The 144,179-nt window shown below is 41.7% G+C and overlaps 1 protein-coding gene and 2 long non-coding RNA genes across 6 annotated transcripts; 2 read left to right on the top strand and 1 right to left on the bottom strand.

Annotated features, from left to right (window-relative positions):
* Positions 1 to 23,875: 23,875 nt before the first annotated feature.
* Positions 23,876 to 136,595, bottom strand: SGK1 (serum/glucocorticoid regulated kinase 1). Of its 4 annotated transcripts, XM_019420512.2 has the most exons (14): positions 136,227 to 136,595; positions 93,635 to 93,850; positions 57,346 to 57,421; positions 29,201 to 29,276; positions 28,671 to 28,746; positions 28,207 to 28,311; positions 28,018 to 28,101; positions 27,773 to 27,904; positions 27,395 to 27,507; positions 26,927 to 27,050; positions 26,388 to 26,483; positions 25,765 to 25,920; positions 25,570 to 25,659; positions 23,876 to 25,145 (listed from the first exon to the last, which is right to left on the bottom strand). In XM_019420512.2, exons 1-14 carry the CDS (start codon positions 136,293 to 136,295, stop codon positions 24,978 to 24,980), a joined length of 1,581 nt encoding a protein of 526 aa, XP_019276057.1. In that variant the 5' UTR covers positions 136,296 to 136,595; the 3' UTR covers positions 23,876 to 24,977. The 4 variants fall into 4 exon arrangements, with proteins under 4 accessions (XP_019276057.1, XP_019276060.1, XP_019276058.1 ...); XM_019420515.2 differs by lacking the exons at positions 57,346 to 57,421; positions 93,635 to 93,850; positions 136,227 to 136,595 and adding an exon at positions 32,121 to 32,280; XM_019420513.2 differs by lacking the exons at positions 57,346 to 57,421; positions 93,635 to 93,850; positions 136,227 to 136,595 and adding an exon at positions 30,322 to 30,566.
* LOC109249903 (uncharacterized) lies at positions 32,415 to 40,809 on the top strand. The gene is made up of 4 exons (XR_008422889.1): positions 32,415 to 32,869; positions 33,962 to 34,016; positions 37,888 to 37,984; positions 40,630 to 40,809. It is a non-coding gene; the product is annotated as an uncharacterized LOC109249903 (long non-coding RNA).
* On the top strand, positions 86,110 to 88,512 carry LOC109249902 (uncharacterized). Its single transcript, XR_002072807.2, has 2 exons — positions 86,110 to 86,249; positions 86,722 to 88,512. It is a non-coding gene; the product is annotated as an uncharacterized LOC109249902 (long non-coding RNA).
* Positions 136,596 to 144,179: the final 7,584 nt, after the last annotated feature.

Below are 144,179 nucleotides of genomic sequence, written 5' to 3'. Positions count from 1 at the left end.
TTCTTATTTTCTAAATTAATTATGAAATGAAAATATGAAAGATGAGAAGCTGGCTTATAAACAAGAGTGGATAGGTCTCATAAACAATACATTTGGAACAAAGGCGTAAATCGTTAATCATGCCAAAGCTGGGAATCTAGGTTTTTTTTTTTTTTTTTGAGAGAGAGACAGAACATGAGTGGGGGAGGGGGAGAGAGAGACGGAGACAAAGAACCCAGAGCAGGCTCCAGGCTCTGAGCTGTCAGCACAGAGCCTGATGCAGGGCTCGAACCCACGAACCGCGAGATCATGATCTGAGCTGAAGCCGGACACTTAACTGACTGAGCCACCCAGGCGCCCCAGGAATCTCTAGTTTTGATCAGATATTCATTGGCCTATGGCAGTTCATTCAAAAGAATGAACAGAACATTCAAAGTGAAAGAACATTTGTGATACGTTGGAGCTGCATCGTTGTGTCTAAAGGCAAGGTATGAGTCAGATTTCTCCAAAGTTTTTAGGTTTGAGGGAACAGCCTTGTCCTTGAAATTAAAGGACTGGCTATAATGATTTCATTCACCACATATTTAATTACGGGGTCAAGGATTCCTCACTTTTACCTTAGGTCCACTTGAAAGATTGGATCCCTCAATAAATAACAACTTTCACTGAGGGCTTCTTATGTTCAAAATACTCAGCAATGTTACTCAAAAGGAAGCAAGAACCATTTTGGGAGCCATCTTGGTAGCAGGATATTCGGCTCCAATCGCTTGCTACTCCTCTCCTGCAGGCAGAGGCCTGTCCTTTCCTGTTCTACCAGCAGCAGTAATGGCCTAAAAGGGAAATCTAAGAGGATTTGCATGAATCATGTGGACTTCTCAAAATACAAGCAACTAAATCCTCTTAGAACCCTTGCCGCCTCATGGGAAATTTGTTGCCCACTCTGTTACTGCAGGAATACTGAAAACCTATCGGAGAAAATGAAGAAAAGTTCTCAGAAGCTGCCAGTTGGGGAAGAATCATGAAAAGGCACTGGCCTGTTACAGAAGGAAGCCCTGGAAACATTAGGCATCCTCTGGGGAACGGGGACTCAGGAAGCACTGGAAGAACTGAATTTAATTGAACTCCGCTTGAGGTGCTCTACTTGAGGTGAAGAGGCCAATTTAAGTAAGAGGAGTAATTTTAGCTCCAAGGCCCTGTGACCATTCTCATGTGGTGGCACAACATTATCCTCAGCATCTCCTGAGGGCCAGGCACTTTTCTCACCTCATGAAGACATTTCCTTTATCCTTTCTTGGTCCGATTGGGTCTCTCTTCTTTTCATTCGTCCTTCTTTTCCCCTGAAAACACAGAAATGCACCCCCGGTCCCATTCCCTTATAGAAAAAGTGATTGCCAATCTAAAAGAAAAAATGTTTCCAAAGTATATGTTCTATGGAACGTCTTTCTCCTCTTCATTCTCCCGAACAACCCAGTACTCCCAGTTACCATCTTCCAGCCTTATCCACTGGTCCCCCAGAGCGACTTTGTCCCAGAACTGCACACGTTCCTCCTGTTTGGATGTGATGTGCTCGCAGTTTTTGTATGTGCCTGTTATTTTCATTTGAATTATTCTCCTTCCAAGCACTTTACATTTAAAGAAAACTTAGCAAGCTACTTCAAAATATTTGCGACTCTGCCCTAGCTAGTGTTCCCTGCAGAGAAAAGTTTCCCCATTATGGAAGAAAAACATGTTAATTCTGTATTTTTTGCAGCAGAAACCGGCCTTGAGAGTATTAACCTAAGAGTTCACAAGTGATTATCGGCATAACTCAAAATAACACCAAATCCTTCCAAGGGGAACATTCAGTTACTGGAGACTGGTGATCATAATTCTGTCCTAATTGCTTTTCATAGTTATGGCACAGATGAAAATCATTGGCTATTCCTTTTTTTTTACTTTAATTTCTTTAATGTTTATTTATTTTTGAGACAGAGAGAGACAGAGTGTGAGCGGGCAAGAGGCAGAGAGAGAGGGAAACACAGAATCTGAAGCAGGCTCCAGGCTCCGAGCCATCAGCACAGAGCCCCACGCGGGGCTCGGACCCACGAACCGTGAGATCATGACCTGAGCTGAAGTCGGCCGCTTAACCGACTGAGCCACCCAGGCTCCCCAAATCCTTGGCTGTTCTTGATTGGGATTTCTTTTTTTGCCATTGGGAGACCATGAGGAGATTATGTTGGCAATGGGGAGCTTTTGGGCCACACTGTCTTCTGAGATGTATACACCACTCCAGACAGGCCAGGAAATGTGGGCATATACCAGTTCGAGCTAATAAAATGGCCTGTCTGGGAGAAGCACAAGGGCAACCAGTGTGGACTAGACTGTCTCTCTAGCTTATAAACAGAGAATAAGTGACTCCCCAGTGACTCATGGAATGGAGTGACCTACTTTTCTCAGACATTCCATGAACTATTGACACTGTATCCTCTGAAATACACGGCGTCACAAAAACATTTCTGCGGTGGGACGCAAAAGCAGAATTTCGGAAAACAAGCTGCAGTGGTACTTAGAAATACTTGGATAAGAATGTACTCTGGGAAAACCTGGGAACACAGAAGTGTGAAAGATAGAGTTACCTCCATGAGAAAACTGAAATGTTTGTGATAAAGACATCAGGAAGCAAGAGCCTCAAAAACTCACACTGAGGGACGCCTGGGTGGCTCAGTCGGTTAAGCGACCGACTTCAGCTCAGGTCATGATCTGGCGGTTCGTGGGTTCGAGCCGCGCGTCGGGCTCTGTGCTGACAGCTTGGAGCCCAGAGCCTGCTTCGATTCTGTGTCTCCCTCTCTCTCTGCCTGCCCCTCCCCCGCTCATGCTCTGTCTCTCAGAAATAAATAAACGTTAAAAAACTTAAGACAAAACACAACAAAACAAAAACCTCAAGTAGACTGAATTCTGGATTGCTTGGGCAGCCTGGGACTATTGTCACTATTACTATTTCAGAAAGTCCAGGAGTCCCAAAAGGATGATAGAATTAATATAATTAAGTTAATTCTAAATGTCCAAGATCATTTGTAGCTGTAGATAGCTTCAACGCAACTTTTTGCACACAATAAAAGGAAAACTCGAATGAAAATAGGCGAACTAAAAGTTATTCTTAAAATGGCACTCCACTCTTCCCCTTCTCCTTCTGAACAATTTGGTCCAAAACCATCGGCTGAGGTCGAGCCGGTTGGTGTCCATACAGGTTGGAGTGGGGAGCACAGTGGGACGCCAGAGTCTGACCGTGCGTGCAGGCTGTCCACGGGAGGGAGTGGCAGCTTGGAGTGAGCTCTGGAGCCAACAGGAGCTTAGAGGGTGCCCCTATAGGAGGGGGACACGACTTGGGGGGGGGGTCAGAGCCCGAGGAAAGGGAGGAGGGCCCCCACAAAGGGGAGGGGCACCAAAAGCAAGACGACATAGGTTATGTACCGAGAAATGATCCAATAAATAAATATTTAAGGTAAAGTGAGGAGGCTTCTCAACTGTTGGCGTAAGGAGGCACACTTATGACCGGGAGACAATAAGAATCTACTGAATTGGATATAGGGATGTCAATATAAATTTGTTTTTTAATCTAGATAAATGAGAGAGAGAGAGAGAAGTCTCTGTCTCCATCCACTAAGAGGTCTTGGGGGCAGTGACAAAACCCAGCAAAGCAGTACAATGCATCACCCACCATCCAATCTTACTCTTTACGTACCGTCATCCACTAAAAGGAACCAGGGCTTTCTGGATAAACGGCTGAGTCCAGCGCTAGGTTCAAAGACGCTCAGAGAACATAGGACCGTGTTTAAAAGCGCGTAGAAATCTGATGAAAGGGGCTCTCACATACCAAATTGGGGACAATTAGAGCACCAGAATAGATAATAATAGTAACATTAGAACTTCTTAATGGATGTGTACTGAAATAAATGAATGAACAAATAAATTGAACATTTAATGAGAAATGGTATATTCACGCAGCCTCCTCCACCACCCCCATACAACAAATACTTATCAATGATAGGGAATAAAGAGTAATTTTACAGTGGAGAAGGCTGACAGAACCATCTTAACAAGTGATCGAAGTTAACATTGTTAGTAATGGGACAATCTGAAATTCCGTGTCATCTAATTAGAGTGTAATGGGAACATACCGTTTCTGTGATATTCCTGCCAAAGATGTGTAATCTGCCTGGACCCATGAGGAAATATTAGACAAACTGACATTGAGGGACAGTCCACAAAACAACTGGCCTGAAACCTAACACGTCAAGGTCATGACAATCAAGGAAAATACAAGGAACTTTCCAGATTGAAGGATACTACAGAGATGTGTCAATTACATGCAGGACGTGATTCTGAACGGATCTTTTTGCTACAAAGGACTTTTGAATAAATGGTAAGACTTGAGTGAGGTCCAAGGATTAGACAGTACAAGTGTATCAGTGTTCATGTCCTGATTTTGATGGTTGATTGCGGTTATGTAGGAGAATAGCTTTGTTTATAGGAGTACTAAGTGCTAAAATATTTGGGGGTGATGGGGCAATGTCATCAGTCATTTACTCTGACCTTGAAGCTTTTCATTAAGTTTGAGATTGTTTCCCAAATGTGAAACAACATAAGGTAGAATGATGCACATGACAGCAGTACAAAGAAGGTTCTTCCAGTCTTTTAGTTTCTCAAAGACTGCCCAGAGGATAAGCAGGAAAGCTTGATGGAAATGAATTTGAGCTCCGGGGCACCCCGGTGGCTCAGTCAGTTAAGCACTTTGGAAGTTTGTGAGTTCAAGCCCCTCCTCAGGCTGTCTGCTCTCACTCAGCACAAAGCCTGCTTCGGATCCTGTGTCGCCCCCCCCCCCGCCCCTCCCCTGCTTGCGCGCAGTTCTCTCTCTCTCTCTCTCTCTCTCAAAAATAAATAAACATTTAAAAAAAAGAAATGGGTTTGAGCAGATCTTACAAATTAAGCACCTGGTTTGAAAGACTGGAGACCAAGTTCTCCCATGAGGACAGATTTTGCTCCTGATCTGATTTGCTTTGGGTTCCCCTCTCTGCAAAGAGATATCCCTAAAGTCTCTTCATCTTCTCATGCTATTTCCTTACACCGGTGACAGCGAAACATCTCTTTCTTTCGTCTTGCCAAGCTATGAGGCCTGCTTTGCCAAGGCTACTATGTTATCAGCCATCATTATGAAGATAACTTTTCAATCTGAAAAAAAAAAAATCTCTACTTACATTTTATTTTTATTTTATTTTATTTTATTTTATTTTATTTTATTTTATTTTATTTTATTTTATTTTATTTTATTCTACTTACATTTTAATAAGATTGGTAAAGCCAATCAAAGTAAGTAGATTTCACTTTTTAAATAGCAGACACAAAGGAGCTGGAAAAGAATAAAGACCATGCTGTAAATAGTAGTGTGTCTTGAATAAGAAAAAGTCTGGAAGGAGAACCCCCAGGCCCCGATCCTGACCCTGTCACCTCCTAGCTTTGTGCCTGGCGGCCAGTTTCTCATTCTTGCCATGTCTCAGTAGTCTCGTTTTTAAAAAGGGTTAAGATTAATAGTCTCCTAATAGAATTTGTACATGTAAAGCACTTAGAATAGCAAGTGGGAGATAGTAATTCTTCAACAAGAATTAAGTATTAGTAGTATTATCTATCAACAATTTTAGGGATGCCTGGGTGGCTCAGTTGGTTAAGCGTCTGACTGTTGATTTCAACTCAGGTCTTGATCTCACGGTCATGAGATCGAGCGCCGAGTAGGGCTCTGTGCTGAGCGTGGAACCTGCTTGGGATTCTGTCTCCCTCCCTCTCTCTCTCTCTCTCTCTCTCTCTGTCTCTGCACCTCCCCCACTTGTGTACGTGCATCCTCTCTCTCAAAATAAATACAATTTAAAAAGAAAGAATTTTCTTTAAAAATTTTAAAAAATATTTATACCTTATGATTTTTCAATTTTCCTTTTAGGCTTCACCTCAGAGAAACACCCGTGTACAAGGGTGTCCCCTGCAACAATGTTTGTATATAGAAAAATTTTACCACTTAAATATTCACATGCCTACACAATTTTTTGTGCTGGAAGTAAAGTGAGTCATTTTCATGTCATATTGTGAAATGAAAAGGCAAGCTGGTACACCCGATAGGGTATTTATGTGCTAAATAATGCTATACATCTGTGCAGGTCTACCTGTATGTAATGTTTAGCAAGATATCTGGAAGGATACCTAAAAAAATTGTTAACCATTTGTTACCTTTTGGGGAAAAATTTTGATTAAAGCTACAATCAAAGGGAGTTTAGTTTCTCTTGTAAATGCTAATCTTCTACACGGAGAATAGATTTGTATATTACCTATATAATTAAAGATTGGTGATAAAAATCAGTTACATTGTTACCCATGCTGTTGATATAAATCTTCTAAGCACGCGATTGCTTATTGATCAGCATCATAAAAGAAAGGGGGCAACCTTCTTCAGTCTGAAATGTTGAGTTGGAGAAAACACTTAACATGTTTTACTGTGGGACCTAATACATGCTGTTTGCTCGTTTGCTTTTGCTCCAGCCAATTTCCAGCTCTGTGTCTGACAGAGGCTAAGAAAAAAAGTTGTCCATGTCCTGACCTTAGGCTAACGGGTGATCTCTAGCCCAGCTGGGAAGAACGCGGGTTGAGAGAATGTAACATGTGCTGTAGATCACCCTAAGCTTTAGCTAAAAGGTGACGATTTCTTTCTTTGCTGTTTGTTGCTGCTGCTGTCACGTGAAGCACTGGACTGAAAATCTGAAGTACAGATTTTGTGTTCCAAAGGTGGTTGTGTTGAGTGGCCCTTGGAATTCCAGTGAAGAGAATGACCTTGGAAGTGAACAGGTTTGGTTTGCTCAGGGGTTTTCCCTCCCCTGTGCTCTTTGTCATGGTGACTACATGTTTCAGAATGGGGAGCCGGGGCGCCGGGGTGGCTCAAGTGGCTACACGTCCGATTTTGGTCATGATCTCCTGGTTTGTGAGTTCGAGCTCCACATCAGGCTCGGTGCTGACAGTGCAGAGCCGGCTTCGGATCCTCTGCCTCCCTCTCTCTCTGCCCCTCCCCTGCTTGTGCTCTCTCCCTCTCTCTCTCTCTGTCAAAACTAAATAAAAACATTAAAAAAAAAAAATAGAATGGGGACCAAACTTGTGGTATTACAGCTCAGACCTTGTCATGTTTGTTGGGTGCCCCTTTGGCAGATTTTGCACCACTAGAAGGAGCTGATTTGTAGCACAGAAAGGGGGATGACCTTGTTGGTAAATGGTGATGGGAAACCAACAGCAATGGCCTCAATTCCTGGCTTGGGAGATTACTTGTGCTTTTAGCTCTGGGACATTTAACCTCTTACTTTTCCCACTTGTAAAATAGGAATGATAATAGCACCAATAAATGTAACCCGACGCTGCGTCTATACAGCACTTACAACCCTTGGATAAAAAATAGCTTAGAAAATGTCTCCGCGTTACTCATCGGGATAATGGACCAGGAATATGCTTCCTCTGAAAACGCTAAACTAATAACACTTTTACTGGTTATTTGATCTCAACATTTGTGCCAAATGCAATGGAGATAATACAATTTCTTATCCTGCTTACATTTTTATTACCAAGCCGTAGAAAGTTCAAGTCGAACCTCTACCTATTTTTGGAGATGGAGAAAAGCAAAATGAAGCAAGTGTCCACATATCCATGATAAAATTAAAAGCTTTGACTTCAAAGAAAATACAATACTTATATCCATTTAGTCAAATGCCTTAAAATAAGACTGATTTAAGGGACGTGAAGTTAAGGAGTTGGCAAAAATTAGAGACAAGCGGCATGCCAGATTTCTTGATGGGGTCCAGGGAGAAAATGGGATGGAAAAAGCCAGAGAAACCCAAAGCTTAAGGGGGAAGCAGAAATAATTCATCCACAGTCGGTCTCAGAAAAGCTGAGTTTGAGGGACAATGCCAGTGTCTTCAGTAGGTTGACACTTACACTATGTCCAGGATCTCCTAGCTCTGCTCCTCGTCAACTTTAAGGAATTATTCTAGATTCCTGGGCACCTTCTCATGGAAAATTACCTTCAGGTTTGGATTTGGAAGTTGGTTCTCATCCGCTAAAGTTTACTAACAACTTATTTTATTTTTCTACCTAGAATTTGGATAGAACTCAGTGCAATTAGTCTGTACTTTCAGACAAGTGCAAGGGCTGCCATATTGTCTCTAGAGAAAATGTTATGAACTGGCCATGTGCTTACATGCTAGCAACTGGGGAGGATTTGCTCTCCTCCTGAGCCCAGTAACTATACCACATCGGCATCAACACAGATTTGCATCCACAGTAACTTATTGTTATCCTAGTGATCCTAGGTTTGGGTAACTTCTACCCGAGCAACCGCTATGTAAGTGCCGGTAGTAGGTGTTTGCGGAGGGTTTCGGATGACACGGAAGTTATCCTGCCCTCAATGACTGCTTCAGATTGCCCCTGACAAATGAGAATCTATCCTATTTATTTTTATTATCACTTCTAAGGAAGGATGTTATGTTTAGCCATTCCCCAGAATGCATTCCAGAGTTGACTGAGCCACAACCCACACTGTTGGAAAATCCTTCTGTGTAAAGAGACACCTGGCTTCTCACAAGTGAATTTGGGTGGGGTTGGGGGACATGGGGTGAGGAAGGCCAGGGGAATGTCTATTTCCAGAATGTGCCCCAGGCCAATGTGACACGTGCTGTAATATTGGTTTAAAATGAATGCTGTGGGGCTCTTTCCAGAGAATTCCTTCATCCCAGTGTCCCTGATGATTCTGCTGTGAAACATCAGTGACTGAAGTCAATAGAGCTCTTATCAAGCCTCTAAGAGAATGGGGTTTGGTCTCCTTGTCTCCCCTGGAAGTAGCCTTTCCAAGCAAGTGAACTACAAACATGGAACTTCTCTATCACAATTACTTAAAATAGTCATCTGAATGACTCTTCCATTTTCTTGTTATAATTGTATTTTGCAGTTCTTAGTTATTTCAAAGAACCCCAATAAACTTGTGTTTAATAATGTTTGGGCGGAAAATTTTAATGGTAGATTCAAACAATAGGTTATGTATTTTATATACTTCTAAATGTTTTGTTTTGTTTTGTTTTGTTTTCATTCTCAACATCCCTGAGACACCATTGGAAGTGTAAAATGTTTAGAGCTGGAAGAAAATGGGGGGGTTACCTGCCCTGGTTCCTTCTTGCCCCCAGAGTAGTTACAGAGTGTGATGGGTAATTTTATGTGTCAACTTGACTGGGCCAAGGGATGTCCAGATAGCTGGCAATATATTATTTCTAGGTGTGTTTGTGAGGGTGTTTGTGGAAGAGATTAGCATTTGGATAGGTAGACTGCGTAAAAAAGATAGTCCCTACCAATGCAGGTGAACATAATCCAATCTACTGAGCACATAATAGAACACAAAGACAGAAGGAGGGTGAATTTTCTTTCTTTGCTTAACCTGGGACATCCATCTTCCCTTGCCCTGTGACACTGCCACTCCTAGTTCTCGAACCTTCCGACTCAGACTGAAGCCATTGCTGGTTTTCCTAGGTCTCAGCTCGCAGAGGGCAGGTTGGGGGACTTCTCAGTGACTCGAATCACATGAGCAAATTCCTACGATAAATGTCCTCTTCTGCTATCGATACATATCCTATCGGTTCTGTGTCTCTGGGGCATCCCGGCTAACACACAAAGCCACAAGATGGTCATGTCAACTTTGAAGATCTCATCACCTCCTCAGATGTCTTGGAAGCCAACCTCCCTATGGTTCCCACCTGTCTTGCTGCACAGTGCTGCAAGATAAAGTCAATTCTCCTTCTGCACAAAATATTTATGCACAGCTATCAAGCTCCCCGTCTGCGCACCCCCTTCGCTGCCCCCCTCGGGCTAAATGCCACCTCCAAACTTCTCCTTTCCCGGCTAGCCATTCAGTTTTTCCTTATGAAATCTGGTTTCGGTATCTTTTGCACACTGCTCACTTCATCGGGGTGGTTTCCTTGAAATATACTGCCAGAAACAAAACCTTCTTCTACTGGTACCGTTTCATCAGTAATAATAACTTTTCTTTCGGACACAGTGTTTCTGGTAATCAGTCTAAGAGTGCACTTGGTTTTGGGAAGCTTAATTTGCACTCGACTAATACTAGTACTGGGATTGAAATCTATTAAATTGTCTAATTTCCACAAGTACTGTCAAACCTGACCTTTTCACTTTTATAGTCGTAAAATTGATTCTTTGGACTCTTAATCTGAAACGTCATATTTCCTTTTTTTTTTTTTTTTTTACCAATTCTCATTTTGCTTAATGCTTTCAGTAATCTTCTTGAATTCTGACTCTGTCATACATCATGTTATAGTTCCTTTCTTTAGCCTCAAGTTTTAATGTCAGGCTATCGACTTGTTTGTTTGTTTTGATTAATTGGCCAGTTGTCGCGAATCCGAGTTTTATCATTTCCGCTTTTCTAGCAAAGAGATTTTTTTAAATGTCTGTGAAATATTACACAAGTGAATCACTCACTTGTTCGTCCAACAAGCATGTATCGAGCACTTGCTATATGCTAGGCATATGGGTACGAGGGTTTTTTTTTTTTTTAATTTATTTTTTTATTTATTTTTAAAATTTTTTTTTCAACGTTTTTTATTTATTTTTGGGACAGAGAGAGACAGAGCATGAACGGGGGAGGGGCAGAGAGAGAGGGAGACACAGAATCGGAAGCAGGCTCCAGGCTCCGAGCCATCAGCCCAGAGCCTGACGCGGGGCTCGAACTCACGGACCGCGAGATCGTGACCTGGCTGAAGTCGGACGCTTAACCGACTGCGCCACCCAGGCGCCCCCGGGTACTAGGGTTTTAATAGATATCAGAAGATAAAGTCTCTGCCCTCAGGGAGCTTACATTCTAAGAAGAGACACAAATACATAAATAATCGCCCAGTGTGGGGTGATAAAGGAAATAAACGTGCTAGGGAGACAGAATATAGAGGAGATGCTTTAGATAAGGTGGAGTAGTAGCCTTTCGGAAAAAGAAAAGTACGAATGGAAAGCCTGGAGACAGGCAAGAGCCGGACCACTACGTCTAGGTCCTGAGATACATGATCTGGTTCGGTGTCTGTCTCTCTGGTCCCAACTATAACCTTGGCCCCCAGGACGGGACTTCTTGGGTCTGCTCCTGGCTTCACATTTCAGAGCACGGTGAAGACGTCTTTCCCCAGAGCACAGCCCTGAGCACAGAAGGCAGGCTGACTGCTCAGCCCGACCCTTGGCCCTCACCTGGCAAACTCAGGACTCCTCTCTCATGGGGGATTTTCATTTGAAAGAGCACATGGAATCTCGAATTCCAGGCTGAGCAGCCACAGAAACAGTGCGAAGTATCCCTTTTGAAAGGTCCCAGCTGGTGTCAGAACTCAGTCCGGGTATGTGTATGTGTATGTGGGCTAGCACCTGTGTCCTATTCCTGCTTTACAGCATTCAGTGCACGGTGGCAGGCATAGGCCTTCCATTAACCTTATTACCTATTTTCAGTCTTCTAATGCCGCAGAGTAATGCCAACTCAGCTGCAAAGTCATCTGGAAAATTAATATCAAGGTCTAGTGACACCAGTCTCTTGCCCAGATTAGCTTTGACTTCCAATTTTCCTCTTCCTTCCATATCATATTAAATAATAAGCACATGAGCCAAGGAGGGACCATCCAGCGGGCCCTTCTCAGAAGTCTAGGATACAGAGAAAAATTACAAAAATGTGGTCAGAACTTGAGAAGGAAGAAATATTAATAAAAACTTAGTAAGCATGTATGTCCCCAAGTAGACAATATAAAGTGATTTTATATTATTTTATTTTATTTTAACTGAGTTGTTCTGATTCTAGTAATGTTCACAGAAGGATCTGAACCTCCCCAACTTTCCCTATAAAAATGAAGAAGAGGTTGACATTAGCAGTCTTCAATTTCCTGATGTCACATAATGTGACTGCCAATTGGCGGGATATCATACACAGTGAAATATGTTCAAGGTCATAGAGGAGCATTTTTCATTGGTCACTCTTCTGACTGGGAAGTGATCGAAATATGAGGGCCTCTGGGGTCAGCAGGACCTGCCTTGAATTCTTTCTTTGCCATTCCCAACTCCAAGGAAAAGTTATTTATTCTTACCATTTTCAGCGTCTCCTCTATAACTCAGGGACAACATACTTACCTGATAATAAGATAATGCATCTAACATACATGTAGGTTTCAACAAATGTTAGCACTTGAATCTTTCCCTCCTTTCTGAAATATTTCGAGTTGTATATACGAATGTGTGTGTGTTCTTATAACTGGAACAACACGTGATACATTTCCTCTGCTCATATGTAAAATAAGGGAATTATTTGGAAGTCTGTCTGCACGGCAAGACTTGTAACAATTTTGAGAAGTCTTTTCTGTTGATATTGTTTAGCTAGTCCGCAGTATCCATTCTTTTCAATGGGATCTAAAGAGATGCAACCCAGAGAGCGAGAGTCATAGATTTTAGTTCCATTTCACCTTTTAACTTGTGGTGAGACCCAAGCTAGCCAATTACGCATTGCTTCCTCCTTCAACTGACCAGTTGGGTTTATAACATCTGTTTTACCCCAACTCTTGGGGCGAATAAACAAGAATTTAGATATAGTCACTGGATACCTTTGAAAAATAAGTGGCACATATTTGCATTTCCACATCATCATGCCATACACGAACGTCTCAAAATTACTAGCTTTCTCTTATTTTAAAAAAAAATTTTTTTTAAACGTTTATTTATTTTTGAGACAGAGAGAGACAGAGCATGAATGGGGGAGGGGCAGAGAGAGAGGGAGACACAGAATCGGAAACAGGCTCCAGGCTCTGAGCCATCAGCCCAGAGCCTGACGCGGGGCTCGAACTCACGGACCGCAAGATCGTGACCTGAGCCGAAGTCGGACGCTTAACCGACTGAGCCACCCAGGCGCCCCTAGCTTTCTCTTATTTTTAAAAATTTACTTTAAAAGTTTTTCTCATTGCTTTAAACTTTATGTTCCATTTTAGGGGTCAGTAAATATGAGTGATGCAATAAAAGTCATATAACTTTTGATCACATGATGCTTTAGGCAAAAAAAAAAAAAAATTAAGTAGGCTCCCCCATTAAACATGGGGCTTGAACTCACAACCCTAAGAGTCACACGCTTTACCCACATGCTTTAGCCAGCCAGGCACCTTTAGGCAAAGCATTTATTAATCGCCTATTATATACCATGTGCTATATTAGCCATGGCCTTCCCTCTTCAAGGTAGGTGTTATTATTTCTCTGTCACAGAAAATGAAAAGTGAGTGTCAAGGACATAAGATCATTTGCTGAATGTCACAAGCATAGAAAGAGATCACAGGATTTAAACCCTGGTTTCTGACTCCAAATTCTACCATTTCTCACCGTTACACTATAACATGGAGGAAACGCCTTTCTTCTTCCCATGATTGTCAGATTTAAACAAAAGAGCTTCAAACCCTTCCATTACAAGCCCCCTGCACCCCAAACACCCAGATATACATGAGGAAAAATTAAAACTCTTGCTGTTTGAGGGGGGAAAAAAGAGAAGAAATAAATATTCTCATTTTCTGAGCTAAGTGAGGCAACATTTGTGTGGTTACTTAATTATCGTATGTTTTTCTTATTAGATTTGCAAGCTCCGTGAAGCCAGGGACCACATTCCTTTGCGCTCATCATTGAATCCCTAGCACCGGGCATGATGCCTAACATCAAAAATATGCAATAGATTTTTACGAAGGCATTGATATGTGTACAAACGAGTGAACTATAACAAGACAAATTTCAAGTGTGGACTCGGCAATTTGAACTACAACTTACGTCAAGAAGAAAACAGACCTCTCCAACAACACCCCGAGGTTGTTCCTCTTGTGTTAAATAATAGCTGGGTTTTAAGGCAAACACGTGGGTTGCAATTTTGACAAGAACAGCCACCCAGGGTGAAGCATCGCAAGTAAAATATAGGTCGTGCTCTGATCTTCGGCTCCTTTTTTTTTTTTTTTTTTTTTTGGTCATGACTGACTTATGAAAAACCTCATATAAACAATTTTTATAAATCAAAAATAGGGAAGAAATATACCGACTGTGAGCCAAAGGCCTGAGTAACGGTACCTGTAATACAGGTAATGTTTACCACCTGAGAACACTTAAAAACATCAAGCATTAGTGTATCCACTGGGTGGCGCTGCAGGCTGATGTTGATGTCATTCCACAAATTGTTAGAGGCAATCGGGAAATATTAATAAGACAGTCATGCCTTGTAATTAAAAACTCTTCTCATTTGAATCACACACCAGTTCTAGGAGGAACGAGGAGTATGTGTTTCTATCTCTTAAACGCAGACCTTACAAACCATGAAAACATGAGAAAACTGCCTCTCAGGAGATCGATGGAGCCAACCCCTTTTTAAAGCAGCCCATTTGAATTTGAGCTGCAGATTCCAAAGTTATTTCCCGGTGACCTTTGGTTCCTTTTTCCATTTTCAAGTGTCCGTCTGGAAACCCAGCGATCTCTACGGAAGGGAGACCGGACCAGCTGACCTGGACATTCCAGATGGTGGCTCTTGCGCTCACTGCTCAGTAAACATGCCAGAATGCTTCACGAGAGGCTGTGAAAAGAGAAAGCCTCTGGGGTCAGAGCAGTAGGTTCAAGTGTGACTCTTTCACGTATTCCATGGGTGTCTGCTCAGGTAAACTTCTCAGAGCTTCAACTTTAGCACATGCAAAAAGGGAATAGAAATACGTTATCTTGTTTGCTTCTCCCGTCTTATCAGACGATCGCGTCAGCAGGTGACAGAGTGCGGTGCTTCCGGATGAAGGTTGTTATCACGTTCTCTGGAAGCTTGGGCCACGTTCATTAAAATCCTCCCCATTCCCCTCATCTTGCAAACCCCGTGCAGAAGGCTCTCTGAGCTTTGCAAATCAAAAGTTTTCTCTCAACGTGAGGTACCTGCTCATTAATTAGCTAATCGATGACTTGATAGTCTTTGATTTTTTTTCTATTAGGTTTATAGTTTTGTCTTTCAGTTTTAGGTTTTCCGTCCATCTGATGTTTATTTTTAAATGTCACGTGCAGTAGAAATCTAACTTTTTCCCCTGCATATGATGAGCTAAATTTCCTAACGTTATTTGCTAAATAACCCATCGTTTCTCCATTGGTTTGTGGTGGCACTCATCTCATATTCTCTATGCCATCTATTCCGGCCCATTTTTCTGTCCATATGCCAATTGCAGTCTGCTTTAATACCGTTTTGATGTCTTTGTAATATGTTTTAAGATCTGGTAGGTCTGCTTTACTCTCTTTCCTTTCCATTTTCTGTTATCGTGGACCGACTCTTTCATGTAAATTTTATATGAAATATTAGTGGAAAGATGTAAGCTTTCATGTATATTTCAAAATTGATGATTCAATTCCCCCTTAAACAATCCTTTTGGAATTTTCGTTGAAAATTTACTGAAACCTGTAGATAGATTTCGGGAGAATCAATACCTTTGCAAAGTTGTGATATCCCATGCATTAACATAATACTCCCTTCATGTAATCAGTTCTTTTAATAGAGGCAATTTCCTAACCTCTGTTAGGTTACTTAATTCCTAGGTTATAGTTTTTGCTATAAATATAAACAAACTATTTTTTTCTGTTGGGTTATTACGGAGTAGAGATACATTATTGAATTGTGCAGGTAGATACTATGCGAGGCAACCTTACTGAACTCCCCAGTGAAGTATTATAGTTTGTGGATCTCCTTGGTGTTGTTGTAGAATCACATCATCTGCATCATTGACAATTTTGCCTTTTCTTTCCTGATACTTTTACCTCTTATTACTTTTTCTGGTCTTTTTATGTGGCTGGGTCCTCTAAAACTGTGTTAAATATGTTGCATAGCAAAAAGGATTCATATTATCAGGATCTCTCTCTCTCCCCCCAATGTGTGATTTTCATTTAAATAAAACTTAAAGAAAAGTTAAGATAATGATTTGGATGTTCTTTATTTAGTAATACCTTTTATACCTTATATTGTATTTTATTTTTTTTAAGTTTATTTATTTATTTAGAAAGAGAGAGAGCACACACACAAGCAGGGGAGGGGCAGAGAGAGAGGGAGGGAGAGAGAGAATCCCAAGCAGGCACCATGCTGTCAGCACGGAGCCCGACACAGGGCTCGATCTCCTGAACCCTGAGATCATGACCTGAGCCGAAATCAAGAGTCCACTGCCCAATTGACTGAGCCACCCAAGCGCCCTTATACCTTATATTTTAAATTGGTTGTTCACATACAATATTTCATCATGTTAACGGTTAGAAGAATGAAGAACAATTCTTCATCTCTGAATTCGGGGAATTAATTCCTTGAAAAACCTTCCTGATTTTAAATGGGAAGAATTTTCAAAGGCGATTCAAATAAGCATATGCATTAGATATGTTTAAAAACTAATTTCTACTAAGTAACAAATCTCTCAGTAGGACAACCTATGAAGAAAGTCTTAACAGACTCCTATAGGTCTGAAGTATTAAAATCGAAAGTCATGTAAACTGGTACAGTTCAAGGCAGACTGTTTCCTGAGAAGCACCCGAAACTAATTGATCACTTCCTGGTCAGCAAAGCCCATTCTCGTACGGCGTTTGTCTTGTTAGATCTTTGCTCTGGCTTGTGAGGAAGGCACAACAGTTAGCTGTAGCCCCGTTTTATGGAAAAAGAGACTTACCAGATGACCAAGGCAGAACCCAGATCTTCTGGTTTATATCCAGATATGCCCCCAACAACCCTGGGTTTCTTCCAGAGATTTGACCCCACTGATGTTAGCAATGATGAAAAAGTCAGAACAGAGTGTTTTTGTGTAACTCATTTCTTCTGTCTTTAAAGAAAAAGTTGACAGGCATAGTATCAGGCTGTTGAGGGCTATGCCACTCTTTGTTGGTGACTAATGGGACACCGTTCACCCTTATTTTATGGTGCGTGTTTAAGAAACCTAAAAGGAATTTAATTTGAAAAGTTTGAAAATCCTTTGGGACTATTAGAAACACCTTGAACTCCATACGATTGGGACATAGGATTATTTACCTAAATATTATATTGTACCCTTCACAACCTGTCTATTGCAGCTGGAAAGTAGATATGCCTGCGGGGAGGAGGGGGACAGAATCTGAGGACACTTGGTCATTTTCTGTTCTCTTAAAGATGCACAGTTGGAAGTGTTGCCTGGAAACAATAAGTTATGAAGCATGTAGAAGGTCTGAGTGGTCCCAGACCCTCAGCTCCCCCAGTCAAGTGCCAAGAGCGTTGTTCTTTACTTGTTGAATTACATTTTTCTACAGGCTGAAACATGTTAGCCCAGATCCTCTATAGTACAAAAGAAGTGCTTTTAGTTCCAATTTGGGAAAGAAGGGAGAAGGCTCAGGGAGACTAAGAAGTGGAGATAGGTGTGAAAAATCAGAGGTTTTCCTGATTTACTATGCTGCCTCCCTCAATACACACACACACACACACACACACACACACACACATTTTACTTCCTGTTCATTGTAACTCAGGATAGTTTGGCCAAGCTGGTTCCTTATCCTTTTATGGCAGACAGAAAATTCTTCAGATCTATTTTCCCTTTTGAGTGAGTGGTCTGCTAAAAAGGGGGCCTCGTAAAAGCTCCTAGATCATATACTAAAGAGCCTGTCTGCTTCCTTTCCAAAACTGGTTATGGGATTCTGATGGAAGTTGGGGCCTCTAGGCGTGTGAATATGATGGGGAGCTGGGGACAATCTTTATCAACCTGGAAGGATGGACTCTGTGACATGTAATGCCAGACTCCTGTCTGGGAGGACATTCTCCCATTTCTCCCTCACTGTTGTATAGTGGAGAGAAGCAGAACTTTCAATCTCCAGGGTTTGGGGTTTTGTTTTTTTTGTTGTGTTGCTCATAGATAAGGAATGGCAAGAATGCAAAAGAGAGGGTGGCTCATTGAATTTTACATAATTGCATATGAGATTGGATGAGAAAATTTGCAAATATTTCTGCCCCTAGACTCATTTTTACTTGGCCAACACAATTTTTGTTTTTGATCTTCATTATTTTAATGTCAAGGCTTTTAAGAGAAAATGCGTTGTCAGTGGCTCTGTCTTATTCTAATATGATTTACAAGTCTGGTTCCTAAAGGCAGTGAGTTTATGACCCCTAGACCTAGTAATCTTTCCCACCCTGACATTTTTATGATTCTGTGGAATTGGAAAGCCAGGAGAGTTGATAGGGAGAACGACTTAAAGGAATGTAGGAATGGTTAGAAGGGAGAGTCTTATCCCCCAACTAGGTAACTTGTGTGAAAATATTCAAGTATGCCCTAGACATGAAACGGCTCTTTAGTGACTGGAAAATGGAGATGGTTTCCAGCTGTTTTAGAAAGAGTGTATCTACAGCCAAGTTGCTGAGCTGTTAGGTTCCAAAGACTGTGGGCAAGGCAAAAATTGTACATAGTTGCAAAGGGCAACCTTGAAAGCCACGTCTTGTGTCTCAGTGAGTCTGTTTGTTTGTTTTTTCTGCAACATGAGACCAGATTGCTGTGTCTTCATTCAGCAGCAAATGAAAAAGCCCACAGGCAGTGTTAAAAGATACACCTGAAGGCTTACTATTTGTTATTTGCAGTGAGGGGAAATTGGGGTGGGAGTGGCTGGGAGAGGCAGTCATGAAATTATCCCTCGTTTCAACCCATTGTGTTTTTAGTTATTTGTTTTACTGTGAGCATGTTATCTGTTTATAAATAAAGGAAAGCATCATTTCATTCACACGCTTTCCTCTTCCCTGATTATTTCATCTTTATTTTGCTCTGCTTTTCAAAGAGTTGTCACCTATATGTTTGATTCGGCAAATTCTATTTTCTCTAAGTGTATCCCAAGATGTCCATTATTATTAGGTACCATGTAATTGAATTCAAGGATCAGATCATCACTGTATGCTCCTTTTTCATGATCTTTCAGAGGAAAATGTAATCACTGTTTTTTATGCGGACTCCAGATCAGTTCCCTGCAACTTTAATTAATTTAATTAAGTAAAACTTTAATTTAATTGATTATTGCCAAAATAAATAGATCTATATTGCGTTTTGCTAGCAACATAGCAACACATTTCGAATCAAACAGTTTAGGTCTGGTTGGGGAAGACAATGACTTTGGCCTCTGGAATGCTACATTCAGAGTGTATGACTATACAAAGTGGCAGGAAAATAAGACAGAGCAGAAGTGTGTTAGAATTATCGCGATATCATGAACAAATTGGCTGCCACTCATCTCTTTTATATAGGTGTATGTAAAGTGACACTATGTCTTTATGCTTATGACCCTTGATCTATTGTTCACAAGTAGTGATGGTCCGCATTGTATATTTTCTTGGAAACAATCTGTACCTTGCATATTACTGTTATAGTGTCATCATCATGCTTGCTGTGATATGCTTAGGTGGAGCACAGAACAGACAACACAGAAAAGAGGAAACCAAGAACCCTATCCTTTGTAGTCCATGGTTTCCAAGGTATCCAAATACACAAACTTATCTGTCTGAACACAACGTTGTAGGCAGACACTATATAAACATCTAGGATTACCCCTCGTCTTGGTGCCACCGTTTGTCACAGAAAAGATGCGGAAGCAGAAAAAACATGAATAAATTAAACATGTTCTTATATACAAGTACGTGAGGCCAAAGTGGACCGGGAAAGATCACATATAAGCACAAGTAAAGTCTAAGCTATAATCATTAATTGTTGGTTTTGGTGACTGGATAACGATTTTCATGCAGTAAGATGAAAATATTTAATTTCTCATTTGGCTTCATTAATTTAGATGAGTGTATTTTTTCTTAATAGAAGTGTTATACTGATCAACACCAGGTCAAGTTTAACATCATCATGCTCCTAAAACAAAACTTGAGGCATAGGGAATAGAATTCCAAGGGCTGTTTGATGGATGAAGCAAGAAATTTCTTAACAGGATGGGGTAGGAGTGACTGCAGTGTGTAACATCCTGCCTTGCTAATCATGCTGATTGATTATTGATCATTTGGTCCGTCATGTCTTGGGAATGTTGAAGAAACTGGTGGGTGGGTGGCCTTTGTCCTAGATGTTACTATTGCAGCTATGACAACCGCTTCAATAAGTTAGGTCAATTACATTAATGAAACAAACTACATTAACTGTGCCTTGCCTTGGATTCATCCTTCTTTCTTCATTCCCAGTGACTCACTAAACTCCATTGATTTGGGGTCTGGCAAACATCTCTTCTCTATCCTTCCCTCACCATCACCAATGGCTCTCAAGAAGTCTCCAGATGGCTTCCTTTTTTTTCCTCCTCCTCCTTCTTCTTCCCCTCCCCCTCCTCCCCCTTCTTCTTCTGCTTCTTCTTCTTTTAGTTATAAAGCCCTCCCTGAACTCAGCTCTCGGCAAGTCACCCGAACCCTCCTTTCAATCACTTCGTTTTCCTCATGGAAAGCCGCCGAATGCTTCTTGTGGCTACCTTCTGAGTTCTAAACTTCTCCGTGAGACTTTCAAGAACAGCAGTGGCAAGGTCGATCTCTCTATTCAAAATGACTTCTCACTGCTTTTTAATATCCTTTTCTCCCCTAATCGAGTAAAGAGGAGGGGAAATTGAGAAACGTAATGAGTTGGGAAAGAAGAAATTGATTTGCATTCTTGGCATGTCAATTCCTTCTGACCTTGTCTCACAGATCACTGTGAAGAGGTAGGTTAGAAGAGAGTTACTATGTGTCCACAGCTAGGAAGGTGATCCGTAGGGCTGGGATTCTGATGTAGATCTGACAACTTTGCTTTTCCAATATTCCATCCGCTAGTTTATGCAAGCTGCCCCCTCGCTCCCGGACCTCTACCAGCCAGCACCTGAGAGGTTTCTCTTCCTGCCTCACTTCCACGATCCAGTTCCCAACACAGCCTATCTGAACACTCTAGATCTCCCTAAGCGTCTCTGGCCTCCACTATCTGAAAACTTAGTCCCCCCCCCCCCAAATCAGGTAAGGTGCCCCTCCTCTGTGTTCCCATAATGTCCTGTTTTGATTATACTACGTAATTTTTTTCTACATATCTTAATAAACATTTTTTGAAGCATCACAGAGAAAAGGGCACCTATCATAAGCATATAACCTGATGAAATATCAAAAAGCAAAACTACTCCCTGAGACCACCAGCCAAACTGAGAAATCACCAGCACCCAGGAGACCACCCCTTTCACGTGCCCTCTTAATCATGATCTCCACCCGCGTCCTCTCCTTAGAGGTGATCATGTCCTGACCTCTGTATAGATTCATTTTGTTTGTCTGCTTTCAAAGTTTATATGCGTTAAACCATACAGTCTGTTTGCTATGTTTGTTTGTGGGGTTTATTCCCTGTTATTGTATGTAATGAGCATCCGTTTTCAGTGCAGTATAGCATTCCCTTGTGTGAAATCATGCTAATTTATTCTACCCTTGGTGGACAGTTTGAATTGTTCCCATGTGGGGCTAAGATGAACAGTACTCCTGTGAACATTATTGCAAATTTTTTTTTTATCGAATACATGTACATTCTTCGGGGTATAAAGCATGGAGAGGAACCACTAGGCCAAACGTTATATGCGTGATCATCTTTAGCAAATAGTGCCAAGCACTTTTCCAAAATGGTGGTGTTACTTTACACGCCCATGGTAATGTGCTTTGTATTTCCAGTTGCTCTTAATCGGCACCAACAACTGATAGTGTCTAGATTATGCTTGCAAATCCCAACCCCCTTTCTCTCTCTTTCCGCATAGCCTGACGCCTGCAAGATACCTCCGTAAGCGTCTGATGAAATAATAAGTTAACAGTTAACAAACGCACAGGGGTCTGCTTCTAGATCTGTTGTCACCTGTCAGGCAGAATAGCATAATTGTTACAAGCATAGTCTTTCGAGACCCCTCGTGATTTGACTTCTAACGTCACCACTTACTAACCGGCAAGTTGCCTTTCTGTACTAGTCTCTTCGCTTTTGATATCCCAGGGTGGTCCTGAAATAGCCTATATTGTACTTAGACTAACGTCTCGTGTATTATAGTAAGAGCTCACTAGCATTAGCTGTTAGTGTTATTATCTAACCCTGAGGGCCTGCACCCAATTAGACTTCTTACAAATAGAATCGGTCGGTAAGAATCTTTGGTATCCCCTCTGTGAAGCCTGCTCCAGGCAGCTGATCCCACGGAAGCATCTGGACTTCTGAAGTTCTCTTTACCCCTCCTTCGGCACCTGCTGTGCACCATGAGTAGGTGCCCTGTCTCCCCAAGTTGATGGCCAATGCCCCAAGCACAGTGACTGACTCAGTCTTCGTGGTAGCAGTGGTTTCAGAGTCCCCTTTTAACTTGGGGGAACCGTAGCTGAATACATTGCCCCCAAACCCACGGTTGAACAGATGCACGGTGAGAGGGCAATGGAGAAGCGTACTGTCCCTTTTTGCAACCGCCTTTTTGCAAGCTGTAGTTTCCAATGCTGGCAGGGAGGTACTTTCCTCTCCCAGATAAAAGATACCTCTGCTTGTATGCTACCTTACATCACAGTACTTGGTAAATATTTGCCCTTTTAAAAAATCGACCCCCTGTTCTTTCTTAGCTTCCTTGTTCTTACCTTGTTCCCTTCCCGCCCACTTGTATTTGATCTCATCTCTCACTGTTTGCATGACAACCCTTGGGACCCCTCTGCTCTTATCATTTCCCAAGCAACAGGATCAGATCTTATACAGTGATTGACTATAACCCAATAGACCAAGTGTCTACCCTTAAAAAAGTAAAAAGCTCTGTCATCCAGGACCAGCCCCTGTGACTTAACTATGATTAGACTGGAGATTCCCAAGCCTGCAAGAACTGTGTTCAGATAAAAAGGTAATTTAAGCGCCTTTGGCTCAAGAAGGAGTTTGTAACTGTTGTTGATAATGAGAATGAGGGGAAGCTCTGAAAAAAGCCCCCCGGTCAGAGCTGGTGTCAATCTCTATTAGGAAAATGCAGGCTTTAGAGTCTCTGTGACAATTCGGACTCAAATTGGGATGATCTCTTAGTATCTTCATATCTTTCCCTCTTCTACAGTAGATATTCCAGTGGTATGAGCCTTAGGAATGGCCTCTACACCCCAGACCCAGAGCATGGGGGTCTACACCCCAGACCCAGAGTCAGCTGGGTCCGTGCACTGCCGGGTACACACAGGCTTAAGAGGCTTCTGGCCTGTGCCAGGGACTGGCTCCTTGGGGGTCCTTCTCTGAGCTGGCACGGTACTCCATTCAGCTCTTGGTGCTCTCAGCTTCGGCCAGCTCAGCTTCTTGGGGACATAGTCGTTCAGGACAGACATTCTCACCCTCTTGAGTGGCATTCTACTTGCAGACTATTATCTTGACTTCCATTTCAACAAACTGCTTTATTGAAAAAGCGTCTTTCCTATTAGGCTCTGTAAGGGCAGAGATTCGTCTGCTTTGCCCACTGCTATATCCCCAGCATTCAGAGCAGCGCCTGGCCCAGATTATTTGTTGAAAGAATTACCTGCCAGGCAAACCAAATGTCAGGACCAACAGCCAACTTCGTAGGGTAGGCAATAAATACAGGGAACATTGCTTCGTGGTTTCCTTGTGAAATGCATTTGTCTATGGAAAAGGATTTATTTGGATGGGTTTATGAACGACTGACATCGTAAGACCACTCTGTAGCCCCCTGGAGTCTGAACCTGACGCTCTTGGAAGCAAACCACCGAGCTGGAAGTTACAGGAACATTTCCCAGGTTTTACAATTTTAAATGGACCCATTATTGCTTACCCTCCCCCCGCAACCAGGATATACAGAAATAACACACGTGACACAATTTATGTAAATATTTTTCAAGGTTTTATTGCAAACCAAAGTTGGTTTATCGCACACAAAAAAAGTTGTGTGGTGGGGGGGGGGAAGAATTGTACATATTATAACCATGTTAATTACAGTACATTAAGATGGTGGTTTACATTACAAATAAGCCTGTAAGTTTAAACATACTAGTGTTATAACCCAATGTACAGACTGTCTTTATACAATACATACAGTTATCAGGAATGCAAAAAAAAAAAAAAAAAAAAAAAAAAAGAGGAACATAAATAATGCCCATTTTACAGGTGACATTTTAAACAATGAAAATACCAGGCTTTGACCGACAACTGGGGCATTGGTCCATAAAAACCCTTTCTAAAAATAGAAATATTTGTAGCAGCAATGCTTTCTTTAAGCATCTGGATACAAGTCATTGCAAGACCATTTTCAATAAATTTTAGTTATTAGCTGTATCTTACAGAAGAAAAAAACGGTCTACACATAAATTTATCTTCCAAATATGGAAGAAACAAACAATGTCCCACATTGTAGTGTCCTGCAAGTGTCACATTGATGCTTATAACGAAATCCACCTGTGATCAAACATACCACATTCATACCACTGTTCACACAGTAAATCCACAAGGGGAGGGGGGAAAAAAAAAAAAAAAGAACTGAAACACTCTGCAACAGGAAAAGCTTTGGAGCTAACACGATCTCATCAGAAAAGGCACATTTCATCAGATTCGACATCACGGCCCAGACAGACCCTCAGAAAACCCTCCTTAGAGCTGCATCGTCCTAATAAGACCACTGCCTCTGTCTACGGCGGCACGCAAACGCTCACTGCAGAGATAGCACCATGTTGGAAGGAAGAATAAAAATGAAAACCTCATGAGCTCACTGAGAGGAGGATGTGCTCTTCGAAAAGCTTCCGGCGAACAGTGTGCAATGAGATTGCCAAGACGTGCAAGCTTCCAGAGATGTGCAAATTCTCTTTTAAGACGTCCTGTCAGCTGGCGGCCCCGCCAGAAGGCTAACTAGAACACTTAACACACACACACACACACACACACACACACACACACACACGAATCCTTCACGACCAACCCTGGGACCGTTCAGAGGAAAGAGTCCACAGGGGGTGCGTAGGAAAAGCCTAGGAAGGCCTCGGCCGCTTCCTTGACGCTGGCTGTGAGCAGGATGCTGTCAGGGGACCTGCCAATGGAGCTGGGGACCGGCTCTTCGGTAAATTCGGGATCAAAGTGCCTCAGGTCACTAGGTCCACTCTGTGGCAGGAAAACAAAACAAAACAAAACAAAACACTCAGCGTCAAGAATTCACGGTGGGTACAGGGCAGGGAAATCCTCATTTGGGCTTTAAATCCCGGAGCTCGACTCTTCAGGGCACACTATGGAAACTCCCGTTAACAGCCATCCGTTTCAAGCACAGAAGCCAAAGGCCACACAAAGTTTAAATAAGGCGGAGGGTGCTCGCTTTTTAGCTTTTGGTACTTGAATTGGGAGCTGTGGTGAGAAGTGATGTTAGCTTGGCTGGGACAAAAATTCCACTTTTCACCTAGGGAAGGTTGTGGTTTGTGAATAAAGGACCGGCCAAGTTGTTCCTTGAGGGCCCTCCCCTCCACCACCACAGCCTCTGACTTAAAGAAATGCCCTTTGGGCCCTCCTATACTTGGCAGAAAGAGACACTCACCACATTTGGGTTAAAAGGGGGAGTAATCTTCTTGTTAATGAGATCGTCCCAGTTAATTAGGGAGAAGAAGACGTGATTCTTAATCTCCATCTGTCGAGAAGAAACAGGAGGTTAAGTTAGACAGGTGGAATTCGAGAAGGGCAGTGAGGTCTAGGGCGCTTCCCAGCCCGCCCAGAACAGGGAGAAGGCACTCACAAAGTCGTCCTGGGCGCCCAGCCTCTTGGTCCTGTCCTTCTGCAGGAGGCCCTCCAGAAGGTGTCTGGCAGAATTGGTAATGTTGGGCTTCAGCTGGAGGGGCTTGTTCAGAATGTTGTCGTACATCTCAGCTGTGTTTCGGCTATAAAAAGGAGGCTGAAAGAACAGGGGCAATCAGCGCTTAATCGGGGGTCTGGTACAGCAGACATTACCAAGAGAGAAATGCAGTGTGGTACGCTAGATTCGACAAGGCCCTTCCCTTAATGGGGTTTTTCTGCCCTGGATTTTTCACTGTCTGTTTCGCAGTCCTCATCAGAGAGGAGACATTAATAAACCACATTTTTCCTCACGCAGGTTAAGTGTGGTCATATCTGGAAAATGCGAGTTTACCAAAAAAAAAAAAAAAAAAAAAAAAAAATTCACTAAGAGCTTGCTCTAAAACACCTATAAAATAACCATTTGGCTTCTCTTATCAGCATCTGATAAGGTTATTCATAAAGGGCAAGACACAATGACCAGATGGGACTTGTGTGCCCAGGTAAGTCTGGGTTTCAAGAGGACTACGTTCTGGGGAGCATTATCAAGCCAGGGCCATAGTCCATGACTCTCAACGTGCTACTCACCAGGCCATACAGCATCTCATATAAGACGGCCCCCAGGCACCACCAGTCCACGGTCCTGTCGTAAGGCTGCTTATGAAGCACCTCAGGTGCAAGATACTGAAACACAAAGCAGGACAACAGTGTTCAGGAGTCCGCGAAACCAGGAATCCCAAGACCAGGCATGCACTTTGAGAGGGCCGAGAGACCCTGGGTCCACCCGCAGGACACATGCCTTTACGTTACTTCCTGGTAAAGAGGCTGACGGGCCAGTTAGCTGTACTGATGTTTAGGAAGCTGTTGGGCACCCAGCAGATTATCCTACTTGGGAACTGAAAACCTTTTAGGCCATGGTTTTTGCAAACAGCTTGTCTTAATGAAAGCAACATGAGGCCTTGGGATTTCCCATGCTGCATCAAACAGCAAATGTGTTTTACTTGCACTGAACGGGACTGAGAAATCTCTGAGAATGATCTACTCTTCTGGTAGTTTAAGTATTATTGCACTTGCCTCCCCCTGGAAGGAGGGGCACAGACCAGTCCCCAAATCAAGAGCGCTCTTACCTCGGGCGTGCCACAGAAGGTGGATGTTGTGCCATTGTGTTCGATGTTCTCCTTGCAGAGCCCAAAGTCAGTAAGGACAATGTGTCCCTGTGAATCCAGCAAAATATTCTCTGGTTTTAAGTCTCTGCAAGGAAAAAAAAAAAAAGTAGTTGTGTAAGTTAATTTCACTTCATAAGAAATCCTCTGGGAAAATAATAGCTTGGGGTATTAGAAGCATTTTCAATTCACTGAGGGTGTACAGTGAATACAAAAAGGGAGTCCTTGTTCTGCTAATCTATTCTGGATTAGGCACAATCCTAGCTGGCCGGTTCCCTCGTGGCACGGAGTCAAGGCGGCTCACATGCTGGGGTATCCGGTTTTAGGTGACCAAGCTGTACGTAAATACAAATTATTTTAAGGCTCCGTCAAAGGCTAGGGCTATGTCTTCTTTGTACCCAGGAAGGTAACCTTGAGGGCTCTGCAGCTCACCTATAAACGATGTTCAGAGAGTGCAGGTAACCCAAGGCACTGGCTATTTCAGCAGCGTAGAAACGAGCCCGTGGTTCCAGGAAGCAACGTTCCCTCTGAAGATGGTAAAACAACTGCAGGAGACGGGACAAGGTCAGCTGGGTTGCCAAGGCTTGGTAACAATGCATTTCATTAGACTTGACATATATAGCTAAAGAGAACAATTGCAGGAAGCGGCCCTAAATAGTCTCTTAACTATATGAAACTCTCAGGTTAAAGGAAATGCTAATTCTGGTAACTTTTCCCCCCTAAATGTCATTTAAAACCTCTCCTCTCAAACTGGAAACAAGAATGCGATGCACAGACACCCAAAGGTTAGTTCCCGTTCCCGTCGCTCACCTCTCCACCATTAATATAGTCGAGGACAAAGTACAATTTGTCAGCGGTCTGGAAAGAGAAGTGAAGGCCCACCAGGAAAGGGTGTTTTACATTCTTCAGTAGAACATTCCGTTCCGACATAATATGCTTTTCCTAGAAAAAGGACAATTAGGATTTAGTGGCAAATTTCAACGTGGTACCAAAATTCTAAGGCAAAACCACCCAGTGAATGTCTATCTCCAACTGCAATCCATCACATTTCATACCTCCTTCTTTTTCAGAATCGCTTTCTTCTGTAAAACTTTGACTGCATAGAATGCTTCTTCTGCTTTGTGTCTTGCTAGAAGAACCTGAAATTTCAATTCAAAAAGTCATTTTGCTGCCCGCATCCACTGAGAATGTCAGACGAATGCATGAAAGACTATCAAAAATGAGGTCTTCAGATCTGAAATTACCTTTCCAAAACTGCCTTTGCCAATCACTTTCAAGAAGTGAAAGTCAGATGGTTTAGCATGAGGATTGGACGACGGGCCAAGGTTGATTTGCTGAGAGGGACTTGGCTGGAAAAGAAAACGTTTTCTTTTAATAGCCTTGCCTCAAAGGAAGACAACAATCACCATACATCCTAAACACAATCAAAACTACTTTTCATCCGTACACAGTAATATTTCATATGGGAGTGTGCAAATGGTACACAGTAATGTTGTAACCAGATAAAAATTTTATGCAACATGCCTTTTAAAATACTGCACTGACTCAATACTTAGGTGCTTATGTCACTTGTTATGCCATTAACTGAGGCATCCCTGCCTTGAGACTAATTTCTAGAAAATGCTATTTTAATCCATCACGGTAGGAATACTAACTGACTCATTTACAAGATGCCTCCACAGAAGCATCACAAATAGAGAATACTTACTGGAGGAGAAGGGTTGGCATTCATAAGCTCAGGCTCCTGAGGTTGGGAGATTTTCAAAATGGACTGAACTTCAGGGCTGCAGAGAAAGGAACAACTTGAGAACCTCCTAGACTCGTCGCAAGGGGGCACACCGACACCAGTAGTTAAGGTTCCGGCTCGACTTTCCCGGACAGGTCCGAGTGTTTAAACTTAAAACCACCCAAATAAATGACTCAGTTAAAGAAAATAATAGCCAAAGAAAATAATAAGCCCACTTCAAATACAGCGATGAGGGCTGTTTTTCATGGAAACGGGGTGAATTAGGCAAACAGGAAAATTTTCACCTTGCAGCTCTCTCTTCCAGGCCAAATCAGCAAATTAGTTTTAATATTTAAAATGTTCTAAACTGGATTTGGAGAGAGAAAAGGGATCCCACCCTCGGGGAAGTCTTCGGCTTCCTGATCGACACCCCGACGAGAGTGTGTCTTCACTGCTGATAAACAAGCTAGGCTACTTATTTTTTATTTCCCCCAGTCCTCCCCCAAACTTACTGTTTGCATGCGTAGGAGTTATTGGCAATCTTCTGAATAAAGTCGTTCAGGCCCATCCTCCTCTGTTTCATGAAAGCTGTGAATTAAAGGAGAAATAAATAAACGTCTAGATGGCTTCGCAACGGCCGACGCCACACACACTGATTTATTTGATGCGTGACCTTAAAAAAGTTTCCACTTCGCACATCCTAGAAGTCCCGTATAATTCCTACACTCACCGATGAGAATTGCTACCATTCCCCTCATTCTGGAGTAAGTGAGGGTGCCCCTAGCAGCCTCGGTTTTCACCGTCATCTCCGCAGAGAGAGCACAGCGAGACGTTACAGAGGAGACACCAGCTCAGCCAACACTGGGCGCGCGCGGCGCCGCCGACTTTATAAGCCCCGAGCCGCCGCGGGGCGGGGCTCACGCCACAATGAGGAAGCGGCGCCGCCCGGCCCCGCCCTAGCCCCGCCCCCGGCCCCGCCCCCGGCGGCCGCGCGGCCCACCCGACCGCCGTGTGGCTGGCGGTGGCGAGCGGTTCGGTCCCGGGCGGGAGGGCAAGCCCTCCCGGCGGGGGCGGGGGGCGCGGGGACTGCCCGGGAGGCCCGGCCGCCGGGCTGTTATCTGCCTCTTTCAGCGACCCCGCGGGACAGAGGGAAACCGCAGGCGGAGGGGGCGGGGGCAGGGAGAGCCCGGGGTAATTTTCCACCCTTCTCATTTATTCCACCCGGCTGGGAAATCAGAGTCGCGGCACTGGGGCGCTTTCCGCCCGGCGCGCGGCGAGCCGGTGGCTCTGTGCCCGCTCTGGTTTGTCACACCCTCACTGGCGATCCCCTCCGGGTCCCGAAGCCGGCCGTTCCCCCCCCCCCCCACCCCCGCCGGCAGCCTAGCAGCCCCCGGCCGGCGGCCGCGCACAACCCGCCCGAGGTGTCTCTGTGCCGAGGGCGGCCCCGCGCGCCCTGATCTGCGGGGTCGCCGTGGGGCCGGGGCGCCCGGCGCGTCCCCCGCTCCCGCCGCCCTCTCGGCCGGCCTCGGTCCCTCCACCCTGAGGACGAGCACCCACCCCCGGCCCCTCTCGCCCGAGCCGAGCGACTAGCGGCGGAGCGGGACGGTCCCCGCGTGGCGGCCGCGGCGCTTACCCAGGCCGGTCAGCAGGAAGGACTCGCTGCGTTTCTGCGCCTCGGCCCTCTTTTTGTGGCGGGGCCGAAGCAGGGACTCGAGACGGGCCCTGGCCAGCGCGCCCTGCATCTCCCCCATGGGCAGCGGCGGCCGGCGCGCAGCGGGCGAGGGCGACAGGAGAACACTGACGTTTCCTTGAAGGAGCCGCCGTGACTCAGGCTGGGCAAGATTTCCTGCCCCGAGACCCAAAACAAACAAATGGCCCTTGTGCACGGCCGAGCCGCTTCCGAAAACGCCTTTTTTGTGCTTTTGGCCAAAGCCAAGCAAGGCTGCAAAATCCCAGAACTTGGAAGCGGAGGAAGGAAGGAAAGAAAGAGGGAAGGGGGAGGGAGAGGTCAGGAATGTGTAGGGGAGGGGGCGGAAATAAAGTTCGTCTCTGCACTAAAGGGAAAAAAAAAAGTACAATCTGCATTTCACTTTTTTTCCTCCTCTAATCTTTGAGAACATTCTGTCCGTTCCGCATGTAATTTTTCTTGCATCTTTAATCTCCGCCACGCCATGAACACGTGAGGTAGTGGCACGTTAGGGGAGCGGTGGCTCCGCGCAAGGCGCCGACCTGGCGTGACCCCGGGCATCGGCGACTCCCGGATTCCCTGTCCCGCTCTCCCACCTGAAAACTCCGCTAGGTCGCATTACATCGTCTTAAACACCCTTAGTCTGTCCTCGTCTTCCCTACCCCTCCTCCGGTTTATTTCAGCGCTGACCCGGGAGTCTTCTTACAGTTTAACCACCTTGCTCTTTCTCTCGAGTCCCAGGTAAACGGGGACTCGTGGACGCGTGAAAGATTAGCCGGGTGTCCGCTCTCCAGAGAGCAGTGGAGAGAGGGGAAGGCCCTGCAGAGCAGCGGCGCGGTGCCTTCCAGTAACCCCGCCGCTGGGAGATGCCTGGGCGCTGCTGCAGCCCGACCGCCGGCGCGGGGACGCGGGCCAGCGCTGGCGGGGAAGCCGAGAGCACAGCGACTGGGCCGGGAGCGGGAGGCGGCTGCAGGGAACTAAGGTTTGTAGGGCCGGGTACCTGGCACTTGCTGGTGCTGGCCGCGGCTGCCCTGCCGTGACCCCTCACTGCCAAGGGCCCTGCCATTTTTGAGTTACATACTGGGTCTGACACACTCCGAAATACCAGCTGTCAAACCAAGAATAGCCTGTGAAGCGGTTTTTTTTCTTTCGTCCCGGGCAGGGATTTGTTTTGCAGGCACAAGCACCTCATTTGCCCTAATATGACCTGTAGCCTCAGCTGCTGCTTGGTTTGCTCAGTGGCAACAGCCCCAAACTGGGAAGGGAACACACATTCTCTCTGCCAGAGACTGGCTGGGAAATTTTGCCTGGGACCCACTCTTTAAAACACTTCTCAATGCCTGAGATGCCTGAAATTGATGCTCCAATCTAAAGCAAGGTTTAGGAAACTCCAATTCACGGTTTAAGTGGCCCATTACTGCTTCCTTTTCCATGGATCCTTCATAGAATATGACTTTGTTACTGCCAGTGCCCCCCGCGTCGGGTTCCACTCCAACTAGCCTGCTCCCACACCATTCCGTCCCCCTTGAAGACAGCAAATTTGGCACAGATTGTCCGGAAACACCGACCTGTACCAAGATTTCTGCGTGTTTGTTCTTAAAGCACGGAGTTGAGTAAACTTTTATCAGAGACCCTCCCCTGCGACTCCAACCCCACGCCTTCTGTAGGCCAAGTAATCTCAGATCCTCTAAAGCGTCTTCGTTTTCTCCATTCCCTCCAAATTATAGCAATAAAATCACACCAACCTTTCAAAGGGGATTTTATAGCTTCCTCTTTCATTCTTCAGGTTGCCTAGGATGTGAACGTTGGGGATTACTTTCTGGAGGCTGAAGGTAGAGCTCAGTTATGGTTGGAATAGTCTCCCTGCTTTGTGCCTGATAAGGCTGGAAGCTGAGATGATAGGGAGCAGGAGTCAGAGGCAGCTGTCCTGCTCTGTTATGCACCCCACTTTATATAAAGGCAATTTACATACAGGAAGGGAGCAAGCTGCAAAGTTCAACACTGGGCCGTTTATTCTCTCCATTGCAACATCACTCAGAAAATTACAGTCATCAGCGTCCTGAGTTTATTACACCCCCAGCAAGACACACAAGAAATGTAACTGGACTGATGATCATCACAAATCAGTCCAGAAAAAAAAAAAAAAGATTCAAAACACATGCACGGGGATCATTTTTTTTTTTTTTTTTCAAAGAAGCTCTGCCACATGCATTCCAAGAAGAACGTGGAATTCAAGTTAGAGGGCTCTAAGTGGAAGAGAGAAGAGGCACAACCATATGATTTGTGGTTGGAACAGAAAAAGGACGTCTGATGTTCTCCTTCCTCCCCCTACCCTAATGTTCGGCGCTTGGAGACGGACGGTCTGCTAAACTTATCATTTAACGTAGAGAATCAAGTTGTTGAGACTGGCTTTTCTTCCAACCGGATACCTGAAGGGTGGAGCAGGCGCCCCCAGTTCTGTCCCAGCAACCTACGAAGACTTCCGAACAGGAAGGTGACACACAGCGGCGGGTGGATGGGGTATGCGGTGGGGGGGAGGGGGGGGGAGGTAGACGAGGGAACGGTGCGTGACGCGCGCCTGTTAACTATGCACTGGCTTTAGGGTTGCCCTGTGGTCGCTATTCAAACGCTTCGTCTGTTCTTCCTTCCCGTCGCCAGCCTCTTTCTTTGGTCCCGGTAGTCTTCCTACCGGGAGGAATCCGGCCCTTTTCCTCTTACTCCCTGGTGGCGAAGTGGCCAGAGTTGAGTCACCAAATTCAGCTTGTAAATGCAACCCAGAGGGCGATCGCGTTCTCTGCGAGAACCGCTCTGGAGTGCATGATTTCCCCCCACTTCTCCTGAGGTTTAATCAGTTCCAGAGAGTTTCTCTGTAACACCTTGTGCAGTCACAGAAAATATAGAAGGCTTGATAGGAGATAGGCTAATTACCTTCCCACTCCCCCAAGCCAGTAATCTCATTTACGCCTCATAGTGGGGAAACTGCAATCAAAACACTCAAATGGAAATGATTCACCCAGATGTAAAGTTTGCACTGAAACAAATCATTTTCCAGTGCATGTGTATTTTCATGCTTCAGAAAAATCATTTTAGTTCTACTTTAATTTTCCTTCGTGAGGGGCTGTAAATACTAAAACCTGAAGGCTTTGCTAAGATATGACCCTTTTTATTTAATTTGAGGGTTCAGGAAGGAAATTCCTGATATTTCTCTACATAGTGAAGTAAATATTTTGAAAATATTTTTACAAGGACCTAGTTATAGCCCCTCCTGGGCTGCTTCTTAAATGTCTCCGCTAGATGTACAGTCTTTTCATTCCTTAGATACAATACCTTCCACGATAATAGGGCAATACAATTGTTTTGCATTGTCCAAAGTGCCAAATATTCTAGAACAATCTTGTGCACAGTTTAGGTTCCCATACGTATTGATTTATTCATTGATCCTCATAGAATCCTTTTCCTGGAGCATCACCAATGTAATTACACGGAAACACCCAAAACCATAATTATTACTCCAGAGAGCAACTAAGTCAATCAGTTTCTGCTAAAGATCATCACCGAGCGCATGCCTTTTGTTTTTTCTTTACAGTATTCATCAAACAGAAAATGATAAAAAATGAGTTTATTCATAATGGCTATTATAGGTAAGTAATTAGTAGTGGTTAAATGTCTATAGATCACAGGTTCTACAGTGATTATTATGTTCTGTATTCATAATTGTCAAAAGTGAAATGCATAAAGAAGATGAGAATGTGATCGAATAGATGACTAAGAGAAGAACACAGTACTTAGAATAATAGTGTTTAGTGTTGTTAAAACCCACCAAACTACATCCTTTATTTATGCAGGGCTTTGTTCTTTTCCAAGACAGCGGTTTTGTTTGTTTGTTTTTTTTAATTTTTTTTAACGTTTATTTATTTTTGAGACAGAGAGAGAACATGAACGGGGGAAGGTCAGAGAGAGAGGGAGACACAGAATGTGAAACAGGCTCCAGGCTCTGAGCCGTCAGCACAGAGCCCGACGCGGGGCTCGAACTCATGCACCGCGAGATCATGACCTGAGCCGAAGTCGGACGCTTAACAGACTGAGCCACCCAGGCGCCCCAAGACAGCGGTTTTGAATAAACAAGACTACACACTCTAAGAACCTTGAAATAGGGTTTCGCTAACTAATATACACGTAGCTGTCTAGTAGGGAGGCTTTAGGTTGTTTTCTCTAACGGCACTTTTAAGTTATTAAGGATTAAGCAATTTTGGTTGCTTTCCTTCGGAGTTGAGCCGGAGATAGGCAAACTTGTGAAGTATCAAAACTTGCGTTTGGAACCAAATGTATCTCCTTCCTGTAACCCTTCTCTCTCTCACTGGAGTGAACTGCTGGGCCTCTCCACTTCCCACACACAGCACTGGCACACGCTGTGGTCCTGAAAACCCTGGAATATTGCCTTCTGCCCTCCTTCCCCCTAATGCCAACTGCCTCAAAGCCCTGCTCTCAGCTAATCGCCCGCAGGAGGTATTGACCTGATTCTCCTTCTCCAGCTCCCTGGCTTTCGCCCTCCTTCCCTCCCTGCCTCCCTTGCTCCCTTCTTCCCCCAACCTTCCATTTGTACATGCAAGCATTTAATAAGGATTTATTAAGTAAGTATAAATGTTAAGATCAAGGGACACACATACGAGTAATCCAGTTATCTGATGCATAGAAGCTGTCATTTTCAGTGGGGAGCATACGTGTGAATGATGAGGCACCAGGAGGAGTGTTACCCCATGATAAGTGTTAAAACAGAGGTTGGGACAGTCTACCACAGGAGAGCGGAGAGAGGACTGTTCTACCGGGGAGCAGCAGCACCCATGTGCATGTCGAGGGAAGTCGCCACAAAGAAATCATGTTTGGGCTGATCCTGGGAGATTCAGCTGGGAACAAGAGAGGAAAGTCATGCTAGGCAGAAGAAATAGCACGAGTGACTAACTCTCAGGTGCTATTTAGCACCTCTGGAACGCTGTGGAAATATGGTCCATATTCAGACCTTACACACAAGCACAGTGTAGACAGCTGCTGTTGCTGCTGCAGTGGAAAAATAGCACTTTCAAGGGAGATAAAGATTCCAGAGGCACAAATCTGTCTCTCCCTTTCTCTGCCTCCCCCTCTCCAACCCTGATATACACGGAATTAATAATGTCTTAAAAATGCATTCATTTAAAGGACTGCCAAGCATTAGCCTGCATAGGTATCTTTGTGTCTAGCATAGCTCTAGATATAGCTGGAGCTCCTTGGTCCTGATCAACAGATTCTTCTAGAACTCTGCTTCAGACACCGCTAGACGCAGGAGGTACAGTGATGAACATGAGCTCACATGGGGAGGGCCGGGTGGGAAGTTCCCTACGAAGGTAGATTGAGCCAGACTGAGAAGGGATTCAAAGCCACAAGGAAAATTATTCCACCAAGACTTTTAGAGAGACATATTCCGATGTGTTTTGGAAAGTTCATTCAAACCAACACATGATTCATAACTCAACTCTTAATCCTTCAAAGGATACTTGCTTTTTTTTAAGTACCCCTAGCTCATTAAAAATGAACAAATTTGCACGCACAAACATGTAAGGGAGCATTGGAGACTGGAATGGGAGATTTATGTAGTTGGAAGATGTATGAACAATTAGACAAGCATAGGTGTAATCTAACACGGGGATTGGCAATCTTTCAGAGACAGTAAATGACTCCAATGTTCTAGACCCATCTGCCTAACAATAAAGTTGGTGGGAGGATGGGGGGCATGGTTTTGTAGTGAATTTTTTACTTCAGTCAGGAGACAAATCAAAGAAAGGAAGCCGGTGGTCGCTCTTGACACGGTAGGAATGACAATCTAGCCAAAGGGTCTATGACAGGCTGAAAACTCACCGTATCCCCATCTTTGGGATGCTGTAAATGTCTGCTATAGTATGATCGAATGAGCAATAAATAAAAATAAAAAATAACTATTGGGGCGCAGGCTGCCTGGGTGGCTCAGTTGGCAAGCTTCTGACGCCAGGATTTGGCTCAGGTCATGATGTCATGGTTTGTGAGTTAGAGTCCCATAGTGGGCTCCATGCTGACAGTGTGGAACCTGCCTGGGATTCTCTCTTTCCCTCTGTCTCTGCCCTTCCCCCGCCCACTGTCTGTCTCTCTCTCTCAAAAATAAATAAATAAACTTAAAAAAAATTAAAAAAAAAAAAAAAGAACAACTATCAGAGCACCTGGGTAACTCAGGTTACCTTGGTTGTCTGGCTCTTGATCTCAGCTCAGATCACGATCTCACGGTTCGTGAGATCAAGTCCCGCATTGGACTCTGTGCTGACAGCATGGAAACTACTTGGAATTCCCTCTCACCCTCTCTCTCTACCCCTCCCCCACTCGCTCTCATTCTCTCTCTCTCTTTCTCAAAATAAATAAACATTAAAAAAATAATTTTCAACCAGAGAATTAAGAAATGATAAATGTAATGATAAAATGCCAGATATTGAGGCAAGGAAAGCCAGAGAGCTTTGACCTTCAGACCTCCTTCCTTGGCTCTATCCATGGGGAGTCCACACCTGCACTTACTCTCCCTCTCAAATCTCACAGCCCAGCCTGGCATTCAGGCAGCACAGGGCTTGAAATTTCCTTGCAGGCTGAATCCTTCTTGGGGCACACATATTAAGGTTGTGACCTACATGAAGACCGGATAATGGGCAATCTTTCACCCCCCTCCTCTATAAATGCCAAGAACAAATAAGGAGACTGGATTTCTGGCAGACATCTTTTGCCAAACTTCAGTGAAACCTGAAAGCTTCAATTTGCTCAGTATGAATGTCTCCCCAAATCTCTCCCAGTTCTGACCCTATAATTAATCTAGGAAGAGGGGCGCCTGGGTGGCGCAGTCGGTTAAGCGTCCGACTTCAGCCAGGTCACGATCTCGCGGTCCGTGAGTTCGAGCCCCGCGTCAGGCTCTGGGCTGATGGCTCGGAGCCTGGAGCCTGTTTCCGATTCTGTGTCTCCCTCTCTCTCTGCCCCTCCCCCGTTCATGCTCTGTCTCTCTCTGTCCCAAAAATAAATAAAAAACGTTGAAAAAAAAATTAAAAAAAAAAAAATCTAGGAAGAAACAACAGAAACTCCCCCCATCAGGGATTGTTTCCAGTGAAACTTGCCTACAAATTGCAGTGACAAAATAACATTAATGTAACAGTAACCAACATGGGAAAACCAGGAGCAGGATGGTTGGCAGAAGGTTGATTGGCATAATTTTAATGTAAAGCAGTTTAGTGAGCTTCTTTTTCTTTTAACTTTTTTTTTAATGTTTATTTTTGAGAGAGAGAGAGAGAGAGAGAGAATCCAAAGCAGGATCCCAGCTCAGAGCCCCACGCAGGGCTCGAACCGTGAGGTCATGATCTCAGCCCAGGTAGGACACTTAACAGACTGAGCCACCCAGGCGCCCCAAGTGAACTTCCTTTTGATTTCAACTCTGAATGTAAGCTGCATAAACATTTATGTCACCTTCCTCAACAGGCTCTGAAGTGTCAGTAACATGCTGAAGGTGGGGCTCCCTGTGGTCCACGTTAATCCACTACAGCTGAGGCTCATTACCTGTGACGCCTTAGACAAGGTATTCTCTTAACCTTGAAAATCTGTATAATGGGGATACTAAAACTTGAATAAATTGCAAAAAAAAATAACTGAAATAGAGAATTTAGTAAGTTGGAATCTCACATGGAAAATAGGACACATCTGTGTTCCTTACCCCTACCGTACACATGTCACAACTAGAAACAGAACATATCATACAACTCAAATGGCTCCCACAAATCACGACAACTATGGTCATGTACTGTGCTTAAAGCACATGAAGAATACGAGCCACTTAATCTGCTGGGCCAAGGACAGGCCCATGCGATGGCAATTCCACCAAGGGCCTGAAAAGATGATCCATTTAGTTCTTCAGACTTCTCCCTCCTCTCTTGGTCTCCCCATGGACAATGCTCCAGAATGGGTTGGATCAAGGAACTAGATGCCCTGATAACCGAATAAACACTTGTTTATCAAACAAAGGCTAAAGTTTAAATCGAAAGAGCAGAGAGTAAGCCAAAAGCTAACCTAGAGGAGTTTTTAGTTGCTCAGGGTGGATGGAAAACAATAGAATGTATGTTTGGGCCTATTGAGAGGGTGGCGTCATTGAAAGCAGGTCCTACAAGGCTAGTCAACACAGAAGATGCTTTCCCTGGGTCGTTCCACCTGTCCTCAGGGAAAGAAGAGAAAACTCCAAAGGCCTGTGTGTGGCCTATTATGTTTAGTCCTTCAGACCTCTATGGGGCACTGCTTTTGTGCCAGGCAGTGTGCTGAGTCCTGGATCTAACAAAGATATCCAAGGTGGACAGCATTGCCACACTCAAGGAGGGCATGGTCCACATTTCTTTAGCTGAATTGAATAGCTTCCCAAAAGCAAAGATAAGCTTACAGATATTTCTACTTTTTCTAAGACCCAGCTATGCCATTAAGAGACAGCCTTGGGCAGGTGTAACCATTTAGAATACCCACTTTTTCGAGTGAGGGATGAGCTGGAAGCCCTCTTGTAGCTGTAATATTGTGCGGTGCTGTGATATCTGGGAAAAGATAAATCTGAAAGGAACTTCTGGATGCCCAGAACCACCTCCTATAATAGCGCCCGGCTACTCCTTTGGAGCCCTTCCCTTCTGCCCCTCATGGTAGCCTTTAGTCAAGGATTTTGTGGCTTAGTTATTTACATCTCAAGTGTCTCTCTGGACTGTTGAGTGCTTTGAAGATTAGACCACATGAGTGAGATTGATGTTTCTTGCCTACCTAACATTCTTTAATCAGGCCCTTCTCCAGCTCCCTCTTCCCACTCTCTTTCGTTCTCCAGGCTGACGCCATCTTGGCTCTGTTCCTTTTACAAAGCCAGTCTTGTGTCTGCCTTTGGGACTTTGTCTATGCCACGCTCTCCACCTGGGATGATTTCCTCCTGGTGCTCACATGGCTGGATCCTTCTTGCCATTCGGATCTTAGAGTAAACATCATTTACACAATGGACCTAAACCACCCAGCTGGCCATCCTTTGCCACTCACCCTATTTCAATGATCTGCATATTAGTTTTATTATCTGACATTTTTCTTGGGTTCATTATCTCTTTGCACTAGAAAGTAGCCTCTGTAAGACAGGGATGATATTTGTTTTATTCTTCATAGTATCCCTGATGCCTGGAAGAGTGTGTGGCCTAAAGGAAGTGCTTAATAAATGAAACGACTTAATAATATACCCCTTATATATTGCTGGGTACATAATTGTTTCTCAATAAATTGTGGTTTTCCTCCCTTCATCTCATAATCAAGGGTACGTTTTCTTAGCAATCCCTTTACACCTCACTATAAAAAGCAAGACAAAATCAAACCAAACAAAAAAGAAAACCCTTGAATTTAGGTATTTTATTATATATTACATATTATGCTACTCAATTCCTTCAGAAAACCAAAGCACTAAATTTTATAAATGATGTACAAGGAAGATTTTGAAATCAAGGCTGTTCTTTTAGTCCAAGGAGGTCATTAAACAATCATAGTGAATAACCATTTTTCAAGAAAACTGAAGTAGATACTCTTTTTTACAGACCACATTCAATGGACACTTTGTCAAGTGCAGAGACTCTTACCATTGGGAGGGGGGCCATCTAAGGCTTTCATCTGTCCATCTTGGGAAAATGCCAGTGTTGCTTCTTATTCCAAGGACCACAGATAATCTTCCAATGAGTCAGAAAAATGTATCCTCTCTTCTCTCTCCTTTTAAACTTGCTCCCTAAATTCTCCTTTGTCCCCTAATTTTTTGCCATCTATTAAAATAGAATTTTAAAATGAGAATCCATTAGGCCCCATGATTCTTTGCTTCTGCTTTTGGGTGAAGGCCCTCTGGCCTATTCCTTTCATGAACCTCCCGGGTTTTGCAGGTGCGGACTGATCATACTCATGAGACGTTGGCCGTTAACTAAGGAGAACTCCCCTTTGTTCAGAGGTTAAAGAAATGGCAAGCTAACTTTCCCAGAGTAGCACAGCTCAGACACAGAGAGAGCCCAGTGCTCTCCAGGTCTCTTCCCAGCATTCTGTGATTGTCCTACAGAATCTGTAAAAGTAGATGTATCGTCAGTAGATGTTGGTAGCAAGATGTCAACCTGTATTTGTAGATACGTAGGAATAAAGGGAGGGAACACTCTCTTCATTAATGACACCATATGAATTGGTTTATAGGAAAGAATGCTGTCATAGCATCTTCGACTTCTATCATTCAACCGACTTTCCCCAAGAGCTTCAGAACCTCTCATCCAGCCTGAGGACACACAGGATAACCTGGTCCCTCATGGAGGGCTTTGTATCTTGTAATCACAAAGGTCTTTCATAACCTTCATATTGCCAGAAAGCCTGAATGAACATTTATTACAAAACACTTCTACTTTCTTTTCTTTTATTTTTTTTTAATGTGTATTTATTTTGAGAAAGAGAGAGAGTGTGTGTGTACATGAGCAGGAGAGGGGCAGAGAGAGAGGGAAAGGGAATCCCAAGCAGGCTCCACGCTCAGTGCAGAGCCCGACACAGGGCTCCGTCTCAAGACCACGAGATCATGACCTGAGCTGAAGTCAGGAGTCAGACACTTAACCTACTGAGCCCCCAGGTGCCCCTACTTTATTTTCTTTTAAAATATCCTTCTCGGGGGCTCCTGGGTGGCTCAGTCGGTTGAGCGTCTGACTTCGGCTCAGGTCATGATCTCACAGTCTATGAGTTCGAGCCCTGCATCGGGTTCTGTGCTGATGGCTCGGAGTCTGGAGCCTGCTTCTGATTCTGTGTCTCCCTCTCTCTCTGCCCCTTCCCTGCTCATGCTCTGTCTCTCTCTGTCTCAAAAATAAATAAAAACATTAAGAAAAAAAAATTTAAATATCCTTCTCTACGCAACGGTAAGGCCTCGATGAAGGTGCCTAGCATGTAGTTCTGCAGCCACGGCAGAATGACCGTTGGGTTGTCAGAGTGGCGAGGCACATGCACAAGTACCAAGTTGGTAAGTAATTATATTTTCGTATCTCTGTGTATGCATATTTACATATATGTGTCTACGTGTGTGTGTGTGTATATACAGAGAGAGAAAGAAAGAGAGAGAGAGGAGAGGGAGAGAGTTTATTTTTAAAAAACTGGCTCCTGTGACTGTGGAGGCTGTGAAGTTCAAAATCTATAGGGTGGGGGGCAGGCTGCAGACCCAGGAGAGAACTAATGTTGCGACTAAAGTCTGAAGGCCATCTGCCGGTAGAATTCCTTCTTGCTCAAGGGAGGTCAGTTTTTTTGTTCTGTTAAAACCTTCAACTGTTCACCTGTTTGGTTAAAGCTCACCCATACCATGGAGGACAATCTGCCTCACTCAATGTGATTTAAATGTTAATCTCATACAATAAATACTGTCTTGAAACATCTGAGATAATGTTTCACCAAGTATCTAAGCACTGTGGTCCAGCTAAGCTGATACATAAAATTAACTATCATAAGTCCACCTCTTGTGAATTTGGCAGCCACGTGCATCTTATTAATTTGTGTTTAATCTCCATATAAAGACAATAATAAGGTCAATGCTGCGACCTAACACGATGCAACTATCCTGCATAGAGCTGAAAACCTACTAACTTTTCCCCCAGAAGATGTAAAGTCTTTGTGGGATGTTTATTCTTCTTCGTATCCTATAATGTAAATACTATGAATGTAAAGTTCACAATTATTAACTACCGTGGGTATACAGTCACCACATCTTATGTTACAGGACAAGGAGACAAGAGAGGGAAGAAAACGAAGAGATTGATACACACGTACAGAAACACAAGCATATTCATAACAAATAAAGAAGGAATACTCATGGCAGTCATAGTCCTTGTTTCTGTAACTGGTCGCGTAGTCACGGCTGGTATTTATAACTATTTTATGCCACTACCTATTTGTTTTCAGTAAGCACCTCAACTGGTCACGGTGCTTTACCTAATAGGGTGACGCAAACCTTTCTCCCCAACAGGGGAGTAGTGGTCCTGTCTGGGCCATTAGTTGTCCTGTCTGGATTGGGTTGTTGTCGTTTTCCACTGACTTTAATCACAAGGCCCGGTCATACTAAGAGACTCCCTGAGGGATCGCCTATATTCTAGACAGACTCTTCCTTACCTCCACTGTGGAGTAGCAGTCGAATTTCTCCTTGGTCGTCAGGACCAGTCATCCCAGCCAGCATAGTCCCTCCCTTCTTTGCCTGTTGATTTTGGGGCACAAAGAGCCCAAGGAAGCTGAATGGCAGTCTTAACTTCCAGTTCAATGAAATCGTTGTTGTGTCTTCCAGTGGAAGCATTCTTCCCTTTGGAACCAAGGTTTTAGGCCAGCAAGGCATCAAGTTGGGAAGACAGGACGCAAAAATGTTGCTTGTAGGTCACTAGGGCAAACAGGGAGTGGCACCACCACCAATTCTACTCCTTGATTTCGGAACCTGTGAATCCCAGCTATGGGAGAAGCAGCACCATATACTGGATGCTGATTCAGAGCATATATAGTCTCCTGGAAAACCTTGCCCCAGCCCTGCAAAGTATTGCCATCTAGCTGGCACTGTAACTGCATCTTCAAAAGGCCATTCTACTATTCTGTCAAGCTAGTTGCCTCAGGTTATTAGGGAATACGGTTAAGACCAGTCAATTCCCTGAACATGGGGCCCAGTGGCATACTTCGTTTGCTATAAAGCTAGTTCCTTGATCAGAAGCAGTGCTGCATGGAATACCCTGATGGTGGATGAGGCATTCTGTGAGTCCACAGATGATTGTGTGGGGAGAAGCATTGCATACAGGAAGGGCAAATCGGTATCCAGAGTAACAAGAGTCTGCCCGTTCCATGATGGGGGGGTTGGATGTAATCTACCTGCCAGATGGTTGGCTGATCACCCTGGGGAATGGTGTGACATCAGAGTTTCCGGATTGGTCTCTGCTACTAACAGACTATGCACTTAGCCATGGCTGTGGTTAGGTTGGCCTTGGTGAATGGAAGTCCGTGTTGCTGAGCCCATGTATAACCTCCATTTTTGCCACCATGGCTATTCAGTTCACTAGCCCTTTGACGACAGGGTGACTGGGAAAGAGGCTGACTGATATCCACAAAATGAGTCATATTATCCACTTGATTATTAAAATCCTCCTCTCCTGAGATCACCCTTTGGAAATTACTCACATGGCACGCAAATATCTTCACATTTTTTGACTATGCAGGGAAGTTTATCCATATTACTCTTCCCCAGACTTTCTTGTCACCCATTTTTAAATCATGTTCCTTCTGCTTACAATTGCTTGACCATCCTGCCAAATCATTAGCTGCCCTCCCATGAGTGGGCATAGAGTCCCATGTCTGTCCAGTTCTCCTTCCAAGCAAAATGAGCAACCAGGTGAATTGCTCTTAACTTCTGCCCACTGAGAGGATTTCCTTCACCACTATCCTTCAGCAATGTCCCAGAAAGGGACGATAGCATTGCAGCTATCGACTTCCATGACTGTGCTTATACGTGCCAGTATCTCAGTGGTGTCATTCATAACACAAGGGTATCACACACAAGCGTCATCTCACACAGAAATATGAAAATGCACTAACCCACTGACTTGGTTCTAAGCATTTGGATTGGTATTTCCTGAGGATTCAACATCATTTGCTGCTTTCTTAGTGCTTAGCAGACTTGAGTATATTTCACTATTTTTAAAACATTCCTGGCTAGCTTTGATATTTGGATTTTGTTGCTTTTCTTGTATGCCCACTCTCCTTTTAGCTAATAATTTACAATATTTGTAAATTATCCGTAACCGTGTGAAAATTGGGCACTGCCTCAATTTACCAGGCAAAATTCAAAGAAATATTAGTGATGCCCTAACTATATTACTACTTGACCATCCGTGTAATATATTGGAGTAAATGTATGGAAGGCATTGTTTGGGCACTGGATAATTTTTTGTAGAAAATTCAGAGGGTCACCTACAGCACATTTTATGTTTTATTCAGTAGGACCACAACTTGGCAATTCGAATACTCCATGTGCCAGGGTGGCACCTTAGTTCTTCTGATGCCTAAAAAAGCCCCCAGAAAATGTGACTGCTTGATATCTGTTACTTTTGGGAGGTGTCCATTGTGATTCCATAATCGGCTACTCCTAGAATTTCAGGAGATGTAGCAGGAACTTCATTTTCCATACAGCTTATTCTGAAGTTTTGAAGCTCTTCCCCAGCCCCTGAAGACCCCCAAGAGGCTCATGGTCTCATCCCTGCTAGTAATGACCCCTCAGCTAAGCAGGGATTTTAGGAATCTGTGCACATGTTTACGCTTTTCTAGTATTTTGAGACGCCAAAAAAGCAGGATTATTTGGTACTCTTGTCTTTCCTTACTTCCTAACATATGCATCGCACATTAAACGTTCAGTCAATTTTGGACATATTTAATGAATAAATCTCTCTGCTGGGCCCACCATAAATTTTCCAGCGTATCTCTTCGTCAGCTTTAAAACCCTAAGATAAACATTAAAAGCCACGATCCTTTGCTCAGGTGACACATTATAGTGGGAGATGTTTATTCTAGACTAGTTAGTGGGAGGAAATTTATTTTTGTTTTTTATTGTTATATCCTGGATCAGAACAATGTTTAGCTGTCACAGCCAAATTTTCTAACAGCATATGGTCTTACTGTCAGACACTTTTGATAGTACTATCTGTTTTTGAGTTGTGATTACCGAATCTTTTTAACAAATAAGATTGGTTGTCCCCAAAAAACTATTTGATGGTTTGGCTAAGAGTTTCAGATGCATTAACTACTTCTGGTGTGTGTGTGTGTGTGTGTGTGTGTGTGTGTGTCTGTCTGACGACAGCAACCTTGTTTCCTAATCACCCCTTCACAACAGATATAAATAAAATTTAACAACAAAAATGAAAATAGGCTTTGTATAAAACCACAGGAAAATCGCAGACAAGAAATTAAACAGATGTGAGCAAAAGGTAGGAATCATGAATAATGCCTCACTTTCTAAGCTAAGTAAATACGGTCACTTGAAAAAGTTGCTATGTTTTTTGCTTATAAAACTCTTATGTTTAAAATTCTGCTAGAGTTGATCCTCATTTAAATCAAATGCTATTCCAGAGAGACAAGACTATTACTGTCTGTATCTACAATGGTTCTATTTCACAATTTGTAAGATATTGCTTAAAAATCTAGAACACAAGCATAGATCATCATGATAGACCTGTTTGCAATTCATTCTCCAAATCATGTTGTTTATGTATCTTTTTATATGTCAACAAGATCTAGTTTGGCACGTGCTGTTTAATAAACCTTGAATTTACCTTTTAAGAGCAAAAGCATTTCCCCCTCTTTACTGCTTTGTAAATACTGTAACTTTACATCTACAGGCTGCTCTCAGAAGCCTCACTGATGGCCCACTGCCTTCTGGTTTTTCCTTTGACAATGGGAACAAATAGCCAAAGGGCAGAAAGGAGCCCAATGTCTGTTTTTGTCTAAGCCCCACTTACCACTCTCCTCTGCCTCCTTCTTATTTCTTCCCACTTCCTGTTTACTTTTCTTAGGATTTTCATTTTCTTTAGGATTATCGGTTTCTTTAAAGTTAACGGGAACCTTGTAAGGTCCTTCAGAACTGCCATTTTTTCCCGTATCTTTCCTTCAAACAGTTTTAGAGGATTAGAATTAATATTACACACAATATATCGTGTATTTATACGTTATATGTGACATACATTGTCTATTACATTAATACTATTAAAATATTAAATTTTTAATAGTTTGAGAATATTTGAAAGCACATTTCCATAAAGATATCAGAGAACAAAGACAGTAGACCTAGCTAGATTACTTCCGGGAAAACAGTGAAAGTATCTCACAGAAATGAACATGTTCCTCCCTGTAACTTCTACTGTGCATCTATTACAATAGCTAACATCGAATGATTATACTAAGTAGTAGGCACTATGCTTCAGTATTTTTTTTAATGCAATTTCTCAGTTAATCCTCATAATAATCATGAAAACCTTACTTATATGTGGTTAAGATCTGAGGCTTAAAGAGGTAAACATTAGTTGTGTGAGGCAACACAGCTAGAAGTAGCAAAACCAGGCTTTTCCGACGCCAAAAATTCTGCTTTTAACCAGTGAAATGATCTGCCTCTCCATCTGTTCCAAATGAGTCCTTCACATATCCGTAGGCAGCTGTACTTAGTCTAACGTGGCTTTACACGATTTTGTTCAGTCTACCTGTGTCTGTCCAGTTTATCTACTTGAACTTTCAAGGGGACACTGTTGCCCCTTTCCCTAGAAGCCAGCAGAGTGCTGGACAGGAAGGGATATAATATAGCTCCTTCGTTGAAAACAAACCCTGCATTTACCTTACTTTCTCCCTTTTGCCAGCTCCCCCTGCCCCGTGGCAAGGCTACATCTCATCCTTGACTTTCTGCTCTCTCCTCAAACATTTGCGTCCACATTCAAGCGACTTTCATTGCAAAGCTCCCCTCTTACCTCCGTGAAGCTATAGCAAGAGAACTGGAGGAATTTCCAGGTCACTTCCGTATTTTAGTATCGATGACTCAATATCTCGTTTTGGGGCAAAGCACTTCACTTCTTCAAGTAGCCTCTGGGTTAACACCCATTTTGCCAATCCCACGGGGCAATTGGTAAAAGGTGAAAGATTTATGGGATCTGAAGAGAAACCAGAGCATTCGCACAGGGCAACTGGAAAGATCAGCTGAGGGGAGGTGTGGGAGGACAATTTGAAAACTCAAGTTTTCAAACTCAATACCTACAAGAACAGTGCAGCTGAACTCTTAATATTAAATTGTCCTCTCGGAGCCAAAATTGTAATCAGTGGAAGAGGTGATGGCCACGTATTTCTGAGGAGGCATTGGTGGGCTCCCAGAGCTACACTGCTCATCAAAGTCCATGCCAAGGTCCCTAGCCCACAAGGAGCCATTTTTTTCCTTTCTAAATCCATTTCCATTTGCTTTTCGCTGTCCACTTGCATCGTTGTCGAATGAGTTTCTGTTAGAGTTGATTCACTTCCATTACCTCTCATTTTACAAACGAGCTTGCCGAAGTCTCCCGTCTTGAGTTCCAATTCTAGTCTCATTTCTGAGCATCCCACGTATAAAACCTTCTCCATATCTTCATGCTCCTCCTACCCCCATGCATCCACCCTTTATGCCCAATACCTCCCTCTCTATCCTGCACTTGTCCCTTTCCGTGGACCATTTCATCCCCGAGGTAGCCTGTTTTCATTTATTAGTCACTGACCTATTCTCTTTATAACGTACAATTTGAAAATTGAAAAATTATTTTTCTTAAAATATTTTTATAAACTATATAAACTATAAACTATATTTATATATATTTATATATAATTTATAAATATATTTATATATATTTATAAATATTTTATAAACTATATAAACTATATTTATATTTGGCTAAACAAAATGCTTCTGTTATTAAGACAACCATCCCCAACCCCCTTTTCATTTATTTTTGCTGTGCCGGACATATAACCTCCCGAAATAATTGTCTCATGTATTACGTATGATGTATTATGGGACACTCTTCTTGGGGGAAAAAAAAAAGCCGTCAGAGGCAGAATATCTCAGCATGTTGAAAATGATAGAATACACAAGGACATTTTAACATCAGCTGCAGCCAAAATCCACTACATTTAAAAAATCTGCTGTTAGGGGCACCCAGGTGGCTCAGTTGGTTAAGTGTCCAACTTCAGCTCAGGTCATGATCTCACGGTTTGTGAGTTCAAGCCCCACATCGGGCTCTGTGCTGATAGCTCAGAGCCTGGAGCCTGCTTCGGATTCTGTGTCTCCCTCTCTCTCTCTGCCTGTCCCCCACTTGTGCTCTGTCTCTCAAAAATAAATAAATGTAAAAAAATCTGCTGTTAGATTAGTCTGATGCAAACTAATAAAATATTCATCAAAGTGTAAGAAAAATAACTTTGCCAGAATTATGAAGTTGAATTTAATCTACTTTCCTTTCATTTTTTTCAGTGAGAAAATTTTCTGGTTGAATTTTAGCCATAATAAAATGCCCTTCAATGCTAGGAAAATCAAAGATTTTAGACATGACATGAATGATCTGGATAAAATGGGCACAAGGAAACACTGTGTGAAAACATTTAAAAAGAGCCCTGGGAATCAGAAAAATCAGCTACTGTGAAATACTGTCAGTTTAGCCTTGGGTAAAACAGCAGAAATAACAAGTAATTTGGGTCATAACAAAGAGGAAGAGAACATTTTGAGTTCAACAAGGGCAGACACAGATTTTGTTCCAACTGCAAAGCTTCAGAAAGCTAACCTCTTAACTTACACCTTCCGAGGCAAAGAGACGGGGAGCTTCTCCGCGCTGAGCTAACCTGAGCCTTGCAGTCACATATTCACACACTTGGTAACAGGAAATTCAGAAGGATCGGATTTGATAAACTTTAGCCGTCAAACCTAAACGCTAGATGAGCATGACTCTATCTTTATTTATTTTTTTAAAACATTTATTTATTTTTGAGAGACAGAGCGAGACAGAGTATGAGCAGGGGCGGGGCAGAGAGAGGGGGAGAACAGAATTCGAAACAGGCTCCAGGCTCTGAGCTGTCAGCACAGAGCCCAATGGGGGCTTGAACTCACAAACCGCGAGATCATGACCGGAGTCGGAGTCAGACGTTTAAGCCACTGAGCCACCCAGGTGCCCCTAGCATGACTCTATCTTTGAACAGAGGAGTTTTGAAATGATATTTTGCTACTCACTGGAATAAATAACCCGTCCTTGAACTAGGAACCCTCTAAACCATTGTAAAAGGTTAAAGTCGGGTATAAACGAAGTGTCTTTTGCTTCACAGATCCTCATGGAAGGTGATATTTTATCTAAATGACTAGGCCATGTCCAAGGTTCTCCCCAGCTTGAGGATTTTATGTCCAGCCATATGTCTATTTTCAGGAAGCTTATCAGTCTTATGTCTGGGGAGCCAGATAGCAGTCAACAGTGAATAATGAGCTTCGGGGTTCAGGGAGAAAAAAAAAAAACAAGCTTCAGGTCCAGTAAAGTAGGAGATAGTAACAGCAGTGACAAAATAAAATGTATTCTTCTTTCGACCCATGGTTTTGTAAACCTTAAATAGAGCAGGGGCCTCTGTGTTCAGGTTTCTATAAATGACACATTTCTGTCTACAAGTAAGAAGAGCTAACATAAATTGGCCATGAGCTATATGTCGGACATCGTTTTGACGACTTTGACCTGCATTATTTCCTTTAACCCTCCCCAAACTCTGTGGTCCGCATAAATATTCCATTTTTTGCAGGCGAAAGAAAAGGAAGTACAGAAGGGTGAAAATGTTGGTCCAGGTCACACGGGTAATAAGCCTTGAAGGTGGTGGCCAACTCAGGAGCCCACAGCACTGACCACAGCGGGGGTAAACCGCGCGCGCACGTGTGTGTGTGTGTGTGTGTGTGTGTGTGTGTGTGTGTGTGTAGGGGGAGGGGCGTTCCTGCTGCTGCTCTACGCATGCTCACTGGCAAGCATGGCCAAATGGCTTGCTGGTCGGCTCTGATGTGAGTGAGTCCAGTGGGCTGGAAGAGATGTGCTTTAGAAACCGAGGATGATTGTGGCTCCCGGATCTATGACGGAGGGGAATTAATACCCAGTTTGATGTTGAAACAAGTTTGAGTTAGCGAAACAGGGGCAGTCAAGAGCGCGTCGAGCGCAGAGTCCTTACGACTGTGTCCCTCCCTGGTCCTTCCAAAGCCTTAGTTCCACTGCTGCTGCCTTTGGTGGCATTACGTGAAGTCTGGGATTCCTCACTCTGGTAAGATGACCTTTATTACTGGGACAGCTACCGTTTTGTAGTTCCGACCTGAATAAATGAGGTGAGTCCACTTAAAAGATTTTCACGTATCCATAGATTTTTACTAAATGGTTTATCTTTAATCGCAAGAGGCAAAGTCTACACCCAGTTGACTTGTGTCAGATGGCGAGTTTCTGTGTAAGCAGATCACGTCGAACTTGTATCACATTTTTCTTTTTTGTTAGATAATGCCATACTTTGAGGGATGAAACAACTGTTTTCTAGATAGAAACATGAGAGTATTTTGCTTTTTAAGAAAAAAAATCTAGAAATTAGGTTTCTTCGCTTTTTAAAATCTACATAATGAAGTCCTCCCTCTCTTTATATTAAATCACTGATCTAATTTTGCATATTCTCTGGAAGACTGAAATAGTTCTGCAGTCCATATGTTTTTAAACTATGAATCATTTTGTTTCTACATTTGGTACATAAGCTATTACGGCTGCTCAATAAATACAAATATACCACTTTAGAGTGATTTCTGCATCCCCAGAAATTTGGGCTGAATTTTAAAATGTGATGACTCATTAGAAATTGTAAAGAAACAATGCATGATCCTGAAAAACGTAAGAGAAAATTCATTTTTATTCCTCTGGGAAAAATTTGCACGGTACTGATTCTCACGCTTCAATTTTTGCTTGAGAGAAGTGTAGACATTTTGAAAATCTCCAAGGTAGAATGCCATTTTCTTGTGAAAACGTGACTTAAAATAAAAGCCCAGGAAGACCATCAAGGGGTTGCATTTTCCTACCTGGCAAATCAAGTGTCCAGTTAAAATCCTGGCCTTTGCAAAGGAAACCTTTTTGTTTAATCACTTTATTATCTGACTTCCTCTAAGCAAAGAGCATTATCCGTGTTATCGGTAACAGTACTGGGAAAAACACATATTTTGAAAGTGTGGAGAAACTCATCCTACCTTGAGATTCTAATTTAAGAGAATGTCACAGGCCTCAGCAGGACCAGCAATTGAAAACCAAAGGTGTGCAAAAACAAACCACTCAGGTTTCAAAGCCTAAAAACAAAGAAAATAGGACAGAGCCTAAACTTGTGAAGCCTGTTTGCTCATTGTCAGAACAAATGCTGAGAATGCTGGAGAGTCCAGTCCAACGAAAACAAGTGTGGGTGGTAGGATTACGGGTGATTAATTTTCTTCCTTTCTCTATTTTCCATTTCTCTCCTACGATGAAATGCTACTTCTATATTATGGTATTTTCAAAAGCTTTTGAGAATTACTTTTGTTTCTCCAACTACCGTATCTGCACATGGTAACTGAGCAAGCCAGTTCTGTCCTCCGACAGTCATGCAAAAAGGCAGGGAGTATGATGGGCGCCTGGGTGGCTTAGTCCGTTGGGCGGCTGACTCTTGATTTTGGCTCAGGTCATGGTCTCTTGGTTCATGAGTTCAAGCCCCGCATCCGGCTTTGTGCTGACCGTGCGGAGCCTGCTTGGGATTCTCTGTCTCCTCTCTCTCTCACCCTCCCCTTCTCGCATGCTCTCTCTTTCAAAATAAATAAATATAAAAAAAAAGACAGTATGAAAATCTAGACACTCCCATCTGATTTCAAGGTGCATGAGCCCTCAAGAATTCTTTACTTCAAAACAAACTAGTTTTAAAATTTAACATTTATTTCTATCAAACTGTGTGGCCTAGTTACACCTAATATTTAACTCTACTTAAACTGTGTTTCAAGAGTCTATACATTATGTTAAGTAAAATCCTCTGATGACGGCTGGCTTCGAATGGAAATAGGCAATTTGCTGAAATGTATTTTCCGTAGGAAATGATGGAATAATCTTATCACAATTATTTCGGGACTCGGTAAAAGTCCACAACATAGAATTCAAACTGTGACTGGAATATTACCCTTGTGAAGAATCCACCTAAAGGCTCATACCTTTGTGTGTCGCAAAAGGATGGCTATAAAGTTGCTTCAGCTTGTGTTTACCCTTTACAGAATTGAAGGCATTTAGGAAAAGTTTTGGTTAGAGTGGTGATATGCCGAGGAAGGACAACATTGCTGCAGTGCAGAAACCACAGCAGAAATAATTGTATCCTGGGGCGCCTGGGTGGCTCAGTCAAGCGTCCGACTTCAGCTCAGGTCATGATCTCACAGAGCCCGCTTCAGATCCTCTGTTCCCTCTCTCTCTGCCTCTCCCCCACTGGTTTTTTCTCTCCCAAATAAATATTAAATAAGTAAACAACCATTAAGTAAATAAATAAACATTAAAAAAATAATAACTGCCTCCCTCAGGTTCAATTTCGAAGCAAGCTACTAATAGATTAGAAGGATGTTTCACTTCTTCAACCTGAGGGGTCTACATCTTAAAGAACATAGATTCTAGTTAAGACACATCATAGTCAGTCAAAGTGACAAAAGCCAAAGATTAAAAAAAAAAAATCAAAGCAGCCAGTGAAGGACAACACATTATATTAATATATTTTGTGCTTATGGATCGGACGAATTAATATGTCAAAACGTCCATACTGTGCAAAGCAATCTATAGACGCAATGCAGTCCCTAATAAAATACCAATAGTATGTTTCACAGAACTAGAATAAATAATCCTAAAATTTGTATGGCACCACAAAAGACCTGAATAGTGAATGCAATTTTGAGAAAAAATAACAAAGGTAGAGGTATCACCAGGCACCCTTATATTTACTACAGCATCATTTACAATAGCCAAACTATGGAAGCAGCCCAAGTGTCCACTGACAGATGAATGGATAAAGAATAGGGGGTATTAGGGGGTGTATATATATAATATATATTAATATATTATATATATTTATATATATTATTATATATAGTATTATATATAAATATATATTATATATAATAATGTATACTATATAATATATATTATATATAATTATATATAATATAATATATATATTATATACTATATATAATATATAAATATATTATATATTATATAATTAATATATATTAATATATAAATATATATTATATATTATATAATATATAAGAAATATATATTAATATATAATATATAATATATATTATATATTATATATTATATATTATATATTATATATTATATATTATATATTATATAAGAAATATATATTAATATATAATTATATATTATATATTATATATTATATATTATATATAAATATATATTATATATAAATATATAGAAATTGTATATATTGTATATATATATATACATATATATGTATATATGTATATATATACATATATACAAATTATATATGTATAAAATATATTTATATTTATTAAATATATATTTATTAAATATATTATATATATTTTATAATTATATATTCTAATTATATAATATAATATTATATATGTATATAATGGCATACTATTGAGCCATAAAAAGAATGAAATCTTGCTATTTGCAATGACATGGGTGGAACTAGAAAGTATAATGCTAAGCGAAAGAATTCAGTCAGAAGAAGACAAAAGCCATATGATTTCACTCATATACGGAATTTAAGAAATAAAACAGATGAGCAAAGGAAAGAGAGGAAGAGAGAGACATACCAATAAACAGACATTACCTATAGGGGAGCAAACTGATGGTTACTAGAGAGGAGGCGGGTAGAGGTTTGGGTGACATAGGTGATGGCGATTACAAAGTGCACTTGTCGTGATGAGCACTAGATGATGTATGGAAGTGTTGAATCACTATATTGTATACCTGAAACGAATATAATACTGTATGTTAACTATACTAAAATTAAAATGAAAACAGTAATAAACAAAGATGGAGATATTACAATCTCACATATCAAGATATACTATAAAGCTGTAACAATCCAAACAGTATAGTGTACTAGCACAAAAACAGACATACAGATCAATAGAGCAGAACCCAGAAATAAACCCACAATCATATGGCCAATGAATCTACAACAAAGGAGGCAAGAACATACAATAGGGGAAAGACAATCTCTTCAATAAATGGTGCTGGGAAAACTGGACAGCTACATACGAAAGAATGAAACTAGACCGTTATGCACACTATACAAAACATAAAGTGAATTGAAGACCTAAATGTGAGACTTGAAACCATAAAACTCCTTAAAGAGAACATTGGCAGTAATCTCTTGGATGTCAGCCTTAACAACATTTTCTAGCTAGATGAATCCTGAGGCAAGGGAAACAAAAGCAAAAATAAACTATTGGGACTACACCAGGATAAAAAGCTTTTGCACAGCATAGGAAACCATCAACAAAACAAAAAAAAAACCAGCCTACTAGTTGGGAGAAGATATCTACAAATGATATATATATATATTGGTTAATGCCCAAATATACAGAGAACTTATACAACTCAACACCAAAATAGTAATAATAATAATAATAATAATAATAATAATCTGATTAAAAAATGGGCAGAGGACCTGAACAGCCATTTTTCCAAAGAAGACATACAGATGGCTGACAGACACTTGAAAAGATGCTCAACATTACGAATCATCATGGGAAAATGAAAATCAAAACCACAATCATCTTACACCTGTCAGAGTGGTTAAAATCAAAAACACAAGAAATAACAAGTGTCGGTGAGGATGTCAAGGGAATTCTCATGCACTGTTGGTGGGAATGTAGATTGGTGCAGCCAATGTGGGAAATAGTATGGGGGTTCCTCAAACAATTAAAAATAAAAATACCATTTGATCTAGTAATTTCACTACTGAGTATTTACCCAAAGAAAATAAAAACACTAATTTGAAACGATATCTGCACCCTTATGTTTATTGCAGCATTATTTACAATAACCAACATATGGAAGCGATCTAAGGGTCCATTCATAGATGAATGGATAGAAAAGATGTGGTCTATACATTCTTTTTTATGGCTTAATAATGTTCTATGATATATCTATATGTAGATATAGATATAAACATTCTGAATAACAACAACCACAACAACAAAGATTGCCAGATTGGATTTAGAAGGAAAACCCAACTAGAAGAGACGCACTTTAACTGTAAGACACAGATAAGTTGAAAGCAAATGGATAGAAAAGATACACCATGTGAAGGGTAGACATGAGAAGGCTGGCTTGGCTATATTAATGACAGAAAAAAACAGACTTCAGACAAAGCCTTTTACCAGAGATAAAGTGGGACAGGATCAATTCATCAGGAAATCGTAACCATTGTAAGAATCTATGTGCTTAATATTAGAGCTTTGAAATACATGAAACAAAAATCGACTGAAGTGAAAGAAACCAATGATAATTCTACCACCATAGATAGAGATTTTAATACCCCTATCAGGAATGGACTGAACGATGAGCCCAGCCCCTCTCCTTTGCCCCCAAATCACTAGACATAGACCCTAGTGTAGGAATTGGTTACTGGGGAAGCTCCTCATTAGAGAAGCTGCTGCAGAAGGGATGCGGTGTCTTTGTAACCCCATTGATGACACAAAAATAATAAAGTAAAAGTTTTTTAAATGAACGGATCTGAAGTATTTCTATTACTATTTCTTTGCATGTTCTGCATCAGTTTTTGTCGCAACATAATTTTCCCAGCCCCCCAAAGTGCCCGAACGCTATTTTCTAGACCTGTCCTGGACAGATTCCCTCCCCATTCCAAGTCTCTACATAGTTTTAAGAACATTGATTTTTTGATTGTGATGTTTCATTCTACGTAGCTTCCTCACGCCGTATGTGCTGCAGGTCTGAGTAGGGGTATTAGCCAGAGGCTGCCTTGTTTATTTTATGGTGGGACTATACTGGCACCAAGATGATGGCATAAATAGGCCAATTCATTTTCATGTTTTTCATCTCTGTTCAAAAGGTGGAAAACAAGACAGAACAATTTTTTTTTTTTTTTTCACTGACGATATTGATAGGAAGTTTAGACCATGAGCCTGGTCTTTGGAAAAAAGGCATCAGAGAGTTTTATACTCCCGTCCTGCTTCTGCTAATAGGCATAGTTCCTCACTCCCTTTTATAAAGAAAAGATTAAAGCGGGGGTTTAACCCACGTTGTTTCTCACAAGACAGTTTCTTCTTCTGAGGAAGCGTGTTATAGAATCGGGCCAGCAGGCTCTCAGACCTACTCCCAGCCCTGGTATTTTCTGGCGGTGAGCTTTGGATACATCGGCTAACCTCTTTCAAGATCTGATTTTATCTCTCATCCAGGGACAGTGAGGATAGGCCACCCCTCCTATTTCACAGGGCTGCCGCACACACGATATTAGATTTTTGTGAACGCACTTTCTTCATAAAGCCGTGAGGCCTAATGCAAATATTAGGTATCGTCTCTACTACTCTCCTCCTGCTCTCTATTTAATTAGATCCTATTTAATTAGAAAAGGTGAAAGCTCTAGTAACACTCTCCTAAGTATTTTAGCTCCTTTGGCTTAACTTTCTTCTGTTATTTCTAGTGGGTCTTTGCCTCATGCAATTAGGCCTCGTGTCTCCACGGTGAATAAGAATAAGGAAAAAAAAAGTGTCTTCTATTTCCTGTAAGAACGGCCCATACTCTTTGAGGGTAATTTTAAATTACACAACCTGAAGCATATTCTCTGATCTCAGAAAGTGGCATGCCTCTGATTCTGAGTAGATTTAGACCCCTGGATTGATAGGATAAGTCATGCCCGCCCTCCATTAAGTAGTCTCAAGTGTGGCTCCCCATGGGTTTTTTAACCCTCTTCTTCCTCTGGAAGAGAAACTTGGGCCAGTGTACTTGCCCACCTTATCCTTCACCTCTGTCCTCCACTCCAGGAAAGAGACTCATTCCTAAATTGCCCCCAACACTTGAAGGTATTTCACGCTCCATAAAGCAACACCTGAGCATATAGGTGCTTTAGACACTAACCAAGAAGATAAATTAAAGGGACTTGTAACACATACATACATGTAAAATTGATCGTGAAGTATAGTCAAGTGTTAGACTAGGTCTAAACAAATAAATAAATAAGCAAACAAACAAGCAAAACACAATTTCCCCCCAAACCTTGCCTTTGGGTAGGGCTTTACTACAGAATGCTTCCTGTACATCGCGGGGCCTGAGTGTATTTTGCCAATAATACCTGAATCATCATTAGTCCAGAAGGCTCTTGGGTCAGGCTTGGTCAGGATGCTGGCATGATTACATGGCTCTTTCGCCTTGAAAACATAAGGAGAGAAGAAGTGATGTGAAAATGGATTCACCGTTTTCGCTGTTTCAGACCTACAATTCTATAGGCAGGATTCCAAGGCTGAAGCTAGCACATATGGAACATCCATTCAGTGCTGGGCACACGGGGCTTGTGGGTGATCCTTGACCTGATGTCGATTCGCTGTCAGGGCTCATGGCCGGGTAAGCACATGGGGGCTGGCGCTAAGCTTCCACTCGCTCCTTTACCCCGTGCTTTTTTTGCAGTGTGTAAACTATACAGCCGTATGCAGAGGCCCTGTATGATTGGCAGTATATCAATGTGAGGACACTTCACACATTGAAAGTGTTTTTTTGGACTTCTCCATAATAGAAATGCTACTTTTAGTGTATACGCTTGGGGAAATATGTAATAAGGAAGAGCTATTTTTAAATTCAGTAGCACTTTAAAATGAACTCTTCTGAAACTAATATTGCACTATCTGTTAACCAACTAGAATTTAAATAAAAACTTGAAACAAAAAAATAAAAAGAATTCTTATTTTTGTAATCATAACAGAATCTATTTTTTTCAATAGGAGCACACACACATATGCTATATATATATATATATATATATATATATATATATATATGCTATATACATAATGCATTCAACCTCACAGTTCTGCCTAGTGCATATATAAATAATAGATTCTCCACAATAATTTCCAGGGAACAGCAATGACCCTTTGGTTTTTTACACAACTTTACACTAATGCGGTGTGTGGCTTGCAAATATATTTTCAGTCAAAGAAATATAAATCTTAGTGTTAAAAAGGACATTCCATTTATAGGTGTTTTGTATCTATAGTTTGATTACCGTGAAAACTCTCTATGACTATTTAATGGATAAATTCCTTCCACTGCAGCAATACTCAAAAGACTCAAGAATGTCAGTAAGTAGTTAGTTTAGTTCTGCCGATGTTTTCTTTCCGTAGCAGGTCTTTACCTATAAAAGAAGCAGTGTGTCAGTTTATAGTCTGGCACGAGCTCCTTCTCTTGTTGTGAACCACTATCAAAGAATGTGTGGAAATCAGGATCTCCCTCATGTTCACTGCAGCGTTATTCCCAACAGCCAGGAGACAGGAACAGCCTCAATGCCTATGGACAGATGAATGGATGAAGAAACCCACCACCTGCAACAGTATGGATAAGCCTTGAGGACCTTATGCTAAGGGAAATAAGCCAAACGTAGACAGACAAGTCCTTCATGGTATTACGTATAAGCGGTATCTAAAGTAGTCAAATACGTAAAATCTGAGAGGAGAATGGCAGTTGTCAGGAGCTGGGGAAGTAGGAAGTGGAAGAAGTGGGTATAAAGTTTCAGTTACACAAGACGATTAACTTCTAGAGATCTGCTGAACAACGTTGTGCCTATAGTTAATGTTACTGTGATGTACCTTGAAAAGTCTGTTAATAGGGAGGATTTCATGGTAATTGTTCTTACCACACAAACAAAACCCTATGGGGAGGTCATCATCCTCCATCTGTTCATATACCAGAGACATAACCTATTTGATAAATAAAAATGGAAGTAGTCAACGTTTCATTAATGGAACTTTTTGGTAGTCTAATCTGTTTTTAATTGATAGGAAGTATGAGTTTAGAAGCAAAATTGTGGTGAAAAAAGAATCGTTAAAATGTAATCCCAAGCGGGGGGAAGAACAGTGAATGGACCAGCACCATTCCGTGGACGACATTTTGAGCAGCCATGCAAAAATCCCTCAGACTTCAAAAAGTGGCCTTCTGTATAAATTTCTTCAAAGGAATAACATATTCCACTAAAATACAGCTCTAATTGTTAGAAAGTTAGAAAGTTCTTTACAAGTTGAATTGAAATCTGGATCCTTGAAATTTTGCCCAGTGGTTCTAGTTCACTCTTGAGTTACGTAGAACATATCTGCTCTCCTTCAGAAACAATACCTCAGATATTTGACAGTGGCTATTCTGTCTCACCTTAGGCTTCCGTTTCCAAGTTGGCAAGGCTCCTTCCTTTCTCTGTTCCTCATGAAATGAGGTCTCCTTACTGAGGTAAACGTTTCAAGCACACGCAAAAGTAAACAGTATAATAACCATTTATGTACCTATCAGCCGGCTGTTACCAATTTTCGACTTTTTACCATTTTACTAATCTTAGTTCATCTAGTCCCCTCTTCTTCAGGCGGGAATGTTGTGAAGCAAACACCGTACATTGTGACATTTCGTCTGTAGTTTCTTTAGAATGTTTTCAACTGACGACATGTTTCTTTTTTGTATAACCATGTGTCATTAGTGGAAGTAACAATTTCAACAATTAGGTGTATTAAGCTTAATGAAGGCTGGTGAAGCTTACTTATTTAATAAGTGACAGCATAAACATCTTGAAAAACACAAAGAGCACTTGCACGGTTTTACATACAGAGCGATTTGGAATTGATGATTTAAAAAGAGATCCTTAAAATTGTGAGTTCTGCAAAGTCAGGGGAATTTGGTCTCATTGATTTTAAATCCTTATAGACATTTTGAGGAGAGGCTATCTTAAAAAAATAGTTTTCTAATAGGAGTAGTGCTCTCTTTCAACTTATCTGTAATGTGTCCCTGGAGGCAAAGGAGGGAAAATCTTCTTGACCTGATAGAATCGAAAGTATTGGAGGTTGAAGGTGAAGGAAAGAGGATTACTTCTGGAAGGTCATTGCTGAATGCTTATTCCCTAGACTTTTGAGATCTAGAAGTACTTTCATAAGTTACTATAACCTGAGAACATTAGACAGATAAGGGCATTTGAACAAGAATAGAAGTAGTTCAATATCAGAAGGTAGGTTATATCAGAATATCCCATTTAGGGAGATGTCAGATGTTCAGAAATTTTGAGCAAGCTCTGGGGAACGAACCTGGGAATAAATCATTAGAGATTCCACTGACATGAATAATGAGCCAAATCTTACTTTTACAAAATGCCTTCAATTAATGATAAGCTGTAATATTTGTAGGATTGCTAGAAAGGGAACAGCTATGGCCACCTTTCTTCAGTCCATCTTATCCTGATTTAAAGAACATTGGTCCACAATAAAGAAATATGCATGCATATATAAACAATTTAAAAATTACCTGTCGTGGTGACACAGGAAAAATAAATCAGAACATATGGATTCGTCCCTGATTTACTTTTGATTTATTTATATTTTGTGTATGAGTTACGCATCCTGCTAAAGTCATTAGTTCTTCCTAAAATACAATAGGAACTGTCACAATGCCTGTTTCTTATTAACCAGCGTCGTTGATTCTCTCCCATCTCAGGTTACATGATGTTCAAAAGTAAGCAAGAACACTTCAGATCGAGGGAAATAAGATTTTACTTCTCAAACTGCGTTAGTGACCTTTAGAAAATGTCCTCTGGAAGTTATCATAGGGTGTAAAGCCATCCTGCAAATATTAAGTTTAAATTCAGTTCTGTGTATCCAGGGGAAGAAAAGTCTTCCTTGATTGTTTTCTCTTGGATGGGTTTATTATATCCAACACATATTGATTAAGCTTTTGTTTAAGTCCAAGATGCTACCCTGGTTGTTATAAGGACCCAACAAAAACTCATTGATTACTAGGACCCTGTATTCTGATTTGGGAGCAGGACACAGACACCCAAAAAGATGTCTATGGAATCTGATATTGAGGACCTCTAAATCCAAGGTGAAGAATGTCATATAGCTATTACATTTTGTCCATAGTTTAAAAAGGAAGCAATGGTGTGGGCAAAGTTGTTGAGCAAGGTTTAAAGGAAGAGGGAGGACTTGAACAGGTTTTGAAAATACTGGCAGCATTTGGATTGGTGGACAGGCCATAGAAAGGCATCCAAGGTGGGAGGGGCAATACAAACAAAGATGTGGGAGCCAAACTGAATAAGGCAGGGTTGGGCCACTGTTGATGAAACAATTTCACTGGAATACAAGGCTCACAGGAGAAATGGTTGGGAATTAGGAAGAAACCAGGTTTCAAACCAGGCTTTGAATGTCAATGAATCCTTCACTCTGAGAGAATTCAAGAGCCTTGGCTGTTTGTATGAAAGACCAGAGTCACAAAGGACCAAAACTGAGGGGATTAGGAAGCTGCTGTACCACCAGAGAAATGTGGATGAGAGCACGTTGAGCAAGGGCACCTCGGTCATGGAACGGGAGGGATGGTTGTGAAGGGCAGCCGGAATGATTTTCTAAGATTTGGTGAATGTCTGAAAATGAGGGAAGATGAGGGCGTCCAAAATATTTCAGAGCTTTGGAGCTCAGTGACCGGGAAGGATGGTCAAATGTGGTCACGACGGTCCACGGTCTCTGGCAGCTAAAGAAATCACTCTCCACTGTGCTTAAGCTACCATGGCAGGCTCAGGGAGCATACGTGGGCCCTAGTTTGTGTACTGCACCTGCAGTCCTTCTGGAAGCACCTGCTGCATCTCTGACCTACCCAGACCGTGTCATCTTTGGGTGCTTCTGGGTGAGGCTTCACTTACACACGTGTGGGCAGGTGGGTTTCTCTGGCCTCTACCTCTGGATGAACCCTTCATCTTGCACATGGCAGGATGAGAACCCATCTGTACGACTTCACTACAACAAACATCCCACGACCTGTCTGTCTGGAATCACCAACCTCCACCCTCGTGAAGATGACAGTGTCTGCAAGGACAGCAGGAGTCTCGTCCAGAGATTGGTCAAAGAATCTCACCAGGGATCACAAGTCTTCCAGTTCTGGGTGAACCAATGATTTATCCTCATTCAGTTGTTTGACATTAATGACATCCATGTGACATGGAACAAAGGGACTATTCTTGGCCCCTGAAGAGACTGTGATTCCAAGCAAGTAGACAAATGTTCTTCTTTTGGAGGCTTTCTTTCACTTGCCTTCTTTTTGGCTTTTTATATTTTTCAGTTTGGCCTTTGTGACTGTGAATTGCTTAGGACGATTTGCTGTCAACCCCATTTTGCTTATGCATGTCTCCTGCCTGGCCCAGCAAGCGTCTCAGTGGCAACCTCTGGTCTACATACATTCAGGACGTCCAGGCTAAGCCTCTATTAAATCAGATGTTAGTAGAGTTGAAAGAATCAGAGATTTGAGGAGCTGGAAGAGATCTTTTGTCACCTGCCTCCTTGCTTCACAGATGAGGAAACTGAGGACTAGAGTAGCTTAAGTGAGTGACTAATCTAGGGCTAGAGTCCAAAGCTCGACATTTCAAGATGTCTGTTGAGCACTGATATTGGTTTCTTAAAACTTAGATTTACCCTCAGGTTTAAAGTTAATTCAACTGTACGTTGCATTGAATGAGTATTTGTGGATAACATATTGAATGGTAGGCACAATGCTAAGTGGAATAGATGGGAACCAGATGGATGCATCCCCGCCCTCATAGAACTCGTTTTCTAATGCTGGCAGTTGAGACGAGCACTGTGGAGGCAATATATTGGGTGACATGAGTAGGGGGGTGAGGCAATATGTGGTCATTTTAGAAGCTTATGGGAGCCCGTCTTCTTATGGATTTTTCAGTAATAGCATCAGAGTCAATGATCACACATCTTCAGTTGTAAGTTAAAACACAAAACAAAGTAGACACACACAGTTGGTTTGACTGGAATTCGGGTCAAACCTTTATGTATTCTATACCAAATTAAGTTCTTTTTTTTTAATGTTTATTTATTTTTTGAGAGAGAGGCAGAGAGAGAGGGAGACCGAGAATCCCAAGCAGTCTCCATGCTCAGTGCCAAGCCTGAAAGGGCTTGATCCCATGACTGGGAGATCATGACCTGAGCCGAAATCAAGTTTCAGATGCTTAACTGAAGGAGTCACCTGTGCACCCCTTAAATTCTTAAGTAGAAATTATTTGGGGGTATGGTGTTTGTAGATTGTGCCTGGTTCAGAAAAGGCAATCACTGCGTGTTCATTGACAACACCATTGATTGGGTAGGACTCAAAAGATGGTAAAGGGGCCAAAGTTAGTTAATGTATCACAGAATAATAGTATTTTGTGGGTAGAATGGATTTCACAGATGACTTAGTTCAGCCCCCTTATTTAACGGATGGGAAAACAAATTCTGAAAGAGGTAAAGTGACTTACAGAAGGTCACACAGATAGTCAGAAGTTATTTATGTTGTTTACGATACCTCCCCTGTGGTTAAGAGAAGATTCCTTGCATTTATGTTAGATCAAAGTTGGTAGAAATAATTAGAGAAAGCTGTTTAGGGCATGGGCTTTGGGCTTAGATAGACCTGTAAAACGTACAGCAACCCCAGTCTTGGCTATATGTATGACCCTGGGAATGTTACATAATCTCTCTTAGCCTTAGTCTCCTTGTTGGAAAAACTGGCCAAGTTATTGTTAGGCTTAGGCTTAGCTTCCTGTAGGGCTCAATAATTGATAGGAGTCATTACCCATAGTCATACAACCAAAATGTTAATAGAATCATAACATATTGGAGGTTAGAAGAAATGGAATGTTTTGATAGAAAAAGTTTGCTCTGTTAATGAAATTATGCCAATAGTCCCAGAAAAAAAGGGGAAAAAAGACTTCTTTCTAGGCCTCGTGCTTGCTGAGCTCTCAGACTAGAACTTTTCTTTGCTTAGGTATCCACATAACTCTTCTCTCCGCCAGGTATCTGCTCAAACGTCATCCCTCTCAGTGAAGCCCTTTCTGTTTAAAATGGAAAAGCCTTTCTTCCTTCTTTTTATTTCACCATGGCACTTAATACCTCCTTATATATGATTGTCTTATTCATTTTGTATGGTATTTTATAAATTTCTTGAGTCCACAGGGGGACTTGGTGCACAGTAGGCATTCAGTAAACATGTGCTTTAAATGATTGAATTATTAATCTCTAAACCGTTAAACATGAAGTCTGTAAGTCCCCCTCAGTTGAAGCTATTAGAAATGAAAGGAGACGGTAATTATGGCAAAATATTGTGGTTTAACACATGTCTTCATTTCTTCTAGGGTTTTAACCCTCCTGAGTTTTTGGTGTTGGAGTACTGAACTGATTTACAGTGGGGTTAACTCAGTAGTTAATGTTTCCAGAAATGTGTAGCATTGAAAGAAACTATTCCCCACCTAACAGTAAGGCTGGCACCTGGTCTGATGTTTATCTCCTGACATTCCATTCAAACCATTTATTTTTCTTTGCATAAAGGTGTAGAAAATTGTTTAAGCTTTACTGCGCTACCACCAAATATATTCACTGGAAAAAAGTTATTAATGATTGGCCACTTCCATTGTTCAGACCATTATGTCTGACTATAACACAATAGGTGGCTGAGAAAATCTAATCTTCAACACTGTACATAGATTCGGTCTCAGTTCAATAGACCATTTGGATTTGTCCACAACTAGTCCATGTCTAGTCCACAACCAGATTTTTCTTTCTCCCATTTAAGACGTGTTGTTTTCCAGTGGTTCTCAGTCAAGGCTACACATTACAATGAGAAACTTAAAAAATAAATACCAGTGCCAGGACCCCATGCAAGGGGAAAGGGGACTTGGGTATGCCCAGGAATCTCTGTCATGCTTAAACCAACCTCTGCCAAACAGAAGTAACGTGAATTCAGTTGTATTTATCCACTGGGTGCAGGGAAGAAACTAAGTATGGTGATTTCAGGGTCATAGTACATAAGGATAACATAAGGAATGATGTCCAGCCTAAGTTAAATGATGAAAAAACACTTATTCCTGGCATCATAAAAATGAAAGAGAGAGAGAGAGAGAGAGAGAGAGAGAGAGAGAGACAGAAATGTTTTGAATAATCTCTCAGTGCAAATGACAATATATTTCTTAGTATTTTTTCTCTTTGAGCTTACCTCCAAAAGGGAATTTGGCGAAGGGGGGGAAAATCCAAATCTGGATCTGGGTTTTATATGAGGTTCTAGGAAAAATATTCCTACTGCTTTCCTATACAGAAGCTACGTCAGATTCAAGGCCAATGTGATTATAATTTGCTCTTTGCTATAATTCTTAATGTTTTATTTTCTTTTAATAAAAAAGTCTGATATTCAATCTTCCAATAACATTTTAGCCAGGGTCTAAATTGTCAAATGCAATTGCCAACAAAGGCGTGGTTTCTTTTTCCCTCTGTGAATGGAACTAGATACCTCCATTTAACTACCTGCTGTTTTTCTCGTGCAGTGGGCTAACTACACAGTATTTAATAGTCTACAGGTCTGAAAATATTTCTTATATGCCTTGGCTTTCACAGAGTGCTTCTGCAAAACCAGTTAATAATCTGGCCATCCCAAGAGTCCAGAATGTTGAGTTAATTTTTTACAGAGGTTCCCAGATGTGCTGGGAGACTCACTTATAGGAGAGCCAGGCAACATTTTTTTTTTTTTTAAGATTTCATTTGACCTTTCTTGTATCTGATATGAAACACATGTTAAAAACAATACCTGACAATTATGAAATGCATGTTTTGCGTAAGCAAAAACACTGTGAATACGTCTCTTACAAAGTTTTGAAAGGCAGAGATGGAAGGTTTTTGCTGCAAAACTGTATTAGCATTTAGCCAAGTTAATCATACATCTCGACGATGACTCTTTATCCCACATGTCCTTGGTATTCAGTGGGTAGGTCATTAGGCCCATGGAGAAATAAGTGGGAAAATGTCCAAGGGATGAAAAACGTCTATATAGCATGGGGAGAAGTGGATAGTTTTACCAGGTACTGAATTTCAGCTTTAAGAGGTGCAGGTTCTGATCCCAGCCAGAACACTTGAGAGGACTAACTTCTGGGAAGGAGGCAGAATAACAACGTGAGCCTGTGAACGTTCCAACGAGATCCTGCCTTAGCTGTTTCTTCTTGCAGGTATTTTCCACATGCAGCTGACTTTTGTTTTTTCTTTCGGTCTCCGTTTTCTTTTCAGTGGGCTCTAGAAAATCCTTTTGAATTGAGTCTCTCTTTTATCATTCTGTATAGAGAGCATATAATACTTAACGGAACATAATTGTGGATCCGGAGTTCGGTCAAGGATCAAACAGACACTGCAGATGTTTAAAGGCATACAGGACTGTTACTGAGGAACGGATGAAGCTACCTTTAGCCGTCTTAAAAAATGGAAGCAAATGCCACCGCAATCTGGCATTGCAGTTCCTCCTCGACCTAGAGTAGCGAACATTTAAAGTCGCGCTGTGTTCAGCAACTAATTACTAATCATATTTCTATGGAGTCTTTACGGGCCAGGCATATTTATTATCTCATTATTCAGTTAATCCTCTGAACACCCTCTAGGCACTCTTACTGTCCCTTTTTGGAAGGAGGGGAAATATGGACAAGTTAACCTTTCAGACCTTATTCAGGCAGGTGACCCTGGCAAAATGGCGGAGGAGGTAACTCCAAGCTCCCCTCCTGGACAGAAACCTCAAAAAGCAAGCAGGAACTGTCAGAATCAAATGTGTGAAAACTCTGGAAAACAGTCAGAGGTTTATAGCAACCAAATGAAGGTTGAATTTTCAAAAAGTGGGGCAACTTAAAAATGGTAGGAAAGCTCTGCGATGTGATTGCTTGCCTCACCCCAACGTCCTCCAGCCCACTGGCAGTCCTCAAGAGTCAGCCCCCTCCCCCGCCCTCCCCACCTGCTCCCTCGTTCCGGTCCTGACCTTGGGCTGCATGTCTCTTTAAACCTGTCCAGGAGCTACCCCAGGCTTGCTGCAAGGGACTCATCCCTCAGCCAGGCCAGAAACGTGTGTGCTGGAAGACTTCAGAAGGTGAAAAACAAGTACGGCCTTCTAGGGCAGGAGAAGAAATGAAAAGCATACTGTTATAGTGCTTCACCTTAACTCACTTTGTGCTCCCAACATCCGTCTGAGGAAGGGATTATTATCGTTGTGCCCATTTTACAGATGCTGAGATAAGGTAACTTGGAAAAGGTAAATGCAGCTAGCAAGCCCAGGCTTTTAATCACAACATCATAATGCCTCTCAGGACTTAAAAGTCAAATGACTTAGATTGCAAACACTACATGAGTTATTAATAAGATCTTATTTGGAAATGTTAATTGGAATTTAGTCTTTTTAATTTTAGGGCTTATTCCTGCTTCCTTGGTCTGTTTGAAAAAGAAGAAAGAACGGAATTCATTCTATTTTTAAAAAAGTATTTATTTATTTTTGGGAGACTGCAAGCAGGGGAGGGGCAGAGAGAGGGGGACAGAGGATCTGAAGCGGGCTCTGTGCTGACAGCTTCACAGACTGAGCCACCCAAGTGCTCCTGGAATTCATTATTATTATTTTTTTCATGTTTGTTTATTTTTGAGAGAGAGAGAGAGACAGAGAGAGAGACAGAGACAGAGCACAAGCAGGGGAGGGGCAGAGAGAGAGGGAGACATAGAATCTGAAGCAGGCTCCAGGCTCTGAGCCATCATCACAGATCCCAACGTGGGGGGCTTGAACCCATAAACCATGAGATCATGACCTGACCCAAAGTCGGACACTCAACCGACTGAGCCACTCAGGCGTGTCTGGAATTCGTTCTTGTTACCATCACTGTTCACTTTCTTTCCAGACGGTATAAAATATATTACTGTTTTAAGTATTTGTTGTGGGAAAATAAAGATGATAAAAGGATACTTTTTCACAAAACAATGATTAGAAATTACTTAGGGGAAAAAAAATCTCCATTTCAAGGTAATAGACATAAAAAAGAGGGGAGGGAATAGAAAAGGTACAGAAACATATGCTTCCTGAATAAAGCAAAGCCTTTCTACTGCTTATGATTTATAATTTAGACATTCCTAGGCTGTAAGCACTGTAGAAAAAGGGGCTGTGTTCACTAAATTTCAGTGCCTTAGCATAACAGCATACTAGCACCCACAATAGGAGTTACATAGCCAAGTAACTTGTTACATGAATGAATGATAAACTGTGGTTTTACATGTGTGTGTATATATCTTACTGCTCAATTCTGCTCAAAACCAGAAGTGTGTCCTACATAAGCATAGATAGGTCACTGCTTATGTCACCTTATTTTCAATGTATCCCAAGGTCCCCCAGGGGGTTTCCAAGTGATGTTTACAAAGCGAATGAAAGTTCACGTCTTGTACCTGCTGTGGCTGGTTGCTACAAATCACTGGGGCTGCAGAAGAGAGATACCGAGGGTGGGGCGGCAATGGTTAGGTTTATGGCAAGGCTTTGTCTCATGCACACTATGCTTATTAATGCCTCGACTTGGTCCCTACACCTCCCTTACTCTTCACCGAGTATTTTAAGCTAACAAGAGTAAGCCTGAAGCACCCAAGTGCATAAAGGAAAATGAATCTGAGCAGCCTATTACTTAAACATCTGCTAAATCATTCCGTGCTGTTTACCCTGTAACCATACAAAAGTGCCAGTTCCATTTATACTGGTCACATATGCTTAGTTTCTTAAAGGAAATGGAAGAAATATCTTTTCAGAGCTTTCATGGGAGTAATTGTCTTTAAACTAAATTGATTTTTGAAGGGAAAGAAAGATCTGTCCCCAGTGCCCCAGGAGCCACCACCAACAGTTTCTTGTGGGTTCTTCCAGGAAATTTCCATGCATTCATACCCAAATGTGTGTCTGTAATGATTTCTTTGTGTGCGTGTGTGTGTGTGTGTGTGTGTGTGTGTGTACCTGCACCTACATCTCTGGGCTTTGTGTCCGTGGTGAATAGTGAGAATGAGGCTTCAGGGTCAGGACTGGGGACGTCAATTAAAAAGGAAAGGAGGGGCGCCTGGGTGGCTCAGTCGGTTGAGCTTCTGACTTCCGCTCAGGTCATGATCTCACGGTTCGTGAGTTCAAGCCCCGCGTTGGGCTCTGTGCTGACAGCTCAGAGCCTGGAGCCTGCTTTGGATTCTGTCCCTTGCTCTCTCTCTGCCCCTTCCCTGTACATTCTCTCTCTCTCTCTCTCTCAAAAATAAATAAACATTAACAAAATTTTTTTTGAAGGAAAGGAAAAGGCTTGCTTAGAATCTTTGTAATTTCTTTCCTGCACTCAGCACTCCTATTATCAACACCTTGTTCCCCAATTCAAACCACTAAAAAGTCTATGTACAGAAGGGCATTTAGTTCAGGGCTTTAAGAGTTTGATACGATAATTAACAGGACTTGACCTTGCAGTAAGGCTGCTGAGTAAGGCTGGAGGATGACAGACCAGAACACAACAGTTTATATAACTCTCCTCGAAATGAGTTAGACTTTAGCCCTTGATGCTATGGAAGATTTGCCCCCAAGGTTACTGAAGCAGGTTATAACCGAAGACAGTATACTGATTTATTGCCCCACTCCTTAAGTAATCCAAGCTGCTCATTAAAAACCTAAGTGGAAAATGCCTTACCAATGTATTTTAAATAATACGTGTTTCCCTTTTCCCCACATAAAAGGATAGGATTATCGATGGTATTTGATGAGAATGTTTATGTTTTAAAAGAAAATAACATTTCTAATAATGAATAGAACTAATTTTTTAAACAACAATATTCAGTGCTGTCAGTGTTTCATAAGATTAGTATTATTCTCAGAGATTTCTCCTTGTATTTTATTTAAAAAATATTTTAGTGTTTATTTATTTTTTAGAGAGAGAGAGAAAGAGCATGAGCAGGGGAGGGGCAGAGAGAGAGGGAGGTACAAAATCTGAAGCAGGCTCCAGGCTCTGAGCTGTCAGCACAGAGGTCGATGCGGGGCTCAAACTCACAGACCGGTGAGATCATGATCTGAGCTGAAATCAGACACTTAACCAACTGAGCCACCCAGGTGCCCCTCCTAGTATTATAATTTTTAAATGTCTTCTGAAAGCTATTATATCTTAATAGTTGTAATGTGTTCAGTACTTCTATTTTCTCATGTTAGGTCATTTATCCTAAATAACTAATTCATAAATTTGTGTGCACAAAGCCTTCTTAACGTTATTCATAATCACAACGCACTGGAAGCAACCTAAAATTTAATAAAAAAAAATGATTAAAGAACAGCACAGTCAATGTGCACACGGTGCCTTTTAAGTGTTTCCAATAGTCTGGAGAAATGTTACTCATGTTATGTTAAATAAAAGAAATCACAATATAAAATTGTGTTTCAGTTGTGTATAGAAGGATAGACAAGTCAATGCATGGAGTAATGTTTATTGTTTTCCTGTAGTGGCCTTATGGATGCTGCTCGTTTGTTTCTGTCTCCTGAAATTTTAATAATATTTTAATATTATCTTCGTAATGTGAAAACTATCTAGCATTGATTGATATCTATAAATCTACCTACCTACGTGTCTATCTATCTATCTATCTATCTATCTAACATATCTTGGAAATGGAGAGAAATGATTGGAAAGGCCCTAATATAAAATATTACTATATAAATATATATATGACATGCATTTTGCATATATATGCAATATATATGATGTGCATTTTGAGGCAATAGTCTCATGCATCTTTCAGCATAGAATGATTGATAATCTTGAATGCATGTGTACTCTACCTGGAGTCTTCAATTCTAGTTTAGTGTACTTGAGTTTCTTCAGACTTGTGCAGAGGTAATACTCTCTAATATTAATCTATGACAGGTTCATTTTGTGTCATTGAGAAACAGGGAACGGGGAGTGTCAAGGTTCCCGCATGAAGATTTCCTTTAAGTCCTCTGGGCCTCAGTCATTATTTCCATTGCCTACTTTCCCCATGGACCTGGTTTTTCTCCCAAGGTAAATGAAATACACATGCCCGGGCAGTACTTTGTTAAACTCCCCAAAGACCGATACTGAATATGCCAGACAAGGTTACCGTTTCTGGAGGCCTAAATCTTTAGACATATTGATCAAATTGCGTATCAATCAATATTGTAATCATTTTCAGGCTGCTTTCCACCCCGCTAACCCCCTCCAAGAAAAAAAGAAAAAGAAAACAATAAACTTGGGATTCAAATATAATTCATGCAGAAATAGCCCAAAATATTCCTAAAGGCTCTAAATTTGTTCATAATCACATGGATGCCAAACTAAATTGGCATAGTTATTGTACTGGTATTATGCAGCTAATTTTGATTCTTTTTTTTTTTTTTTTTTTGGCTAGAACTTACTGGAAAAACAGAATTAGAAAATTCATCCAAGATTAAGTAGAGGAAAATATTTGAAAAAAATATTAACTAGAAATACAATAAAACTTTTTTTTTTAAGTTATGGTTATAATTTCTATAAATGTATCTTGGAGAAATCTTACTTCTGTATCAGTGTTGCATTAAAATGTCTACTCTATATAGACTTTCTATATAATGTGTACTCTACAAAATGTCTACCAAGTCAGTTGCATTAAAAACAAATCCAAATCTAGGCCAAAAAAAATGTTTTTAATAATAACATGCTGAAAAGGACCAATATAAAAATGAATAAATGTAGACTGAGAGTATTACGTGAAGGAGTTTTTCGGTAATCCCAACTTAGTTTGTTCTGAACTCCTGGAGTGCATGTTTAATGACTGGAGAACTTGGAAATTATTTAGAAGACAACTACAGTGATAGCAAAATGATGCAAGTGTTGCAAATTAAGACCAATGAGGAGAGGTAAATGAGTTGTTACTCATTTTCTTAAAGAAAAACCAGATGCCAACAGAATATATTCCTTGAGTGTAGTGGAGGGCTTTTTATTCGGAAATGGTTGGCCATCTGCATTGAGTACGAAACAAGGAAAACAGGCTAGATTTGAAGCGTGAAGGCTTTGGTTAGACAGAGTAAAAAAATTCAGTTGTCAAAATGACACACAGGTGGATGTTGTGCAATCTTCTTTAGAGCTATGAAAAATATTCTTTGGGCGCCTTTGCCTAAAGGTGAAGGATACACTCGTGTCCCTTCTAGGCCTATGGTTCAGGTCCCTGGAAAGAATCTTCTTAAAGTCCCGAAGTTAATGTAAACTCTGAAACAAAATGAGCTGACCATTGTAAACAAAAGAAGGAGAAGCAAGTAAGATCAAGATGAAAACATAACTCCAAACTCTTTGCAGAAAAAAAAGACAATAAAGGCATTACTTCAAAATGATACAGTTCCTTATAACAAATGTAGAGAAGTCTTAGAAGTGGAAAAAAAAAGTAGATATTTTAAATAAAGAACAAGATCAAGTGTCTCACCTAAACTGTGATCTAGGTATTTCTGACAAATCCATTTTTCCAAACACCACATTAGGAAACATAACTTCGAAACGTGGAGAGTTTAGGTCAGCGTCAACCTGACGGCCGTATGCTCAGTGGTTAGCACAGAGCTGCATGGGCGTGAGGGTCCTCAGTCAGTATTACCCAATTATTCCATGAGTGTCTGACTTTTCTGGACGGATTTTAATCTTTGGCAAAAGGGTTGTAGCACCGCCAGGTTTGTTTCCAAAATAGATTGTGAGTCAGTTAGAAAAGAGGGATTCCAGGAACTAGAATTTTAGAGTAAAAAAGTTTAAAAATTTTACATATGACTCAGTTCTAGCACATTTCGCATACTATTAGGTACTTTCTCTTCCCATAATTGCTTCTACGCTTCATGCCCAGAGTTTGTTGTTTTCATCAGTAGCCTTAGAGAAGTGATTTTAAAAAGTCCTTAAGAGATGATTATTTGGGGGGAGCTTGCCGGCGACTCAAATGTGATCAGAAATAGCTTTATTCTCTGTGCATTATGTTCAAGGTTTTTGAGATGATTATACTAATTTCAGGATAGGATGGTTTACTGCCTGTTTAGTTACAACTCTCCCCTTCTCAAAAGTCAGGAGCCTATTAACTCCACAGGTAGAAGGTATTCGTGCTATTTCTGGTTTCCCTACACATCCCAACATCATTTTCATTGGTCTTATATTAATAAAATAAATTCAATTTCACTTACATATATACATATACATATACATATACATATACATATATATATATACACACACACATATACATTTTAGGAAGGTGTTTTTCTACTGTTTTGTTTTCTACTAGCTCTTTGTTTTTTTCTATCCTATTACATAGTCTGACTCCACTGAAATAGCTTGCCACCAAAATATTCTCTTCTCTCGAGTAAAGATCTACTGAAGGGAGTTAGTAAGCCATGGGCTTGCAGTCTCAGAGGATTTCAAGTAGAATAAACTTGCCATTGAGAAAAAATAGACTGTAAATAATTCACATAACACAAAATTCTGCACCATTAAAAATGTGAATAGAAATCTTACTTCCCGGTAGGATGGTGCCCTCGGTTTATGTGACCTAATAATTCTTTTTTTAGAGTATAATTGTTCTGGAGTCTAGAATTTTTTCAAAAAGATTATATGTATCTCTGGGAAAGGATTGCCTTCCAGCTGGAAAGATAATCGTTCTTCCATTCTCCCACCTTCTGCATAGAAAAGTAAATAACTTACTTCCTGCCGAAGCACACCTGGATTATTTCTCATGAGAGCAAGAAAATGGGGTGATTTATGAATTAAGAAAGTGGCCATAAGGTCTTAGAGAATCACTGACTTTAGATGCAGGGAGGACCCTGGGAATCTGGATTATTAATTCCTTCCTAAATGACACGAATTAGATATGGAAACTGCTTTTGGGAAGCCTGTTAACATCAGGGGTGAGGTAAGTTCCCTTTCAGCATTAATTACACTAACTGCAAAATAAAGAAAGGCATTCTGGTGACTCCTTCCCACATGGCAGAAATCCAGAACGGGTCTGAAACTAAAGAAGTAGGAACCCAAGTCAAATGAATTGCCATGCAAGTTTGTTTGTTTGTTTTTTAATTGAGACTAAAGAATATTCATTTTATCCCATGATTCCCCAAATCAGTCAGTTTTTCTTTCTCAATTCCCTCAAACTTTCATGCATCAAAGGATGGTCCTGAGATTCTGACATGGAAATAATTAGTGCTTTTAATTAGCACAGCTGGGAAATAAGGCAGACCGGCCTTAATAAGGGTCTCCAATCTGGAGCACATTAAAGTAAAACCGCTCCCCCCCCCCAATATCAAAGTACGTTCTACTGATGAATAGACGAAATGAATTATTTTGCAAAACGGAAAGAGAATAATTGGATTCAGAGCAAGTTCAATGCATTAAGAAAGGAGACGCCTTGGAACTCTGGGGGAGACGCCTTGGAACTGTGGGACCTAGGAATTAGATTGTCTCAGATGTTCACCAACGTGGTTCTAGGACACACTATGCGCACGGCATGGTATTTAATTGCTAAAAGCCTAAGTATCTGTACTGCATAATGCCTATTTGGAGGGTCAAAATCCAAAATGAAAGTTATCAAATGTATCAGAAGCATGCCAGCCAGCATTTCTGAATTCAGTGTTAACAGCTGAATACATACTTGGCAGGAAGAAAAGGGCAGTCGCATCACCCCAGATCGACAGTAGCCAGCAACATCTGGAATCCTAATGATCCCAGAAGATTTGGGGCCTTTGGGGGACAGCCATCTGGTGCAAAGTAAATCTGAACGAAGCGTCCCACCCAACAGAAAGAGCTTCATTGTGCTGCTGTGAAAAGCAGTCGGCCCTACTTCCCTTTGACAACACGTAAGTTTCTCAGTTAGTGAACGATCCAGAGGAATATATGTGCACAGGGTATTTACGAACAGTTTTGGATCTAAAACCATGACAACCCGGCAGATAAGACCATAGTCAAGGATATAGTCAATGAAAGAAATCTCTGTTTGAAAAGGAACAGGCAAATTCTGTTATCTTTATCTGATCTTTTAGCAATTTCTGATGACAATGCCAGTTTATGGGTTCCCCCAGGCCCTCAGCTCTTTACCTGTAAAATGAAGGGGTTGGCCTGTATGAATTCTGTGGCCCCTTCCAATCCTCACATCACATCGGCTTGTGATTTTATAGAATACGTGCTGGGCACGCAGAGAAAGGACTACTGAAGAACATGAAATGACAGCAAACATTTGACGCTGGCTCTAGGAGAGAGAGAGAGAGCATGTTGCTTGATGACAGCCGAAGTTGGGAAGAAGCTGCACCCAAAGATGACCTCCTAAACGATTCCAAATGCGCTTAATAATCCTGCCAGCAAATTAAGCCAGTGTCACCCTTGCTGTAAGTTACCTACACACTACGCACAGCTCGTTGGGTCCACCCTGCATTAAGCACACTAAGCATACAATGTATGGCTTCAGCAGAGACTGATGATGCCCACGTGACAAGAAGCCGCCTTGCAAGGCAATGCCTGGAGGGCATCACGTAGGAAAAGGGCATGGCAGAGTCTGCGAGAGAGGAGATGGTTGTGGAGATGAAATAATGCATGTGGAGTGGTAAGGTGCTCAGTGTTCGGTAGATATTCACAAATGACATGTTGGTTATCACTGGTGCCATCGTTGTTGTTAGCGCGAGCTAAATCGTGAGTCTGAATGTTGGATTTGCCCAGAGGGAATGTTCGTGAAGGAGTAAGAGGAAAATTCTTACATCAGGCACCAAAGTGGTTATAGACGAGCCAGAAGCGTCTTGGAGGTCAGTAGATGATGACAACGAAGGGCCTGGCTGAGGAGAGCCGGTGAAGTTCTTGAAGGGTAAGTTAGAGCGGGCCCGCCAAGCTCTTGGCCTCCAGACAGAGGAGGCTGGAGGAGCCATTAATGCTTGAGGGCATCAGAGAAGATGTGTCACCGTTAGTACAAAGCCAAAGTTCAAGTAAGGCAGCATTTTCCTGAAGATGTTTCTTTAAAAAAGGTGTTGGATCCAATGTATGTGGGGAAGGTCAGGCTCTTCCCTCGGCGGGGGGGGGGGTGGGGGGGTGGTGGTTCACAGAGCACATTGCCCAAATGAAGTCTCTGAGACGTCTAACCTGGCCTTTTCAAAACGCACTTGGCCAACAAACTCTGCTTAATATGTGGTACGTATTCCGATCTGACAGAATAAGACAAGAAGGCAGAGGGAGGCTTTTGAGGAAAACTTTAGTGATTTAATGGACTTTGCCGACGGATGTCCGAGAGGAGGCTGTGGAAAGGAGAAGCCAGGGGGGTCATGGTGTTGCTGCGTGAGAAAAAGGACAGAGCAGAGGAGGTCCTGAGTGAGAGGAAGTGATGGCACAGCGCTGGTAGTCAGGAACCCCAGAGTTTGAGCAGGAGGACCCTTTGGGGAACGTGGCGGCATGGACTGTTGGTGCTGAAATGAGATTTTGAAATAAGGAACGCACGTGAGGAAAACAGGTGGTCTGGGCCGACAGTGGAGCTGTTTGGACCATCTGAAATTTATCCAACCCCGCTTTATAAGACTTCAAACATTTGCAGGTTTTTATATATTCACAACAGTAATCTGTCCTCAACTGTGAACTGGAATGCAGTGGCAGTCTGAATAGATATTTCAACTCGTGATGAAAAACCTCAGCAAGAGCCTCATGTCTTCCAAATAAAAAACACTTAAAAGCATTGTCACCAATACATTTCCCGATTTAGCTTCTGCCTTCTGATGCAGGAAACATAGAATCAATTCTAATGAATTCCTATGAGAATAGTAAAGAATATACGCCCTCTGTAATATACTAAGGATTAACTTTCACTTCGAAATTGCCTGAATGGAGGCATATTAACAGTAAATTATAAAAACTATAACTGGGGCAATTCATTACCTACCAAGTTATAGCCTTGCTATTTTCATGGTAATTTACAGTTTTAAAGTACAGTCCTTGAAGAAATTCAATCGCTAGTAATTTTCTAATCTATACTATTCATTAACCCTGTATGAAGGAATTGTACTGTCTGGGATATTCTCAGAAAGCTCAAGATGATGTCCATCAATATATAGATAACTTTCATTTCTGTTTTTCATACTCTATTCCATTTTTGTCTTTACAGGTGAGACACAGAATCCCAAAAGTTTTGCCCTAGAGAAGGGCACACTTGAAGATCTTTCTTCCATTTTCCTCACGAGGTTAGCTCAAGAGATTCAGAGACTGACGTAACAACGGAGCCCGGAAATAAGTTGACAAAATACCTTGACTAATGAAAAGCTCATTTGTCTATAGGAGTTACACTGACACAAGTTCATTCAGTAATGTACTTGCTTTGTGATCTCTTCTTCCTCTTTTAACCGCCTTTTTGCTGAACAAAAATACATAGGACATAGGCTATGATTAGTGAGTATGGTATCCAATGGATACAGATTATAAGGTAAAGGGAAGGAGTAGATGGGCACATTACATGTGTTTCAGAACCATATAATTTCATGGTGTAGACCTGTTTGGGGGAGGAGGGAAGCAGCAAATGTCCATACATTCTCTCATTTAAACCTCACAGCAACCCTGTTGAGTATTTGTATCAGTATCCATTTACAGACGGGAACTCAAAGACACTGATGGTGTTGGAACAGGGCTTTGAACTGAGAACTCCAAAATGATGTTTGATGCATTTGTGAGCCAGTGGTTTTTTTTGTTTGTTTGTTTTTTTAGTGTTGGATAATATCAAGTAGCAAGCCCAGAGATGTGATGGGCTGACCAGCACATTTCAAAGCTTTGTTCTTACTGTTCCTTTTAAACCCCGGAGCTCGAACTAACCGCCCCCCACCCCCCCCCCACCCCCCGCCCCATTCTCTATCTCCACCATCCCATCCCCCAGCACGGTCACCCATGACAGGACAAATTGTTAGCCGCTTTGAGAATGTTTGTGCACTGCAGAGTTGAGGAAGGGGAAGGAAGCAGTGCATCCCAGAGCAGAGGGGAAAATCCCTCTTTTGATGAAACATCCTGTGTGGCCACTCCGAAGCTTGGATTTCCCCCAAAGTGAGGTTACGCAGCATGCTGTTACTTGTCACATGGCCTCAGCTCAAAGTCACATCTGCTGTGGCCTTTTGTAAAATTTACCTATATAGGGCCCACACAAAGCCACAAACACAGAACCCAAAATAGCGTTGACCTCTGAGATATTCAGCAGAAAGAAACAGCACCATTTTTATGAATTCAGTGCAGGAGATACACCACAAGGAGGAAATGAACCCTATTAGCTTAAACATGCACCTCCTTTCCCTACTGAAAGATTAATTTGGATGACTGCGGTTTAATATTGTTATTTGTGTTCAGTTACGAATGTAACTTGACAGATTGGGAAGGCAGGTGCTTGATTGATGCACACCGTGCCTGAGACCCATGAGTCAATGTCACTGATTTACAAGCTGTCCTTACCATGAAAACGAAAGCCAGAGCCAACTCTGTGTCATACAATTTATGCCATTCACTGAAATTATAGATAATTTCAGTCTGTGCATTTGTGAAATAGTCTATGCCATTTTTGCTTTAAATGTCTTTTGAACTTGGTATTTCTAACTCGTCTAAATAAATATTATCATCCATAATAACCATTACCAATCCATTAGGAGGCTTCATGAAAGTACATACAGCTTTTAGACTTAATCCATGCAATAAAGCCTTATGACTTCTGCCTCCATCTTTGATAAACAGTCGAGTTCTTACAGCTGTTATTATTTCACTTACAAAGAAAATTGGAACTTTTGCATCCTTCAGGGACTAAAGCTCACTTAAAAAAAAAACATTTCTTCAAATTCTGTTATTTTTTTCCCTCATGTGTATGGAAAGCTATGGGTCTGATGAGTGTCGCTGATTGCAACATTGTGCTAAAGGCCAAGGCCCCTCGTTCCAGCCCACGGGAGCTCAGCTAGGTTAACCCTCCAAGTCTATTGAAAATTTGTTCTATTAGTCTAGGCCAGATTAGGTGAGAGAATATAAATAGATCAGCACAAATCCAGTCTTTGATGCCAGGAGATTGTAGCTCAGACCACACTCAACGTTGATACAGGGGCGGCCAGTAATGTCATCTCCCCAGAGACTGATGACACCGAAGCAGGAGCACCTTAGAGACACCTGTTCTTCTCCACCTTTTACAGCTGTTTGCTTACTCCTGTACAAGCCACCCTAACAGAGAGAACTCCCGGACGCTGATCGCAGTAGGCTCTGCCTCTCCAAGACGATTTTGGATTTCTCACATCCAACACCAAATGGAGTAGCCATGGGATTGTTCGTATCACACCCAGGTTATTTCTTCTCTCTCTGTATTTCCCGCTCCACCACAACTACCATCCTTGTGGAAGTTTCTCGTTCGACACACTAATTCTACCTTTTCTCTTTTGTCACTAAATAATGACCAACTAGCGAACCACAAAGGTTGCTCTTGAGTTCACACCCCCTTTTTAAGTCATTTTGCCCCCATATCAGTAACGAGAGCTCTTTGGTTAATATCACCCTTTCCCAAATCTGAAATCCTTGTTTCTCTTTGTAAAACAAGAACCCAGCTGATTGTATTAAATCTCAAGCACATTTGTCCTTAACAGGGTTAGAGCCATAAACCTTAATCCTAGGCCCTGAATCTCCAAAAGAATTTCTGGAATTTGACTCTCTCCTATCCATTCTTTATGCCTATGATAACACTTTGTTGTGATCGAAACATTTAAATGGATCTTTGTTTCCCAAGGATAGTACAGAAATTATTTTAAACGCCTTGCGAAAAGCCTTAATGACCTGGACTCTTGTTTTCCAGTTCAGTTTTATTTTCCTTGTTTCAATTTTACTGTGTTACTTAAGTCCTCCAGGTTTTTGGTTATTGGTCCCATCTGCCTGGCTTCCTATCCCCATCCTTCCCTACCTCACTAATTTACTCATTCTTCACCTCTTAGTTGAGAGTAGTGTTCTGTTGGGAAGCCTTCATCGATCCCCACGTAGTCAGCTACGGGACCCTCTTATGAGCAATCTATACATTCCCCTCTGGTGTCATGTATCCCAATGATTATAACTGCCTGGTTACTTGTCAGTATTTCCCCCCTCTCCTGAAAACACTGCACAGGATACTAACTGCCTGGTCTATAACAGAAACTCTCGACAAACGCTAGTTGAGAGAACAAACCAAGGCTATGTTGTAGGAGGGGATTTGGCATTCTGGTGTCCCCATCACCATTTTGCATAGGTGGTTGCTACCCGAAAGGTCTGCCATCATGCTGGTGTCAGACTGATGGTTTTCAGAAAATAACTCAGTGCTGCTGATACACGCAATTGTAAGCCAAAAAGAGAACTCAAGGGTCATTAACTTTTCTTTCCTTTTCTTTGGTCCCACCAAATTAACACATTTAGCATTTTCTGATCTACAAAGACTCATGACCCCTGCTCCCTATGACTTAACTAGGAAGCCACCCATCTGCTACTCATCCAGCCCAGCCAGGGTTGCATTTTCTCTCAAAGAGAACTGTAGGTGAATCTCCTGAAATGGTCATTTTATAATCACGTCAAAGGGAAAACAACCTACCAGCCTAAGAGGGGAGTGATTTGAGAACAAAATTACGTATTTACGGTTATCAAGGCTGATGGACACTGGAAAAGTAAATTAAAATTATAGATAGCAAGCTGTGGAGTTTGGCTTGACTTCAAAGGGAGTTTTAATATGTTCTTAGGCCAATGTCTGCTACTCAAGGTCGATAAGAAAAGTTTAATCTTCTTGTGGAATAGAGCTGAGTCACTTACATCATATCTGTGTACTTGGCTGGTTGTCATGATTCTCTCAAGAGATGATGTCACCCAAATTGAGCTTTGCTAGAGTCTTGTCTAGAAATAGATTGACTTATTTACTAGCTCACAAAGACAAGGGGTTCTAAAATCAGTGACAAGTGAAAATAAAATGACTTATTTATCCCAAACACCGTGGACAAATGTGTGTCTTGGCACATTTAAGTATTCATCCGAGGCTCTCTGTAAGCAGAATGGACGAGGAGAAATTTACCTTTTGTGAATAGGAAATATCAAGGTGATACTGATCATTTTTACTTCCTTTTTCTTTGTTTACAAGATGAGTCTTCAGGCTCCCAAAGGTAAATTTTAGAATTGTTACACTGCTTTAAGAAATTATCATAAACTCTTTCCCCAAATCCTTCATTTCTTGTTTAATTTGTTCTTGATGGCATTGTTTACACTATAGGGATGCTACCTAATAGATTAAATTCTAGCATTTCAGTAAGTCATCCAAGGAAAATGTAGCACAGACTTTGAGGAAAAAGAGAAAGAATGGCAAAAAATCAAATGGCATACAATTAAACTTTGCTTTATTTCCCTAAATTTTGCTCTTGCCTGTAAGTTTTTAGTAGTTTATAGAAAGTCTTCTTTTAACATTTTCAAAGTCTCCAAACTACTACTACGAAGGGATATTATTTTAGTGGAAAATAGCCATATGGTTTCTGGGAAGGACTATAGTAAAAGGAATAAGTTTAATTAGAAGCAGGAAAGATTTGGTTACATACAAGAGCCAACAAAATATGCTCCAACCCAAGGGTAAGTGTAAGCACTGTCTAGAGATTTCCAGGAGAAGGCAGGGAGGAACTTTGCTGGAATATTTTATGTCCTATGCAGCCTGGTTGGATTCCCTAATCCGTTTCCAGACTTCTCACTGGGGAAAGAGGCATACTAGTAGGATGTAACTCATGGGAGAGTTCGGGTAATACAAACGAAGACTGCCATGGGTTCAGGCATCAACTTATTTTACCCCAAAGTTTCATCTCTCAAATTTAATTTTTGTGACTTGAATCATATCTTTAAACACAGCAGAGGCGTGGGCCAAGTTGTGGATAAACAGTCCTTCGATCAGTGCCTAGAGGGGAGAGTGGGAGACCTGGAGTCCATGCTGCCTCCTTCTGTGCCCGGGATCCTGGCAGAATTCCCCTCTAGAGCCTCGGTCCTTGCCTCTGGGAGAGAAAAGGAGCCCTCAATTGGATGGAGGTGGCCTCCTGGTTCCAAGAACCCTGGAAACATGGGCTGCAAACACGTAAGTACTGTTGGAAAAGGAGGAGCCAGCTCCCTGGTTATCAAGCTGTCTGGCCAGCTACAAAATGTGCACATAGAACAGACAGAAAGCCATCCTTGGCTAGGACCTGGCATTGTCTCACATGCAACCCTTCTGGCGGCAACAGGGCCTTGCTCAGTACCTCTTCTGAAGGAAGAGTGTGAATATTTTAGCTTCAAGCTAATGTAGACATCAAGCTCGCATAGCACAAAAAGTAGAACTTTTGGAGAAGATAATACTCGAGGCTCAGACGGGGAAAAAATCTGCCACAGGTAGGATTAAAAGAGACTTTGTATCTACGTAGAAATAATTCATTTAAGTTGATGAAAATTAACACAAAATTGCAACAGATAAAGAGGCGAGGGTTGAATGAAATAATTCCCGTGTTGAATTACTAGCCATAAATTTTAAAATGGAGAAATTCCTTAATTTTTTGGTAATCAAAGAAAAGCATGTCACATCGCTGAAGTCTCATTTAATTAAATTAACAAAAATTAAAACATGCCACTACCTTCAAGGGATGATGTACTAGTGGGATAGGTTTGTTCATATAATGCTGGATTGACGCTACTCTTTCTAAATCGGTCTCAGAAGTATTTTGACAAGAACCATAATTATCTTCAAACTCTATCACTGGGGATTTATCCTAGGTTCAATTTATCCCAAGGTTATTCAAATTGAGGGGAAAAAAATCACTTGCAGCCTTATCAAAAAGAGAAAGTTAATAAAATGAGAGTACTAACAGTAGGTATATGGTTATATAGAATGATATCAGTTTGATGGGATGTTAATCATAATGATAGTTATTAAATTTATGTTTCAACATATACATGTTCTCAATGAATGTTAAGTGAGAAAAAGGCAGCTTCAACTATCGTATATACAGTATAACAATCATGTGCAAGATACATACAGATGGGGACAAATGGAAAGAGAACACATCAAAAAAATTGTTGGTATGTAAAGAAAAATGGAATGATTTTTAAACATCTCAATAATGCTGCTATTATAATTCTTATATAAATTGTGACAATCATGGAGGAAAGTTAGAAGAGGTGGACTGATATTAAAAGACATGAAATCTAAAAATGGAAATTTTGGCCAAATGATAGCTCTTAGTAGAAGCTAGAGGATAACAAGGCAATCTTTCCTCTGGCTCTTAGCCAAAGAGAATTGCTTGAATTCGAAGTTACTTAGGACATTTCAGATTACTATAGAACAAAAGGCAAAAAATATTGAAAACTTCTCTATTTTATATACCTCCAACTGAAATAAACACTTTTTAAAGTGCTGCCTGGAAGAATAAATATTGTTAAAATGTCAATACTACCCAAAGCTATCTACACATTCAATGCAATCCCAATCAAAATTGCACCAGCATTCTTCTCGAAGCTAGAACAAGCAATCCTAAAATTCATATGGAACCACAAAAGGCCCCAAATAGCCAAAGTAATTTTGAAGCAGAAGACCAAAGCAGGAGGCATCACAATCCCAGACTTTAGCCTCTACTACAAAGCTGTAATCATCAAGACAGCATGGTATTGGCACAAAAACAGACACATAGACCAATGGAATAGAATAGAAACTGCAGAACTAGACCCACAAAAGTATGGCCAACTAATCTTTGACAAAGCAGAAAAGAATATCCAATGGAAAAAGGACAGTCTCTTTACAAATGGTACTGGGAGAATTGGACAGCAAAATGCAGAAGAATGAAACTAGACCACTTTCTTACACCATTCACAAAAATAAACTCAAAATGGATAAAGGACCTGAATGTGAGACAGGAAACCATCAAAACCCTAGAGGAGAAAGCAGGAAAAAACCTCTCTGACCTCAGCTGCAGCAATTTCTTACTTGACACATCCCCAAAGGCAAGGGAATTAAAAGCAAAAATGAACTATTGGGACCTCATCAAGATAAAAAGCTTCTGCACAGCAAAGGAAACAATCAACAAAACTAAAGGAAACCAACAGAATGGGAAAAGCTATTTGCAAATGACATATCGGACAAAGGGCTAGTATCCAAAATATAAAGAACTCATCAAACTCCACACCCAAAAAACAAATAATCCAGTGAAGAAATGGGCAGAAAACATGAATAGACACTCCTCTAAAGAAGACATCCAGATGGCCAACAGGCGCATGAAAAGATGCTCAACGTCACTCCTCATCAGGGAAATACAAATCAAAACCACACTCAGATATCACCTCATGCCAGTCAGAGTGGCCAAAATGAACAAATCAGGAGACTATAGATGCTGGAGAGGATTGTGGAGAAACGGGAACCCTCTTGCACTGTTGGTGGGAATGCAAACTGGTGCAGCCACTCTGGTAAACAGTGTGGAGGTTCCTCAAAAAATTAAAAATAGACCTACCCTATGACCCAGCAATAGCACTGCTAGGAATTTACCCAAGGGATACAGGAGTACTGATGCATAGGGGCACTTGTACCCCAATGTTTATAGCAGCACTCTCAACAATAGCCAAATTATGGAAAGAGCCTAAATGTCCATCAACTGATGAATGGCTAAAGAAATTGTGGTTTATATACACAATGGAGTACTACGTGGCAATGAGAAAGAATGAAATATGCCCTTTGTAGCAACGTGGATGGAACTGGAGAGTGTGATGCTAAGTGAAATAAGCCATACAGAGAAAGACAGATACCATATGGTTTCACTCTTATGTGGATCCTGAGAAACTTAACAGAAACCCATGGGGGAGGGGAAGAAAAAAAAAAAGAGGTTAGAGTGGGAGAGAGCCAAAGCATAAGAGACTCTTAAAAACTGAGAACAAACTGAGGGTTGATGGGGGGTGGGAGGGAGGAGAGGGTGAGGGATGGGTATTGAGGAGGGCACCTTTTGGGATGAGCACTGGGTGTTGTATGGAAACCAATTTGGCAATAAATTTCATATATTAAAAAATAAATACAAATAAATAAAATAAAGTGCTGCCTTTCTAGTGAAAAGAATTCCAAGGTTTTTTTTTTTTTTTTTTTTGAGGGGGTGAAACTATCTTTTTTATAATTCTGCCTCAGTGTTAGAATAATTTCAGATATATAATGGTAAGAGTAGTTATAGGGATTTTCACTATCCTAGGAGGGCAACTTACTGAGTCATTTTAAAAAAAAATAATGTTTATTTCTGAGGAGGCAGGGAGGGGCAGAGAGAGAGGGAGACACAGAATCTGAAGACAGCTCCAAACTCTGTGCTGTCAGCACAGAGCCCAATGTGGGGCTCAAACCCACAAACTGTGAAATCATGACCTGAGCTGAAGTCCGTGCTTAACCGACTGAGCCACCCAGGCTGCCTTTATCGAGTCATTTTTAATGTTTCCCAAGACATATTATTTTCCACGTAGTATTCTTTTATTACTGTTATTATTACTAATTTTAAGGAGAGGAGGAAAGCTTGGAAATGTGATGAATCTTTTGCTTAGGACTGATTTACTTGTTTTAAGGTCTTTTCGGCTTTTATTACACTTGGGAATGTTTGCCGACTAATAAAATTTCAAATGCTGTTTACGTTTTGCTGTGTGTGTGTGTTTTTTTTTTAGAGAGAGAATGCAAGTGGGGGAGAGAAGCAGAAGGAGAGAGAGAGAGAGAGAGTGCACGAGATGGAGAGATGGGGGAGGGAAGGAGAGAGAATCATATGCAGGCTCCATGCTCATCAAGGAGCTGGAGGCAGGGCTTGATCCCCCGACGCTGGGACCACGAACTGAGCTGAAATCAAGAGTAGGAGGGGCGCCTGGGTGGCGCAGTCGGTTAAGCGTCCGACTTCAGCCAGGTCACGATCTCGCGGTCTGTGAGTTCGAGCCCCGCGTCGGGCTCTGGGCTGATGGCTCGGAGCCTGGAGCCTGTTTCCGATTCTGTGTCTCCCTCTCTCTCTGCCCCTCCCCCGTTCATGCTCTGTCTCTCTCTGTCCCAAAAATAAATAAAAAACGTTGGAAAAAAAAAAAAAAGTAGGAAACACCACCAACTGAGCCACCCAGGCGCGCCTGTGGTTCAAGAGTTCTACACCTGTTTTCTCATTTGCTCCCCATCTTCTCATTCAGCCCTGTGAAGTGAGCAGCACTGATTTCTTCTCCAGGGTTGGCAGGTGAGTGTGATCAAGTAACATGCAAACACGCCCAAGGTCATGTGACCTGCCAGAGGCAGAGCTGGGTGTAGAACCCAGGATTTCTGGGCAGAATGTCATCTACTCCACTACATTCTAAGGATACAGAGCAAAATAAAAGGGGGAGGGGAGAAGGCTTTTTCTTGTCCCTCCCGTACCCATCTCATCTTTTGTTTTATGTGATAAGTGCCTTCTCAAGGATTACATGGCTTAAAATTTGGTGCAGAACAAGGACCATTATGGGTGATAAGCTTAGAAAGCACCATATGTCCTTCAGAGACCGTAATACATCATGCCAAGAGCAGAAAACTGGGGGAAGAGGGCAATCTGAACCACGATTATTTTATTCCCTATAAGCCTTCATAAAAAAACCAGGTTTACTATGTAAATTGAAAGAAACCAGAAATCTTTAAAGCCATCTGGATGATTTAAGTATATATATATATTTTTATAGCCTCCTCTTAAGAAGGATCAGAAAAACTCAAGACGATAGGAAAGTAAGCCGGCATGGAAACTATTGCCCAGCTGACCACTTTATCCCGAGCTTCCTGGGCTTCAAAGAAGCGGCTCAACAATTTTGAGAAGAAATATAATGGTAACGGCAGCGGCTGCGGGAGCCTAACAGACGGAGGTAAGGCATCCGAAATACTGAACAAGCCTCTTGGGGCAGACTCCCACCCGGAGCTGTGTAAAGTCTGCTTAATTAAATGTGCCTTCTATTATGGTCTTTGCTGATTCACTGAGGAGGAAGAAGAGGCAGTGACCTTGTATCGAATCACGGCAAAGGCAAAGACTGCATGTCAATTCTCGTGTTGGTAGGAAGGTGTTAATAACGTCTCCAAGTTGGACGGCTCCTGCCGGAGGACTGACTTCTCTAGGCCTTAAAAACAGCGCCCGGCGCCCCGGCTTTAGCTGTTGGGTGCTGACTAAGCACCTTTCGAGCTGCCTTCAGTTGAAAGACAGAGGAGGCGGAGGAAATCCTCACTCGGCCAAATCTATCCCATATGAGAGGGCAGGCTTAATGAGAATCGGCCCTGAGCCCTGGCTCGGCAGTGCTTCTGGAATGCACGTGATTTACAGCCAGCAGGGGCTGCAGAGTTTTCTGCCTTAGTCTCTCTTTCTCATGTTTGAAAAACTTTCACGGCCAAAATTTTAATTTCAGCTAATGAAGGCAAAGAGGAAAAAAAAGAACACGGTAGCTTTACAGCACGCACACAAGGCCTGGAGGAGATAGGAAGACGAACGCACGTTAGAGCTAACGACTGCGGGGAGCTTCCAGAATAAGTGGACACGTATACAAACAGGGCAACATAGCTGACAAACAGAAGCGTGAGCCAGGTTCTGTGGAAGCCTAAATATCATGCGTTTTCCATTTTCCTTCGGGAGCCTTTCTTCGTCATGACGGAATGGTCTTATGTTACGAAACCATCTTTGACATGGTACATGACTTCCAACCAACAGGACTGAGTTGTAACGATTTACTTTCTACAGGTGAGGCTCCTTGGTGGGCATGGTGTTTTCCCCAAACCCAAAGGTAATATATTAATAAGGTCTTGAAAAATTCAACCAGTATAGACAGGGCTGAAGTCGTACTTGACTCCTTTTTTTTTTGTCCACCTCATCATCTCTCAATTTTAATCCCTGGAAGGTAGTAATCACCATTTCGGTTTGGTGAACATACTTCCAGATCTTTTTTGCTTGCATTTATACACACAGACACATAAACACGCGTGCACACAAACCTTCAGAGATACAAACACACACACACATGCACACATTGAGAGAAAACTATGAAGTTTAAAAAATAAATGTGACAATTCTATATACAGAATTCACTTTCAACTTGCTTTCTAACTTGGGATATGTCAGTACCTAGGGACATAATTTTTAACGGCTTCGTACTGTTCCACAATGTTGATGTGCCTTAATCAATAACTCCCTATGAGTTTATAATTTTGTTACCCACAGATGATCCCCCCCCTTTTTTTTTTACCATCTCCAATATCACAAAGGATGTCATTTTACCTGTCCCTAGTATTACAAAAGCAAGTATATATCTAGGGCAGATGTGGACACATAGATTAGCTAAATTAAAAAGTCTGAGATTTTAAAATTTTTAAATAGAGGAACATGGCCAAAAAACTATTCTACCAGCAACATTTTGGCCCATATTTGTCCCAATATGACATTGTTAATCTTTTCAACCCTTTGATAATCTGACGGACTAAAAGCAAATAGAATTTCATTGTTTCATTTTGCATTTTCCTGGTGGTGGAAATAAGCACTTAAAATAGTTTTCAATTTCTTGGGGTGCCTGGGTGGCTCAGTGGGCTAAGCATCCAACTCCTGATTTCGGCTCAGGTCATGATCTCATGGTTCCTGAGATGGAGTCCTGCATTGGGCCCCGTGCTGTCTTTTCTCTCTCTCTGCCCTTCCCCCACTCATGCTCTCTCTCTCTCTCGCTCTCTCTCTCTCTCTCAAAATAACTAAATAAAGTTAAAGCAATAGTTTTCAATTTCTCTTTTTCTTTTCTAAGTAAGCCCAGAGTTAATAGTAGGGTGTTTATGGACTCTACATGAAAGGATTGGCCAGAGATGGAAATTGGCTCTCATATTATTGTTAGTTTCTAATTTTACCAAATTGTAATCAGCTCGTGTGGCCTGTGTGATTTTTGCTTTTTGGAATTTGATGAGATATGCTTCATGATCTAATTCTTGGTCAGTTTATGTTCCGTGTATGCTTAAAATAACGTGTATTCTTTATTAGTTACAAATCTCTACATAAATCATATTTGGTTAATTGTTTTATTAAATATCTATCCTTACATATTTTTAGTCTTCTTGAAATGGTAATTTCTAGATGTATGGTAAAAATTTCTTTCTATGACATGAATTCATGAATTTTTCTTTGTATTTGCATTAGTGGTTGTTTTAAAGACCTCCATGTTATGTTGTTAAGTGCCAAAAGGTTTGTGAATGTTTTATGTTCTTTTTTTATTTTTTTTAACTTTTTTTTAACGTTTATTTATTTTTGAGACAGAGAGAGACAGAGCATGAACAGGGGAGAGGCAGAGAGGGAGGGAGACACAGAATCTGAAACAGGCTCCAGGCTCTGAGCTGTCAGCACAGAGCCCGACGAGGGGCTCGAACTCACAGACCATGAGATCATGACCTGAGCCGAAGTCGGATGCTTAACCGACCAAGCCACCCAGGCGCCCCTATGTTCTTTTTTTAAATGTTTATTTATTTGTGAGAGAGAGAGAGAGAGAGAGAGAGAGAGAGAGAGAGCAAGTGGGGGAGGGGCAGAGAGAGAGAGGGAGACAGAGGATCTACAGCAGGCTCCAAGCTATCATTGCGGAGCCCGATGTAGGGCTCAGACCCACGAACTGTGAGATCCTGACCTGAGCTGAAGTTGGACGCTCAACCAACTGAGCCACCCAGGTGCCCCATGAGTGTTTTATCTTCTTGACAGATTTCTTTCATCAATGTGAAATATTCCTCTGGCTTTTTTTTGAAAAATTTTGCCCTTGATTGTATTTTGTCTGAAATTTATATTGCTAACACTGTATTCCTTTTATTAGGCTTTGCCTGGCACATCTTTATTTTCCAATTTACTGGGTCCTTTTGAATACCTACGCTTGCAGTGTTCCCTTCTGTTGCAGTGGTTCTTTGATGTGATCCTTTTGGACTGTGTTTTCCTCATGGACATCATAATCCTACCTGCCTTCTGTTTTTCAGAGATTCTTCCCTTGTTTTCATGACTATAAATGAAAATGCATGTGTGTGCGTGTGTGCATGTGCATATGTCCATATGTATGTGTGTGTGTGTGTGTGTGTGTGTGTGTGTGCATGTGTACGTGTGTGTGTGTGTGTGTGTGTGTGTGCATATGTCCATATGTACGTGTGTGTGCGCGTGTGTGTGTGTGTGTGCATGTTTTCCTGTCATTTAAGGCAGGCAGGAAGGAGGACATCATGTGCTCGGGCTGCCATCTTGATCCAATCCCATGCTTTCCTTAATTCCAGATTTCCTGCCCTCTTCCTACCCTAAAACAGTGCTCACCTTTCCTTCCAGCTCAGTGGGTCTGGATGTTGAAGGTGCTGTGACAGAGACGGCACAGAATAAAGTCTGTGAATACATTTGGTCGGCATGCACCCGTTGAAAAACTACTTTGGTTTCCATTTCTTTATGGCCCCAAAGTTGGTTTCAGCCTGAAATGCTACAACTTAAGTTTCACTAGCATGCATTATTCAGTAACAGTTTACATAGCTCAGTGTTATCATCTTCCCATCTCATTTCCAGAAAGGTCTGTTTAATTTGTAAACAGTCCATTTTAGACAACACTAAGTAACATCACAATATGGCTCTTCTTCTGGGTGATATATTGGCAATATGTATATCCTCGTTTCTTCCATGGAAGAAGTATGTCTAAAGGCCGCTAACTGGACCATTGGCAAGGCTTGGCACGAACTAACTGCAATGTAACTCTTACCAAGTTTTGGCCATTAAAGGTCGCATTTAGAATGTACTATTTTTAAAGTCAGCGGGAAGAAAAAGCTCACATTATTTATAAAGGACTGGTACTCTATTCATTCTCTTATTTTATTTAAAACATTCTCACCTCATTTTCTATGTTTTATGTTTTCCTTTTAGGTACAGAGTTTATTTTCATTTACAGGGCATCAAACCCCCAACCGTAGGATTTCAGACTAAAAAGAGCTTAATGAGGTTAGGCTCATCCTATGTTTGAGAGTTTTTGTGACTGGCTCAAGTTCATATATTGACTTTGTGGCAGAGCCGGCATCAGAATGTGGGTTGCCTGAGCCCAGCACACTGTTTATACGTAAATTTACATTTACAAAAGATTTTTAAAGATCCCATCTCATCCTCAAATTACTAAAAAAAATTCCAGGAAAGACCAGATGGCAAGCATGAATAATCTCAATTTTCATAGGAGGGGATACTGAAAAGGAAGGATGAATTAATGACTTGCTTAAAATTATCCACATTAGGAGTTGTCAGAAAAACAACGTGGAGTCTTTACTACCAGGCCTGTGCATCTAAGAGCCTCTCCATCTTCTTATCCCACAAGGCCACTTCCTAAAAGGACCGAGGTGCCTCCTCAAGGAACTGTCTCACGGTTTAATCCCTATAGGAACCCAAAATACAGATTTGCTGTTAAATTGTTAACATATTAAGTGTCTTCTTGATTTGTGGTGACCTTAGAAAAAACTCAGCAAAGTCAGAGCCAGGTTGTCCTTTGTAAACTGGAGAATGATTCACCTATTATTCCAGATAAAGTAAAAGGATGAATCACAGTGTGGCTTTAAATTCCTTCCAGCTCTTTGTTTATTGTTTCCTCTTATATGGAATTCTATTTATTCATTAATCTAGCCCCAGCTCCTAACAAATGGGGCATCTACCAGGCCCTCGAGTAAACATTTAGTACTAGGCCTTTGTGCTCTGTGTAGGATTTCTGGAGCCCTCTTTCTACCTCTAAGTTATGAATAGGTCTTTAGACTCTAAGGAGTTGGCAAATTCTTTTAGACTCTAAGAGCCTAAGAGTCTGCAAACTATGGCTGGCGGACCAGCCACATGTTTTTGTAAATAAAAACTTTTATTTGAACACAGTCAGGCCCATTCATTTGTATATTATCTATGGCTGCTTTCCCTACAGGGCAGAGCTGAACAGAAATGACAGCAACTGAAAGGTCTTAAAAGCCTAAGACTTTTACTATCTGGCTCTTTGCAGAAAAAAAAAAAATTGCCAATACTTGCATTTAGAATCTATTTGCTACCTTTTATGGTCAGCCTGGAGTTGAGCCAGCGTCTAGCAAAACAACAAATGCACCATGACAAATGTTGATAGATCAGCAAAGCACTAACCTAGTCACGGAAGTCTAATTTAGTGTTATAGATTCACAGGCTTAGCTAATATGTAAATCAGCAAGCATAAGTAATGATGATTTCTGCTTGCATGGCACTTTCCAGATTAGGAAATATTTTATATGTGTTATCTCATTTGATCCGTCCAGTAACCTTAGAAAGTGGGCAAGAGACAGATTCTGAGACATTGCGTATCCTAGAGTTGAACTTGGAATCAAGCGTTTTATTTTAGCAGCTAAAATGATTCCTTTATCTTTGGAAAACTTTTCCTCCAGAGAAATAAAAAAAGAAGGGAGGAATTATTAACATTTATCATCTTATAATGCACTGTTCTGAAGTAATGTATTGGTAGATCATTTGCAACGAATTGTATTTTGTCACAACACGTTCTGTCTTCCTAATTTGTGCATTTATGTCAATAAGATGATAATAAAAATGACATAAGCATTTGATTTAATGGTCTAAAAAGTCAAAATAAATATAAGCCTCACGGAGTTATAAATGAAAAATGAAATCTTAAATTTTTGAAATCTGAGAACCTTCAAGCTAAGTCAGTTATCTGGCTTTCTTGGATTAACCAAATTAAAAGACAAAAAAGAAAAGTCTTGGAGTAAGCAAGGAAAAATAAGTCTTAGTAAAAATAGGAGTATCTATAAAAAAAATATAAGTACCGCATCTAGGAAAATGGGAAATATGAGTTATGTAGTGCTCTGTTGTGAGTCAAATCATATTGAGATAAGTATTTTGATAAAGGCAACAAGCCTGTAGATGACTGTTACATATTTTTTTGCATTACATAACAATTGATCTTTGTGTGAGCAAACAGCTTATAAAGGATTTCTAGACCAAAACATGGCTGTATCCATCTTGGAACAGTATTAAAATCAGTACAACCTACTATAGGATTCCAACTATATGCCATTCAGGAAACGGCAAAACTATGGAGACAGTGAAAAGATCAATGGTTGCCAGGGCATGGCAGGAGGAAGGGATGAACCCGAGGAGCACAGAGGATACTCTAATAATGGATACAGGTTGTTATAAAGTTGCCCAAACTTAACACCAACAGCAAACCTTAATGTGAACTATGGCCTTTGGGTGAGGATGTGTTAACGTAGGTTCATCATTTGTGACAAATGTACCACTCTGGTGAAAGGTGTTGATAGTGGGGAAGGCTGTGCAGGTGTGGGGGGCAGGGGGTACATGAGAAATCTCTCTGCCTTCCACTCAGTTTTGTTGTGAAGCTAAAACTTCCCTAATAAATAAAGGCTATTAGAACAATTTAGTACAATGGGCTAGCAAAGGTCACATTCTATATCTGCCTCAGAAGCTTTATAGAAATGTGTATTAAATATGTTTTGGGTTTTTTTGTTTTTTTTTTTTTTTTTGAATTCGTTTTTTTTGCATACTGTGGCATGAATATAAGAAAAATAAAGGTCTAGAATCCTTTCAGGGTAATGGATCCGGAGCAAAACTGAACTTACTTCACACCCGGACTGAGTTTCCCATGAACACGACTCCTTCTCCTGAGGGAGAACACCTCTTTGGAAAGCGTGGTCCCCCAGGCACGTCGGACACAAGGAAGACTCAAAATCTGGCTCCCCCGGTGGGATGTGCATGACCGAGGGGCCCGTGTACTTCAGGCTGGGACTCTGATGCTTGTCCACACTGACCATTGGGCTCTTGATCCACCTGCGTACCTGCAACATGCAAAAGAAAAGAATTGCATTTTACCCCCTGTGATGTTTAATGGGACCCCAGTGGGAAATTCCGGTGGATGGATACTCATGAAAGGAGAATTCAGTCTCCCGATTTCTCTTTCAAGTGTTAATATAATCCAAATGGGTCAGTTCTAACCGATCACTCTTTAGGTGTGTGTGTTTTTTGGCTGCTCATTTCATCTCACTGAGTCTGTCTCCCCATCTGGGGATGATTGGGGTAATGGCACTTCCTCCCAGGTCATCATGAAGATTTTACAATGTAGTGTTCAGTAGATGGTGACATTTTACTTTTACTCTTACCAATATGATTATGCTGACAGACTGATTCACAAATACGTAAGGTGAATTGCTAGTTATTCTTTTTTGTTTCCATTTTTGTTTTGTTTTATTGTTTTCATTTTTGTTTTGCTAGTTATTCTTACTAGAGGAAATACTCAACTAAGATTGTGAGCTTACGACTCAATTGCTGCTAAAGGAATTAACATATATGTCACTGTTGCAAAACCTTGATTATAAAAGAAGTTACTTCTGGTTACAAAATTACCTCATAGTGTTTTCAAAATTCTAAAACTCACCACTTGTTGCTTGCATGTAGAATTCCTATAAAGCACAGAGAATATATAAAGCTATTCTAATATTTTTTAAATTAAAAACATTTTTTAATGTTTATTTATTCTTGAGAGAGAGAGGGAAAGAGCATGAGCAGGGGAGGGGCAGAGAGAGAGGAAAACACAGAATCCGAAGCAGGTTCCAGGCTCTGAGCTGTCAGCACAGAGCCCGACGCGGAGATCGAACTCACCAAACGTGGGATCATGACCCGAGCTGAAGTCGGAAACTTAACCGACTGAGCCACCCAGGTGCCCCAAAGTGATTCTAATATTAAAACGCATACTATTTATATAGCACTTTAAATATAAAAGGCATTGTTGTAAATGTTTGACATTTTGTCCTCAGATATTTCATCCTCAGAACAATTTTACATAATAGGTACTATTACTAATCCCATTTTACAGATGAGAAAACAAAGGCACAGATAGCTGAAGCAAATTTTCCCAAGACACAATGCTGATATTGAGCAAAGGCGGGACCCAGGTACCTCAAATCCACAATCTATTCCTTTACAAAAATGGAATTTAAACAAGCATTACAGGGTTATACGACTTGTGGTCACTAACTGCTTGAAATTTATCTTGATTTAATATGTCTTTTCCATGCTCTTTGAAACCCCTGAGGATTTAAACAATTAATAAAATCAACCCTATACCAAAAGAACAAAGATATGAAATGGCAATACTGAATTATAGTAATGTTACAATTAAATATTTTAAGGATACACTGAGAAGAAACTAAAATTGTAATAACAAAGGGATATTTAAGCAATTTGATGGAATATTATGCTATCACTAAAAATAAATATTATGAAGACTGTCTGGCAATATGGAAAATGTTTAGAACGTAATTATATGAAAAAAAAAATCCCAATACAGGATTGCTCAAGCAGTAGAATTACAAATGTAAAAATACATGTACTATCCACAGGTAAAGCAAGAAAGTACTAGGCAAGATAAAAACTGCTATACTCATTGTTAGGATTATGGGTGTTTTAGTTTTCCTTTTTACAATGTAAGTTTTTAAAGCATAATTTCTTTTAAGTTTATAAGCATCTCAAGCACTTAAAATCATATTTCTTTGGTTACATATGTGCCTTTTAATTGCTTTATTTGCTTTATTTATGTGCACTCTTTTCAATAACCATTTAAAATATCTTTTTGAGTTTACCATCCGAATGTTACTATTTGGGAGGTTTCCTTCAGTATTTCTTGCACACCAGGGTATTTAGTAGGCACATTCAAAGTGTTTATTTGATTCATTAATGAAAGTTTAAATGAAACTCAAAAAGTTTGAGACTACAATAGAATCTCTCTTCCTGATGGTACTACCAAATGTGTTTTTGATCAATCTAAAAAGCACTAAATTTCATTAGAGATGGAAAATGTTTTTTTATTATTCTTATTCAGAGGATTTTGAGCTTGAAGTTTGGTGACCATTCTTGATTAGTTGCCAACCTTGTATTTTAAATTCAATCTTTTATTCTGGCTTACTTTCAATGTCTCTTTTGCCAAGTAGATTGAACTTTGGGGTTGCTAGGAATTGAATTTTTTTGAATTTTTTTTAATGTTTATTTATTCTTGAGAGAGAGAGAGAGAGAGAGAGAGAGAGAGAGAGAACATGAGTGGAGGAGGGCCAGAGACAGAGGGAGACACAGAATCTGAAGCAGGCTTCAGGCTCTGAGCTGTCAGCACAGAGCTCTATGTGGGGTTTGAACTCATGAACTGCGAGATCGTGACCTGAGCTAAAGTCAGACCCTTAACCGACTGAGCCACCCCGTCGCCCCGCTAGGAACTGAATTTCAAAGAGATTTATCTTCAAATGAATTTGTATGGCCTGAGTGATTAAGAATCTTCGTATATTGAAACATAAATCTTATAATTATGGACCACTTTATTTAGAGTAAATCTATGCAATACTGTCTTACAATTATTCAATTTATAATGGAAGAATGTCCATGTGACTGAATCTAAGCTTTCATTATGTTATAGAAAAAAACAAACTAGTTTTTATCCGAGGACAAGAATTTAGAGACATTATATCTCAGGTCAAAGTATGCATTGATCTATAAACATAAATGATCTGTGGCATGTTAGGAATCTTTGGGATTAAGAATCACATGAGGAATTGTCATTTTGTTTGATATCCAGCTAAGAATTCCCCCAAATAGTCGAGGTGACCTCGAGCATATGCTGTCACACAACTAAGAGATGTCTTTATAGAATTTCAAGGTTGGAAGAGACCCAAAGGTATTAGTAATTTACCCAAAGTCACACTGTAAAGTATTATGCATCAAAACTATACCTAATCGTTTCAGCAAATCACTGAACCAATTTCTACAAGGATATAAGCTGGCAAGCTGGATGCCTTCAGAGGCTGGCAGGAACAAGAAAAGCGTAAACTGTGTAAATGACCAGGGTATGAAAATAGGGAGTGGCAGGGACCGGAAGGGCATGCTTGCTAAGGACATTTAAATTTAAAATTTTAAAAACAAAACAAAAAAAATAAAAATAAAAACAAAACAAACAGACAAAAACCCAAGCAAGCAAATAAACAATTGTGGTCCAAGAAAACCCTAGTCAAATCTACCTCACATCTTTAAGGGTCACCATGTGACCCTGAAGTTATCCTATCACGTAGAATTTCATATGAAGGCAAATTCCATGAGGTAGAAATAAAATGATTTGGTATCTTCTAACTTTTTCAAGAAGCAGTCTAAGGCTCTTGACATTTTAACTTGCATTCATTCATTAATTCATTTATGCATCGTTCGTGATTGAAGACCAACTGTGTGTCACGCATAGTCTAGCCGTTGAGAGAACATGGCAGTTAACAAGACAGAGCTTCGAAAACCTTCCCTTATGGAGTGTGAGTTATGGCCAAAGGAATCAATTTATTTATTAAGGGAATACATTATTTAATAAAATAAAAATAATATGGGAGGGGGTAAATAAAGCAGAGAGGCTCGATTAGGATCCTTGCGGGTGGGAGGGTTCTACTGGAATTGTATGAGAAGGGAAGGCCTCTCAGTAAAGTCTCTAGAGGGGATAAGGCTCCAGGACATCCAAGTGGGCTATCAAATAGGCACCCGGACCATCAAGTCTGCGTTTCAGAGGAAAGATTCCAGCTGCAAACATGAATTTCAGGAGACTTGAAACAAACAGCCATATTCTACTGAAGTCTTTCGGGAAAAAAAATACCCTGTGACTTGCCTGGATCTACTTGTGGAGTAATGTGTCCGGGTGTTAAGTTCGTATTTCTGTAAGGTAAGCGACTTTGATGATTAGAATCTATTCCATTTCACTGAAACTTACTGAACGACATGATTTACTAGAGTCTTCTGAGAGCGGGTGTGTATTTTGTCCCTTAACACATTCCACAGGGGCAAGAAGTGGGTGGGGGTGATATTTCAATAGAAAGGCCCAGGATTCCAATCGACCTTCGACAAATTAACCCATTCTGAGCCTCGTGGACATGTGGGGATGTGATATTCCCTCTTTCCACAGAGAGTGTGGCCAGGGAAAGTTAGAAATACTCCATTTTTCCAGAAGCATCGGGGAGAAAGGTGTTATAAAAATAGCTGCAGGGATCCATTTCGTAGGACTGTGGCTGGCATTAATTACATGCTCTACGTCTTGAAATGCATTATCTCCTTTGGCTGAACCCTCATTCTGACTTCAATACGTCCCTTCCTCGCTCCTCCTTTACACATTTCCTTGGCTTCCTAACCTCCCCAGTGGTTTTTACAGGCCTGATTAAGGACTTGGTTTATGGTGTTTACTTGATCTTGAGAGAGTGGCTGGCTTGTGAATGAATGCACGGGGCTCTCCCTCAGGCCCTTGAGTCGGGCAAGGTGCCCTCTAAAACTGCTGAGTGCAGGAACACTACCTCTGCCCCTGAGGGAGTTGGAGCTACAACTGGCCTATTGTGTCCCCTCGGGCTCTGCCGCAGGGACTAGCTGCCTGTGAGTGGCTTTGGGTCCTCAGAGACCAGTCACAATGGCTCAGGGAAAGCTGCTGCAGCTGTGTGTGAGAGAAAGATGAATGCCCGGATACAAGCCTCAGCCCCCGCTCCTAGGCCACCTGGGCCCTGGGTTTATTCACAGCTACGCGACCGTTTATGGAGGGAGTTGTAAACAGACATAGACAAGGGGGGGCTGGGGGGTGAGAGGGCCTCCTCACCCTGAACAGATCACCAATTCCCTCACTTGGGCTTGATAGGAACCTGTTCTCCAAACTGCATCAGACTGTTTTCTTAGAAGCCATTGCTTCTCTAGTCTTGAGGGTGAAAGGGGTAGGCCCTTCGCGTCACCCCACAGCTACTCTTACAGCACAGGGTTTACCCAAGATACGAATCCGGTTTCTTTGTTAAATCCAGTCTGCCCTGCTTTTGTTAATTTCTTTATTTGGAAAAAAGGTAAAAAAAAAAAAATGATATCCCAAAGCGATAATCCCTCAGACTAGAAAATCGCCAGATGTGATAAAAAAGATTGGCCAGCTTCTAGGGATTTTCCACTTGTGGTTTTTTTTTTTTTTTTTTTCCTATGATGTAATAGTAAACAGATATTGCTCTTAATTTAAAATGGTTTAGCTGATCATGATATCAACCGGCGCAGAAAGATTATAGAGCGCCCAGGTACTTCTTGGCGAACTCATAAAGCAATACCTGCTAGTCTTACCATTTCTTTCGTTGTCTGGGAACGAACAACGATCTTTTCCTTAAAATCCAAGTGAACCTGAAGTTGGACACAACTCCTGCGATTTCCAGAGGGGCGTGGTTTTTTGTTTTTGTTTTTTTCTTTGATGTTTTATTTATGCTTGAGAGAGACGGAGACAGAGCACGGGAGCAGAGGAGGGGCAGAGAGAGAGAGGAAAACACAATCCGAAGCGGGTTCCAGGCTCTGAACCGTCAGCCCAGCTCACACCCAGGGACTGTAAAATCATGGCCTGAGAGGAAGTCGGATGCTAAACCAACTGAGCCACCCAGGCGCCCCCATGATTACTTTCAACTCGGATATAGTCAGTCAAGTTTTTCTAGTGGGAATTACGTGGACAATTCAATTGGTTATAAAAAGGGACCCCCACACTGCCTTCTTTTCCAGAAGGTGCCCGTCAGTAGACTGGTTATGACGTTAATGTAAGTCAGGAGAAGGCTCCTGGAAGCACATTCCTCTCACATTGGTGCCCAAGGCCCGCTTCACAGCATGGCTGTGTACAAATGGAACAGTGACACAACAATCCGACAGCAGTGGTAGTAATCGGGTTTATTCACCCTAGCTCTATGGGTCATCACATCGCCTTCTTTCCTCTGAATATCTGTTGCGTTTTTTATTCACTTCCATGAAACCTTGGGACTTCTTTGCTCACTGGGTGTTATTATGCCTATGTCATCTTTCCAACTGGACCATAAGGGTGAGAACAGCTTCTTAGGCTTTTTTTTTTTAAATTCCTCAGAGGCTAACATATGGTCTTACAAATAGCAGGCAATAAAAATAGGAATTGCTGGATTATTTTTGACAACTACATTCATGTATAGATCTTAACGTACTTTGCTACCATCCTCTGTCAAGGTGATAAATACGCTGTATGTCACTGTTTCCCATACACAGCAATACCTCCCAGACCAGGCACCCTGAGACGACTGCGTGGCTTTTGGAATTCCCCATCGTCCCGTGCCATTTGCCCTTGGGGTTTCCCTGTCCTTTCCTCTCGGTGTTGACCAAAGTACTTACATCCTGTTCTAGATCCTCAGCGTCTAACCTGGTGTTTCCCCAGGCCTCCTCTGGGGGGATGGGGCGGCCAGGGGACTAGGAGAAGAGGAAGGAAAGAGAGGACCCAGTGGGCAGCATCCGGACTCCATCTTGTGCAGCTGCCAGACGGCTGCCCCTGCGCTCTCTAGCAAGTTCTCTTGAGAATCCGACACCAAACACACCCCTTGCCCTGTACTTCCAGCTGCACAAGTGTAAAATCCCCTTCTGCCTCCTGCTCCCCATTGAGGCACTCACCAGACCCCACCCCATCAAGTTTTAAATAGAAAAAGCTCAGGAATCTAGTGACATAAGGCTTCCTTTGGAAATAGAAATAACATTTTTTCTCGGTCCTTTAAGATATGGGGCTGATCCTTTTGGCTTGAATTAGTCTTCCTCGGATTTGAAAAATTAAAGAAGAAGAAGGAGAGGAAGAGGAAGAAGAAGCAGGAGGAGGAAGAGGAAGATGAGGAGGGGGCGGGGGAGGGGGAGGGAGGAAAGAAGAGGAAAGAGGGAGCAGAAAAAAGTTATTTCAGGTAATATATCTAAGGGACAGGAGGTGTTATTTCCTTTGCGAATGAAAATTGAGGCTTGGAAAATGGCAGTGCCAGGCTGACCGCTAGGAAAGAGCCCGCCGCCTGTCCACAGCTCATTCACCAGAGCTTTGGAAACTTCCTCTCCTGGTTCCTCTAAGAAATCCCCTTTTCTAATTTTTTTTTTTTTTTTTTTACCTCTCCCTCACTTGGCTGGTGGCTCTTAGCACATTCAACACGTTGTTCTTGCAACATCTCCTAAAAGCTAGCAAACTAAAAACAGAACACCCCCCTTTTACCCACGAACTTCCTCGTTCCAGCAGCCCTCTCACCCCACCTGACTGCTTTCGTTCTTAGCCATGCTTTGTGAAGTCACCTCACATTACTCCTCAACCCATTGCCATCTATTCACTAAACAATACCTAATATTTGCAGGGACATGACAAAGAGTCTCACCCCATTGGAACAAGTTTTCACCAAGATGCCAATAAATCTCATTGCCAAATCCAGCCAACACGTTTCAGTTACCTACCTGGCTCTCATGCTGTGCAGCATTTAAAGGTTTCACCACAAGCTCAGCTATCTGCTAGGCATTCTGCTGGGTGGTGGGGACACAGGTAAATGCAACTGCTTGCATGGTCTTTGAGTGAGGGTGCCGGCATTTCAGAGACTTACCCAAGAGAGCCTGTGGTTTATCATGGTGTAATGAGTGTATAATGTACCAAAGAGTAGAAATCGTTTATTCTAGAACAACAGTGCTTGGCTGAAAACGAGAACTATTGCTCTACCTTCCCAAAGCAATAATACCTACCTCGTCAGGGTTTTATGAAGACTAAATGAAACGATTCACATAAGCCCAGCGCCTGGCACTGGGTGAACACTTGGTTAATATTTGCTTTATAGCGATGTCTCGATGTAACGAGAGAGCTTTATACAAAAGGCCATGGGAGGAAAAGACGTGGGATGTTTGGGGAAGCTGGGAGAAATCAGGGAAGGCTGTCTGGAGGAAGTAAGGTTAAACTGAGTCATGAAGGTTGAGTTCAAGGAAGTCAGGTGGACTAAAATGGAAAAGGTATTTCCAGCAGAGAGGAAGGCAGAAGCGAAAGGAGGCGAGAAATCTGCACGGAACGTGTAGAAAATGAGCCCACAGAGGAGAGGCAAGAACTGAAGCTGGACAGAAAAACTGGGCCACTGAAGTGTTGTAAACAGGGGTGTAGGGTTGTCAGATGTGTCTTTCAATTCAGTGTGAAGGATGGATATAAGATGGTCAAGAACATCGGTAGCTAGATGAGTCAGGGATTGCTTACAAAAGAAATGATGAGGGCCCAGCAAGAATAGTAGCAGTGAGAATGGAAAGGAGAGATGTGTCATCAAATCTATCATTCCGTTCTCCAGTCCACATCCTTTTTTTCTGGATTCCTAAAGCCATCTCCTAAATGGCTTTGCCCCTTAAATCTGTTTTTACTGAAACCGTAGCATCTTTCTAAATGCAAAAGTTGATCTTGTCCCTGCTTTAAATTCTTCAACGATTCCCCTATCGCCGGCAGCAGTGACTTTCAGCAGTGACCAAACCTGTTTGGTCAAACTCAATGTACTGTAAGAAATCCCTATGCTGCTATATCCGGTTATAATAAATAGAGAGAGATATGCAACTGAAAGGATTGGTAACACCCCCAAATTTACCCTTTTTACAGGAAATGCACTCACATTTTTCCATTCCAATCCATTCCTTTCAAATGTTGATTTCAACCCATTGAGTTGATTTCATGGCCCACCAGTAAGTGCCACATAAACTGAAGAACACCTAAATGGTAAAATCTAAATTCCTTGGCCTTGGATACCAAGTGTCCTAGGATCTGAATTTACATCTCCCATTGTGCCCCCTGTGCATCCAGACCTTTTGCCATATCAACTGATTTGCGGTTGTCTTAAAGACTGCTCTCCTAAGTCTTTGTGTACAGGCTCTTCCCTCCAACCCACCTGGTCCATCTGGGTAGTCCTGCTAAGAGTCACATACTTGGGACACTCTTCCATTGTCTGGCTTCTCTGCTTCTCCACCCATTTTGGCATTGATTTGTTTGCATGGGAACACACGCACATTTGCTCTGCTTTACTGATCTATTGCTCCTCTTAGAATGTGCGTTTCACAAGGACTAAGACACTATTTTCTATCTTCATCCATAGGACATCGACAAGGGTTATTTTGTGTGTCCCCTCTTCCAAGTCTATCCCCTCCCCAATTCCCATCTGCCCTCACTCTACATTGAAGCTCTCCACGAAGAAGGCTCACTAGTTTATCCGCAGAGCTTAGCACAGCTCCCAGCACATAGTAGGTGATGAAGAAATATTTGTTGATTGGTATAAAGCCAGGTACTATTCAAGGAACAGGGAATAAAAAATGAAGAGGCAGTTGTTCTTAAGTATCAACCAGGAAATCAACAGGTGAAAAGCAGCGTTAAAGCTAGCGTGAGTGCATCGCTGGGTCAAGCAGGGTAGGGCTGTGATGGGATAGAGAGCAGCTTGTTTAAAGGGAAGCTCACGAAGAGGGCTTGACTGGAGCCAATCTTGTGGGTAATTGTGTGCAGCGAGATAGAAAGCCAAGAGGTAAAGTGTGGGGACAGACATCAAAGGGACGTGAATGCTTGAATGCTGAAATGTTATCTTCAGTTTACAATATGGGAAAGACGTAAGAATTTTAAACTTTAGAGCAATCTGATCAGATTGCCGTACTCTGGGTGAATTAGAGTAGGTCCAGGGGAGAGGCGCACTGGCCTAGAGGAATGAGCACTGTGTACAGAGGGGTCTCAGGAAGGCACCTCTCCACGCGTTTCCAACCCCAGGGAGCTTTTACCAAAGGAGGTTTACAAGTGGCTGTTAAAATTTTTTAGTTTTATTTTCAAGCCCTATGTGACCTGGAGAAGGGTAAGTGAAGGCTGAATGGGGCATGAAAAGAGTGGGCCTTTGAAGGTCTGGGTTCAGGTAGGATATATAGAGGGTCAACGGGCAGACCCAGGAGGGTGCACTGGGAGTGGTTATCCCCATGCCTAACAGAGTGGAAGTGCCATTCTGCATCCCTGTTGGAGCTCTTTGGTGTTTTCCTTCAAAGACCATCTCTTTCCTTTCTTCCATTCGCCCTCCCTCGCCTTCAACCTAATCTAGTGATAAAGGTTTATTATTTCATATAGCAGTTAGAGTCCTTAATAATCTAGTTATATTATGAATTCAGTGTATTTTTATGGCTAAGGGCAAGGTCAAGAATGGCATATGAGAGGTTACTAAACGGCAAGTATAATATTGTTTTCACGTTATTCGGAGGTTAAGCAGTCAGTTTGCAAGTGATTTGGATTTCCTCACAATTTGCTGAACAAAAGGATATTTAAGGTGTAAAAATGAATAGGCGCCTGGGAGGCTCAGTCGGTTAGGCATCCGACTCCTGATTTCGGCTCATGTCATGATCTTACCATTCATGAGTTGCAGCCCCCCACTGGGCTCCTGTGCTGACCATGTGGAGCCTGCTTGGGATTCTCTGTCTCCCTCGCTCTCTGCCCCTCCCCCACTCACGCGCGCGCGCGCGTGCGCGCGCGCGCGCTCTCTCTCTCTCTCTCTCTCTCTCTCTCTCAAAAATAAATAAACATTACAAAATAAAATAAAATAATTTTATGGCTTAAGGGCAGTTGCCAGAGAGTCCATTTAAATGGCAGTAAGACAGACTGAATAAAGTCTTTGAACTGTGTACATTACTTAATTAAATTCGAAATACCAAATGAAAGGGGAGATGGTTAACAGCATCCCAAATGGGGGCTCATTACTACTCCCTGTTCTTTCCATTCCTTTGTTGAGTCCTCTTATACAAGAAGCGCCTGGCACATTCGGTTTTATTTTTATGCAAAAACAATTTTCCTCTAAATGATGCTTGTGCTGTATTGGTAATGACTTCTATTTTGGTATTCTATTTTTTCTCACTTCATGTTTTATAAAGAAAGTGGTAAGATTTCATTGTTCCCGGAAACCAAGAAGAGAATAAGCTAATAAGTGGATATTTACTAAGTACCTACTATGTCCAAAAATTATGTCTCCAAAAATGTGGAGAATGAATTGCAGATGTTTGACGATCCTATGGAAATTGCTAAAATTGGAAAACTCACTGCGACCTCAGGACCACTGAGAGAGAGGAAAATTACTGTGAAAATGAGTCTGTGTAAGCGGAGAAGGACAGATGCGTTTTTGTGACATGTAAATAATGGTAATAATAATAGAAATACCAATAATAGAGCAAAAGGGTCAGAATCAAAGAAAAATCTGAGCAACCTTGTCCCTGGTGATCCCACCCCCTCCAGAAATGGTGTAATCTGTCAATGGATAGCAATACTGAACAGCATGAGCTGACTCTTTAAAGAAAAAAAAAAAAAAGGAAATGGAATGAATAATCCAGAAATATGCATTTAGTGCATTGCATTAATATGGTCCTCATTAAATCCCGATAGGAAAGAGCAAATGCTTGGCTTTTGGGGGGAGCACTTCACATACAAATTTTACATGAAAAGGTGGTTTATAGAAACTTGTAATCATCATGCTGTGCCGGGCTTTTACTGCAAAATCAACACTCAGACAAGTCAGGTATTGAGTTTATATACTAATTTGGAATCAACAGATGTTCCATAAGCCATATACTACAATATTACAAGCAAAACTGCAAACATTCAGCTTTGCTTAGAAAGTCTAGCATTGGGTGCGTTCGTTGTTTTTGTCATCCTGGCATCCTTTGCCCCATTTTATGGTGAAGGCAGCCCCACCCCCATCTCCACTTCCACTTTCTCATTTGGGAACAACTCTTCTCAAATGTGATGATTTTGGAGAATTGCCAAGGACAGTTTATGAGGATGGAGTTGTGATTCAAGAAGACAGTGATAAAAATCCTATGCCTCTGGCCATGGTGATTGGTCCAAGGGTTAGCATGTGACACAACAGACCCAATCAGAATCTTTCTCTGCAAGCTTTTTTTTTTTTTTTTTTTTTCATACCGAACCTGGGCGGTAGGGTCTTTCTTCTCTTTCCTTTTGGAGTGCGAGCTCTAGGGATGCTCCCTGAAGAAATACCAGCAGCACATCTCTTGTCATGTGCAAAAGCCTGAGATAATAGTCTACCTCGTGAGAGGCAGAGACACATTGCACTCGGATTCCAGGAAGTGTGCATTTGTTTTAATGTAGACCATAGTGTAGTTAGGTGCAAGGAAAAAAAAAATTGCTTTTAGGTAGATATAATAATTCAAAATATTTCACCAACTCAATAGCAAGGCACAGAGCACAGATGTTGGTTGTATGACCCAGGCAGCTCCCGTAAGGCCCCTCCTGTCCCAAGCTTTACCTCTTTGCTTGCTGGATGGTGGAGAGTTCTTTAAGAGTCCTGAGACAGGCTGGAACAGCTGGGTTGGTTGGAGGGAGGGGACACTCACAGGTTTCTGGACAGTGGCTATTTACTAACCCATAAGATTGATGGGGAGGGGATGCAGGGGAGAGGGGGAAATGAGTGATGGGCATTGAGAAGGGCACTTGTTGGAATGAGCCCTGGGAGTTGTATGTAAGCGAGGAATCACAGGAATCTATCCCCCAAACCAAGAACACACTGTATGTTGGCCAACTTGACAATACGTTATATTTAAAAAAATTTCAATATTTCAAAATCAGTATGGCTTATTATGCATACTAACTGAACATCAGCCCTGGTTTGGGGAAAGAGGAGATGGTATTGGGGCTATTTTTTGTGGCAATGACAGAGGAGACTGTGTGATATAAATTACCCATGGCTACAAAAACTGTCAAATTGCTTGAACTCCAACTGTTCTTACAGTTTTGGATCCTGTAGTCTCTGTTTACATCCTAAATTGATGATGACCAAGATCTCATTTCTTTCCACAATCCAGCTGTCCCTAAACATTCTACCAAATGCCAGCAGGTGTAAGAAAAAATCATTTGTTCACGTCCAGGGTGAAATAAAAGAAGCAACTACATTTCATTAAAAAAAAAAAAATAGAGTAAATGTTCTGAGCATAAGGGACACTAATAAGAAAACAATAGGGAAGAATTTTCCAAAGATACAATATTTTTTCCAAAGATAAAATACAATTTCTTGCATGGATCTTAGGAGGTACAAAACAAAAACAGAATATTAATGAAAATGGGGGATTTGGACTCTAGGTTTGTCTCTCCCTAGTGAAACAAATATTTAAAAAATGCTGATGATTGAAAGAAAAAGTATGGTCAGCAAACAACTAGCTCACTGGTACATTTTCTCTTCTCACCCCACAGGGAACACTGTTTAGAACCCAAAGGTCGCAGACCAGGTGGTCGTTAAACACTATCACAACAGCCTACCGTTTTGCCTTCTTTCCTTTGCCCCTTTCCAGTCCACCCTACCTTTCGCTGTTCCATCCATTTTCTCCAAACTAGGTTTTGATGATGTTACTTCCTTGCTTAGTACCCTCAATGGCTCTTTATTGTCTACTGAATACAGGCCAAGCCACTTTAGGGAGCATTTTCCCGGGACTGTCTACATGCTCTGGCCCTAGCACAATTTACAATCCTATTCCCCATGACTCACCTACCTTTGTTCCATAAGGCAGCCAAAACAGATTATTTGGTCCTTTCCTAACAAAACCTGTATCTTTTGTCTTTTGAGCCTCTGACGGCTCATGCGTTCTTGCCAACAGAGGTGCCTTTCATTCCTCACCTCATCTCAGTGTTGCTAGGCCCGATCTTACCCAAACTTGAAAACTTGGCTCTAAAAACGTCTTCACAAATGCTCATTACAACTCCATGAAGTGTCTTCCTCCTTGAACCCCCATTCTACTTCAAGCTTCTCATGTGAACCTATCATGTTATATAGCACCATGATTCATGCACTCTTTAATGATTCCAGCTAGTATTTATTTTCATGGATAATTACCATGAGGTACATTCCCCTCCTGGGGTCATGGGAAATATATAGAATTTTTTTTTTTTTTTTTTGCCATAATGTCATGCTAGAAGGGTTAGGAGAAAATAACTCATAACGCATACATAAAATAGGAAGTCTTCATTTATACTCTGAGAATTCCCCTGAGTAATTCAGTCGTAAAACTCATTTCTTTGCCACCACTGCTGTATTCGTTTTTCTGAGGGAGGGTACGAGACCTCAAAGGCTCCAGTAAAATTCCTAACATGTCCTTGGACCAATGCTTTCCACAGCACTTATTTACTTTTGACATTTATTTGGCTTGGGTGGTGGCCAATGATTCACTTATAATTTCATCTTCAGGTGCTTCTTGCCTTTCCATCCATTGGTATTAGTTTTGCCTCTTTGATTATATCAGGCTATAGTATTCTCAGTTATCACCTTCTTGAAAAGTAACTGGTCTCATTATAGCTGTTGCCCACTAAGTCACTTTTCCCTGAAAACACACAAAGGCCACTATGAGAATGTTTGGGGGTAGGAGTTCTTAGACCATTTTACACCAAACCATCCACTTTACTCTTCACCATTTTCCTCTTTGAGGTGAAAAGTTTCTTTCAGTCCCATTCAATTGTGCAAGTGGCATTTCCCTATAGAAAGAAGTCTCGGGGCGCCTGGGTGGCTCAGTCGGTTGAGCATCCGACTTCAGCTCAGGTCACGATCACACCGTCCGTGAGTTCGAGCCCCGCGTCGGGCTCTGTGCTGACAGCTCAGAGCCTGGAGCCTGCTTCCGATCCTGTGTCTCCCTCTCTCTCTGCCCCTCCCCCGTTCATGCTCTGTCTCTCTCTGTCTCAAGAATAAATAAACGTTAAAAAAAAAAAAATTAGAAAGAACTCTCTATCCGGTAAAGTATACTTCCTATTAGCATTTCATTACCTATATCTTATTCATGACTGTCTTGAGGGGACATAGAAATCGTAAGTATTTGTTGAAGGAATAGACAGGTAAAGGGATGGATAAATATCTTATAGTGGTGATTCAGCTTCTTAATTTTTGTCCCTTACTAGATTGTAAATTCTTTATAGATAAAGGTTTCGCTTTGGACACCTTTGTGTCACTTGTCACCCCAAGCAGTGTCTTGCATGGATCAAGTGCAGCAAATAATTTGTTGGATTAGTTGCTAAGTGTGCACCTGGCACCTTGTGAGGTCCGAATGAATGAGCAGACCCAATCTTTGGAGAGTTCACCGTCCCATTTTCAGTTCCATTTTGCAATGCAAAATGGAAATGTTTTGCTAATGCAAAAATGTAGTATGAATCTAGATCATACTACATTTTTAAGGCCTTGATCCAACATTTTCATCTCCCTATAATTTTAGCTTTTGTGTCTCAGGACTGTTAGAAGGTGTGGTTTCAAGAGTTGTTTCTACCACGTATTAGATGAGTGATTTGAACAACTAACTTAACCCCTGAGTCTTTTCTCATCCATTGAGAGGTAATGATCATACAGGAAGGCATGTGAGCTCCTTCTAAGTATGTAAAATGTAATATACATTACATTGTAATATATACATTACATTGTAATATACATATACAGGTATGTGTAATATACATTACATTGTATATTACATATGCCTATATGTAATATATGTATATATGTAATATATATATGTAATATATGTAATATACAGGTATATGTAATATACATTTACAGGTAAATGTAATATCCATTTATACATATATGTAATATACATTTATACATATACATATATGTAATATACAGGTATATGTAATATACATATACAGGGAAATGTAATATACATTACATTGTAATATACATATACAGGTACACCTCAGAGATATTGTGGGTTCAGTTCCAGACCTTGGCAATAAAGGGAATGTCGCGATAAAGCGAGTCAAATGAATTTCTTTGGTTGTCAAATGCATACAAAAGCTATGTTTACCCTATAGTGTAGCCTAAGTGGGAAGTAGCATTATGTCTAAAAAATTGAACATACCTTTTTAAAAGTATGCTTTTAGTGCTAAAACATGCTAACCAGTATCTGAGCTTTCGGCTAGTTGTAATCCCAGATCCCAGATCACCATGACAAGTATAGCAATACGAAAAAGTCTGAAGTGTTAAGAGAATTACCAAGATGTGACACAGAGACACGATGTGAACAGATGCTGTTGGACCAGTGGCACCGACAGACTTGCTCAGGACAGGGCTGCCACACCACAAACCTTCAATTTATTAACAAAACCAAACAAAACAAAAACACGGTACCTGCCAAGCGCAATTCGACAAAGTGTAATAAAATGAGAAACGCCTGTTATCAAGGTCATTAATTTTGCAGTATTTCAGTTTGCTTTTCAAAAGTGAAATTGGCTATCAGAAGAGGCAAGAAACTTTCAGTCACTAGGGTTGCTTCAGAGAAAGTTGTAGGCACTTGGCAAATAGGGGCAGAGAGAAGTCAAGATCTTTATGATACTGTTCAGTTCTGACATACCCTAATCCCACATATAACTTGTACACATGCTAATAAAGTTAAACTATGTGCTTGGGCTATTTTACACTTCAGCTCTGACAGGTCAACTCACTAATTATTTTCCTCCTACTTGTGGAATAAGAGATACTGGCTTGGAAGCAGTTCAAGTAGGAAAAGTCCCAGGGATTTTAGTTTACTGTAAGCCTTATAGGAGTACTCTCATTCAGTTTTTTCTGGACTAGTTAAATGAGGCTGTGTCATAAACATCGAGGCCAGAGCAAGAAAGGCGATACACTGCTCTTTGTCCTGTTAAACTGAACATGGAATATTGGTTCTAGGCTTGTTCTTTTGACTTTAACAGCGGTAGCAGCAAACGAGGAAACACCCAAACCACAGCAGATAGAATGGGGAAAGAGATGATGATTGTCAGTCCTAGGTATCAATTTGGCTACACCATTTTACCTGCTTATTAAATTAAACAAACACTGATCTATGTGTTGCTGTGAAGGAATTTCATAGACGTGTTCAAGATCTACAATCGGTTTACCATAACTGAAACAGTTTATGTTTGACAATCTGGGTTGACCTCATCCAGTTGGCTGAAAGGCTTTAAGAACAACCCTGAGGTCTCCTCGCGAAAGCAGAAATTCTGCCGCAAGATTGCGGGATCAGCCTTTTGGGCTACCCTGTACATTTCGGACTTGCCTTTCCTACAGTCACACGAGCCAAAGCATTCCAATAACTTTTTTTTTTAAATTTTTTTAAATGTTCATTTATTTTTGAGACAGAGAGAGACAGAGCATGAACAGGGGAGGGGCAGAGAGAGAGGGAGACACAGAATCCGAAACAGGCCCCAGGCTCCGAGCTGTCAGCACAGAGCCCGACGCGGGGCTCGAACTCACGGACCGTGAGATCATGACCTGAGCCGAAGTCGGATGCTTAACCGACCGAGCCACCCAGGCGCCCCAACCAATAACTTTCTTTATATCCCCTGCTGGTTCTGTTCCTCTGGAGAAATGTGGCTGATGTAGGGGTCAAGTAAGAAAGATGGAAGTGAAAACTCAGGAAGGCCATCACAAACAGTTTTCCAGTATTTAAATAGCTATTGCATGAGCGGTGAATTAATGGATGAAGTGATAGCAAGGCATCTCTGGGCTTCCCGTATACCAAAAGTTAAATGGGGCCTTCTTTTAGCGAAGGCAGCTGCCCTTCAATAGGCGCATCAAAGAGAAAATCTGACCAACCTTTCACTCCCTAAAATGAAGTGCCAAAATAATGCATTTTTTAGTACTAGACATTAAATGAGTCACTTCCTTAGAGCTCTTTAAAATGTTATTTGCTCTTATACAGAGCCTCACTGCAGCTCATATAAATGATATTTCCACTTTGTGGACCGTTAGACTAAGCCGGAAGCCCCCAGATACATATTCATTCACCGAGCAAAGCTACTCACATGGTTCTCATTTCGTAGAAGACAAAGCTGATGCTTTTTTGAAGTCATCCGGCCAGATCAGGACTTGGATAAGACTAGAGAGTTTATAAACTTTCAACCGGTGTTTCCCCTTCCACGCAAGGCATCCTCTCTCAGCCACATGGCTTTAGCCTTGTACAAGTTTTGCAAATTTTTCGGTGTGATTTTAGCGGACAAAACACATTTTATGCTTTTTAAGCATAAACTCAAGAACTGAATTCTTAAAAAGGCAAACTTTGACATGCACAAGTGGCATTATCATTTTGTGATGCCTAATGCTACTGTCGACATCTCCCAAAGCTATTGAGCGAATCTTACGAAAATAACTTCAAAGCTAGGAGGTGCCTTCAAAATCAGCCAGCTATGCCTTTGAAATGCATACTTAGAGTGTGTCCTATGCACCCAACTCTGGATGCTGTCATGCAGGCACGGGCTTGTGGAGGGCTCCTCCCTTGAATTTTCCCTTTCCTGGTATACACTTCATGCAATTGCTTGCTATAATTATTTTTTCTAGACTTCAGCAACTTTAGCTGAAATATGGAGCCAATATAAAATATCATCACAACATAATAATTATCCCTTACGACTGGCGATGAGTATAACGGATTTCTTCATTTAAAACGAGGCACCTTTTAACTCTAATCATTAGTTCTTAGATAGAAATTATGCCTGTTTTAGGTCCCTCTGTCTAGTTATCTTGAAGGATATTGTATGTGTTCAGGTACGAGTTAACGTAATTTTGTTTCTGCTTTCTTTTATTTCATTAAATTATATACAATTATATTAATTGAGAAGGATGTAGGCTTTGAAATATTTTAAAAATGTATTTCTAAAAGAGGAAAGGTATTATTTCATATTAATCTGAAGAGAACCAATAAATCTTAGAACTGAATAGATTTTCCGGTCCTAAAATTGCCGTGGTGCTCTTCGTCATTTGCTCTTTCTCGTTTTCCTGGAAATGGAGAAATTTTTAATAAACATATTTAAGAGGGGTGCCTGGGTGGCTTAGTGAGTTAAAGCACCTTGCTCTTGATTTCAGCTCACGGTTCATGAGATCAAGCCCCGAATTAGGCTCTGCACTGATAGCATGGGGCCTGCTTGGGACTCTCTCTCTCCCTCTCTCTCTGCCCCTCCTCTATACACACACTCTCTCTCTTTCTCTCTCTCTCTCAAAATAAATACATAAAAGTTTTAAAAAAATTTTAAAAATATTCAAGAATTTCCAGAGCTGGCATGTTGTGAAAAAAATATATATATATTTTTAGTTCTTGATTAGAAGAAAATTGAATCACTTGGAATTTAAAGTTACTCTCAAATTCAAGCTCGATTGATATTAATCGTCCGGTTAACCTAGGCTTTCAGACCTTATTTCAGCGTTCTATCTATAACAGCCTGGAAAAAACGGTCTATCTCAGAATGGTTGTTTAAATGATTGATTGGGGTTACAGTATATCAAAAGGCAAATGGAAAAAATATGATCCGTTCTTTCAAAAGTACACCAAAGGCAGTTTTCATAGAATTTCTTGATTTCCTCTCAAAGACTAGAAGATTTCTGAGGGGGAAAAAAGTGTGTCTTATCTCTTCTCGCAGATCGGTCATTGGAACCGGGGTCACTTGGGTCACCCCTAGACAAGACTGTGAGTAGGGATTTGTCTTGGAGACATGTGTAGATTTCTATGATAGCACCTCAGGCTTCCTGAGCCCCCAGCCAAGTCATCAGACTCCCCCCCACGCTGCCAGGGGCTCAAGATCCCAACTCCAACCGTGCCTCCCAGGAGTGCCCTGGGGTCCCCCCTAGGAGGACCGTCACAGGAAGAGGGCTTGGGGCCATTGCTACAGGAGACCCCAGGTGGGAGCTGGGAGCATGGTCTAAAGGGGACATGGTCTGTAGGTGGACAGTACTCTGATGGGTTGGGACCAGGCTCCACACACTTTTCTCCCAGCGAGGCCAGAACACCAATGGCAGAGGCATTGCATAAACGGGGCCCAGAGGGGCTCTTATTGCCCCTGCCCTGGGGTCAGCACCATCGCCTGGGCTCCCTCCCACCTCATAGGTGGCCTTCCACGAGGCAGTGGTTCTCAAGCTTGTATCAGGATCACACGAGACCATGTTAAAACTCAGATCTCTGGACACCATTTCCTGAGTTTCTGATTCAGTAGTTTCGGGGTGGTAACCAGGGTTTGCTATTCTATCAAGTTCCTGGGTGAAGCTGATGTTGCTGTTCCAGGGACCCCACTTTGAGAATCACTGCCCCAGGCCTTGCACAGTTCATGCTTTTCCCCCTCAGCGTCCTTCCCCTCCCCCTTCAAATCACAGAGGGGTTTCTGAAGCCCAGATATCCTCTCTTTCCTCCAGTTAATGGTAATAGCCAAATTACATCTCATGCATGAGCTTGCGAGTGGGGTAGGGGCAGAAAGGGAGAGAGAGAATCCCAAGCAGTGCAGATCCCGACACGGGGCTCAAAATCAGGAACCATGAGATCATGACCGGAGTCAAAATCAAGAGGCATGTGGCCCTGATGCTTGAACCAACTGAGCCACTCAGATGCCCCATGCTTGAACATTTTCGATGGCTATTATTTGTTAGGTGCTTGTGGAAGCACACACGCAAAATAGAAAAGTAAAATGGGAGACAATTAACTTTACTAAAGGCCAGTAATCTTTTTGAAAGTGATATAGAGACAAAATCTGCTGAAAAATAAATATCAGAAGCAGGGCATTCGGATTGACTGAGAGAAAGGAGCTACTAAAGCATTTGCCTTCCAAAGCAGACTGCCCGTTTCACCTGTAATGCTCTTAGAATGAGGGTGCCACCCACTTTTCCTGATTCCGGATTGACTCTAACGGATAAAATAGTACGCAAGGTGAACCAAGGCAAAAGGTTTCGCGGAGTGTCTTCAGATCATACAGGCCGAAAACTGGCCCGCAAGAGACAACATTTGACCCAGACTAGAAGGTCAGAGGTTAACAGGGCCCAAGGGATCATTTAGAGCCTTCTGACAGCTGGGGAAAATGAACATTGATTAAGCTAAACAGCTTGCCTGAGTTCCAACAGGCCCACGTTGGTCATATGACACGGTGGTTTGGCATCTGACAGGCTGGAATTTGGATTCCAGCTGGAATACTCGTTGTGACCTTCCTCATGTTACTAACTCCCCGGGCCTTGACATCCTCCTTTACCAAATGGGAATATTCTAGTAATTGACTGGGAGGCTGCAAGGACCAAACAACATATGTGACCGTTAATATGCACCTAATTAATCTTAGATTTTACTCCCGTCCTTTCATTCAGATTGAGAATCAGAACCAAGAAGTCTGGCCTTCTCGGCTTGTGCTTTCTTACATGTGCAACCTCTCCTCCACCAGGGTGATCTTACTCTCGTCTTTTCCCTAATCATCATCACATTCATCATCACTCTCAGATGTCTACCTGTAGGACAGAATAGTCATTGTGAGGATTAATAAAGATAATATTTGTGAAAACACCAGGTTTACGCGAATGTACATTATTATTAAAGGCTGCACTGATTTGCCACAAGGCCATTCTATTGGCTACCAAATATCCTAAAATCCAAATGATGTACTGAGAAGTTGTTTTGCTTTGCTTTAATTGGATTTTGGCTGCCACATATTATCATTGACTATGTAAAATGCGATCATTTATGAATGATGTAATATCCGAGGTTACAGAGTCTGAGTCTCATGGTTCCCCATTCTAGATTCACAAATATTTCACAAATGAGTCCTCAAATAAGGACTCATTTTAGTAAAAACAACGTCAAATTTCTACCACCGATTCCAACAGCAATGGCCCAATACCCTAGAAGAAGCTTTCTGTTGTTGAAGGCCTATTGTATCCCTGACACTGTGCAATTATTGCCCCTTATAGATGAAAAATACTGAGGCTTGGAAAAGTTGCTTGACTTGCCTAAAGTCACACGGCAAGTAAGATCCAGAATCCAGGTCTGACTCCTCTCAGAGTTCTACCTACTACCTCCCATTGTCGCTCCACGGAATGTGCCGGGCTCAACAACAAATATACAAACACGTATCCCGGCATCCCATAACCGCACTTGAGTAATTATTTCTAACCAAATTTCTTTGAGCTTGGGAATAAACAGAAACACCATTCACAGATACAAGCACAATACAAGGTATTTGGGAGAGGAGGTTACTTGTTCTAGGCATCTACCACACTCTGCTCCTTCTGAGGAAAACACACACACACACACACACACACAACTAAAATGACTTTGTCATATTGGCCACAACCCACTGAAATACAAGTAGGCATTTGGCATGCGGGCAGGCTGCTATGGGCTGCTGTTGCCCTATGGGAGGGGCTAGTATGAGAATTCTTTCCCTACTTAATCTTCAGTAGCAATCTGACAACCGTTTCATTGTAAGCCCTTCAGAGAGAACCCTTGGTCAGGAGCAAGGTGAAGGCTGAGATGAACGTGAAGAATTGGCAAGCATTTCAAGGGACAGTGTAAAGATGAGTTTGGTTGAAGCCAAAAACCCCTATGGGAGAGAAACAGAAAGCACAGCTTCAGAGAAGTTTGAAACTAAGCATCATTTCTAGGTGTAAAACATCGTTTCCATGAAATCAAGTTTTCTAATTGGCAAAGAGGTGTTCCCATACCATTTTGTGATGACAAATGTGTTTGTTCATCCTCAAAGGCCCGTTAACAAAAAGATGAATGGATATACAGGGTTGCCATGGGGGACCCTCTATGAAGACTTGCTCTCAACCAGAAGCCAGCCCAAACAAAATAATCCATAAAATTACAAATGTGGTATTGGGAGTCCTAACTACCAGAACAGCTTGGTATCCTAATAATGTTTCTCTGTGTTATGTTTTCTCTACTTTTAATCATCTTCCGTGGTCTATGTCTCATCATCAAGGAAGATCGAGTTAACACTAGAAAATGTTCATAAGCAGGAAACCACACTTTATTCCATCACTCAGAAACCATCACTCAGAGTAGTCAGTGTCAGTTATAGCAACAGATGTTAAAACGCACATAGTCACTACAAAGGCTCTTTTTAATGCCAGTTTAATTTAAACCTTAACCTCCGATTTTTTCCACAGATACAATCAGAAACCACAAGGACCCTCTTGTCCCAATGCTCCTGCCACACACTGCAAGAACTAAAAGTTCTTGTTTTGGAAACAGAGAAACCTTCTGAATCAGCAGTCATGGGCCACTCCGTTTGCCACGGTCATACCACATGTTCAGTGCGTCAGCCTTCTTAGGGTCCAGGCAAGAACCTGTCCCCATCCACGCTACCCGTTATTTTCACTGTGGAATCTTGGCTGCACATTTCAGATGGCAAGTAGGTAGTATACTAAAAATTGCAAACCGCTTTTTAAAAAAATCCCTTTAGAGAACGGCAAAGAATTTAAACACTATAGTGAGGTTGAGCTAGTGTTTGTTCTCTTCCGTTGGGACGATCAGCAGATGTATAACTGAACAAACATTCACTATGCAGGAAGGGTATAGTCGAAAAGAGCGCGGGTCAATAGAAATAAAATGTGAACCACACATGTAATTTTAAATGCTCCACTAACCTCAGATGGAATTACTTACAAATACAATTTATCGAACCCAACACATCCAAAATACTATTCCTTCAAAATGCAATCAACATAAAATTATCAACGAGGGATTTCTTTTTTTTTTTTTTTTTTGTACTAAATCTTTAAAGTCCTGCATGCACTTCACACTTCCAGCACATTTCCATTCAGAATAGTCACATTTCAGGGGCTCAACTGCCACATGTAGGTAGGGGCTACTGTGTTGGACCCTGTAGTCCAGTATTTGGAAGGCACAAAAGCATAAATGACTGCAGTAAAAGCCCTATTTGGTTTAGGGAGAGAAGGAAATTTTCCATGGAGAAGACGGCATTTGAAACTGGTTTTCTGGGGGCGCCTGGGTGGCTCAGTCGGTTAAGCGTCCGACTTCGGCTCAGGTCACGATCTCGCGGACCGTGAGTTCGAGCCCCGAGTCGGGCTCTGTGCTGACAGCTCGGAGCCTGGAGCCTGTTTCGGATTCTGTGTCTCCCTCTCTCTGACCCTCCCCCGTTCGTGCTCTGTCTCTCTCTGTCTCAAAAATAAATAAACGTTAAAAAAAAAAAAAAAAGAAACTGGTTTTCTGAATAATAGTTATAAGTCAGAGAGATAAAGAGTGTAGCTCACGCTGAGGAATCTGTAGAAGCAACAACTTGGGGGAGAGAAATGGCGGGGAACTGCCACTCTGTTAAACAGAGTTTCTCGTCATGCTTAGGGTAAGAGCACGATTCCTTAAGGAGGAACATGAGTTCCTACTGAGGTGTTTGTTTGTTTCCTTTCACTTTACTCTCAAACTTACCCCCAAATTCAGTCTCTCTGCTCCAGCCTTGCCGTCTAGATGCTGTCTCATAAACTCCCCACCTCTCCCCATTCAGCTCTTTGCATAAGCAGAATTTTGCCTGGGACTTCTCTGGTTTGCCTCATCGTTGCTTCTAGCACACAGTATAGTGCTCAGCAGACAGTCCTCAGTAAATACATCTGAACGAACAAATAGATGATTGCAGAGGACATGCAGGGAAGAAGACGGGAAGGCAGGAAAGGTCCGACTGGGGTTCTGCTGCTGAGAACCTTAGGCGCTAGCTTATGGGTTTGAAATGAATTCTGTGAGCAAGCCAGTCCCACACCTGTCACTTGCATATTCAATGCTGATCTGCAGCTCAGCCATATGTGGGATGGCTTGGAGTGAGGCGAGACAGGTAGTGGAAAGCCCTGTTAGGAACCTTTTGAGGGAGTCCAGATGAGCTACAGAAAAGTGGGAGGCGGTGGGGGGGGGGGGGGAAGGAGATGACAAGAATATAAAATGCATTGAAATTATGAAAGAAGTGGCTTTAAAAAGTTTTTAGCACTAGGTATAGCTGACCTTATACGTGAAACTGGCCACGTATTCGGTCAAGGGTTCTGATTTGGCAGTCACTTACATATTTCCATGTTCTAAGAATCTTAGAAGTATTACCAATACATCTTCACGATGATCAAAATGCCAAATGTTTCCCATCTGAAAGAATACAAGAAGACCTAGACAGGGAAATTAAATGATAGCACCATGGCCACAAAGCTCATTCTCTGAGTCATATGTTGTCTCCCAAATTAGATAACTTGTGTTTTTCTAGGCGGTGTTTTCAGCTAAGCTTCGTGTTTTCTGTCTGAATGTCTCAGAAGAAGGTGAGAATAAGGAGGCAATATTTTTAATTTTTGAAGAATTAGCTCTAGCAATTTATACTATATATAGACAATATACGATGGCTCATAACTTGCCAGTTTCTGATAAGCTGTAAAAGTCTTTCCATTTCATTGGGGAAGATTTGTAAATGTTTAAGATCGTAAATAGTTACAACTAACTAAGATAACACTGTAAAGGAGTCTTAGACTCAAAATTTCACGAGGTTTTGCTGCTCATACTGTCCCTAAACGGTGGAAACTTTAGATTAAAGGTACACAAACGTTTTCGAAGATGTATGTTTATTTACTGGCCAAGCTACCGTTAAAGAAAAGAAAAACCAGCTAGGCTGTAAGGTTGACATTACAAAGTCAAAACAGCCTTGATAAGATAGAAGCTTCACTTTAAAACCATTTGTTTTTGTAATGGATATATTGAACTTTGATATCAAACCTGTAAACCTCAAGATTTGATAATGTTTATTTTTTTTTAATTTTTTTTTAACATTTATTTATTTTTGAGACAGAGAGAGACAGAGCATGAATGGGGGAGGGTCAGAGAGAGAGGGAGACACAGAATCTGAAACGGGCTCCAGGCTCTGAGCTGTCAGTGCAGAGCCCGACGCGGGGCTCGAACTCATGGACCGCGAGATCATGACCTGAGCCGAAGTCGGACGCTTAACAGACTGAGCCACCCAGGCGCCCCGATAATGTTTACTTTAATAAAAACTTGCATCTTAATATCAAAAGATCAGAAGTCAGATCGCTTTCTAAAAGGTTACAATTGGGCTTGGAATCCACACGGATTATTTTTTGTGAGTTATGAAAAGTAAACAGTATAAAACCATACCCAAGGAAGCATCGATATTAAGGTGATTTATCGAGACGTCGGAGACATAACTCAGATGTAATTATCTGATTTTCAAAAACTAGTCATCTTTACTTCCTCAAATGGTCTCATAATTCTTTGATGACGCACAGCAGAGAAGCGTTTATGTCAAACTGAAATGTGGACAAGGAAAGACAAATGGTAGGTCTGAATAACAATTTGAGATGCCAGTATTCCTCTTGAGGATTTCTTATTGACTGCACTGGAGGAATAAAGGCATCCAGTTCTTGGGAATTTAGCAGTACACATTTCAAAAGCTCTACTTTTGAACCCACCGGTAATCAGAAGGAAGGTTTAGGTCTTTCTGAATCTTCATGGAACTCAGGTCCTGAACAAAAACAAGCAAGAAATCCGATAGCGGTGAATCCTATCCTGGTCTCCTATCTCACAACCCCCTCCCCCACCCCCTTCTTATCTATATTTTTCTTTAGCCATTTCCCATCTAATAAAGTGTGTTTTACTTTTTTTTATTGTGAGAAACCATGCATGATATCATACCATTTTAATCATGATTAAATATGCAACATTTGTACATTCACGTTCGGGTACAACCATCACCAGCATCCATCTCCAGAACCTTTGCATCTTTACAAACAGAAACTCCCACCAATTAAACAGTAACTCCTCATTCCCCTCTCCCTCAGCCCCAGCTCCTGGAAACCAGCACTCTTCTGTCTGTCTCTACGAATTTGACTTCTCAAGGTACCTTGTGTAAGTGGAATTAAGACCTTATTTTGAGAGCTACGATGAACCACTGAAATGTGTTAAGCACGGGGATATCATGCTCCAACTTGTGTTTCAGAAAGCTCTTCTAGACGGCAGTTTGGAGGGCCCTGTGGCATAAGATTGGCAGCAGAAGGCCAGCTAGGAGGTGGTGGCCGTTCTCCAGGGAAGACTAAAGGTGACCTGAACTAGAGAAATGGCAGTGCAGACTGTCAGTGAATGAATGGAAATGGGAACCAGAAGCTATTTAGAAGGTGGACTTGACATAAGAAGATGCCCTTCTACTCCTAGACTGAAGAATCTGAGAATGCTAGCACGAAAACAAAACTCCATCCCAAGTCTCTGACGTTTCCTATGATAATAGACAGTGAGTTTGGAATGGCCCAGTGAAAAACCATAGCAGTTGCCAGAGAAGTGATGTGATGTAATGGAAAGAGAAGCTCAAATGTTGTCAGCTGTCGTGGGCCTTCTTATCTGCGTGACCACGGAAAGTTACTTAACCTGTCTGACGCTCAGCATCCTTGTTGGTAAACCAAAGCTACGGATACCTGAATTCCTGAGTTGGGAGACACGAGGGAGAGAAACCATCATTGGACAATTTTCCAAATGAAAGGCTCTGAAAATGCTACTTGTGCGAGTATATTATGACCACGCAAAGGGAGAGTACTATGAGTCAGTATTTACTGAAAGTTGAAGAGGCGTTTGAAGAAAGAAGTCTATGCAAATTATAGTACCTGGATAAGCTCTATGGGTCACGTGGAACTGACAGCTAGGTACAGAAACATGTAGAATTTAGCTAAGTGTGGGGTAAGGATGAGGAGTGAACAAAGGAGGAACTATCAGGTGGAAGAACAGTAAGAGTGATGAGATGGGGCCCAGTTCATTCTTGAGTGACTAGAGGTGGAGAGTTATGCCAAGGAGCGTAAGGGATAAGGTCAAATATGCTGGATGTATCCAGAATAGGGAGGACTTTCAAAATCCAAAGTGGTCGGTTGGCAAACAGTAAAGTTCATAAAAAGTATGGCCCCTAACATTATTATTATACTTTGGTTTAGTAAATCACTTAAAAAAGATCCCCAATCTGGAAAAAAAAAAAAAAAAAAAAAAAGATTCCCAGTCTGGAAATACTCAATGTTTGAATACGTCTGTTTATTTTTGTTTCAAAGAAAGAATTAGGCCATTTCCTTCTGACAAGGTTTGGGGTGACTTTTCCAATCTCTGTGACGTTTTTGCCCTAAGGTAGATGGGGATGAATAATATAATTTAAACTGAAGCATATTAGCATCCGCTATTTTCTTTTTTTTTTTTTAATGTTTTATTTATTTTTGACAGAGAGAGAGACAGAGCATGAGTGGGGAGGGGCAGAGAGAGAGGGAGACACAGAATCCGAAGCAGGCTTCAGGCTCTGAGCTGTCAGCACAGAGCCCGATGTGGGGCTCGAACTCACAGACTGTGAGATCATGACCTGAGCCGAAGTCGGACGCTCAACCAACTGAGCCACCCAGGCGCCCCAGCATCCGCTATTTTCAAGAGAGCCCCAAATACCACAATTCTTCACAAAATAAAATGCTTCAATTCCAAAAAAAATAAGAAGAAAAATAAAGAAAGAAAAGAAAGAGAGGAGAAAAACAAAAGAGTAGAAATCTGAAAGTAAAAAAGCGTATTGCCATAAAGAAGGAACTTGGCTTCTAAGGTCAAGTTTGCCACTTCTCTATATGGCTCTGGAGAGGTTCCTTCTTTTACTGCCTTGTTTCCTCAAGAAAACTTACTACTATGGGAAAGTTGTTAATCTGTCGAAAAGCGCTGTGATTTCTTTATGGGAAAGTTAAGGAGGAGAAAGGCAGGGAAGAGTAGATGTAGAGACAAGAGTAAAGAAGCCTTATTAAAGGTCCTGAAGATAAAAAGAAATCTATTTTAGAAGTAAATTCAATCGGATGTGTTAATGGATTGCATTGATGTTGGAAGAAAAGAAGGAGGAATAATAATTTCTGGCTCTAACAGAGCAGTAGATGGCAGTTTCATTTATTGAAATGGGGAAAATAGGGAAGGAACCGAATTAGGTAGGAAGGAAAATTAAGAGTTCAGTTTGGGATAGGATTAATTTAAGGTGTCCATGAGACATTTCAACAGGAATGTCAGGTAGACAAATGGGAACAGAGATCTGATATTCAGTGAATGGATCATTTAGGAAAGATAAACAGATTGCATTTAAAGCCTGGGAATGAATGAACTTAGTGTGTTGCTGGGGAGGGGAAGGGAAAGGGAAGAATGTGTGGGGAGGTGAGAAAGCTGGAGAACCAGAGTGAGAGGGAAAAAGAGAGAAAAAGGTGGTAAGAGGGAGAGCGGCCAGTTAACCAAGGTTGGAGGCTGAGCCACTCCCACATTAGAAGAAGGATAGAACAGGAAGAGGCTGAAAGGAAAGAGGAAAACCTAAATACTGCTGAGTCACAGAAGCCAGGACTGAGTTCTCCTGGAGGGGGTGGGCCTCAGGGAGGCAGGCCCAGAAAGGGAAGAAAGCAAGATAATGATAGATAAGTGTCCACATGACAAAGGAAATGCCTATGAAAGAGCTTGATCTTAGAGTTAAAGAAAACCTAGGGACAGAATGCCTTGCCACGCAAGTTTCTGAGTCTTTAGTAAGAAATATTTTCATGAAAGTGGAGCAATAAAAAGATTATTTAAAGACTATTTCAGAGTGTTCATGAGTGACAGGGGTTGTGCTTCTGAATATTCAGATGGATTTCAGGTCTTGACTGGGTGGTGCACAAATTAGAAAACAAGGCTTGGCATTACGTTCAGATAGAATCTCATCAGTAACTGATCATATGCTGGACATAAGGGTTTGGGTTTCTGCTTCTCCCTCAGGGCTTTATGTACATGGAACCAAAACAACGACAACAACAACAACAACAACAACAACTACTACTACAAAGTAATTTGGCATCGTTCGATTTATTAAGATCCTGTACAATCCTTCATTTCGGCAATGAAGCCGGACCATTGCCGTTGCTCAGGGACAAGTATCAACAGAAGAAGAATTATGTTCTCTAGTTCCTAAGTCTCCGGAAACCGCTAAATAACTCAATAAAAGTGTAAGCCTGTTGACCATGAAGAGGTCTTTTGAGAAATCACCTTTAAACGATAAAATCCAAAAGCAAAGAGTTTAATAGCAGCACATCTACAACTAGACTCATGAGTAAAATCACGACCAAGACCATAGCAAAAAGTGTACAATCGCAGACGAAAAAGCTAAGCCATAATTTTGAGGCGGTCTTGATAACACCTTACATGTTTTGGGTGCTAAATATGTTCCGGATACTAGGGCTAAATGCTTTACACACATTCTGTCATTTAATCCTCTCAACAGTTCTATGAGTTATGCGTTGTTATTAAACCCATTTTGCAGATAAGCCAATATACTCAGACCATTAAATAGCTTGCGCAATGTTACAAAGCTTGTCCGTAATGTAGGTGAGAGTCCAACTGGGTTTGTCTGATCCCACACTAGAAGTTCTTAACATCTTTCTCCTATGAGGGTTTGGGTGTGTCTACTTTTTGAATGTAACTGAAAATGTTTGGATTATAAAAGGTTAGAGATAAATTCACTACAGCTGGGTACATTTTGGAAAATTATGCTATGTTTTAGTGGAACCAATAGAAACATTCTATAATTTCATTTTCCCACTCTTCTCATTGAGAGGCAAAGTTTATTTCTTCTCTTGAATGTGAACTGGCCCCGTGATTTTCTTGAGGAATCAAATGCAGTGAAAACGACACTGTATAATTTCCAACACAGAGCCTTATAAGATGTGCGCCTTCCACTCCTCTCCTGAAGCACATCGTCTTGAAAGCCAGTAGCCTTCTATATCCGACTATCTTAAGACCATGATGCTGTGAAGGAGCCCAAGCTACGTGGAGAAAGAAAGAGGCCAAAAGGGGAGAAATGAGGCTCCAGATATCAGAGTGAAGCTTTCTGGGACTCACGGGCCTGGCCTAGCCACCTGCTGAGCGCAGCTGAGAAATAAGCCAGCCAACGACATGGAACGGGACCATCCTGATGAGTCAACCTGAATTCCTAATTTATAGAAGCATGAGAAAAACAAACTGATTGGTCTTTTAAAAATTTTTTTACATTTTTTTTATTTTTGAGGGACAGAATGATACAGTGCATGAGTCAGGGAGGGGCAGAAAAAGGAGACACAGAATCCCAAGCAGGGTCCAGGCTCTGAGCTGTCAGCACAGGGCCTGACGTGGGGCTCGAACCCATGAACCATGAGATCATGACCTGAGCTGAAATCAGACGCTCCACGGACTGAGCCACCCAGGCGCCCTGACAAACTGTTTTGATCTCTAAGTTTTGGTTATCTTGTAATGCAACAATTGATACTATAATTCTGGTACACTTAGACAAAATTTGGAATATTGTATTTTAATGGGACAAACAGAAAACATTCCTAGAGTTTACTTTGAGTCCAAGTTGCCTATGTTTTATACCTGAGATAATAAACCTACGGTTTAAAAGTTAGCTCTGTCTGATTCAGTTGTCAATTGCATCTGGTCTGAGGCAAGTATTTTCAAGACGAAAAGCTAGTAAAGAAGAGCTTCATATTTTAGAACTAGATTTCTTCTGTGTTTGCTGTTTCATCACCATAGCAATACATTCGTATAATACGCTGTCTGACTTTTGAAAACATCTGAGGCAGTTTACAATGAGATACACATAACAAGAGAGTTAAAATAAAAATACAAGATTAAAACCAAATTTAGCAACTGAGAAGTTATTTCTAAAGCTCTGTCTAATTTGTTCATGGAAATATACCTTTAAATTTAGCTTTGCGTTTCCTGGCAACTGAGGCAAACCTGTGGGATTCTACCATGCCGAATGTGATTTCTTTTAGAAAAGAAAAATCTTTAACCTACTGCGAAATTTTAAGAGCAATTTCTCATGTGGACCTCCTCACAGGGAGTAGTAAATGATAAAAGAGACAATGACTTCAAAAGCAACGCCTTTTGGAATATAAATGTGTCTCAGATTTGAAGTCTTAGCATCTGCCTCTTTTTAAAACAAAACAAAACACAACGGAATAGAATTTAAAGGACTTGTGGGTTTTTAGTGTTAACACCTCTCTTCTCTCCTCCCCTTACATCAGAATTTCATAATTGCCTTTTGCTTTCAATAGGGATACATTGATACCCTCCAGGTGCAAAGCTCAGAGGAGGATCTATTTATGGGCAAGGGAGGGCACACACCCCTTCCCTCAAAGAGATCATGGTGTAGGAGGATATTAATTAATGTTAAGGACATTAAAAAAATTAATGTTCATTTATTTATTGTGTGAGAGAGAGAAAGAAAGAGAGAGAGAGAGAGAGAGAGAGAGAGGGAAAACGCCAAGTAGGGTAAGGACAGAGAGAGAAAGAGGGAGACAGAGAATCCCAAATAGGTTCCACGCCATCAGCAGAGAGCCAGATGTGGGGCTCAGACTCACAAGCTGTGAGATCATGGCCTGAGCCGAAGCGACTCAGCCACCCAGGCACCTCTATGTTCCGGACATTTGTTCAATGTGTGATTACAGATTGACAGGTGCCATTAAAAAAAAAAAAGGACTGGGAATTCCAACTGGGAATTCACATTGGCTGTTGGTGACGAGAAATCACCTCCCCCCCCCCCCAAAAAAAAGGGTGAGTTTCAACATTTAGTCTGAACCCGCTGTTTCGGGGATAATAATTTTAGGAAGGGAAGCATTGTTAGAAATAGTCACAGCTCTGAGTTTTGGAAACGAATTAAATGTATAATGCAAGCGCTACTTGTCAAGATAAGAGACGAAAAAAAATGACACATTCTGAAATTCCATCTGATTGAGATTAAGTCTGAACAGAACTCTCAAAGGCCTGATTTGAAGCATTCATTTCATGCTAGAAGACTAATTATTAGAAATGGCTACCCCAGCTTATTAGCCGTGGTGTGAGACTGTGGGCCTTTCACAGAAAAGTTGACTAAGAGACAAAACCATTAGAAATGCCTGTTTTGCCAAAGCTGATAACTAAGGCCCTGTATACAGGAAGTGCCAGGTCCTAGGTCTTATGTAACATTTTATCTTGGAGCTCAAGTGGATGAAAGAGAAAGCAGTTATATCGATATTCTTTGGAGAAATTCATTTACACATGGTTATTATGAGTTGTAAGCTCTTAAATGCTATATTAGACATTCTATCAGCCATCTAGCGCCTCAAGCTTTATTACGTAAAAACTCAGCAGCAATTTTTCCCCAGTTCTACCCACATTGCCAGCTTTAGGACCATTTTTTAAGATATTCTTGCCTGCCGAACGTCTGTCTCACCTGAAATTCTCCAGTGTTACGGATTTTCTGCAGTCTTGTTTCCCTGGACTTACTAATAATTTTGACAAAGTGAAACTTTCTGCTTTAGGAGTCCATTTTACTGGGGATTTTCCATTGAAGATGTAAATGAAGCTGCCAGGGTAAGGAAAAACCTCTGTTACAGGTTGAATTATGGCCCCCGACCCCCCAACATACGTTAAAGTCTTAACCCCAGAAGCTCAGTATGTGTCTGGAGGTAGGATCTTTAGAGAGGTAATCAAGTTAAGAGGAGGTGGGCGCCAATGAGGTGTGACTGGTGTCCTTATAAAGGTCCTTATAAGTTGTCCTTATAAGAAGGGGAAATTTGGACTCACACCCACCGAGGGAGGAAGATGTAAAGACACAGGAAGGAGATGGCCACCTACAGGCCAAGGAGAGAGGCCTGGAAGGAAATCCCGCTCTCACAGCCTCAGAAGGAAGCAGCCTCACCGACGTCTTGATCTCAGGCTTTCAGCCTCCAGAATCATGACACAATACATTTTTGTGGTTCAAGCCCTCCCGTTTGTCATTTTGTTATGGGAGCCCTAACAAGCTAGCACAACCTTAATGGCCTTGTGAAAATCAAAGATGGCTTTGAGATGCTTTCTCGCTTCTTACCTAAAGATGGATGAGAGTCTGTAATTTCCCTCCATGAGTGAAATGCTATACATGTCTTTGATATCTCCTAACTCTTTAAGCTTTATCATGCCATTAAACATACTCTTCAGTAGACTATTCAGATTTTCACTCCCCTTTTCTTGTTAATCATAGTACACTTGACGTAAACGACATGAGTCTTCCTAAGTCAAGCCCTCCAACTTATCACAATTTTTTTTAATTACTTACATCTCGTGGTTAAAAAACGCCAAGTTAATCATCAAGATAGTTTAGAGGTTGTTGCTCAAATCTAGTTTCTGCCTAGCCTAACTAAAGAAAAACGTCACTTTATTATCTGCTTTAGAGTATAGTAACGCATGAAGGCATAAGGCTCTAATTCTGTCTCACTTTTATTTGGTGGAATGTCAAATACCCCTAGTTAGAAGCCGTGGAAATCATGCTCGGCTTTATTTTAATTCTTACTTCCCCTCTTTGTCAATACCCTATTTAACCAGGTAATTCTATTACAGTTACACATGATGCCTTCCCCCCCCCCCCAGCCCCTTGATTACATTCTCTTTATGGATTCATTAAACATATCTTCTTGATCTCTGCCCTCAGGTCCTCTGCCCTCTGCCTTCCTGCCCTCAGGAAGTTTCTATTCCAGGTTTCAGAGAAACTATGTGAGACTAGAGAGAGAGTTCATTTTTAATGTGTCTATTTTTAGACTGCCCCTCCACTGTTGGACTATTTAGCCTTACCTTGTTCTTCTTAACCACCCTTAAAGCTATACACTCATAGCTTTTTTTTCTCATAAATTTTTGCTGCGATACCATCAAAATTAGTACTGGTCCAGAAAGATTCAGGATTCAAAGGAAATGCAGTCGATTTTCAGAAAGATCATTCTACGGATCTATGGAAAATCTATGGAAAAGATTATATTTGTGCCTAATAAATACTGAAAACACATATTCTTGTGTATTTTTAATTCCCGAACTATTAACTTTAAGTTTTTTTCCTTGGTATATTTTATTATTCTTTTTTATTTCTGTACATATTTTTGAGTTTATTTATTTTTAGAGCTGAGAGCACTCGCGAGCCGGGGAGGGGCAGAGAGAGAAGGGAGAGAATCCCAAGCAGGCTCTGCACCGTCAGTGCAGAGCCCGACTTGAGGCTCAACGTCACAAACTGTGAGAACATGACCTGAGCTGAGACTGAGTCGAATGCTTAACCAACTGAGCCACCCAGGCGCCCCCTTGGTATATTTTACGGTTGGTCCTACACGGACTTAAGTCCTAAAACGTTTTAACTATTGGGGGAACCATTTCACCTGGCTGTTTCTAGAAACCAAAATCTTGATCTGTCGAGGTCTTCCATACTGGCTGAGCTCAACTCTAACAGACTCAGAAATGGAAAGATATTCCTGGAGCCAGTGGGTTAGGAGAACAAGAGTTCTGTTTTCTATAGGATGTGAATCTAGGAATATTTCACTTCAGGCTTTTGTCTCTATTACCTTGAAGTGAACTTGTCCTGTAGAGATGAGAGGTGGAAGAAGAAGGAGGAGGAGGAAGAGGGGGAGGATGGAGAGGGAGAGGAGGAGGAGGAGGGGGAGGAGGAGGAGAAGGAGGAGGAGGGAGGAAGAGGAGGGGGGGAGGAGGACGAGGAGAAGGAGAGAAGGGGAAGAACCACATGGTCAGTCATTTCCCCAAGCAAATGGCATTTTGGGTGAATGCCCTGACCTAGGAAGGGAAAATAGATCAAGGTGACCCCAATACTACAAAAATAGCTAAGTGGACTCTTCCCAGAAAAAAAAAAAAATCACAGAAGGAGCTGTAAAGCAATTAGAGTAAGATTTTGGCATCTTGCACTACCAAGGGGGAAGATTCTCCTACCGCCCTAGTTACAGCCTTGATTTTCATTTCCCTTTGTTGTAAATACTTATGAAATCATTTTACAATGCTGGGGAGCAATAGGTGTGAGAGGAAACAAACTATAATGGTAATCCTTTCTCCCAGTGCAGAGCAGCTACAGAAGGAAGCCAGAGCAGCACCTAACTTGCCTTGTCCGCTTTTCCTATTGTCTTCTCCCTCACCTCACCCTCTTCTTCGTCCCACACGTAGTCTTTTGAAACTTGTTAGCCTAACTCTACAGTCTGCCAGAGACATCTGGCCACCCGCCCGCTAAGATGGCTCTTAGACCAAGGGCAGGGATGCATCGCTATACCTACCTTCTTGTTGCTGGGCCAGGAGGGTGACCTGAGAATAAGGGCCGGACTGGTCCTCCCCGCAGGAAGGTCACGAATCTCCAGAGAGGTTGTGCAAAGAGTTAAAGCTCTTTGGGGAAACTGTTCGCCCTGTGAACTTAACCTTCTTAAACCCCATGGAAAGGAGAAAGGTCCCCATCCTGGTGTTGGTGAGAGGCCAATGAGTCCACACTCAGACAAGCTGGCGAGCTGAGATCTAAGGCTCTAGTTAGCAGGCAGGGAGCAGCATCCTACTGGTAAGTCAGTCTTCTCCTTATCTGCCAATGTTAAGAATGTTGATCTTTACTATTTAATTTTGTGGGACGTATTCCTGAAACTTAAAACTAGTGAGCATTAAAAAAAAAAAGACACTTGAAAAAGTCTGCCTTCACAGTATTTCTTCCAGTGACTATCTTTAGCTTGACCTAAATTACTAATTAAGTTTTTCTATCGATGCAATCCTCATACTTCTTCCCTTTGTGTTTTTCTAATCAGACCTCTTCAAATGGGGACATGCGTTTCAATGATTCCCCACCCCCATTTTGGTTTTGCTTTATCTTGTTAAGTAGATCATCAAATGTGGGTGAGCTCAGAAATATTTCTTACTCCGGTGTTATATATGGCACTTCAGCACTAATTCTTCAAAAAAGGCAACTTTCAAGGAACTCTGCTATACTTTCCATTCAAAACATTTCCCAAGCTCTGGAGCTGAGTGAGAGCGTAACTAGCATAGGGCTTTCTCGAGAACTGCTCGGATGACAAAGTGTGCCTTCGCACCCGCATTCTGTGGGACCGGAGACTAATTCCCCAGCACAACCAAACCTTGCCAGCCAAACTTGCCCCTGCTCCAGGCCAAACCCCCAAGGTCTCGGAGACCAAAGCGGAAAAAGCATCTTGAGTTCTGATTTTTCTTCACCCTCTGTGGCTCCTAAAACCACATTGAAAAATGAGGAAAAATAATAATTGGAACGGGGTTTTGAAAATCGTAGGTGGGAGAATATAGAACGCAAATATTATACAATGCTGAAGTCAGGTCTATATTAGCATAAAATAAAAATGATTAGTCAATCTTACTATATCTGTGTTGTTTGGCCCAACAGGAAAAACATTATAGAATAGGAATTGTGGTGTAGGCACTGCATCAGCAAACAAGATGGGTTCAAGTTTCCTAGGCACCTGCCGGCTATTGAGCATAGCGACAACTTGTCCTTGAACCCGATTTAAGTTATTTTTCAAAGTCTTCATTTATTTATAGTCCATATCCAAACAGAGAGGAAACTAAAATGCATGAGATTCTAAGTTATCAATTCGGTTACAAGAAAGAAAACGGGGGAGAAAGAGGGCAAGTAAACGACTTAGGGACAAGTTAACAAAAGGATTCATTCATTCATTTGGTATATACTTTCATTTAACAAATTTGGTTTGACAAGTAAAGGATATGGTGAACAAGGTAATGGGTTCTCTGACCTTGAGGACCTTCCTGCTCTATGGGCGCTACAGGTGAGTAAACAGTCCTGATATTACAGTGCGGGGGGCGGGAAGCAGGACCATGTGCTCTGCTGTTGGAGCGCACGCAAGAGGGACTCAAATAACTCAGATTTTAGCTACTTCTCAAGAAAGCACAGTAGAAGCCAGTAGAGTCTCCCCCGTGGTTCCAGGAAGTATGACCAAATATTATCTTGGAGACTTCAGATTTGTTGGAAATCATTCCTATTACCCTTGGGAGTCACTTGGAAAATGTTAACTTTCCAAACCTATGGCCAAAAACTCCACACAAAATCCTGCCTGGATCATCCTCACGGTAGTTTCCACTGGGGAGAGCCAACCCTGACGCGGTGTTCTCATCATGGCGGCGCACTCCAGAGGTGCAAATGGAAGACTGGTGGGGCTAGAGCTGACCTCTTGAGTTTGCATTCTGCTGCCCCTCCTCATAGCCCTATGACCTTGGACCAGTTGCTTAACCTTCCTGAAGCTCAGTGTCCTTAGCTGTAAGATGGGCATAATTGTGAGGATTACAGCAGCAAAGTGCTTTGAATAGCGCCTGACCCTTAGTAAAAGCCCAGTAAATGTTAGCCCTCTGGGAAGACATGAAATGGTTCACATATGAAGGGGACCTTTAGTATCATTCTAATTCAATGCTTTAAGCAGACATAATAGAACAGTAAAGGGAAATGCTCGCAAGGGAACGCTGTTCACGGAACCAGTTCAGAGGAGCTGAACTTCACCCCTCAGCTCTGCCAGAGTAAACATCATAACCAGGCTGAAAACCTTTGCTTCGTTCCCTGACGTTTTTAGAGAAAGGAGGACCCCAGGGCAGTCATAGTCCTACCTTTTCACTTCTCCGACCACGCTGGGTTGGTTAACGCCAACAGGCAGCATGTACTAGTGGTTAAGGCTGTATGGACACTGGAGCCAGGCTCTTGGATCCAAACCCTGATTCTGCCACTAACTAGCAGGATGCACCATTTTCTCCACCTCCGTACCCCTCAGTTTCTTTATCTGTGAAATCGGAATAACAACAGCATCTACCTTAGGATTTTTGTGAGAATTTCCATACAGGTAGCATACTTAAAACCTCTTAGAACAGTGCCCAGCAATGCTAGTTCTGCATAAGCGATACCTATTATAACATTTGTTAGTAGTAAAGAGCAACACAGGGAATTGCTTAAATGAATACAATGTGAGGAATTGTCTACATGTACAAAATCGCGCGATACCGAGCCCAGACAGAAGTATTGCGTCGAAGCTGGTGGTCACGAGGCGGTTAACTCTACGAAGACAAGAGCTGGATTTTGTTCCTGCTCTATTTGTTTAAAAAACAAACGGACAAGGCGTTGGACAAGGCACTGAACTAGTTAGAGGACACAGTGAAGAGGAAAGCATGGTAGATCTGGAAGGGAAAACCCAACGTGTGAGGAATGTTTAGCTTCATCCTAAACTGAGTATGTGTCTCACGTCCGTGATCCTCAGTTTCCTCATCATTGGAACAGGGAAGTCAATGAGGTCATTCTAAGGTTCACTCCAAATCCAAAATTCTATATAGCTAGCTAGCGTTTGAAATTTTACAGAAGACAGTATAATTATGGCTGTAGAAGTCTTTTTTACATACCCGGTGTATTTCCAAAAAGGATTATCAAGTTGGAGACAATACCATTTGTCTGTGTTTTCTGACTCATAATGCGAGAATCTGAACTATGAACAGATCTTTAAACCCATGAAAATGGATTCTCTTTAGTGAGATTGATAACTTTTAAAGCTCTTGGATTGTGGGAGTAGAACTGATAAGGACATTTTCCCATTCATCTTAAGTGAATTTTTAGAGGCTCTGAGAATAAAACATAATCCATAGGCATTTAATGCTAACTTATCATTAACACGGAGAGAATTAAAGTAAGACTCGTATGGAGTTTAGCTTAGCAATTCTCAACTAAATGAAATTAAGCTGATTTGGTTGAGCTTTTAAGACATGAGAGTGGAAAGCATAAGTCCAAAGGATTTGGGAGAATAGCACCAAGCCTGTCTTCCGACTGTGGGCTGGAAAGGAGCTTCAAGAGACTTGTCTGCTAAGGATCGGCTGCCTTTGTAGGTTTGACACATTAGGTAGAGACACAAAGATTTCACTTGGAAGAAAAAAGATTCTGTGGTGGAAAATAAAAAAAGGTGGGAGGACGATCTGAAATCAAAAGTCTGGATTAGGAATACAGACTTTGGGTTAAATAAGGTTTAAATTTTAGCTCTGCTACTTTTTATCTACGTCAGCTTGGGCTGGTTGTTTAATGTCCCTGAACCACACTTTGCACATTTAATAATATCTCTTCCTTCATAGGGTTTCTGTGAGGATTAAATGAGATAATACACGTAAAGTACTTGACCCTTAACGTCTAGAACATAGGAAGCACTCAATGAATGGTGGCTATACTTACTCTCCTAAATGAATGATGGGGCAGTTCGTCAATATTCCTTTTCCTTGAGCTTCTTTATGCTCCCTTTGGAATGTCTCAGGGGCATCAGAAGCACTATTTAAGCCTTCTGCAATGACAATATGGATCCAGACCTCAGTCTTTCTCGCAAGCCCTAAAATACCTATGTTTTTTTTTTTCCCTCCTAAGATCTATTCATGGTCTTATGTGGGCATTGGACAAAGGTTCACTTTGTAAGACTGTCCATCTAGGTTAAAAATAAATATGCAGAAATGTGTGGAACTTCAACAATAGAATATAGGAAAAATGGATTATTCTTAGCTGAAAACAAAGACATTCTAGTATATGAATGTGTATGTAAATGGATAGAAAAAGGCTGGAAACTATGAACATCAACATGGTAGCAACAGTTACTTCTGGGGAAGATTGGGGAAGAGGTGGGATTCACCTCGGCATAGTATTAATGTTTTACACATTTATTTACCTGTTGGCTGTATGATTAAAAACCAAACAAAAACAAAACAAAAAAGCAAAGCCCAAAGCAAAAGTCATGGTACAAAATGAAATGCACTTTTAGAACAGAGAACCTGTATACCAGTAGACAAGAATCAAGGAATTTATCTTTGGGGCTGTTCATGACTTCCAACAAAGTCACGTTCTGCTGAGTTTGCTGTCCTTGAGGGGTAAGGAGACCAGTAGGGTGGGGGCGGGGGTGGGATTTCTGATTCTATCTCCAGCGACTGATAAACCCAGGTTAGAAGGCAGATGAAGCTACCGGCCAGAAAATCTTGGTATAGACCTCTTTCTCTCTGCCAAGTACTCAGAAAAACACACCTGGCTGGTTCTTTGCAAAATTCAAGGTCAATAGAGGTGCCAGCTGAAGACTATTGGTAAATGTTGCTTTTAAGCAAAAAGAAACCAGATGATAATTTATGTACCTATTCATACATTTTGATAGCAAAGAAGATAAGTGACTCTTAAAAAAAAATTCTACTTGACAGCTACTTGGTGGATAAAAAATATCTAACTGAGGACTTCTAAAATATCACCCTGGTCCCCCCCCCCCCAATACCACTAAGTTAATTAATTAATTAAAAGAGAGTGAAGAGTTTAAGCACTGAATTATGGGCTATGACTTCATTTCTTTTTTTCTTTTCTTTTCTTCTTTTTTTTTAATTAGCAAAACATTTTTTTTTTTTTTTTTTTTTTTTTTTTTGGTGTTGGAAATTCATTTTCACAGAGGGCCCATTCCTTGGAAAGAAATATTTTGACTACAGGGAACACCAAGGAACACCGCAGAGCCCTGAGAAGTTGTACCGACTTGTCAGGGTTCAGCCTGTGGTCTCCAGTGCTGAGGGATCTCCAGGAGCGATGGTAAGGACAGGGTCGTTTTGCTTTGGTTTTAATGCATACGTCTCGACCCATGGGACTTACGGGAAGGTTGGGTTTTACTGATGAGAATTCAGCCCAAGGGAGCCTGTGCTGGCCCTCTGGCCAGGCCTGACTTATTGCTCTCAGCACTGCCTTCCCAGGTGGCCCATTTGGTGCAGGGAGGTGGTCTGGCCCGGTATGCGATTCATTGCATTCTGCTGGAGGTGTGTTAAGTGAAAGGCTGTGTGTCAGGCACAGGACAGAAAGGACCTGAATGAAGGGAGAGAAGAATGAATGGAGAGAGCCATTTTGATGGAATTGCCCTAGGGCATTAAGTAGGACTGGGCACCTGGGGGGCTGGAGGAAGGTTCTGTGGCTTAAGAAACTCTCCGTAAGAATCAGTCACCGGTCCCTTAACAATCATACATTTCTTACCTCCCACTTGTGCATAAATCTGCCGGTTTACGCACACCAGCAGAGTGACTATCACAATGAACTCGGCTTACTGTGCAACACACGGAAAAAGACCTCTCCCTTCTCTGCTTATTTATAAGCCAAGTAATGTTAACACTGTCAATGGAAGAACAAGGTACCTGAGGAATAAATGTATACGGCAGCATCACCCCATATTGTCACTTGAATTCAGACTTCCCACTGTTCTCGCTGAAAGACAGGCGTTCATACCCAACAACATTGAGGCCACTTGAAAGAGAGGATTTAAAATGCTGGATTCCATCATTTCTGCAAAAGGTCATTCTAGTCCTTGGCTATTTTTACCATAGATAGAGACTCAGCAAGTTATTGGCTGAATGGATTTGGGAAGCCAGACTGCTTCTGACTGATGAAGATGGTAATGCAGCATTGGAGACCCAGTCCATGAAAGGTGTGGAAAAAGTTGAACCTTCAAAGATGGGAGAGAGGGGAGCTACTGACTTAGTAGTCCCCGACTAAATTGTTAGCCATAACTGTATCCCTGGCCCATTCCCTTCGAAACTGCCTGGAATCTGGTGGCTCAAGCCCTCTTTAAGGCATCCGGGCCCACCCCGCCCCCTCCTCCCCAAACAACTGTTTCTGGGCGCCCCCACCCACAAATCTGCATCAAGGCAGGTGTATTTCCCAGCTGGACCACTGCTGCCAGAAGCTCGCCTTTCCTTCGGGGTTCCGCAACCAAACCTTAGGCTCGCCCCGGGGCAAGCAGTCAAAAGCATTTCAGAGAAGGGGAGAAAACAAAAGAAACACACAAACCCTGTCCTTACCCGCTTCTTAAAAAATTGGAAGGCTGAGCATTTCTTGACTGGGAATCCATTCATGTCTTTGTTTACCATTTTCCACCGTAGGGAGTTCACAGTTATAGATCCAGGGTGGCACCGCCTGGTTAGCGCATCTGGTGCCCGGCTGCCCTCCCGGAGACAGTTGATGAAGACGGAGCGGGATGGAGAACCTTAGCGGGGCTCAGGTCTTCACTCGCACATTCTGCGGCACGGCTACTGCAGCAACCTCTCCCCACTTTCAGCGGCCGCCGGCAGTGGCCTCGCTCTGCCCATCGTCGCTCCGAAACGCGGGCATCGGGGGCTGCCGGCCCCCGGGGCTGCGGCGGATTCCGGGGAGATGCTCCGCGGCTGGCGAGCCGGGGAAGGGCGCCCCCCGGCCCCCTGCGCGCCCCCCCGGGTACCTGGCGGCTCTGCGGCGGGCGCGCCGGGGCCAGCCGCTCGGCTCCAGGTGATGCGCTTCTGGAGGCTGCTGGGGAGGAGAGCTGTTTTTGATCGTGCAAGTTCCAGTGGGAGCTGTAGTTAAGCAGCCGAGGGAAGGAGTAAGAAAGAGCAGAAGCCGGAGGGAGGGAGGGAGGGAGAGCCGCCCCGGAGAGGCAGAGGGAGAGAGAAAGAGCTGCTGGAGACGCAGAGATTCATGAATATCTGAGCGGCGGATGGAGAGAAGGCACCAGCCCAGGACGCACTGCAAAGCTGTTGACACCCCTCGGGAGGGCTACTTTAATCTCCCCGTTTCTTTTCTTTCTCCGGTTAGGACCGTTGAGATCAGAGTTTCCTACGAAATGCAGTGCGTTTTTGTTTTATGCTCATGGGCATGCTTCTGATCGGTATTCCTGAACAGAAGGCTCTCAGTGGAAATGTAATCAAATTCATTCGTGATCTGTCCAAATGTGGAGAAACATGCAATCAGGTGCAAGCCTAGGTCGAACAATGGACGATCTCCCACCATAGGGAACCTCTTCTGGCGTCCTCTCCCTACACACTGTAGCGGGCCACAGTGGAAGTCATTGTGGCTTGTTCACTGAGGAAGGCTGTTGAAGAAGAACACAATGAACACGTACAAAGTGGTTTATGGTAAAAACACAAAAGAGCGTCACCAGAAAGTATTATTGAATCCATTTGATGGAAAGGAAGCACGGGTGAATGAGAGGAAAGCCTTTTCCTATCAAGTGAAAATCTACCCCCTCCCCCCAAGTCCTTACTCCTGTCATTCTTTGTACATGAAATTCACTTAAAAAAAAAAAAGGCCACTTATTTTGTGCGTGCCCTATTTTCCCGTCTCTACCCTTGAATGTTGGTTGATATTTCATGGAGACTTTTCAAAATGAGAGTTGATGGGTAAATGGAGACAGCAGAGAAAATCAACTTGGCATCTGATCTGGCCCAGCCAGCACATCAGCATGTGGCTCTCTGCCAGTCACCTGACCTCACGGTGCCTCTCAGATGGTGCAGTCCATGAGAGGGAGGCCACCGCTCCTTCCTTCCTTCCTTCATTTACTCATTCATGAATCTGTCATTCACTTGTCTGCTGTGTCATTCCACTTATCCATCCACTCAGTTCCAAATGTACCAAGTGTCCCCAGGATGCAGAAGCTTTTCACAATCACCATCAGGGAGTATAACCTATAAATGAGGGAAAGGCCCCTGCCTACTTGATCGAGCTAATGGCCAGCTCATTAAATGCAATATTCCCAGAAGAGAAACAGACGGGTCAGTTGGGAAGAGATGTGTTGATTTCATTGAATTGAAGTCCAAATCTCTGTAGTCGGACCAGGTTTCTTTGGGGAATGACAGTACAGTCTTGTTGGCTCAATGCTTTGAGATTTCCAAAAGGAAAACGCAACACAACCAAACGATGGCATTGTGACTGAGGGAAAGTAAACTATTTATTCTGGAGAGGGGCGTTAAGTTGTCCAAGATGCAAGCACACGTGATTCAATCTACAGCATTGATTGGTTTTGCGGTTCTTCTAGAGTTCATGTAAAACTCTGGTAGCCCAAAGAGACTTTTTGAGGATTGCCAAACGTCCTCTACCATGATCATGAAGGTGGTTTGATGACTATGCGTTTGCCAAAAGCCAACAAACTTTTATATGAAAGAGAAGGAACACTTTGCCGTGTGTAAATTACAGTTCAACAGACCGGATTTTTCAAAATCATGGCCGTTCGAATCATTTCCTGCTCTTCCTCTTTCCTCTCTCCCGAAAGCATTTGAGCAGGTATTTATTGAGCTTGAGGGATACGTAGGAGGAACGCTCTAAGCATCCTGCGGGAAAGGGATACTAGAAGGCTTGCCTCGATTCTACACTGGCCTCGCATGCATACTGGTTGCAAGTACGCTGTGTGTTTATTTGGGGTGAGGAGGGGATGGCTAATAGAGACTATGGAGGAAGAGGTGGAAAGTTAAAAGCTTTTCCTCCTCCCCACCATATGCCACCCCTTGGAGACGGTGTCGCTATCTCTGAGTCCATGCTAATCCTGTGGGCGGATCTGTGAATACAAGTATCGGTAGTTTCTGTCTCTAAGGAAGCTACAGCCAGTAGAGAAATACATGCTGTGGTAAGAACGATACTGTATCTATATCTGCATTATCCCCACCTCGGTCTGGAGGGGTGGCAAGGTGCCTTGGGGTGGGAAGGGGGAAGCCCAGGAAGTTTCTTTCAAAGGGACAATGTGAGTGCAAAGTGTTAAAGAATAAGGAGAAGTTGGCCAGATGAAGGAGGAGAAGCCTAGGGCAGGGGTTCTGACTAGATCAGGTGGTCTCTTGTTTTGGACCATAGTTTGGTCAACTGCCATAGTAAGGAAATGTGTTAAGTCTGTTCAGCCAACACTGTGTTGGCTACTCGGGGAAAACAAGACATTGCTCATCTCACTCTTACTGCTACCTTTATAAAATTGCCTGCAGGCGGGCCCAGAGGGACTACCATTTACTAACCGGCTCCTTTGCCAGGCTTATTAGTATTTACAAAGGAGCATTGACTACTGCGTGTGGCATAAAGGAAAACAACCCCTGGAATCCTAAAACATCCTGTTTACACACTAAAATTGTTTGGTTGGGGTGCCTGTGTGGCTCAGTCGGTTGAGCGACCGACTTCAGCTCAGGTCATGATCTCACGGTTTGTGAGTTTGAGCCCCGCGTCGGGTTCTGTGCTGACAGCTCAGAGCCTGGAGCCCGCTTCGGATTCTGTGTCTCCCTCTCTCTCTGTCCCTCCCCTGCTCATGCTCTGTCTCTGTCTCAGAAATAAATAAATATAAAAAAAATAAAATTAAAAAAAAATTGTTTTGTTAAGGGGCGACTGGGTGGCCTCAGTCCGACTTCAGCTCAGGTCATGATCACATGGTTCATGAGTTTGAGTCCCGTGTCAGGCTCTGTGCTGACAGCTCAGAGCGTCGAGCTGCTTTGGATTCGGTGTCTCCCTCTCTCTCTGCCCCCCCACCCCCGACTCGTGCTCTGTCTCTGTCTCTCACTCTCTCAACAATAAATAAACATTTAAAAAACTTCATAAAAGGGGCACCTGGGTAACTCAATTGGTTAAGCATCTGACTTTGGCTCAGGTCATGATCTCCCGGTTTGTAGGTTTGTGGGTTCGAGCCCTGCATAGGGCTCTGGGCTGATAGCTTGGAGCCTGCAGCCTGCTTTGGATTCTGTGTCTCCCTCCCTTTCTCTGCCTCTCTCTGCTCTCTCTCTCTCTCAAAAATAAATAAAAATTCTTTACTCTCAAAAAGAAACATCAAAAAAATTTTAAAAATTCATAAAAACATAAAGTAACCTTCTTTAATTAATTAATTAATTTACCTGCTTTTCTCATTAAACATGCTTATTCACATTTGTAACCCCACACACTGTGGAGTGCCTAGGCCAAGCTTGGCATTCAATGAATGGTTTTCAAATAAATCAGACAAAAAACTATGAAGAGCTAACATCAGTGACCCTGGCAACGACCATTTGTGGGAATTGTTAAATACCCGTGAGATTCTGAAACAATTAAGTAAATTCCCATCATAGCCAATGTACTGAGCTCTAGTAAGAGCAAATGACCCTCAGTCGTCACCATTTCTTCTGTAAGTCTCAATGACATCATGGCCCTGGGATGGCATCTTTTTATGGGAAACTCTAATGTTGAAAAGAATCCTTTGAAACCCTATTTGCTTTTGTGTAGAACACTCACTTCTTTCTCCCAACAATATTGTTTAAACTATAACACAAAAGATGGTTGGGTAGAACTGATGACCAATGCAAACAGGAAGTGGAGGGAGTGCTTAGTGGATATGGAAGGTATGGAAACTAACCTCCCTTCTCTGTGTGACTTTGAACAAGTCTCCTCAGTTCAGTGAGCCTCATCTGTAAAATACTACTAATAAAATGTGTTCCATTTACCTCAGAAAGCAATTATCAGTACCAGATTATATGTGAAAGGGTCTTGCAAAACAATAACCCTATGTTTTATATCTTACTAACAAGAGACATATACTGCTGTAACACTTTTTTAATAGAAAGGTTGTCTTTCCATAGATTAAAGTGTTTTTGGGTGACACTTTTAGCTGTTGAATGGAATGTGATTTTTTTTTTCTATAGCAACCTGGAAAACACAAAAGATACTAAACAATAAAATATCTGTCTAGTGACAAATGTCCCTAAGGAGAAAGGGACACAAACAGACCATATCATGAGAAATGTTTTACATTCCTCTTTGGCCTGGATGACTCAATCATATGCTTAAAACCCCAGCCTAAATAGTAGTGATGTATGTAATTAGGAATTAGGAAAGCCCATTGAGGATTCTGGTATTGTTTTTGTATATATGAAAAACTTAATTTTTTTTTTTTTTTTTTTACCATCCTTTGGTTTAATCACACTAGATTTCATTTAATTCATGCATTACATCAAAGGACAAGTCACAAAGGAAAAACCAAACCTAAAATATCAGTTTGTTGTATTTTTTTCCTTTGAGAGAATTAAGTACCAACAAAAAGAATCAACAACACAGTGGATTCATGGCATTTTGTAGAAAAGATGAAAGTGGCAAGGGCTTGTCCTTCCTTTTATGGATAAGAGACTGAGTAAGGATAAAGAGCAACATACGTGCAATTTGTTTCCATTCTCACTGTGCTGAGAAACAGGCAACTTCTAAATATGCAGCTTCCATATAGAGTCAGTACTTACCAACTATCTTCTAATTGACAAAACGTTCAAAAGGTATTTAGTGTCAACTGGCTTAATACTATTTATCAAATGTCAAGTATGTGCTAGTTATTATACTTATAAGAAACATACCAATAAAAAGGATCTGCATTTGTCTTGGCAAATCACATGTCATAACAGTACTTAATTCATATTTAAGGCATTTGATGCTTTTTCAGGGATATATGGTTTTAGCCAGATCACCAAGCAAGCCGGACTTTTATTTATCTCTACTGCCTGACATATTTTTAGGTAGAATTGTACAATTTAGTTTCTTAATTCATGAGAAGCAGCTGATGAAAAATTCATGCTGCCTCTCCCTTTCTCCCTCTCTCTCTATTACTCGCTTTTTACCTGGGCCTGCCCTCCCACGCAGGCAGCCACCCACACCCCTGTCTCTCTTTGTTTTTTCCTTCATTGGTGTTATATCATAAAACGGTACCAAACATATGTATGACATAGCCTTTACTGATACCAAGGCACAAAAAAATCCTTTCTTGTGGTCCTGTGACAACACGTAGCCCAGGGGCACAAATCAATTTGTTAGTAATGGCTCATTTGAATATTAGCGATCATTCATTCAATATAAACAGTGAATTTTACAGCTCTCCCAGATTTCACATTTATGCATTTATTTCCATGCCTTTGTTTAAGTCATACAAAGGATTGGGACCCTGCAAAGATACTCTACTTTAAAGAAAATATATTCCTTTGAGCTCCCTTTTAAGGGCCTGATCACTCTTATTGTAGTGATCTCCTGTCTCCTCCGTCAGGGTATTTTCAGTGTCGTAGCAAGACTTTGTCATTGTCAAGAGATACACACAGCTCACCGATAGAGACCTGGCAAACGTTCAGATACACCCTTCAGCGTGCAAACGCACACACGTACGCGGTCAGTGGGAATGAACAGAGCAGGTTCAGCAGAGCATTCTGCAAAGGTTTTTAGCATCTATGAATTGGATTGCTTGCTGAATGACTGCGAATGAAGTGGACGCCCTATATAGCAATGGATTTTGTGGCCTTTAATAAGATGTAATTGTGTGTGTGTGTGTGTGTTTCAGTGATAATTCTTTTTCTTTCAACATTCAACCTTTGAGTTTACGTTCAATATAACTCCTTAACTGAGGCCAGAAAATTGTACTTTCAACTTGAGTTGTCCAGAAATTGTTCATTAGCTACTTCTCTACGTACAGCACAAATGAGCCGTAGCAACAGAGGGGTTTCTCCTGTTAACCTTTCACTAAGCCATGTAGGTGATGAAATAGGCTGTCGTGATTAGTATTGATTGAGAAGATGCTAGAGGAAAATTAGTAGCCCATACCAGAGTCCTGTTTTCTCCACTCTATAAGCATGATCTGTGGCTTTATCTCGATGTGTACCATGAACTGAAAAGCCGAGTCAATTTCTCAGATAATTCAAATCAGCCGAAGTTTATGGGAAGGGAGAATGAGTGGAGCAGAAATGTCTAGCTGTGGAAGCAGACCCAACCCAACCAAACCAAACCCAACCAAACCAAACCAAACCAAACCAAACCAAACCAAACAAAACCACTCAAGAATGTTTCCTCTTAGAATTCTAGAAAATGCTGTGGCTCAGGGTGAGTTGATTCCTGAACATGATTGGTTTCAAGTTGAAACTCTGTGAAATTTTACCAGGGGTGTATCTGTTTTGTAAATTATGCTTATTTAAATTGAACACAATTTCATTTCTTCCAGCTTCTTTTGTTTTCAGGGCAAATCTGCTACCCTGAATATAGTGTCAACTCAAAATTATTACAGTGGCAATTTTAAGCACTGAAACTAATAGAGTGTCCCCTGAGGTTGATATGGTTAGGAGAATTAGCATTGCTCTATATGGATTGGAATCCTGCCTCTATAACTCACTAGTTACATGATCCTGGGCAAGTTAAAATAGACATAATACAACCCAGTTGATTCGTTGTGAGAATTATAGGGTATTTAATACACAAACACACATACTTACACATGTGTACACATGTATATATATGCATATCTATATGTTTAGTTTACATCTGTGAGTGACAGTTTTGAAACATGAGTACAAATTCTTTCGTTCTACTCCCATTGACAAATTGGGTTTATGATCCCTCTCCTTGAATCTGTTGGGCTTGTGACTGCTTAAGGAAGCACAGTGAAAGTGATCCTATATGTTTTCTGAGGCTAAGTCATAAAAGGCCATGTGGCTACCATTTTGTTCGCTGGAATGGTCTCATATGGAGCCCTAAGCCACCATATAAGAAGTCTGATTGACCAAAGACTGTCATGGTACAAGAAAGTCCCAGCTACATAAAAAAGACAGACAGGCATAGACACTGGTTGGCAGTCTTGGCTGACCCAACCTTTAAATCATCCCAGCCCAGGCACCAGGTATGTGAATAGAAAGCCTTCAAGTGATTCCAGCCCCAAAGTGTTTGGGTTACCAAGCTGTTGGAAGATTTCATCTGAGGTGGGAGACTTCATGCAACAGAGATAGAATCTCTGGGCCTAATAAAATGGCGATGTTTTACGTTGCTAAGTCTGAGGTAGTTTGTTTTACAGCAATAGATACATATGCCCTGGACCCCTTCCATCATCTCTGAGAGCATGGTTCACACTCAATAAATGAGAGTACAAGGAGACCTTTAATGCCAAAAGCAATGCTCAGTTAGTAGCAGTTAACAATTCCGATGAGACATATTCAAATAGACCTCAATAACTGGTGAGAGAGTTGAGGGATACCGCTCTCTTTCAGGCAACATTT

Source organism: Panthera pardus, unplaced genomic scaffold (assembly GCF_024362965.1).
Source record: "Panthera pardus isolate Hobbes unplaced genomic scaffold, ASM2436296v1 HiC_scaffold_17, whole genome shotgun sequence".
NCBI classification, from domain to species: Eukaryota; Metazoa; Chordata; class Mammalia; order Carnivora; family Felidae; genus Panthera; species Panthera pardus.
The sequence above is the reverse complement of the archived record's forward strand: the minus strand, read 5'-3'. Positions and strand labels throughout refer to the sequence as shown.

Bases quoted from the DNA above. Each gene is read 5' to 3' on its own strand.
- SGK1 (XM_019420512.2), bottom strand. From the start codon at position 136,295: ATGGTAAACAAAGACATGAATGGATTCCCAGTCAAGAAATGCTCAGCC. The intron at 27,508-27,772 runs GTGAGCGACGGG...CGTCTCCTGCAG, and splicing joins ACTATATTAATGGTGGAGAG to TTGTTTTACCATCTTCAGAG. The intron at 25,660-25,764 runs GTGAGTGCCTTC...TCTTCTCGACAG, and splicing joins TGGGCGCCCAGGACGACTTT to ATGGAGATTAAGAATCACGT.